At 34.0% G+C, this 138,890-nt stretch overlaps 4 protein-coding genes across 5 annotated transcripts; 2 read left to right on the top strand and 2 right to left on the bottom strand.

Annotated features, from left to right (window-relative positions):
* Nucleotides 1–6,446: 6,446 nt before the first annotated feature.
* LOC142553682 (carotenoid 9,10(9',10')-cleavage dioxygenase 1-like) lies at nucleotides 6,447–21,789 on the bottom strand. The gene is made up of 14 exons (XM_075664121.1): nucleotides 21,441–21,789; nucleotides 18,308–18,378; nucleotides 18,029–18,043; nucleotides 16,724–16,835; nucleotides 15,930–16,029; nucleotides 15,353–15,415; nucleotides 10,692–10,802; nucleotides 9,803–9,987; nucleotides 9,162–9,300; nucleotides 7,910–8,027; nucleotides 7,726–7,827; nucleotides 6,949–7,200; nucleotides 6,738–6,849; nucleotides 6,447–6,627 (listed from the first exon to the last, which is right to left on the bottom strand). The coding sequence occupies exons 1-14, from the start codon at nucleotides 21,660–21,662 to the stop codon at nucleotides 6,598–6,600; spliced, it is 1,632 nt and encodes a 543-aa protein (XP_075520236.1). The 5' UTR covers nucleotides 21,663–21,789; the 3' UTR covers nucleotides 6,447–6,597.
* Nucleotides 21,790–33,660: 11,871 nt separating this feature from the next.
* LOC142553681 (carotenoid 9,10(9',10')-cleavage dioxygenase 1-like) lies at nucleotides 33,661–45,882 on the top strand. Its single transcript, XM_075664120.1, has 14 exons — nucleotides 33,661–34,015; nucleotides 37,124–37,194; nucleotides 37,467–37,481; nucleotides 38,605–38,716; nucleotides 39,422–39,521; nucleotides 40,032–40,094; nucleotides 40,328–40,438; nucleotides 41,140–41,324; nucleotides 41,828–41,966; nucleotides 43,462–43,579; nucleotides 43,662–43,763; nucleotides 45,137–45,388; nucleotides 45,492–45,603; nucleotides 45,715–45,882. Exons 1-14 carry the CDS (start codon nucleotides 33,794–33,796, stop codon nucleotides 45,742–45,744), a joined length of 1,632 nt encoding a protein of 543 aa, XP_075520235.1. The 5' UTR covers nucleotides 33,661–33,793; the 3' UTR covers nucleotides 45,745–45,882.
* Nucleotides 45,883–81,478: 35,596 nt separating this feature from the next.
* LOC142553680 (sialyltransferase-like protein 1) lies at nucleotides 81,479–91,609 on the bottom strand. 2 transcript variants are annotated; one of them, XM_075664118.1, is made up of 12 exons: nucleotides 91,252–91,609; nucleotides 90,549–90,693; nucleotides 90,385–90,455; nucleotides 89,704–89,790; nucleotides 89,533–89,610; nucleotides 89,359–89,450; nucleotides 89,048–89,249; nucleotides 88,548–88,638; nucleotides 87,808–87,866; nucleotides 82,497–82,645; nucleotides 82,128–82,209; nucleotides 81,479–82,041 (listed from the first exon to the last, which is right to left on the bottom strand). In XM_075664118.1, the coding sequence occupies exons 2-12, from the start codon at nucleotides 90,673–90,675 to the stop codon at nucleotides 81,652–81,654; spliced, it is 1,428 nt and encodes a 475-aa protein (XP_075520233.1). In that variant the 5' UTR covers nucleotides 90,676–90,693; nucleotides 91,252–91,609; the 3' UTR covers nucleotides 81,479–81,651. The 2 variants fall into 2 exon arrangements, with proteins under 2 accessions (XP_075520233.1, XP_075520234.1); XM_075664119.1 differs by having other exon boundaries at nucleotides 91,257–91,609.
* Nucleotides 91,610–106,713: 15,104 nt separating this feature from the next.
* LOC142553679 (nuclear pore complex protein NUP107) lies at nucleotides 106,714–138,281 on the top strand. Its single transcript, XM_075664117.1, is given in 26 exon segments — nucleotides 106,714–106,788; nucleotides 106,828–106,907; nucleotides 107,893–108,218; nucleotides 109,165–109,234; nucleotides 112,320–112,435; nucleotides 113,194–113,225; nucleotides 113,399–113,524; nucleotides 125,528–125,686; nucleotides 126,487–126,579; nucleotides 126,685–126,852; nucleotides 127,193–127,291; nucleotides 128,732–128,964; nucleotides 129,039–129,096; nucleotides 130,174–130,262; nucleotides 130,485–130,616; nucleotides 132,703–132,781; nucleotides 132,783–132,826; nucleotides 133,184–133,282; nucleotides 133,379–133,567; nucleotides 133,784–133,958; nucleotides 134,042–134,198; nucleotides 134,397–134,599; nucleotides 136,294–136,435; nucleotides 136,857–137,017; nucleotides 137,170–137,286; nucleotides 137,793–138,281. Coding segments are annotated over 25 exon segments (3,216 nt in total). The 5' UTR covers nucleotides 106,714–106,788; the 3' UTR covers nucleotides 137,862–138,281.
* The last annotated feature ends 609 nt before the right edge of the window (nucleotides 138,282–138,890 follow it).

The raw sequence follows: 138,890 nt of genomic DNA, 5'->3' as shown, positions 1-138,890 counted from the left end.
ATACAGGAGCTGACATATGTTATAAAACAATTTTATTCAAATGTTTAAATCCTATATACAAGAAAATTAGACTAGACGATTAATGTTCACAACACAGTGTGATAACAAAGTCATAGTCCAAAGACTAAGAAATGCATTTTACAGAAAAATATCAATTCATTTTTGCAGGAAGCATGCTGATGAAGGAAAACTTCTACACCCAAAAATAAATGATTTTAGACGATTTGGAGAAACAATGCTCCAATTAAGAGTATGACTAAACCTCTAAGCAGAATAAATAGGATTCCCTAAAATAGCTTTACACCAAAAGGATGTAGAGCTTGAATAAAAAGTATCCCTAGAAGATGTCAAGGGAATGATCAAAGAAAACTACAATGAAGATCCATAAGTATGGTGGGAAATGAACCAACTCCAACTCAGGCTTAAAATTAAGGAATGTAAGGAGTATGATTCATCATATGAAAGCCTATCTCTATTAACATAATTGATCAGAAAGATATGCATATTATTATCAAAGAACATTTGAACATTGGTTTAATCAAATAAAGAATATCATCAGACAACCGTCCAGGTTTTCTGGTAAGAAATCATGGTGAAATCAAAGCAAAAACTCTAATTAATAATTAATTATCAAGAAATTAATAAAATTCTGGAGTTTGACAGGTATTGTATACATGGTAGAGATCATTTAATAAGTTGTATACGCAATGCTAAAATGTCTTCTAAATTCGATTGTAAGTCCGGATTTTATCAGATTCGAATGAAAATAAAGCAAGAAATTTACAGCTTTCTCCACACCACAAGGTCGTTATGTTTGAGAAATATTATCAATGAGATTAGCTAATGCAACCTAAATATTTGAAAGAAATATGGATAATCTATTTAAAGATTATTTTAATTTATGTTTGCTTATGTTGATGATGTTTTAATAGCATATAAAAATATAAATGAAAATATTAAACATTTAGAGCATTTCTCCAAAGTATGTAAAAAATGGAACTACAAAAGGAAATTTGAATTCCTATAAAACGATGAGTCATAAATAACTTCTGTAAGAACACGTTGTGTAAAAGTTGTAGAATTCTCCATATAAACTCAAAGACAATAAACAATACAAATTTTTTAGAAGTTGTTAACTTTGCTGGAATGTTCATCAAGAATCTAGCAAAACATATAATAACTTTTAATCCATTATTGAATAAAGATGCAAGATTCATATTGATGGAAGAACACATTAAGGGACTTGGCCAACTAAAGATGATTTAAAAATATATTCTAAAAATGCGTATTTCTCAAGATAAATATGATCTAGTATTATACACAGATGTCAGTAATCTCATTTGTGGGCAGTGATTGAGCTATAATTGCACTGTAAATCTCCAAATAAAATTTTAATTTTTTATGCTCTAATAAATTTGCAACACAAAAGTTAAGTTATAATATAGTGTATAAAGTGCCAATATAATCCCATAGAGACTGTATACGAAATTTGAATGTTGAGTTATCCAATAAATTCAAGGCAAAATGTATTGCAAGGAATAAGTAAAGATAAACAATTTCTAATGAAGTTTTAAAAATCAATTAGATGCAAATTTGTTGGGAATCTCGGTTCACGTACTCCTTACTAATTTATATAATCGATTTCGACTTTTGTTCCGATTTTTGACACGATCCCCTAAATTATTAGCATTCTCTCTCATCATATGTTAAACTAACTCAACACAATGAAATAATTAAATGTCTTTAACTATTTATCAAATGTGAATTACATACATGATTCATGGAATCCCGCAGCTTTCGACCAATTGGATTATAACTATCAACATGTATTCAATTTTATATGTTTATGAAAATTGTAAATCCACAGATTGTGTTTCTCGTTTCTATTGCAAACTATTTTGTCGACTTCATTCTAAATATAAATATTATCAAAGTTGGCTAGGTTTTAATAATCGAGTGAAAAACAATAACACAATCAAGTATACACAAAAGTTGAATGTCAAATTATATAGAACAAAGTTTCGAGGTATGATCCCTTTAAATACGAACAAATTAAAGATTTAGCTATTAAACATCATAATAAAATATTCAAACAATAATTAAATAAATTTTTTAAATTAAAAATACTAGAGTAGATGAAGAACAGAGACATGTTGCGCAAAAATTTTGAATTCTTCAAGTTTCCTTGAGACTTGTACTTCTCCTTCTGTGCGGCGGCTCTCTCTAGCTGATAAAAAATCCCAAGATATCAAAAAAAAACCTTTTAAAATCGTGTACTAGGGCTTTCCAAGTAGGTGGCAATCAAAAACGTTGGAAAGAAATCAATGAATATTTTTTTCCTTCCTGATCGTGCTTGGGCAGCTAGAACTGACCGCCCTAGTGCAACCTCTACGCATGTTTAATTTTTTATTTTTATCACGAGCACTAAGGCGGTCGAAATCTTCTGCCCCAGCGCGCCTGGCTCATAGATTTACTATGTTTTCCTTTTTGTAGGCGCTGGGGAGGACAATTTCACCCGTCCTAGCGCACCTTCCTCGGCTTTGGCTTCTGAAATCCACATTTCTTGATCACATTTCCTACACTTAAATCCAACACATGAAAAACAAATAGCATGCATAACATATAATAAAAGCAACTAAATATAAATGCAACCTAAACGAAATATGTATGAATGCGACTCAACATGACATGATAACGTACGTAAACACGACACAGATCAGGCAAAAGTTCTTATAAAGCTCACACCAGGAGAACTGTCATGTAGATGTTGCATTAGATTATTCTTAGATGCATAAGTCATAAGATTCACATCAATGAAAAGTAATTCTAAGCACTAAAAAGAGTTTTTGTTAAATGGACTCTATTTTTATTTGATAAAAAATTTACATTGAAAATTGATAATGCACGAATAAAAGCTTTCATGAAAAATAGAATTGAATCTAAACCCGATAAAACAAAATTATTAAGATGGCAAGATTTATGTAAAAATTACTTTTTCATATTGTTATTATTAAAACTCGTGAAAATATTCTTGCAGATTTCCTAACAATATATGAACAATGTTGATGTCTATGTCATCATGAAAATATAGAGACATTTGAGGGAAAATTTGAAATGGTTCAAAACGAGTTCAACAAGTTTTTCTTATATGCAGAAGTTGAGGGTAGCGTACAACAAGTTGATAATAACACTATCTATGATCGAATTACTCGTTTACAGGCTTATACTCAGTTATGTTCCGTATTGCAAAAGCCTATTTTCCAAGCTATTAAGAAACCACTAGCTTTTAAAAATGAGAGTTTTCGAATGTATTGCTATATATCTAGAGCAAGGGATTCTAGTAACTTTAACACAAACTAAGTCGAGATAATCCTTAGATGAGTCGACCCAAGAGAAAGTTGAAGTTTCGGATCCTTATCTCGAGCCTTCAGATCAACCCCTTATCTCGGGAGTTAAAGAGGGAGAGAACAACATTATACCTCAAATAGACAATGAAAAATCTAAGGTTGAAGTGTTTGTAATTTCTCCATTTCAGGTATATCAGTAGAACAGTGAGAAATTAGAAACCAAAATATGAATTAACCCAGCTACAACTCAGGTTGACATGGCAGGAAAGTTTCCAAGGATATAGATAAACCTAATGTCTATCTTAAGGAAGTCAAGACATGGTACAAGTTTTGAGCTCTGGTCTCAGTCTATACCACAACACCCAGTTTTCCATAAATATTCGCACTAACAAAATGGATTCAAGAAGTTTTTCATGAAATATGGGCAAATAATGACTATTTGTCTAGATGAGACATTCTGAAACTATACTTCTTCAGTGCAGCACCGGAACCGACTGAGAAAAAGCTCTAACGAGGCTTTCTATTTCATCAAGCTTAGGAAACAACATACGAATATTCAAAAATTCATCAAGGATCCTCCGGTAAATGAGACATCTTTTGTTGTTTCACTTAGTGAAAATGACATCTCTACAAGAAGAACGTGTGTGATGAGGGTGTTTCACATAGATGGACAAAATCAAATTTCTATTTAAGTTCTATCAAAATTCAATTAACAGATCTTTCATGTTAAATATAATAACATGAAAAACTAAAGGATTTGGAGAAGAAAAATTTGAAGTAAAGAAATCTTTTGTGGAATAACAAACTGTCGAAAGTAAAAAAACAAAAAACTCGCCGGAAATTCTGCAATATAGCTCACATTGGAAGATATCAGAAAAAATCTGTCCAGAATTCTCAAATCAGAAAGAGCCAGAATTTGGGGAGAATTTCGGCCAAGATCTGATCGAAAGCATAATGCAGAGACAAGTTTAAGTGGTGAATGACCACACAAGTCATCTTTTCATTGGGGCCCGTAAAAAATAAAATATTCCCCGACAAATTTAAAGAAGACATGTGACGGACCACCACAAAAAGACATGTCCACTAATTAATGAAATAATGGATCATTAGCTAGTCGAAAATTGGACCACCCAACCAACCACTACAAGACGATGTCGATATCAACTAACATGCAATAAATTAAAAGGTTGTCTACAAGTCTCAAGTCCAAATATGAAATTTGAGAAGGACTTCTACAAATAAGAAGGTAGAAGAAAGTTGGGGATAGCGATCATCCTCCCAATTTTCTTTCAGATAATTCATTGTAATTTTTTTAGTTTGTGTATTATCTTTCCAACTACCATAATTAGTTAAACAAGTTATCTCATCATTTACAAAAAGTTACTATATAATAATATTTAGTATGTCGGAATAAAATTTATAAATTTTTTCATGTCTCATTTATTAAATTCTAAATCAATTCATTACTATATGCATTGAGGTAGGAAACGAAAAAAATTGTGTTATGTGTTGCTGAAGAAATATGCATCAGAAACATTTGTGACTGCGTGGTTGGCTATGAAGAGCAGTCTATAAAACCTGGTGGACATAACCCAGTTGCACTTTGGTAAAAAAAAAAGGTATAAAATTTATTTTATTTATGAAAGCAGGATATGTCATTAAAGTAGATTTATAATATATAGGCTGAAAACATTGCGTAACCTTAAGTCTAGGCAATATGCCTCTAGGGAGGTTCGATAGATGTAACAACGCCACGTACTTAGGTCTATAAAAAAATTATTAAAAAAAGTAAATAAAAATATACATGAGTAAAATTGAAATTACGACATAATTGAGTCAAAATAGAAAACATGACGAATATAATTGGTATGCTGAAAACTGGAAGAACAAAAATAGGAATAGATGAAAACAATAAGGAAATAAAGAATTATCTCATATAATTATAATAGTCATAAAATATCTAAAATTAGTTGTCGAAGAGATGATGTAAAATTAGTGAACAATTAATTTTATGCTCGGCACGATATGAAATAATGAATAGTTTGAATAGATTTTTTCATATCCACGGTCTACTTTAAAAACAGTTTAACTCATCGGATCGAATCAAATGGACAGTCGAAATGAAAAATGTTATATCATACAAAATTATAATATAATATAAAATATATTATATTTTAAAGATCTTTAATACTTTTATAAATAATAACAAAATATATATTTATCAAAAATTTAAAATGTAAACAACATACACATAATAAATATATATATATATATATATATATATATGTCAAAAAATTAAATCAACATAAACCTTATATTATTAAAATGATATTTTTAACAAAATTCAAAATCCAAATAAAATTTAAAATGCAAGAAATAATTTTTTAAAGATTATAAAAAAATAATCAAATTGAAAAAAAAATAAAAATTGAACCAATCAGATTGATTTTTAATTGATTCATTGTTTCACGACCGACCCAACCGTAAAAATTATTAGTAGACTTGGCCTGGGACAGACCAATTATCCGTTCTTAGTCGAGCCGGTCAATCTGATCAAATCCAATTTTAAAAACATTGGTTTAAAAGAGAAAATAATTTGTTTTTCGGTGAAAAGGCATTGAAACTCTTCATTATTAGCTGATCCAAATAAAACTATTACAATTATTATCGTCAAATGAATTTTATCACATAATCATCTACAACACTTACTACTTCAAAATGTTCTATGTTTTACCGTCTGTACGAATTATTAAAAATTTAATGCACCCAAAATTATTTATAAACAAAATATAATAAATCACACACAAAACATTCGATCAACGCTTTTTTTAGTTCTATAACCACTATCATAATTCTCATAAGTACTATGAATAATCAACCCAATACAATCCATTTTCATGGTCGGTAAATAGATAAAATGTTCATAAAATTATTAGACTCTCAAGCTTTGTATTTATTATTATTTAAATTTTCTTGAACTTTTTGTCAGATATTTATATTACTTTAACGTGTCTTATTTTTCGTGCCTCGTTGAGTTTTTTTTACCATATCAGTGGGCTCACGTGCCTCGTACCAGTTTCCTAAAGGGAAACAAAAAAATTGGGATAATTTTGACAATAGAAAGATATGTGTGCATTTGTGTTCCATATATCATACTATAAAACCTGCAGTATTTCATATTTGCAACTTCTCAAGTATGTAACAAAGCGGTACTTTCCAAATAAAGGTCAACTATGACATCACTATAAATTCACAGCTTTCCCTGTTCTCGAAGTTGTTCCTGTTTAAGTAGCACCAAAAAGATTAAGAGAGGAAAGAAGCATAAATCATAACAAGGTACGGTTAAGATGCTAAAGAATTATAGTCGTGGCTGTTTCTGAATGTACTGACCTCAGACACAAAGAAGGCATGGAAACCATATGGAACTCTCGCAGGTAGTTCAACTATGGCAACAGGATCTGGTGACATCGTCTTCGCATCAATTACATTCACTTGTGACTTTCTGTACCCATATCCAAGTCATATATTTGGTTGAAAAGATTCACAAAGGCCAACAACAGATTGGAAATACAAATATGATTAATCTGAGTCAAAAAAGTACCCGGTGTTCTCATCATGTACGAAGAAAATCAAGTAGCCATCGTCTTCTTCAGAGGTCGTGCCAGGCTTCTGGGGAACAAAGATGGCCTCCGATCCAAATCTTCCAGATCCAAGATCAAAGATACCTTTAACATTTCCTCCAACTTCGAGCTGCGACTTTCCAGTCTCTGGCTCCGCGTGTAAATCAAATTTAATAATACCAGTCACCTTAGCTATACTATCCAGTATCGTCCCATATACATAGCGTTGTTTCCTGAATACACAAGATTTCAATGGTCCCGATGATTGAAAAACAATTTGAGGAACCAAGTGCTTGTTGTTCTACCGAAAATTATACTTGATAATAATTGAGCATTTATATTTTTAAAATTGTATAACAGTCCAAGCATTACGTTTTAATTACTATGCCAATAGCAGCCACACAAGATATAATAGTTGTTGCGATTATAAGAATCAAATGTGAACCTCTCAGCAGGTAATTTTTTGTCATCGTTATTGAAAGCTTATAAGGTGTGCACCTAACCTTAAGTCTCATCAACCTTGGTTATGTTAACAACCGCAAAATTGGAAAATTAGATCAATCCAAATTACCAACACGATTAATCATTCAAACATTTTTAAAATGTAAAAAATCATATATAGATACACAGCGCTATGAATAATTATTTTTTCAGTACTGAGTACTTAAATGCTGAACATTAATAATTTTTATCGAACCACACTTTTTTAGTGTGCTAATCGTTCGAGCCATATCATTAGATAATTGATAAAATGTTACCTTCCGGTGTAGCTTTCATTTATCCGGGGAAAATCTACAGCGGAAACAGACAACCTTTTCTGTGAAGCTGAACAATTTTTCAGGCTGAACCTCATCTCATACCTGAACAGACAACACCAATTCAGAGTCATTTAAGAAGGGGTAGATAAAGAAAGAAATCTTTTCAGAACTGCAAGGCTCTTACAGTTCATTTGTGAAATTCTCCAGCTTTTGCTTTACAGTGCCATTAACCATGTCAAGATCAGGATTCTGAAGCCGACAAGTGATCAGGACAACCTCATCTCCATCCTCCCAAGCGTTTGCTGACAAACAATTGAATCTCATGATTTGTCAGGAGTCAGGACCGAAAATGCCAAAGCAGAAAACAACCCTAAAGGTCACACAGTTATACTATGATATACAATATGACCTTGAACTGGTTTTGATTTGTTTTGATGGGGAAGTACCATGAGTTTGCGACGCATTGACCATGCGGATGCCAAGCAGAAGGGACATGCCCTCCTCTCTGGCCAATTAGTGTGACGCATTAGCAAATAGTTGTGGCTAGTTACAAAGGCATACACAATTTTCCAGTAAATATAAAAAGGACCCCTTGTTCTCTATTTAATTCAATCATATAATTTTCTCTCTATATCCCTTTATATAATTCTAGTATTCAATTTCTAAAAAGCAGTTATTAGATTCAAACTTTAAAGGCATAAATCTTAAATTCAGATTTTAAGTAAACGACGCTTACATCCAAGAATAGAATAAAATTCAAGAGTTTATAAACACTTAAAAATATTGAGAATTTATAAACCTTTTCGTGGTTTCTTATGTTTTGAAGTTTGATTTGTTACCTCTTCGATTTTGTAGTCATTATATCTTGAGAAACAATTTCTATTGTCCGTAAGCAAAAATAGGGGACAATATTTTTGCCTGTACACCAGCCATATCTTTTTTCCCAAAAAAAAGATCTCTCATATATTCCAAGCTTAATCGACCAAATTCAACAAGTGAATAAAATTATGTTCCTTAGAACTTCATTTTTGTTTTTTGTTTTTTATCCCATGCCAAACATTTACATGTGCTTCTGATTCCTATTACCAAAAGCAAGATGCCAAAATCTAAACAATATCATTCCTATTTATAGTGAAGTTGAAAGATCTAAACAATATCATTCCTATTTATGGTGAAGTTGAAAGATCTAAACAATATCAATCCTATTTAGAGTGAAGTTGAACTGACAATGTATATCCTAAGCTCTGTTTGGAATTTATGTTGAGCCATCCATTAGAAATTCAAATCCATAACCTAATCAAAGAAGCTTTGTAAATAGCTGAAATCTGGGATGATGTTAAATCAACATGCATAAACATATATGGATCCACAAAGTCTGTCCGGTCCTCCATCAGACAAGCAATCATACTTATGACACATTCAAGCTAAATGCTCACCATTATGGAAAATGAAGCAGTTTGGAAGCTCGAACCACTTGATTAAGAGTTCATTCTTCGCATACCGAGGAAGGATACCAAACCGGGCTTTCTTAGTAGGATCAAAACTGAAAATAAATTTTTTCTCTTTCACCATTTCCTGAAAATATAATACTTCCGAATGAGTTGAATACGAAAGACTAAATATTAAAATAATAAGATATATAAGTAGTTTACAAGTGCCTAAACCGGTATGTGCTAGAAGTTGGTCACATAGATAAAGTATTACCCATAAATATATGCTAGTGAAAGAAAAGCTTGAATGAGTTCATGCAGCCAATGATACAACATGGGAACTGATGCTAACTAATTATTGATGTCATCAAGTGCCTAAAAGCAGTATGTCCTAGAAGCTGGTCATAGATAAAGTATTACCCATAAATTTTCAAGTAAGGATGCTTATATCGTATCATTAGAATCTAGATGATCATTCAACATATACATGGGATTTTTTTATTTTTTTTTTTAGAAAAAAGAGACAGCAAAAGGACAAGGGGTCAGATGATCTCGGTGTGCCTCTTTTAAAGTTGAAAGGCACATATATTTATAATCATAACAAATTTTAACGTCAAAGAAGAATAATGTTTAAATAGTCTCCACACCTTTGGCCTGAAGTACAATGGTAGATCCATAAAAATAGCATAATTTTCAGTAATGGCAAAATCATGCATCATGATTGGTTCTGACACAGTAATAGGCACTGGATCATGCATTACACCATCATTTGATATGACTCTGTATGTGATATATGGTGGAGTATGAGCATAACCAAAGGTAAACATTTCACCTGCATGACAAGTTCAGATAAGCAAGCCACATTGCTAGTAAAGTATGAAAAATAATCATCTCAAATTCATTATTTAAGATGCCATTGTTAAAACTTAACATCACATATAATTTCACACATCGTATGCATTTCGCAAGCTTGTCTGTGACTACAATCAATTGTTTCGATTAAGATTGTCATTGATTTTTATCAATTAAGCACCCAAAGATCACAAACTAGGTGATAGATTCTGTAGTCAAATGACCAACTCATTGCCCACCAATTGTCATCCAAGTCAGTGTCGCATCTCAATGTGTTTCACATCATGCGACATTCCTACAGCATCAAGTAAAATTAACACTAACCGAGAACCCTCTTTAATATCACATACTCTACTTGTCAGCAAGCATTCCATATATTCTGCCTCAACACTGGTAGCATGACAGACCACACATGACCAGCAAATCCAAAAATAATTTACACGAATCTTCAAACTACCGGAAGTAGGAAAACATGATGGCAGCAGAATTCTTTTTACTATTATATCTAAGTTGTTATTTAGGCGTCATTCGATCTTTTAGTGTACTTTAGGTAACAGCAGAAAAGGAGATAAAAATAACTTCAATATTTCAAACTCAGAAAATAATTTAGCATCTGTCGAATTTTAACTCAATGACTAAAAAAAATTACTTTTACTGTTGAATTTAAATGGACATGTCCATTACCAGTAATCGGGTCAACTTTTGGATGAGCAGTAAAAGAATGTGACAGTCTTTTGTCATAATCCAGCATGCCAATTGTTTGCAAATCCCCATCTTCCAAAACTTTAATGACATCTGTGCAATAGATTGAAAACAGTACAGCAATAAACAAACATATCACGTAAGTTTTGACAATTATTTGTAGACATTACGTCCATGTGCAAAACTAACTTAGCGATTAACTTGGAAAAAAGTGTTATGTTGGGATTAAATTATTCAGAAGTGGAGGTCAAAGGTTTGGCTACAACAATTGGGTGCAAAAAAGAGAAGTAGCTAGTTAAGTATCTCGGGGCACCGTTGGGTGGCAATACTAAGAATGTTGATTTTTGCGATCCCGTGGTTTCCAAAATGTCTAAGAAACTAGCAAGCTGGAAAAAGACGTTTTTTCCAAGGGGGGATCGCCTAACATTGATAAAGTCGGTGTTAAGTGCGATGCCAACGTATTTCATGTCTCTCTTTAAAGTGCCAATTCGGGTTGCAAAAAGGATAGATAAATTAATGAGAGACTTTCTGTGGGACGGTGCCGATGGGGAGGTGCATGGTCATTTAGTTGCATGGGATCAAGTTTCTAAACCTAAAGATGGGGAGGTGCATGGTCATTTAGTTGCATGGGATCAAGTTTCTGAACCTAAAGATAGGGGGGGTCTGGGCTGGGGAATATTTGCTTGAGGAATAAGTCACTTTTAGGGAAATAGTTGTGGAGATGTTCAGTGGAAAAGAATTCCTTGTGGAAAAAAGTTATCAAGAGCATTTATGGTCAATGTAGTGGACTTCCCGGTTAACTCCAACTCTGATTGGGATATGCATTTCAGAAGAGATTTAAATGAAGTCGAAATTGTTGAGTTCAGCACTTTAGGGTCTTACATATAGTTAATCTGGAGCTGGGCGCCGAGGATTTTAGGGTTTGGTTGGGGGATTCTTTAGGACCTTTTTCTGTTAGTTCTTTCTACGACTCTTTTTTTCTGATCAGCAACTTTTTTTTTCCTCGTATTACAATAATGTCTGGAAAGTACCTATCTCACATAAGGTTCAAGTTTTCTCGTGGATTGTGGCTTTGGGAAAATTGCCGACTTGCGATTCGTTGCCACAAAAATGACCTATTTGTGTTTTACGCCCGCAATGGTGTAACCTATGCCGGAACAAAGAGGAGGATCAAAACCATCTACTTTTGCATTGTTCGTTTACTAGCGGAATTTGGATAAAAGTATTGCATGAATTGGGTTTCGAATGGACCTTCCCAAGAAAGACGCAGGACATGTTTCTTTTGGAGCCAGGTTTACTTACCAGGAGGAGAACTAGGAGTTTTTGCATTGCCTATTTTGGTCAATTTGGTTGGAGCGGAACAAAAGAATTTACACAGACATAGCCAAGTCTACAGATGAGGTGTGGGAGAAGATTAAATCTTGCCAAAGTATAACCACCTTTGTATCTCAAACACAATGAGGGATTGGAAATTTCTATGCTATTGATGATAGTGTAATATGTTTCTTTCTTTGTGATTTGTTTGTGGATGTGTTATCTTATTCTAATAAAATTTTCGTTAACAATCACAAAAAAAAACTGAGGAAAACTGATGAGTGATTTAAACCACACAAAATAATTGGTATGAATCAAATTTTGTCCTATGACAGAGGGCATTAATTAAACATACTATGAGAAAAAGGAGAATAAGAAAAGAAAACAAGTAGAAGGTAAGGTCCAAAATTAAAACGACGTAATCCAACTGCATGCAAATCTAGGAATTATGAAAATGAGTAATTAAATTATCTTAATTGCTTAATTAATTATGTGTCATGCATGATTTTATGTTAGTAATGATTTAATTGGCATATTGCATAAAATTGTATTTTTAAGGAATATTCAAGTGACGATCGAAGAACGGGGACCGAGGGCTGAAAAACGTAAAATGTTTTTATTAAATAATTATTTTTAATTATTTAAACTATGGTTGATGGTTTTCTTATTTTTGAAAAAAATAAGGGGTTTTGAGGTGATTTTATACGCCGGGACGTAAATTTTATCGGTGTTGGTTTTTCAACTAAAATACGAGCTTTTTGGCAACCCGGCTAATAAATTCACAAATTTATTTAAACAAAAACCTTGTTGAAATTTTATTAAATTCCTAATTAGACTAATGGGCTTAATAGGCCTAAGGCCTAGTTAGTAAATTAATTAGTATATTTTACGTATATAATATGTTAAAAACCCTACACTTTACACCACAAACAATCGCCCACCCTCTTTAAAAATCTGAAAACTCTTCCCACCCCTCTCATACACACACACGGCACATATACATATCTTCCAAGGATTTTCGAAGGGCTCAAGTGGAAACAAGCCAAGGTTCTTTCCCGTTCTTCGTCGTCAAAGTATATTCGTGCGTTTAAAACGCAAAGGCACGCCATACATCTCCTTTTCTCATCCATCATATCATAATATTGTTTAAATATTGTATGCATAAAGAACATGATTTATTTTTCTGTATTTTCGGGATATGACATGCACAGGGAGGAAAACTTAAGATTTTTTATGCAAACTCATGTTTTTATCATGTAAAGGGGCTGCCATGGTCTTAGGTATGAACTAGTAGTGTTTATGCATGATTTAAGGTCCTAAAACACTCACTAGACTCTCGGCAATCACCAAAGAAACAAGAACAAAAGCAAATTTCTGTCAAGGGGTTTGGGGTGATTGGGTTCCTTGTTCAAGGGGGAGGCTTGGCCTTGGCTTGGGCCAGGGCTCGGCCAGGGGCTGTCATGGGTCAGGGTGAGAGTCTAGGACTCGAGTTAGGGGTTGGGGAAGAGTCCTAGCCATGCTAGGACTCTACCCGAGAAGCTACCCCAAAGTTGCGCAGGGTTCGCGTGGCTTCCAGGAGCTTGGGGCTCGGTCTGTGGTTCAAGGGCCGGGCTAAGGGGATGCACTAGAGTCCTAGGAGGGTTCAAGGGTGGTTGGTTCAAGGGCTGGGCTCGTTGGTAAGGGTTGGGATGCAAATTATAGAGTCCTATTGCCATAAGGGTTCTTGGCCAGCTTAGGGGGTTAGTGGGGGCTCACGTTTTTGGGGTTGGCGTGGGTTTCTTGGTGAACTTAGGGTCCAGTAGGGTACTTTAGGATGTTGGGCAAGTTTTGGATCAACATGGTTCGGGGGTAACTCGTGAAAATCGAAAATTGGCTCGGGGTCGAAGTTTAGGCGTCAACTTAGTTTTTTTAACTAATTAAAATTGAAAAACGGCTCACGGGGGTCGAGTCGTGGTTCATAAGGGCTAAAATAATATAAAAAGACTAAATTATGAATTTAGGAATTTTATATTAAAGTTTGGGATTTTTCGGGATTAAAACACCGTCAAAACAATTAATTAAAGACAAATGAAAAAGTCTAATATTTAAGCTAAATAAAATTATGGAAAAATTCATGTAAGCTTAAATAATTATTTGGGACATGTTATAGTCAAGAAATCAAGAAAAAAGTCCAAAACATAAAATGTCGAGTCCAGGGGTAAAACGGTATTTTTACACCTAAAAATTTGTAAAGGTCATGGCAGTGCCCTAAATGTTGTTTTTATGATATTATGATTATTTTTAAATGTTTATGAAATGTTCATGGTTAAATTATGATTTTTAAATGTCTAAGGAATTTTTATGATTTAAGGAAGACATTTAAAAGACATGTTGCATGCTTGGTTTCAAAAACGAAAATGTTATGTTATGCATGATTTTATAAAGTGATGAGAATGTTAAAGTTGAAGGAAGTGAAGTAATTGTGACTAATTCGTTAATGTTGGAGATATCGTGAGGGTGACGATCCCAGTGGGAGCCCGACGATCGTGTTTCCATCATTACGAATATGTGGTAACGGTTATGTGGTAACGGTAAGAATGGGAATATCGTGAGGGAAAAAGGCTCCATGTTTTATGTCATGTCATGTTGAGGAAAAATGAAAAGGTTAAGATTTATATTATGCAAGTCATGAAAATGTTTATACTTAAAGTTAATGCATCATTATGAAAATGTTTCTATTTAAAGTTTATGCATCATGAAAATATTTATGAAAATGGTCATGTTTGAAGTTTATGCATCTTCATGAAAACGATATTTTAAGTACAATTATTTTTCACTGTTATATGTTGACTGTATTACGTATTATTTGTTATAAAGATTATGGTGTGTTGAGTCTTTAGACTCACTAGGTGTGATGGATGCAGGTGAGGTTGAAGGAGGTATTGACGGATGATTTGACTGGACTGATGGCGCACACAACCCGAGGACCAGCGCTTCTACTTTTTCCGCATAATGATTTATGACTCATGATTTATGTTAAAAATTTTAAGACTATTTATTTATGCTTTTGAGAGACTTTTTTGAGAGGTTTAGTATGAGCTATACTTTTCAAATTTATTGCTTTTTAGGTTTGGTAAAATATGCGACGATTTCATTTTATAACTATTGCACTTGATTTTTAAAATGCTAGTTGGATGATGTTTTATTTTAAAGGGTAAAATATTTTATAAGAATATTTTCATGAGGTTTATGTGTATGGCTGAAAATTAAGTGTTTATGAAAGAAAAAAAAAATTTATAGTACTTTTAAAGAAATAAAAAGGGCAGACGTTTCATAGAATGCAAGCTCACATGGTTTATCTGCTTCACTGAGTGCCAATAGCTTTCCATGGTGATATATAAGAGCTGTATTAGCTGAAAAAAATATGAACTGTTAGAGACCCAATTACTATTGGGCCCAGATATTTAAACAAGCAAAGAGTCAAGGACCAAGTAAGAGAAGCCCATGGTTAATTATAGATCATGTGGAAAAGGAGAAATGAGAGAACAAAAATATGAGCAGAGGAAAGTGGTAGGTATTCAGTTATATTCAATTTCTGAGTTTGTGGGTACTAGCAGCAGCTAGGGAAAAGAGAGTGTCTCTTTGTACAGAGGCTAACCTCTGGGAATAGAAATTTTCATTTATACATTTCAGTTTTTTTTTTCCATCATCTGTCACATCTGTTGATATCTTGAAAAGAATTTGTGGTTGCAATAGGAACACTCTTCATCTTAGAAATCAGCAACCAAATATATAAATCTTACTATAATTTCTGATAATTACCAAAACTGTAACTCATTAATTTAAGCAGGGAGGGTGTGTGTGTGTGTGGGGAGGGGGCGGGGTTAGACCACCGTTTACACGTGACAAACAATCATGATTTATTACCTGTACCATGACCATAGGAAACATCCAGTACTTTAAGCTTTGTTCTAAGCATTTGCATGTTGACCATGAGAAGTCCAAACATTCCTTTCAGGTCACCAATCTGCAAACCATAGGGACAATATTTAGCACCTACAAAACAAATGTGATAAACACCCTATATTTGAAGAACACACACACACACACACACATATCTTATATATAAAGAGAGATTAAACCATGGCATGTATTATTGTGTACGAAAGCCTTTCCGGCAATTAGACGAACAGCATGTATGTTAATCATGGATCTTAGGATATCGTCTTATTTTCTTTATTTATCATTTTTTTATTTTCCTATTCCACTACTCCCGGTTGATTTTACATGGAACAAGACGAGAAAATAGCTCCTCACGACCCTCTAGATTATTTTTTTGACCGATCAAGTTTTCCAACATGGTAGATGCCATTAGCCATCAAGGCCCAACGATATTAACAACACATCATTATTTTCAACATTGTAATCCTGGAATATACTCCTCATAGGATAGGTAAGTCCAGCCATTGCATTCACCCAAGTGAAAAGGTTCTCTCTCCGTTTCATCAATGACACCCAAACACAATTTAGATACATTGTAGATGAACGAATAGGGAATGCTGATATTAAAGGTTCAGTAATTAGAAAAAGAGAGAGGGTTTAAAGAAATTCTTATTTACCATTGGATAGTGTTCATGGTAAAAAACGAAAGAGAAATGAGTTCAAGATAATGAAAGATGTTCCCTCTAGAATTTACACTAATTCATAATCCCCATGCAAACCTTCATGAACTTAGCTCCCGCATAAAACTCTTCTTGTTTAAGGCGTGATGTCTTCACAAAGCGAGAGACATATGTAGCCTTTCCATCTTTAATATGCATTCCATGAATCATTCTGTAAAATAGAGCACCATAAAAGGCACGTTGTTGGATTAATAATCAGTCTGTTGAGAAGTTTAAAGTGTGTCTGCTACTACTGAAGTAAAAAATTCCAAAAATGAACGACTTAGAATAACCGAGTAGGTATTTAAACGTGGGAAAAGTTTAGAAAACAATGAACATGAAGATTTCTTAATCAAGGGAAGGCAACAAAACAAATAGACAAAGAAGATTCCATACAGTAAGATTTGGGGAAAAACATTAGACAGATTTCATAAATTTTCTTAGACTTGCGGACATTTGTTATAGGAAAAACTTAATAGTTCTACTTACCTAAAGCAGTTTGATAATTTAAAAGGCATAATGACAGCAAAGCGAGATATCAAAGCTATACTATCAGTGAACAATTAAAGAATGCTAAAAGCAGTTTTGAAAATAAATCCTAACATTTAACCAAGAAATCAAGTTATCAACAATCAACATTAGACTGGAAATTATAATTGATCATAGTTGATGTACAGGACAACCTGGTACAGCAAAATCCAAATCTTCTAGTCTGCTTCAAAGATTTGCTTAAAATTATCCCACCAACACCATCCGATTGTTTTGATGAACATATTTCTTTGCGTTGATGTATGACTCCCACAACAATAAGGTTATGGATACCGATATGAGACAACATGGTTTAATTTTGAAAAAAAACTGATCAAGGCCTACAAATCAGCTCTATCTATCGCACTCAGTGTTCTGTAATTTAGAAGTTCTATCAAAGGAGAAGTTTGATACATATCAGGACAAGGCAAATCTACAAAGGTAGTACAATCCATAAGAGTGATATATAAATATTTTCTACGAGGGCTTATTGATTGCCATCAATCATAATCAGTGATCTCGTCATACTTGTAGAATCAGAAAACAAATCAAGTTTATTAGTAAAAGATTTTCACTGCTGTAAAAATATATGATTTTTGTTGTTGTTGATGTGTCATACTAGCCAAGAAATAATTAATGTTGAGAATGTAAAATCGCTGAAAAAGTGGCTTCTTTCATTTTGAAAGTTGTGAACTTCAATACCTGCAATTTCAAGTTTCAGCAGAATAATGGATAATTAAATAATTTGACGGGATGAGAAAGGATGAGGAGACATCCCATCCTGGTTAAAATTAGCTACAAAAACTAAGAGATAAATGAGGAATTTATAACACTCACCCATCTCCATCAAACCTGCATAGAGAATAAACAAGGTCAGGTAAAGAAATCATTGGATAAAATCAGATCAGCAGATATATTCCACTACAACTCACAAAAAAAGTTGCAGTTACCTACACAAACAAGGAAATAATGTGCTGAGGTGAAAATATTTTTCATCAATTAAGCAGAGAGAGCCAAGTGAGCAGCTGGAGTTTTGGTGTTTCGTTGTTCATTTCACAAATACAACATAAGATCATGTGAGGGTCACAATAAATAATTGATCAAAGAGGGGATTACCAATGATATCCAGCAACGGGAGAAAACTTCGGGTTAGGTCCAACCCTCACAAACTCACCATTCAGGCATTCCTGAAGCAAAATAACATATTTATCATCATATTAAAACTTGTACTTAACTTGAATTATAAATTGGTAGGAATATAGTAAAGACCGAATGTGTTACAACACAGGATTTACGTGGTTCTGTCATAAAGATATACATTAATGGCTCAATGACTTGAGCACTAAAACTTCTAATTCTCTCTTAACTTACACACAATCACTATCTCTTTATACAAGTAATTTTAAAACGTTTTTTCTAAAGTTTAATCATAATTAATCCTATCATCTCAATAATATGATATCTAATTCCAAAATATATTTTTGATTACTTACGAAATTTATTGTTCTCTAAAACCAACCAAACCAAGCCTAGCTCATAAAAATGGTTGAACACAAGTTAGGTTAGAATAAGCATGGAACCCTACTAAATTTCATGATACATGGTCTTAGCTTAACGCTTGGGGCTACACCAAGCCGAGGTTCCAGAAAAGCTCGAACGAACTCAAGCATTGAGAAAAAAATCCAGTACAAATTCAAGGTTAGGCAGCAACAATCATCCTTAGCTACTTATTTCACCACAACGATTGAAAACTGGTACTTGGACTGCTGTACAACTTAACTAATTTAATCTATACAAATGCCATCAGCTAGAACTTTTGATAGAGTGCGAAGTACTTGGTTTATAAACCCAAGAACATGTGTTCAACTTCTATGGGCTGCAAATTGATGTAATAGTTGAAAAGAGGCTTATCGGATAGTACAATCCTGTGGAATTCCTATTGTGGACAATGATCTCAACATGGTATATGGTATACTAAACGGTTTAGAAATTCCGAGTCGCAACATTATTATCATTTATAGCTTTCGGTACATTTATAGCTTTTGGTACAATGACAAGTGCATGTTCCTACATTCAGCAAGCTTGAGCTTGAGTTGTGCTAAACCGCTGTATTTTTTAATTGACAATGCAGTCTAAAGTAGGGTGAACATTATTAATCGGGTATTGGGTACTCAACCCCACGCGATCGGATCGGTTAATTTTTAAAAAATTTGGGTTCGGTTAACTTGGGTTAGTGTTCAGGTATTTTACTTATCAATTCGAGTCCCGCACGTATTAAACCCTAACATTATATTTCTTGTTCCCACCTTTACTTCATTCAATTTCATTCGTCGCCTTCATTTACCCTCTCTGCTTGTGGTTATAGCCTGTGGATCAAGTGACAGTGCTACCTCTACCCTAGTCTCTCCAACATAAAAACACGTTATAATTGAAGAGGATATTGATCTGTAGTGCATCTGAAGTTCTGAACCGGCTTTCATATCTGTTTTCATCTATGTTTGCACCTAATTATTTAAATTCTCTGTTGGCCTACCATATCTTGAATTTCACTCATGGAAAATGGAATAATTGGGCACTATGATGTCTTATGTTGGCTGTAATCTAGGAAATCTATAAACATTAACAGCACCAAACAAGCTATTTGATAATGGGTTGCATTGCTGGTGTATTTATTTTCTGTATATTGGTGCTATGTTGTGTATTTCTGGCAGGGTTTTTTATTGTCTCTCCTTGGCTCCTCGCCCATGCTATACCACTATACCAGCAACTACGTGTTTTCTTTGCACACCAAGTGTTTTATGTTTGTCTGTGTTGATTCTATGAGCTGCCCAGATCCTTTTTTCTATTGATGTCTCCTTGCGTCAAAATCAAAGAAATATAAATTTCGGGTATGAGAAGATCGAGAAGCCAAAATATTATATTTCAGGATTGCGTAGTACAATATACTACAAGACATGTCGGGTACCCGACCCGGTGCTCACACCTAGTTCTAGAGATATAAATCATGCTAGAAAAGTCTTTAAGCCCGGAAAAATGCAAATTGTGTTTCTTGTCTATGGATCCTCTCTCACTTAAACTATCAAATTGAACCAAGGTTTACAAGAGTAAAACTACTGTAAATAGAACTTCCTTTTTTAAAAAAATTGAGGTAGAAGGTGCATGTCTCCTACTTTAAGAAACATTTTTATTAAATTAATTAGAGTGTGACTAACAGTAACTAAAGCGCAAATTGCATTGGCATAATAATTTATAATGTTTATCGTTCGTAGATGACATCATCCTATTCGACAAGATAAGGGAACTGTCCAACAAAAAGTCATAATTATGGAGATAACTCATGTAGGAGGGAGAGTTGTACGCCAACTAAGACTTAAGACGTTGATGGGGAAAGTGATTATGGAGTTGCACACAAGATCAAGTTCCGCAAAGTAAGCTACTTGATTATCTCTTTGGTGAGAGGATGAAATATTGGAGACGTTATTGCACATGTGACCAAAAACTATTTTTAAGAAGAAGTAACTGAAACATAAACAAGACCTTCTCCAGTTCAGTTCAATCACAGCAAAACCTTAGCACCAGAGCCATTCCTACCATGGACAGAGATGCTTTGACTGGGAACAAATGGGCTGCATAAAAGCTCAAAGGATTTTCTAAATTTGGCAACGGAGGAGGTCACGAAAGCCGTCTTAGATGAAGACTGGGGTTACGTGGATGGTATCCGATCACCGATGCTTAAAAATGAGGTCTGAGCATAGAAGTTTGTTGAAGAGAGGAAAACAAAAACATTGATGAAGAGTGCAGGAAAATGTTTGGTGGAAGTAGATGAAAGTTTAGGTAAATTAAAGATAAGAATGTCTATTACGGTAATAAGCGAGGATAGGTTACGTATAAAAAAAAAACGGTGGCCAATATAGGCTAATTGTCTAAATTTCACCTCAAACTTGAATATGCCAGCAAGTCATCCTGCAAATGAGTGTTCAAAAGCACAATATTGAAGGAAAATTGGGTGGCAGCATTACAATGAAGATTAGACTTCAAGATGATTTGGCCAAGCCCAAAGTAAAAATCACTCCAGAAAACCATAGAAAATCAAAACAAACAAGCTGAACTAGCATCACTAACAATCTAATCCATATTTGACCACAAGGTACATACTTTTTAAATGCACAACCAAAAACAGACACAAAACTCAAACAAAAACAAAGCACACGTTTTTTCATCAGTTAAAGGCAAAATCAAAATATCTCACTGGGAGGGTTCCTCTGACAGGAAGGTCAGTGAAAGGAGGGGTCTCATCAACTGGTGCAAAGTTACCCGAAAGATAATGAAGAGGCTGTTTTGGGTCATACATGAGCTTCACAAAAGCCCATTCCAACCAGTCGATCGCCGTCGATGTAAACCCCTTTTTAGGCACTGGTTTCACCACCACCAAACCGCCCTCATCCCTCTCCACCTCCTCCTCCTGACCCATGATTCCTCCCTCTCAAATGGCGGATTTTTCTCGGCGTTGGTGGAATATAAGTAGGTGAATTTGGTGGGTTCTTTTGTGTGGACAAGGAAGAGTGATAATCGAGAGTGGTTGTGGATTTTAAAGTTTGACGTGTGGCTGGCGGTGAATTTCATGTGGCATTTTGTCTTGAAGAACACGTGCCGCTCTTCCAACAATGGCGTCTGGAAATACCTCTACTGTAAGACAGTGTTTGGTTGTCTTATTAGTTGAGTTTATTTTTTTTAACCCACCTAATAATTTGTTTGTTACGTTTTTTATTTAATCAAGTCAATCTCTCTTATAAATGATTAGGTTATATTAAGTAGATTAAAATAATACCTCCTCACCCCCTAGAATTATTTATCACACTCTTAATCCATCCTATTTTTCTAATTTTATCCTTCTCCTAAATCCAAACTCACCATCACTTCCTTCCACCGACCGCCCACCGCCAACCCCTGCCGCCGACAACCGTCGCTGGCCACCACCGGCCTATCGCCGCCTCTTCCGGCCGACCGCCGCCGCCGCTTCCGGCCTACCACCCCCACCGCTTCAGACCGACCGGCCGACCACCGCCGTCGCCGACACACAAATGGAAGGGCAATTTTGTCAATTCATCAAAAAATTATTAATTATTACATTCTTATCCATCATACCAAACATAATATTATTTTATTATTATATATTATATTTCTACTTCAATCATTCTTTTTGTCATTTTTCTCTTAATCATTTTATTATTTTATCCTCCAAACCAAACACAGCTTAAATGGAAAAGAGTCTCTTTCATTGCCGTGTTGAGTACATGTTTTCTCAGTAGCAATTGGTTCGCTAGCCTCATTAGTTGTCTAGTTTAAAATTTTATGGTCCACTCGAATTTAAAAAATGGATCCTTCGAGAAGATGTTGAGTCTTCTGTACAAGATACAGTAGATGAATAAATCATTAATCAAAACAATATTGTTCATAAAAGTATCTTTCAAAAAGTTAGAGAAACTGATACAGTTTCAGAAATGAATTTTAGTATTTAATGGATAGTAAACCCAAAATTGATTTTACTAAATGATCTTTTGTTAGAGCAAAGATCAATTCAGAATTTTATTTACCCAAATGGGAATCTTTCAGAAATTGGTACTTTAAAAATTTTTTCTGAAGATGAGTTTGATTATATTGTGGCGGAATTTTATAAATATTGCGAAAACCAGAATAAATTGATTCATTTTGTTCTTTGGTTTTTTAAAACATTTATTATAGATTATATTTCTATTCTTGAAAGAAATTATAAACTTTCTTATGGACAGATTCAAAAATCTGTTTATCCTTCTCAACAATCTTTTATTATAAAAAAAATAATAAAATTTTAAATTTTACTGCTTTTTCCAAATTATTTGAGAATGATATGTTGCAAATAACTGTTAAACATATTAATCAGATAATTGAAAAACAGAATTATACAAATTTATATCTTACGATAATAGGAGAAGAAATAGTTTCTCTTAAAGATCGTATTGATAAAATAATTTTAACTATTAATCAAATTAAACCAGATGTTCATATTCAGTCTAAAGAAGAAACTAATATTGTGTCTATTGCTACTTCTTCTATTCAATGCCCTCCAGATATAAAAGATTTTAAATTTAAATCTTCTGTTTCTGATATAGAAAAATTATTAGAAGAAAAATTTAAAAATCTGAATTTAAATACTCTTAATGAAGAGTTTGATAATTATGAGAATCATTCTGATGAAAAATTAATAAAATTAAATGGGCAGATAGACCTACCCAGAATAAATATTATTATAATAGACCTACTCCCGTGGATGTTCTTATTGAAGAACAAGAATATATTTTTGCTAATAGTTATAATGGGAAAAGTATTTATGAATTGAATATTGATGGTTTTAGTGATAAGCAAATTTATAATACTGCTCACATAATGCTTATGTATAGTACTGTGTGTAAAACTTCAGGCAATAATGATAAGAATATTGCTAAAATGATTATATCAGGATTTACTGGCCAACTTAAAGATTGGTGGGATAATTATTTAAATCAATCCCAAAAAGAAGATATTATAAATTCAATAAAAATTGAGAATAATATTCAATTAGAAAATGTAGTATATTCATTAATAATGACAATGATTGAACATTTTACTGGTAAATTTACTGATGATAGTGAAAAGATTCGTACTTTATTAAGTAATCTAAAATGTAAAACACTTACTGATTTTAGATGGTGTAAAGATACCTTTCTATCTCGAATTTATGAGATATCAGATTGTAATAATAATTTCTGGAAAGCCAAATTTATAGATGGTTTACATTTTCTATTTGCTGAAAGAGTTAGAAAAATATTAAGAAAAGATGAGATTAATATTCCATATGAATATTAGACTTATGGACAACTAATTAATACTTGTATTAAAGAGGGTTTAGCTCTCTGTAATGAATTAAAATTAAATAATCAAATTAAAAGACAGAATTTACTTGAGAAAAAACAATTAGGTAAATTTTATGATCAATTTGGTATGGACTTACCTAATAAAGGTAAGAAGAAAATTAAAGAAAAAGATGAAAAAATCTATAGAAAGAAAAGACATTTGTCTGATAGGCAAAGAGATAAAAAGAAGAAAAGAAAATAAAGCCGTAATTCACGGAAAGAAGAAAAATACAAAAACAAATTAATAATTTGTAGCAAATGTAAAAAGCCTGGACATTATGCTAATCAATGTTGGGCTAAAAACAAAATTAATAATTTAGATATTGATGAAAATCTAAAAGAAACATTATTTAAAATAATAATGGATTCAAATAATAATTCTGACAGTGAAACTGAGAATTCTTCAAAATCTTATATTTCAGAAGAAATACTAGATAGTGGATCAGAAATTTCTGATGATTTAGAAGAATGTAATAACTGTATACAAGGAAAATCTTGTATAAATCATTTAGAAGACAATAAAGATAAAAATGATGATTTTTATAAACTTTTGTCTCAATTTCAGGATTTAAATATTAATGTATTAACTAATAATAATATTCTTGAATTCCTTAAAATGATTAAGAATCCAGTATTAAAATCCACAATTATTGATCAAATGAAAAATACTGCTTCAACTAGCAGTAATAATAATAACATTCTTGTTAAATAAGAACAAGCTTATTCCATGAAAGAAGTAAAAAATCTTTTACAACAAAAATATAGTAAACAAAATCCAGTTACTATACATGATTTAGTCAAAGAAATAGATAATCTTAAAGAACAAGTAAAAATTTGACAACATAATAATAATAGTTTAAATTATCGTATTTCAATTATTGAAATTAATAATAACAATTCAGTTAATAATTCTGAAAGTTTTGATAATTTTCAGGATATTTCTTTTCCTGATCTAAATCAAAAACATTTATCTGTTTTAAGTATGATAATATCTCAAAAATGGTACACCAATATTACTTTATTAATTGAAAATTCTTATAAGAAGAATTTTATTGCTATGATTGATAGTGGTGCAGATTTAAATGTTATACAGGAAGGATTAATTCCTACTAAGTATTTTCATAAAACTACTCATTCTCTCTCTCATGCAGGAGGAGAACCATTAGAGATAAATTATAAATTACCAAAAGTGTATATTTGCAAAGATAAAAACTGTATTCAAACCAGTTTTTTATTAGCAAAAGATATTTCTAACCAACTTATACTTGGTCTTCCTTTTATTTATCAAATATATCATTTAACTTATGTTGATGAAACAGGTATTATAGAAACTTTTCAGGGTAATCCTATTTCCTTTAAGTTTATAACTAAACATGTTCATAGAATTCTTAATGAATTACAAGAAAAGATTGATAGGAAAACTTTTCAGATAAATTCTTTAAAAGAAGAAGTTAATATTTTAACTATAGATGATAAATTACAAAATCCTAAATTACAGGAAAAAATTAAACTTATTTATAATAAGTTCTCATTAGAAATATGCAATGATCTTCCAAATGCTTTTTGGAATAGAAAGAAACATATTATCTCTCTTCCATATGAAGAGAATTTTGATGAAAAGAATATTACAACCAAGGCTCGTCCTTGTCAAATGAATTCTGAATATTTAGAATTATGCAAGAATGAAATTCATTCTTTATTAGAAAAAGGTTTAATCAAACCTTCTCAATCTCCTTGGTCATGTACTGCTTTTTATGTTAATAAACATTCTGAACAGGAAAGAGGAGTTCCTAGATTAGTCATAAACCCCTTAATAAGGTTTTAAAATGGATTAGGCATCCTATTCCTAATAAAAAAGATTTATTAGATAGTGGTCTGATAAACATACTAATGCTGTTAAAAATATTAAGGAAAAGGTTAAAAACCTTCCTTGTCTTATACTTGCTAATCCCCATTGAGATAAAATTGTTGAAACTGATGCCTCAGATATAGGTTTTGGAGGAATTTTAAAACAAAAAGATCATCAAACAAAACAAGAATTTCTTATTAGATTTTATTCTGGCAAATGGAATAATGCCCAGAAAAATTATTCAACAGTAGCAAAAGAAATTTTAGCTATTGTCAGATGTATTTTAAAATTTCAAGATGATATAATCAAAAGTTTATTATAAAAACTGACTGCAAATCTGCAAATTTTATGTTTAATAAAGATTTTAAGCATGATGTGTCTAAGCAAATGTTTGCAAGATGGCAGGCTCATTTAGCTCCTTTTGATTTTGAAATCATTTATAAAAAAGGTGAAGATAATCACTTGCAAGATTTCTTAACTCGAGAATATTTATCTTAATGTCTTTATCCACAGATATGAATTCTCGAGGTAGAGGAGAGTCCTCTTATAGAGGGCGAGGAAGTAGGGGAAAACCCCCTAATATCATTGCACAACATGGTAAACAGAGGCTAATAGCCCAGAACTTATCTAGTTCATCAGCCAGTAATACTGAGCAAAATAATGAGTTATACGATGAGTTTCAAGAATTTTTGAAACAAAAGCAGATAAGTAATACAGATTCTCAATCTTCAGCATCATATGCTAATATCATCAAAGAAGATGATAATGATTCGGCTTTATATACAGAGACAAAACATCGTGAATTGATTCTTCTTATAGAAAAAAAAGATATCCAATGGGAAAAAACTCCATGGACTATCATGGAAAGATATTTAACCAATACATCATATATATATGGTTCTTACAAGCCGAGATGATTTTATGAAAATCTTCTGTTATCTACAAAAAGTGTTGATATAACTCACTTTTTCAGTAATACTCAGCAAAAAGGAAGTTATAACTTCTCAAAGTTCATTATCAAGAAGAAAATATCTATTGAAGAATGGGGTATATCTCCATTGGTTGAAAAAAATTTTATTCTGAAAGTCATAAAATGAGTTTTAAATTCAATTTTTGGGATTATATTGAAAGTTTTAATAAAATTTTGTTTTATGAAAATGAAAAGAGGAAACATACATGGTTTCTAAAGATTTGTGAAAATGTTTTTTATCATCCAGTTCCAAATTGGTTTCTAATCTGGTGGAAGATATTTGGTCCATCTGCAAAGATTTTGCCAGAGGTTTTTACAAAACCCATGAATACTTGGTTAAATGTTTCTCCAAGTATTAAAAAATCATTCTCTGAACATTGGATTGATGGAAAAACTTTATGCCTATTCTTCATAAAATTTGGAATTCCTTGGATCTGGAAATGGCAACCAGAATTTGGATACACTGATGAAGGAATCCCTTGCATATGGCGAGTTAGTTCCACTAAATTTTGGGACAAATTATTACGTGATGATCTAGAAACTGGAAAGCCTTATGGCTATGAAACTCTTCATCAAATGGAGGAAAAAATTTCATTATATCAGAAAGAATTTCATAATCAACAAGAAAAGGAAAAAGCCTCTATGAGTCCATTCAAGATTCTCACTCAGAAATATTCTGAGATTTATTCAAAAGAAAAAATGATTGAAGTCTATATTGAAGAAATGAAGAAGAATCTTTTTCAGAATATTGGATGTTCTGATTCAAAGTCAGATAAATCTATGGCGTCTGAATCTAGCGAAAATCAATTCATACATCTAATGCAGATGCAGGATGCACAGGATCCAGAGGATGATACTCCTCAATTATCTCAAATAGATGACATCTTTGAAAATCTGAAGAAATCTCTAAATGATAATATCAAAGATGATTAAAATCGTTGAAAGTGGAATCTCACTATTCAAGAGTTGACACATCATGAAAAAATGGTATACAACACACCCCCCAATATCGTCGATATTGGGGGGTGTGTTGTTTGACAAAAAGTGGGTGGCATATCACTATTTACTTTTTGAATTTATAACCATGTTACTTTTTGCTTTAATAAAGTATGTTACTATTTATATTTTAAGATGGAATCCGGTGTTTGATGCCCGGCTCTTCTATCTATATATAGGATACTTATGTGTTCTTAGGAGGACACAGTTGAGTTTGCTCCCCCTCTATTCTCTCTTGTAAACAACCCTTCTGAAGTATATCAATAAAAGCTTGAAGTTCTGATAACAACTTTGTAAGTTCTTACTGTTTTTTATTTTTTGTTTTTATTTACTGTTTTAAATTTTTATTTTTCATAAGATTAGCCTGAATGACAGGCTAAAGTATTCGTGCTAAATTATTACCTTACTATGACATGATCTATATTTATTTGTAACTTGGGATCAGATTGAGATAATAAAAGATTTATTTAAATTTTTGGAATTTAATGTAATATAAGAGTCTTTGGTTAGAACATAAGGTAAAAAGATGAACCAGAAAATGGTAAACACAAGGTTCGAGTTTAACCAGGAAAAATAAATTCATGTTGTAGCCCTTCAGCCTGCTTAGCCGAGAAATGGCGTTTAAGGCATTTATGGGTGATTTTTATGAATTTATGATTCTATGGGATCTCAGTAAAATCCTCTGTTGTTTAATTTCTTTGGTATATCTTTTATAAATCCTTTTATGTTTTGTAAAAGTTCCAAATAAGAATCTTATATTATTATTATTCTGGAATTTAAATTCTTCCTTTTCTTAGCTCAGTATGAGTTGAAGATGGTATATAGGCTGGAAACCAATAATCTCCATGTGTGCGAAAGTCACTAAGGAAAATTTTGGTAAAACAACGCCACGTATCAGATTCACTTTGATTCCAAGCCTCAGATGATATCTTATATTCATTATTATTCTGGAATTTAAATTCTTCATTTTCTTAGCTCAATATGAGTTGAATATGATATATAGGCTGGAAACCAATAATCTTCATGTGTGCGAAAGTCACTAAGGAAAATTTTGGTAAAACAACGCCACGTATCAGATTCACTTTGATTCCAAGCCTCAGATGGTATCAGAGCCATGTAAATAGTCTGGATAATAATTTAGCACTTTTTATTCAAATGAATATTTTCAGTATGAAAGAAACTGTTCAAAACAGTTTGAATGAAGAATATGATTTACCTGAAAATTTAGATTTATTGAATAAATGGACTATTCCTAAGATAGAATCTAAAATGATCTATAAGTTAGGAACCTTTGCAAGAATTGGTTTTAAACAAGTAGTTAAAACTACAGAATCTTCAGTACCTCTTCATAATAATGAAATGGTTATTAGATTGTTAAACAATAAAGACATATTGCCTTATATGAAAAATTACAGATTCATTCATATAGGTTTAATTCAAATTGCTTTTAGACCTTTAACATTAGAAGGACTACCAGAAAGCTTCATAGCAGCTTTAAGAGATGGTAGAAATTTGAATTAGAAACAATCCCTTATGGGAATAATTCAACCTAGTCTGGCTCATGGTCCAGTATATTTTGATGTTTATCATAATTTATCTTTATCTTTATCTGATATTAATATATTAGATTCTTTAACATTAAATGTTAAAACTCATGGTTATAATTATACTCCTGGTACAGAAGTAATATGTATCTGTTATCGTATTTATTACAAACCATTATTTACACTGAATCCTATGGGAAAAAATTGAATTTCCAGAAAACTGGATAATTCAACAAGCTGTTCCTAGAAATCCTATTATAAATAGAGATTTACGACAAGTTATACAGAATAATGAAGGATCTGTTCAAATACAGTTCAATAATGAACAAAGAAGATTATTGTCATCTTCTATCTATGCTAGATCAAGATCTAGTCATTCTTATATTTCACCCTTAGATTATATGGTGGTTATTCCTCAAACTTCTAGAGCTTCCACTTCTCAGATAAGAGAAGATGTTGAGTCTTCTGTACAAGATACAGTAGATGAATTAATCATTAATCAAAATAATATTGTTCATAAAAGTAACTTTCAAAAAGTTAGAGAAACTGATACAGTTTCAGAAATGAATTTTAGTATTTAATGGATAGTAACTTTCAAAAAGTTAGATAAATTGGTACATATTGGTACACCAATATTTCCATTATGATTTTTATAAATTTTTGTCTCAATTTCAGGATTTAAATATTAATGTGTTAACTAATAATAATATTTTAAAATTCCTTAAAATGATTAAGGATCCAGTATTAAAATCCACAATTATTGATCAAATGGAAAATACTGCTTCAACTAGCAGTAATAATAATAACATTCTTGTTAAACAAGAACAAGCTTATTCCATGAAAGAAGTAAAAAATATTTTACAACAATAATATAGTAAACAAAATCCAGTTACTATACATGATTTAGTCAAAGAAATAGATAATCTTAAAGAACAAGTAAAAAGTTTACAACATAATAATAATAGTTTAAATTATCGTATTTCAATTATTGAAACTAATAATAACAATTCAGTTAATAATTCTGAAAGTTTTGATAATTTTCAAGATATTTCTTTTTCTGATCCAAATCAAAAACATTTATCTGTTTTAAGTATGATAATATCTCAAAAATGGTACACCAATATTACTTTATTAATTGGTGTACCATTTTTTAGATATTGGTGTACCAATAAGTATGATAAATTGGGTAAATAAAATTCTGAATTGATCTTTGCTCTAGCAAGAGATCCTTTAGTAAAATCAATTTTGGGTTTACTATCCATTAAATACTAAAATTCGTTTCTGAAACTGTATCAGTTTCTCTAACTTTTTGAAAGTTACTTTTATGAACAATATTGTTTTGATTAATGATTAATTCATCTACTGTATCTTGTACAGAAGACTCAACATCTTCTCTTATCTGAGAAGTAGAAGCTCTAGAAGTTTGAGGAATATCCACCATATAATCTAAGGGTGAAATATAATAATGACTAGATCTTGATCTAGCATAGATAGAAGATGACAATAATCTTTTTTGTTCATTATTGAACTGTATTTGAACAGATCATTCATTATTCTGTATAACTTGTTGTAAATCTCTATTTATAATAGGATTTCTAGGATTGTTCAATTATCCAGTTTTCTGGAAATTCAATTTCTTCCCATTTTATAGATCTACGAGTTGTAATATTAGATATATTAAAATTAGTTTCTATGAGATAATAAAATAATACTAAAAATTATTGGAGAAATTTCAAATAAATTCACAAACCTCTCATTTAGATTTTATTCTTTTGTGTATCAAAAGCTAATTTAAACTCCCTGCTTTATTTAAATTTTTTTGAAATCATCATTGAGCCTCTTTTTCAGTACATGACGTTGTTATCGAGCATGCCCAAAGACACGAAGCTTTGAAAATTTTACAGTCTATATACTATGAATATGAGGATTTTTTTTATAGCACATCATACATCCGTATAATAAATTAAACATTTAACAATTTGATTAGAATGTCGTCGGCTTGTATCCACCGGGTTTTACATATTGTTCATCATAAACTAACCACGCAGTCGCATGATATATAGTAAAAAAGTTTAATTTTGAAAATAATACATGAAAGAGGCAATAAGTCTTGGTTCTTTTATTTACAAACAACATATTATTAAATAATAACCTTCTGTAGAGGATGATAAATTTGTTTAGCTACTAAGTAGCTGGAATTACAACATATATATATTGTAAATATTAGAAATTTATTTTGAAAGAAAAGTAAAGAGATTGAATGATACATTCATCTTCCTTCTATCCTGATAGATATTGAGGTCTTGGTAGATTTGAAACTGGACTTTAAACTTGTGATTTGATTTGTCAGCTGTGGCCGACAACATCTTTTATTTGGTGTACCACTAGTTATTGATCTGTTATATTGTGGTGGTTGAGTGGTTCATCCTCCACTGTTGAGTTGTTAGATCACATGTCTTCTTTATTTTTGTTGAGAAATCTTTTGCTTTTGTATGGTCCGAAGAAAATGTGACTTGTGTTGACTTTTACCACTTGGATTTATCTTTGCATTATGTTTTCGGTCGGATATAGACCGAAAACCTTTTCCGAATCCTGAATCTCTTGGTTTGGGCATTCTGGACAGATTTCTTCTGATCATCTTCTCACATGAGCCATATTGCAGAATTTTCGACGAGTTTCTTTACTCCTCGGTATACTGTTCCACAAAAGATTATTTTATTTTCAGATATTTTTTCTGCAAAGCTTGTAGATTTTTCTGTCATAATATTTAACAGAAAAGATTCATTTACAAAATTTTGATAAAACTTAAATGAAGACTTGACTTTGTTCATCTTTGTGAGGCAAACTCGTAATCTTCATGCTCGTCAAGTGGAGATGTCGTCTTTAGTGAGTGATGAAACAAGATATGTTTCATTATCCGGGGGATCTTTGATGAACTTTTGAATGTTTATGTATGGTCTTCTCAACTTGATGAAGTAAAAAAACTTCATATGTGTCTTTACTGGCTGGTTCTGGTGATGTACTGAAAAAGTAAAGCTCCATAATATATTCTCTCTACAAATAATTATTATTTGCACATGTTTCATGAACAACTTCCTGAATCCATTTAGATAATGCTGATATTTTTGGGACGATGGGTGAAGTACTATAAACTAAGGTAAATGCCCCAAATTCATATCATGTCTTTACCTCATCGTGATAATAGTTTGGTTTCATCCATATCATAAAAGACTTTCCTGTTATATCAACTTGAATTCTGGCTAGATTGATATATATTCTTATTCTCAATTTATCTCATTTATGTTGATATACATGAACTAGATAAACTATAAGCTCGTTGATAACAACTTCAGATTTTCCCTTATCAGTTTGATGTCTGAGGTTGATCTCTCCATCTTCAATCCTCGTGTTGAAAGGTTGACTTGAAGGCTCTAAATAATATCCGGAGCTTAAAATTTTTCTTTGACTGACTTATTTAAAGATGATCCCGATTTAGCACTTATGTTAGAGTGTTTGAATTCCGTGCTTCATGTATATAGCTTTGTACTAAAAAAAACTCTCCATCCGGGAAACAGTGGCTTCTCAATAGAATGAATAATCAAATTTTGCAATACTGACCGTAAATGAGTATAAGCACGTAAACAACTTGTTATACAATCATATACAATGTTCTTATCAATTTTGTTGTAGCCTACCCACTACTTCTGCGTTTAGGGCAAACTTATTGAATCCGATTTGAAGTATTTCAAGGTGTTCCATCAAATGGCTCTGTATTTTCATAATTTTACATGGACTCTGATATCATTTATGACTCAATATAAAATCAAAGTATTTTTTATTATTTTGTCAAAATCAAGAGTTTGAATCATTTCAAGACGTTCCTTCAAATGCCTTTATATCTTTATAATTTTGCTCGTATCTAATATTATTTTTGATTCAATTATAAAATCAAAAATATTTTTCATTACTTTGTCAAAATTATTGATTACTATCTTTAATTGATAGTAGTAATTACTATTAAAACGGTATATAACGAGGTAGAGACTGACAAAGGAACCAATTTTCTACCGAGAAAACGTGCATCAACAAGACAATGAAAGAGACTCATTTCAAGACGCCATTGTTGGAAGAGCGGCACGTGTTCTTCAAGACAAAATGCCACATGAAATTCACCGCCAGCCACACGTCAAACTTTAAAATCCACAACCACTCTCGATTATCACTCTTCCTTGTCCACACAAAAGAACCCACCAAATTCACCTACTTATATTCCACCAACGCCGAGAAAAATCCGCCATTTGAGAGGGAGGAATCATGGGTCAGGAGGAGGAGGTGGAGAGGGATGAGGGCGGTTTGGTGGTGGTGAAACCAGTGCCTAAAAAGGGGTTTACATCGACGGCGATCGACTGGTTGGAATGGGCTTTTGTGAAGCTCATGTATGACCCAAAACAGCCTCTTCATTATCTTTCGGGTAACTTTGCACCAGTTGATGAGACCCCTCCTTTCACTGACCTTCCTGTCAGAGGAACCCTCCCAGTGAGATATTTTGATTTTGCCTTTAACTGATGAAAAAACGTGTGCTTTGTTTTTGTTTGAGTTTTGTGTCTGTTTTTGGTTGTGCATTTAAAAAGTATGTACCTTGTGGTCAAATATGGATTAGATTGTTAGTGATGCTAGTTCAGCTTGTTTGTTTTGATTTTCTATGGTTTTCTGGAGTGATTTTTACTTTGGGCTTGGCCAAATCATCTTGAAGTCTAATCTTCATTGTAATGCTGCCACCCAATTTTCCTTCAATATTGTGCTTTTGAACACTCATTTGCAGGATGACTTGCTGGCATATTCAAGTTTGAGGTGAAATTTAGACAATTAGCCTATATTGGCCACCGTTTTTTTTTATACGTAACCTATCCTCGCTTATTACCGTAATAGACATTCTTATCTTTAATTTACCTAAACTTTCATCTACTTCCACCAAACATTTTCCTGCACTCTTCATCAATGTTTTTGTTTTCCTCTCTTCAACAAACTTCTATGCTCAGACCTCATTTTTAACCATCGGTGATCGGATACCATCCACGTAACCCCAGTCTTCATCTAAGACGGCTTTCGTGACCTCCTCCGTTGCCAAATTTAGAAAATCCTTTGAGCTTTTATGCAGCCCATTTGTTCCCAGTCAAAGCATCTCTGTCCATGGTAGGAATGGCTCTGGTGCTAAGGTTTTGCTGTGATTGAACTGAACTGGAGAAGGTCTTGTTTATGTTTCAGTTACTTCTTCTGAAAAGCTCATCCTAGGGTAGTTTGTGGTCATGTGTGCAATATCGTCTCCAATATTTGAGAAATAGATAATCTAGTAGCTTACTTTGTGGAAGTTGATCCTGTGTGCCAACTCCATAATCACTTCCCCCGTCAACGTGTTAAGTCTTAGACTCTTAGTTGGCTCACAACTCTCCCTCCTACGTGAGTTATCCCCCTAATTATGACTTTTTGTTGGTTAGCTTCTTTATCTTGTCTAATAGGATGATGTCATCTACGAACAATAAACATTATATGCCAATGCAATTTGCTCTTTAATTTCTATTAGTCACGCTCTAATTAATTTAATAAAAGTATTTCTTAAAGTAGGAGACATGTGCACCTTCTACCTCAAAATTTTTTTTAAAAAGGGAAGTACTATTTACATTAGTTTTACTCTTGTAAACCTTGGTTCAACGTGTAGTTAAGTGAGAGAGGATCCATTGACAAGAAACACAATTTGCATTTTTTGGGCTTAAAGACTTCTCTAGCGTGATTTATATCTCTAGAACTATGTGTGAGCATATGTTCAGGTACCCGACACGTCTTGTAGTAAATTGTACTCCCCGAACCCAAAATATAATATGTTGGCTACTGGATCTTCTGGTACCAGAAATTTTGTCAGTCAGGTACCTGATATTTATATTTCTTTGATTTTGACGCAAGGACATAACAATAGGAGAAAAGGATCTGGGCAGCTCATAGAATCAACACAGACAAACATCAACCACTTGGTGTGCAAAGAAAACAAGTAGTTGTTGATATAGCATGGGCAAGGAGTCAAGGAGAGCCAATCAAAAACCCTGCCAGCAATACACAACATAGCACCAATATACTGAAAATAGATACACCAGCAATGCAACCCAATTATCAAATTAGCTTGCTTGGTGCTGCTAGTGTTGAGAAATTTCCTAGATTACATCCAACATAAGACATCATAGTGCCCAATTATTCAATTTTCCATGAGTGAAATTCAAATATGGTACGCTAATAGGGAATTGAAATAATTAGGTGCATACGTAGATGAAAACAGATATGAAAGTCGGTTCAGAACTTCAAATACACTACAGATAAATATCCCCTTCAAGTATAACGTGTTTTTGTGTTGGAGAGATTGGGGTAGAGGTAGCAGTGTCGCTTGATCCACAGCTCCAACCTTAGGCTATAACCACAAGCAGATAAGGTAAATGAAGGTGACTAATGAAAATGAATGCAGTAAAGGTGGGAACAAGAAATATAAGGTTAGGGTTTAATACGCGCGGGTACCCGAATTGGTAGTTAAAATACCCGAACACCAACCCAAGTTCCCTGAACCCGAATTTTTAAAAATTTAACCAATCCGATCGCGTTGGGTTGGGTACCCAATTCCATATTAATAATATTCACCCTACTCTAGACCGCATTCTCGATTGGAAAATACAGTGGTTTAGCACAACTCAAGCTCAATCTTGCTGAATGTAGGACCATGCACTTGTCATTTTACCAAAAGCTATAAATGATAATAACGTCGTGACTCGGAATTTCTAAACCGTTTAGTATGCCATATAACATGTTGGGATCAATGTCCACAATAGGAACTCCACAGGATGGTAGGAATAATTGTACTATCCGATAAGCCTCTTTTCAACGATTGCATCAATCTGCAGCCCATAGAAGTTGAACACACGATCTAGGGTTTTATAGACCAAGTAATTCACTTTCTATCAAAAGTTCTAGCTGATGACATTTGTGTAGATTAAATTAGTTAAGTTGTATAGCAGTCCAAGTACTAGCTTTCAATCGTCTTGCTGAAATAAGTAGCTAAGGATGATTGTTGCTGCCTTACCTTGAATTTGTACAGGATTTTTTCTCAATGCTTGAGTTCATTCGAGCTTTTCTGGAACCTCGGCTTGGTGTAGCCCCAAGCGTGAAGCTAAGACCATGTATCGTGAAATTTAGTAGAGTTCCATACTTATTCTAACCTGTCTTATGTTCAACCATTGTTATGAGCTAGGCTTGGTTTGGTTGGTTTAGAGAACATTAAATTTTGTAAGTAACAATATATTTTGGAATTAGATATCATATTGTTGAGATGATAGCAAAAAGGTTTTCTAATATATTTATCCCAATGGATTCTCACTTGTATAAAGAGACGTATAAAGTGATAGTGATTGTAATCTAAGTTAAGAGAGAATTAAAAGTTTTATTTCTCAGGTCATTGAGCCATTAATGTATATCTTTATGACAGAACCAAGTAAATCCTGTATTGTAACACATTCGGTCTTCACTATATAACTACCACTTTAAAAGTCAACCAGTTTCCTTGTCAAGTACAAATTTTAATATGATGATAAATATGTTATTTTGCTTCAGGAATGCCTGAATGGTGAGTTTGTGAGGGTTGGACCTAACCCAAAGTTTTCTCCCATTGCTGGATATCATTGGTAATCCCCTCTTTAATCAATTATTTATGGAGACCCTGACCCTCACATGGTCTTAAGTTGTGTTTGTGAAATGAACATTGAAACACCAAAACTCCAGTAGCTCACTTGGCTCTCTCTGCTTAATTGATGAAAAAATATTTTCACCCTCAGCACATTATTTTCTTGTTTGTGTTTATAACTGTAACTTTAGTTGTGAGTTGTAGTGGAATATATCTGCTGATCTGATTTTATCCAACGATTTCTTGACATGTCCTTGTTTGTTCTCTTTGCAGGTTTGATGGAGATGGGTGAGTATTATAAATTCCTCATTTATCTCTTAGTTTGTGTAACTAATTTTAACCAGGATGGGATGTCCCCTCCTCCTTTCTCATCCCGCCAAATTAATTATTTATCTATTATTCTGCTGAAAATTGAAATTGCAGGTATCAAAGTTCACAACTTTCAAAATAAAAGAAGCCACTTTTTCAATGAAAATCTTTTACAGCAGTGACAATCTTTTACTAATAAACTTGATCTGTTTTTTATTCAACGAGTACGACAAGATCACTGATTATGATTGGTGGCAAATAATAAGCCTTCCTAGAAAATATTTATATAGCACTCTTATGGATTGTCTTACCTTTTTAGATTTGCCTTGTCCTGATATGTATCAAACTTCTCCTTTGGTAGAACTTCTAAATTACAGAACATTGAGTGCGATAGATAGAGCTGATTTGTAGGCCTGATCAGTTTTTTTTTTTAAAATTAAACCATGTTGTCTCATATCGGTATGCACAACCTTATTGTTGTGGGAGTCATATATCAATGCAAAAGAAATATGTTCATCAAAACAATCGGATGGTGGGATAATTTTAAGCAAATCTTTGAAGGAGACTAAAAGATTTGGATTTTGCTGTACCAGGTTCTGTACATCAACTATGATCAATTATGATTTCCAGTCTAATGTTGATTGTTGATAACTTGATTTCTTGGTTAAATGTTAGGATTTATTTTCAAGACTGCTTTTAGCATTCTTTAATTGTTCACTGATAGTATAGCTTTGACATCTCGCTTTAGTGTCATTATGCCTTTTAAATTATCAAACTGCTTTAGGTAAGTAGAACTATTAAGTTTTTCCAATAACAAATGTCCGCAGAAGTCAAAGAAAATTTATGAAATCTGTCTAATGTTTTTCCCCCAATCTTACCGTATGGAATCTTCTTTGGCTATTTGTTTTGTTGCCTTCCCTTGATTAAAAATCTTCATGTTCATTGTTTTTTAAACTTTTCCCACATTTAAATACCTACTCGGTTATTCTAAGTTGTTCATTTTTTGAATTTTTTACTTCAGTAGTAGCAGACATACTTTGAACTTCTCAACAGACTGATTATTATGCCAACAACGTGCCTTTTATGGTGCTCTATTTTACAGAATGATTCATGGAATGCATATTAAAGATGGAAAGGCTACATATGTCTCTCGCTTTGTGAAGACATCACGCCTTAAACAAGAAGAATTTTATGCGGGAGCTAAGTTCATGAAGGTTTGCATGGGGATTTTGTATTAGTGTAAATTATAAAGGGAACATCTTTCATTATCTTGAACTCATTTCTCTCTTTCGTTTTTTTTACCATGAACACTATCCAATGGTAAATAAGAATTTCTTTAAATTCTTGCCAGTTCTTTTTTTTTTAATATAATTACTGAACCTTTACTATCAGCATTCCCTATTCATTCATCTACGATGTATCTAAGTCGTGTTTGGATATCTTTGATGAATGGAGAGAGAACCTTTTCACTTGGGCGAATGCAAATGACTGAAGTTACCTATCCTTGAGGAGTATATTCCAGGATTACAATGCTGAAAATAATGATGTGCTGTTAATATCATTGTGCCTTGATGGCTAATGGCATCTACCATGTTGGAAACCTTGATCGGTTAAAAAAATAATCTAGAGGGTCGTGAGGAGCTATTTTCTCGTCTTGTTCCATGTAAAATCAACCGGGAGTAGTGGAATAGGAAAATAAAAACACGATAAATAAAGAAAAGAAGACGATATCCTAAGATACATGATTAACATACAGGCTGTTCATCTAATTCCCAGAAAGGCTTTCGTACACAATAATACATGCCATGGTTTAATCTCTCCTTATATATAGTATATATGTGTGTGTGTGTGTTCTTCAAATATAGGGTGTTTATCACATTTGTTTTGTAGGTGCTAAATATTGTCCCTATGGTTTGCAGATTGGTGACCTGAAAGGAATGTTTGGACTTCTCATGGTCAACATGCAAATGCTTAGAACAAAGCTTAAAGTACTGGATGTTTCCTATGGTCATGGTACAGGTAATAAATCATGATTGTTTGTCACGTGTAAACGGTGGTCTAACGCCGCCCCCTCCCCACACACACACCCTCCCTGCTTAAATTAATGAGTTACAGTTTTGGTAATTATCATAAATTATAGTAAGATTTATATATTTGGTTGCTGATTTCTAAGATGAAGAGTGTTCCTATTGCAACCACAAATTCTTTTCAAGATATCAACAGATGTGACAGAAGATGGAAAAAAATAACTGAAATGTATAAATGAAAATTTCTATTCCCAGTGGTTAGACTCTGTACAAAGAGACACTCTGTTTTCCCTAGCTGCTGCTAGTACCCACAAACTCAGAAAATGAATATAACTGAATGCCTACCACTTTCCTCTGCTTATATTTTATTCTCTCATTTCCTCCCCTTCCACATGATCTATAATTAACCATGGGCTTCTCTTACTTGGTCCTTGACTCTTTGCTTGTTTAAATATCTGGGCCCAATAGTAATTGGGTCTCTAACAGTTCCAATCTTTTTCAGCTAATACAGCTCTTATATATCACCATGGAAAGCTACTGGCACTCAGTGAAGCAGATAAACCATGTAAGCTTGCATTCTTCTTGTTTTCTTTTCTTTTTCTCCTTTTGCTCGTTGTATGTTTAATTAATGCCCTGTCATAGGACAAAATTTGATTGATACCAATAATTTTGTGTGGTTTAAATCACTCATCTGTTTTCCTCCTTAGTTTGGCACATGGACGTAATGTCTACAAATCATTGTCAAAACTTATGTGATATGCTTGTTTATTGCTGTATTGTTTTCAATCTATTGCACAGATGTCATTAAAGTTTTGGAAGATGGGGATTTGCAAACAATTGGCATGCTGGATTATGACAAAAGACTGTCGCATTCTTTTACTGCTCATCCAAAAGTTGACCCGATTACTGGTAACGGACATGTCCATTTAAATTCAACAGTAAAAGTAAATTTTTTTAATCATCGAGTTAACAATTCGACATATGCTAACTTATTTTCCGAGTTCGACATATTGAAGAAGTTATTTTTATCTCCTTTTCTGCTGTTACCTACAGTACACTAAAAGATCGAATGACGCCTAAAGAACAGCTTAGATATAATAGTAAAAAGAATTCTGCTGCCATCATGTTTTCCTACTTCCAGTAGTTTGAAGATTTGTGTAAATTATTTTTGGAGTTGCTGGTCATGTGTTGTCCGTCATGCCACCAGTGTTGAGGCAGAACATATGGAATGCTTGATGACAAGTAGAGTATGTGGTATTAAAGAGGGTTCTCGGTTAGTGTTAATTTTACTTGATGCTGTAGGAATGACGCATGATGTGAGACAGATTGAGATGCGACACTGACTTGGATGACAATAGCTGGGCAATGGATTGGTCATTTGACTACAGAACCTAGTTTGTAATCTTTGAGTGCTTAATTGATAAAAATCAGTGAGAATCTTAATCAAAACAATTGGTTGTAATCACGGACAAGCTTGCGAAATGCATACGATGTGTGAAATTATATGTGATGTTAAGTTTTAACAATGGTATCTTAAATAATGAATTTGAGATGTTTATTTTTCATACTTTACTAGCAATATGGCTTGCTTATCTGAACTTGTCATGCAGGTGAAATGTTTACCTTTGGTTATGCTCAAACTCCACCATATATCACATACAGAGTCATATCAAACGATGGCGTAATGCATGATCCAGTGCCTATTACTGTGTCAGAACCAATCATGATGCATGATTTTGCCATTACTGAAAATTATGCTATTTTTATGGATCTACCATTGTACTTCAGGCCAAAGGTGTGGAGATTATTTAAACATTATTCTCCTTTGACTTTAAATTTGTTATGATTATAAATATATGTGCTTTTTAACTTTAAAAGAGGCATACCGAGATCATCTGACCCCTTATTCTTTTTTTACTTTTTTCTAAAAAAAATAAAAAAATCCCACCTGTATGTTGAATGATCCTCTAGATACTATGATATGAATCATATGATATAAGCATCCTTACTTGAAAATTTATGGGTAATACTTTATCTATGACCAGCTTCTAGTACATACCGCTTTTAGGCACTTGATGACATCAATAATTAGTTAGCATCAGTTCCCATGTTGTGTCATTGGCTGCATGAACTCATTCGAGCTTTTCTTTCACTTGCATATATTTATGGGTAATACTTTATGTATGTGACCAACTTCTAGCACATTCCGGTTTTAGGCACTTGTAAACTACTTATGTATCTTATTATTTTAATATTTAGTCTTTCATTTTCACTCAATCGGAAGTATTATATTTTCAGGAAATGGTGAAAGAGAAAAAATTTATATTCAATTTTGATCCTACTAAGAAAGCCCGGTTTGGTATCCTTCCACGGTATGTGAAGAATGAACTCTTAATCAAGTGGTTCGAGCTTCCAAACTGCTTCATTTTCCATAATGGTGAGCAATCTAGTTTGAATGTGTTATAAGAATGATTACTTGTCTGATGGAGGACCAAACAAACTTTGTGGATCCCTATATGTTTATGCATGTTGATTTAAAGTCATCCCTAATTTCAGCTATTTAGAAAAGCTGCTTTGATTAGGTTGTTATGGATTTGAATTTCTAATGGATGGCTCAACATAAATTCCAAACAGAGCTTAGGATATACATTGGCTCAACATAAATTCCAAACAGAGCTTAGGATATACATTGTCACTTCAACTTCACTATAAATAGGATTGATATTGTTTAGATCTTTCAGCTTCACCATAAATAGGAATGATTTTGTTTAGATCTTTCAAATTCACTATGAATAGGAATGTTATTGTTTAGATTTTACATTTTGCTTTTGGTAATAGGAATCAGAAGTACGTGTAAACGCTTAGCATGGGATAAAAAAAGGACAAAAATGAAGCTCTAAGGAACATAATTTTATTCACTAGTTGAATGTGGTCGATTAAGCTTGGAATATATGCGAGTGATGTTTTAGGGAAAAAAGATATGGCTGGTGTATAGGCAAAAATATTGTCCCCTATCGATGCTTACAGACAATAGAATTTTTTTTCTCAAGATATAATGACTACAAAATCGAAGAAGTAACAATACAAACTTCAAAACATAAGAAACCACCCAAAGGTTTATAAATTCTCGATAATTTTAAGTGTTTATAAACTCTTGAATTTTATTCTATTCTTGGATTTAAGAGTCATTTACTTAAAATCTGAATTTAAGATTTATGCCTTTAAAGTTTGAATCTAATAGCTGTTTTTTAAGTAATTGAATACTAGAATTATATAAAGGGATATAGAAAATTGCCACAACTATTTGCTGATGGGTCACACTAATTGGCCAGAGAAGAGGGCATGTCCGTTCTGCTTGGCATCTGCGTGGTTGATGTGTAGCGGATTCTTGGTACCTGCATGAACAATGTTTGGAACTCACATTGCACCCATGCGGAGCCCATGTGGCCTACCTGCACAGACTATTTGTCGAGCCTGCATCCCAGCTGCATGGCTGATTCATGGAGCCCGTGTTGCGCCCTCTTGGCGGACACTTACAAAATTAATTTAGGGGTCCTAATCTTAGGCCCATGTGGCTCAAGTCTTATGCCAAAAAATGGCTGAAAGCTCTACCAAACAAGCCTAAGTTCAAAACTTAAGCCAAACTAAACTAAGGTTCAATGCTCAGGCCAAACGATGGGCACAAGTATGTCAATGATTATGCCAACCGAAGCCTCTATTTATGATGTAAGGTGCCAAGTTCTCTCACTTTGGTCATCGAGCCAACCAACAGCTCAAATTCGAAACTTCCCCATCAAATCAAATAAAATCAAAACCAGTTCAAGGTCATATTGTTTATCATAGTATAACTGTGTGACCTTTAGGGTTGTTTTTTTGCTTTGGCATTTTCGGTCCTGACTCCTGACAAATCATGAGATTCAATTGTTTGTCAGCAAATGCTTGGGAGGATGGAGATGAGGTTGTCCTGATCACTTGTCGGCTGCAGAATCCTGATCTTGACATGGTTAATGGCACTGTAAAGCAAAAGCTGGAGAATTTCACAAATGAACTGTAAGAGCCTTGCAGTTCTGAAAAGATTTCTTTCTTTATCTACCCCTTCTTAAATGACTCTGAATTGGTGTTGTCTGTTAAGGTATGAGATGAGGTTCAACCTGAAAAATTGTTCAGCTTCACAGAAAAGGTTGTCTGTTTCCGCTGTTGATTTTCCCCGGATAAATGAAAGCTACACCGGAAGGTAACATTTTATCAATTATTTAATGATATGGCTCGAACTTTTAGCACACTAAAAAAAAATCATTAATGTTGAGCATTTAAGTACTCAGTACTGAAAAAATAATTATTCATAGCGCTGTGTATCTATATATGATTTTTTACATTTTAAAAATGTTTGAAAAATTAATTGTGTTGGTATTAACAAATTGCTCCTACTCGAATGTGTAGCTAGCTAGTAGCCATGCGGTAAAAAACTTGAACAAATGACATTTGGATTGATATATTTTTTTAAAGTTTTTTTGAGGTACATTATTACAATCAACTATATTGCTAGACATAATCGTAAGCTCTCACTTTTGCGGTTGTTTACATAACCAAGGTTGATGAGACTAAAGATTACGTGCACACCTTATAAGCTTTCAATAAAGATGGTGAAAATTACCTGCTGAGAGGTTCACATTTGATTCTTATAATTGCAAGTTAGAGCAACTCTTCTGTCCTGTGTGGCTGCTATTGGCATAGTAAATAAAACGTGATGCTTGGACTGTTAATACGGTTTTAAAAATATGAATTGTTCTATTATCATCAAATATAATTTTTGGTAGAAGTCATAGTTGTCAGGCGCGCCTCAGGCGCTAGGCGGAGCTTCAGCGCCTTAGTTGCAACCAGGCGACGTGCATGGCTGGGCGAGCGCCTTTAGCGCCTTGAAACCGCCTTTCTCCAGGCGATGGGCGTTCCAGGCGAATCGCCTCTTTGCAGCAGCCTGTGCGCATCGCATAAGCAGGCTTCTCCTTTATTTTTTAATGACCCAAAGCCCAACTAAATAAGCCCATAACTAATTTCAGCCCATAAGTAATTTATTTTAAAAAAATAGCCTAGTTTTGCATGTCGATACGTATTCTATTATCAACCCCTGCCGATTGAAGCTTCTGCGCACCATGCTCTGTCTGTCGATTGAAGATTTCCTGGACCTGTTATTCTCTGCCGATTGAAGGCTCCTGGACCAGTTATTCTCTGCGCAGGCTTCTGTTTCAAGTAACTTGGAGTTCTTGTCTGCAGCAGATATCTAATTATGGCTTCTCATCCTCAATCAGAAAACACACAACCAGATGGGGATAATAAGAGAGACCCCGGTTGGAAGCATTGTTATTTGAAATATAGTTCATTATTATTAATAGTTGATTTTTAGTAGAACATAAATATATAATACATTCTCTCTATATTATCGCCTCGTGGCTAGGCGATCGCCTTTTGTCGCCTAGGCGTTCGGGCGCTAGGCAGTGGCTCGTCGCCTTGAACGGCGCCTAGCGCCTTGACAACTATGGTAGAAGTACAAGTACTTGGTCCTCAGATTGTTTTTCAATCATCGGGATTATTGAACTCTTGTGTATTCAGGAAACAACGCTATGTATATGGGACGATACTGGATAGTATAGCTAAGGTGACTGGTATTATTAAATTTGATTTACACGCGGAGCCAGAGACTGGAAAGTCGCAGCTCGAAGTTGGAGGAAATGTTAAAGGTATCTTTGATCTTGGACCTGGAAGATTTGGATCGGAGGCCGTCTTTGTTCCCCAGAAGCCTGGCACGACCTCTGAAGAAGACGATGGCTACTTGATTTTCTTCGTACATGATGAGAACACCGGGTACTTTTTTTTTGTCTCAGATTAATCATATTTGTAGTTCTAGTCTGTTTTTGGCATTTCTGAATCTTTTCAACCAAATATATGGCTTGGATATGATGTACAGAAAGTCACAAGTGAATGTAATTGATGCGAAGACGATGTCACCAGATCCTGTTGGCATAGTTGAACTACCTACGAGAGTTCCATATGGTTTCCATGCCTTCTTTGTGTCTGAGGTCAGTACGTTCAGAAACAGCCACGAATATAATTCTTTAGCATCTTAACCATACCTTGTTATGATTTATGCTTCCTTTCCTCTCTTTATCTTTTTGGTGCTACATAAACAGGAACAACTTCGAGAACAGGGAAAGCTGTGATTTTATGGTGATCTCATAGTTGACCTTTATTGGGAAAGTACCGCTTTGTTACATACTTAAGAAGTTGCAGATATGAAATACTGCAGTTTTATAGTATGATATATGGAACACAAATGCACACATATATCTTTCTATTGTAAGATTATTGCACGTCATTTTCTTTATTCCAATCGAGCGTTATTTTGACGTTACGTAGCGTTAAAACATTTTTTATTTATTTTTTATACTTTTAAATTAGAATTTTTTTGTTTGTAATGGGTAATTGTAATGTGTGTTGAATTTGAGTTTCAATAATCTGGTAAGATTATTTCAATAAACTTGTAATTTTTTTTTAAAATTATATAAACTTGTTGGATCATGGGTAAATTAGAAAAAAATATCCAATTCAACTTTCACTTTAATATTTATTCTCTAAGAAATAGAATTTTAGTGTGAACTCAATTTTGACAAAATGATTAAAAATATCCTCGATTTTAGTCTAGTCAAAATTATTTCAAACATTTAATGTTGTTATTAACATGTAATTAAATGTTTGAGGGAGATATTTTCCTTAAAAATTATGGATCCGAATAAATATTAGAAATTAAATATTTACGTGACTTACTCCAATATTTTAAAATATTTAAAACACGAGCTAATCATGATTAGACACTAGGATCAAAGATGAACGTATCAGAATCTTAAGGTATACTTATGGTTCAAAGTAATAGGTTCTTTGAAATAGTTTTGAATTCATCTAAACTCTCAGGAGATCTTCGAGAGATATAAAAGATAGTACATAATTATGACAATCAGATATGCTTTGTACCATATAAAAATAAGGGAATAATTGAAAAACAAGAAGAAATTCTTGGAATGTTAAAGATGTTCAAACAAGAATTAAATTTTAGAACAACAACCAAGTTTCAGTAAAAGGATTTCTGATGGAAAGTTAACACCATCCTTTGATATTGAACCCTTATTACACCAAATAGGGAAGACCAATGTAATGCAAAACCTTTAACCGACGAAAAAAAAGTATCAACATGATTAAAACTGTCTCAAAAAAAGAAATTAAGTTGACAACTCTAGAAAAGATTGATCTAGAAGATTTTCAAGACCTTGCAGAGTCTTTTGTAAATATTAAAATCGTAGATCTAAAGATGAATACAACAGGGGGTGGACCTCTATTAATAACTTGATCATATTCCCATGAACCACCAAGGAAAAGTGGGATATCATAATAAAAATATGAGAGGACCCCAATAGATTTCCAAGTAGATGGAGAAGCACACCTAGCGGGAACAAGATCAAGGAAAAATCATATTTTCTTGCACCAAACACCCTATGAGAAGTCTGTTTAGAACCACTACATTCTTATGGGGTTATGTTATTACACTTAAACTTGATATACTGTATTTCAACAACAGAGAAGATCTCATAAATGACTGGACGTCGGCTATGAAATTCGCAGCATGAATACTTCATCTCAACAAAGAAAGATTCATTAAACTTTTAGAAATGAGTCTGATGAGATCAGTTAAAATTGTCCTGGACATGACTTCAGCAGAAACCAAAGAGCCACTCACGGCCGGAGAATCTCTTAGTGAGATAGATGAGAGAATAACTACCATATTTAAATCACAATTTATACGGTTAGGCTATTTTAACAGTCAAAGACACAGAGAAGAAAAAAATATACTCAAGCTCTGTATAGTCTTAAATTACATGACATATGTTTAGTGAATGCATATATTATGTTATTAACTAAATATAGATGAAAGTCGGGGGTCGAAAAAAATAGATCAATGCAACTTTTCTTCGCCAAAATTTTAAGTCCCTAGAGAGAAATGATATATAAAGAATCTGTCCCTGGCAATCCATAAACATTGACGAAGCCCTCTTTTCTCAAATTAAAATTCGCATAATGATGTCATTGGCGGCATTAAAAAGAATTACAAACGATTAAAGGGTATTAATAAATATACTCTTTTATGTTGTAAAGAAAATGTGGAGCCCTTAGCTCCTAATCGTTATTACAACGCACTTTGATTAGGGTTAACTAATTACAGCGAAAAACGAGTTTAAAATTTCTTTACAATGAGCCCAAAATATTTCTTCTATAATTTAAATACTAAAAATAGTATTTAATCTCACATCATAAACAACATATACATATATACTGGGAACAAAATATAAACCTCAACTCAAACTATGACTCTCTCCAAAAGTACCCTCTCCGGTCTCCTGATATCCTGGAGTACCTGCCATTGTCCACACACAAAGACAACAACAGCCCCCCTTGGGGGTGAGCAAAGCTCCGTATGGAACAACCATCATATATACCACAAGTATCTAAATAATGATATATGGTATGTAATGCATGTATGTCGTGGAGGTATCAGGTCAAATGCCCATCCACTGAGCACATGTCAGAATCAAACGAATCGCTATCAAATCAATGCTCGAGCTGGCACACAGGCCTCAATAAGGGATACTCGTATGATAGCGTCGACGAAGCGCCATCAAATCTCAAATCTCATATCAATCGTCGGGGCCACAAATGTCTATGCTTTAAGGGTCATATAATACCAAACATAGCATTGTGTTCACAAACCCCAGAATCCAATCAAATCATATCAAGGTATCCAAGGATCAGAGCTCAACGTGCATGTTATGTATCGATGTATGCATTAAACGATGTGTGTTAACAAAATATTTATTTTATACATCGATATTCCAATCACAATGTCATGTATGCCACAAAAACTCAACAAATAAGGCATATAGACATGTATTCTCATTCCAATCCATCAAACCAATCCAACATATATCATATAATACAGATACCTGTCGTATGTTACCCGGTCGCAACATACCTCAATTCTTCGTTTCCAGTTGATGTAGCCTGAAGATATCAGTATAATACTTTATCTACATCAATAACATACTCATTCCAATCAATAACATAATCCAAAATCATTAATTTGAGTTTCAAATATCAGTTGAAACTTCAAAAAATCATTCAAATCATAATCATATCATAATTCAATTCCGACTTCGAATACGAGTTTTTTGTCGGTTATTCTACCACATATAGGAATTTCAACTTCAAATACATGCTATTCCAGCACTTTGATATTTAGAGCTGCTGGAACCAGAAGAAATTTACCTCAGTCAGAAGCCCTCGATGCGAAGATCCTAAATATATAATTTGTTTCGCGTTTAGACAGCGTTTCAAAGTCGATTCGAATAAAAAAAATCACTTTCTCTCGTATTCTCTCGAAGTTGCTAAATAGGAAATGAAGAAAACGAACAAAAGAACTTATTCTTATCCTCCACCGCTTCGGCGCTCGGGCGGTAGAATTCTCGCGCCCGAGCGCGAGACATTCTGTCCCCGAGTTTCAAATGCACCGTGCTCGGGCGGTCAAAAACTATCGCTCGGGCGCGGCATGTTCTCTCCGAGTACTCTCATATGCTATACTAGCGCTCGGGTGGTAATCTTCTACCGCTCGGGCGACACATGTTCTGTCCAATTTCCCCACTTTTGGTACACTGGCGCTCGGGCGGTCATTTTCTACCGCTCGGGCGCCAGATGTTCTGTACAAAATATTGATTTTGTACTATATTGGCGTCTGGCTTCTCCACTCGAGCTCTTACAAAGTCAATTCATATTTAATATTCATTTTCCCAATTCCATTGTCATGATATACATCAAATACATAATAACATGACAATTTCATAAATTATCGATAATCACACAGGATTTACGATAATACGATACACGGTCCTTACATTTCTCCCCCTCTTAAAAGATTTAGTCCTCGAAATCTCCAACACCTCTATATACATAACATTGGCAAACATATATATGTCACCAGTTATAGTACATATCAAAACTAAAATCAGTAAATGGATCAGTATACATCGAATACAATGGAACAGATGGAAGATAATCAAACAAATGCGGATATGAATCGCACATCTTGCTCTCCAATTCCCACGTCGACTCTTCTACACCATGCCGTGTCCATTGCACTCGAACTAGCGGAATCGATTTATTTCGCAATATCTTTTCCTTTCGATCCATAATGCGAACATGTTGTTCAACATAAGAAAGAGAAGGATCAAGTTCAACCTCATCAGGTGCAAGTACATGTGATGGATCTGGTTCATATTTCCTCAGCATAGAAACATGAAATACATCGTGAATGGCAGATAGAGCTGGTGGCAATGCCAATCGATAAGCAAGATTACCAACTCGATCAAGGATCTCATATGGACCAACATATCGAGGAGATAATTTCCCTCGCATGCCGAATCGAACAATGTCTCTAAAGGGAGATATTTTCAAAAACACTCTGTCACATTTCTGGAATTCCAAGGGTCGTCTTCGTTTGTTCGCATAACTCGTTTGACGATCCTGAGCAGCTTTCATCCGCTGCCGAATCAACTGAACCTTATCGTTCATTTCCTGTATCATTTCAGGTCCAGTCAATTGTCTTTCACCAATCTCATCCCAGAATAACGGTGATCTACATCGTCTCCCTTATAGAGCTTCAAACGGTGCCATACCAATACTCGTTTGAAAACTATTATTATAAGAAAATTCAACCAATGATAAGGCATCTTGCCATCCCATTCAGAAGTCCATCACAATCGCACGTAACATATCTTCCAACGTTTGAATCGTACGCTCAGTCTGGCCATCAGTTTGAGGATGATAAGCAATACTCATAGCCAAACGCGTACACATTGCTTCCTGAAAACTACCCCAGAATTTAGAAGCAAACCTGGGATCACGATCTGATACAATTGAGACTGGCGCACCGTGCAGTCTCACAATATTCTCGATGTATAAACGGGCCATTCTTTTATAAGGATAAGTCCGCTCATACGGAATGAAATGTGCAGATTTCGAAAGCCAATCAATAATAACCCAAATAGCATCACAGCCCTTGGGTGAACGAGGTAAATGAGTCACGAAATCCATAGCAATATGTTCCCAATTCCATTTTGGGATTTCAAGACTATGGAGTAATCCTCCAGGATTCATTCTCTCGGCTTTCACTTGCTGGCAGACAAGACATTTAGAAATAAACTCAGCAATGTCCTTCTTCATACACTTCCACTAGAGTTGAGGTCTTAATGTCAAATACATCTTTTGGCCTCCAGGGTGAATACTATATTTGCTACAATGTGCTTCTCGAAGAAGGGCAGATTTCAAATCAGAATCATCAGGAACTACCAGCCGACCATTAAGTCGTAAAGAACCATCAGAAAAAATTTGAAATCCAGACTGATGTCCAGTAGATACAAGTTCTTTCGACTTTTGGATCTGAGCATCGCTTCGTTGGGCCTTTCGTATTTTCGATATCAAGTTCGGCTCAATTTGCAATGCTGAGACAGTGACAGAATTCCAATTCGAGTGAAAAGTCCAGCCAGAAGTACATATATCCTCATGTACCTTGGCGACACAAACAGAAGCTAGAACAGAATCATAAACTTTCCGACTAAGGGCATCCGCAGTAACATTCACCGATCCAGGGTGATATTGAATCTCACAATCAAAATCCTTTAGGAGATCCATCCACCTGTGTTGCCTCATATTCAAATCGGATTGAGAAAAAAGATATTTCAGACTCTTATGGTCCGAATAAATAACAAACTTTTCTCCGTACAAATAATGGCGCCAAATCTTCAAAGCAAACACAATGACAGCCAATTCAAGATCATGAACAGGATAACGAGTTTCATGAGATTTCAATTGACGAGACGCATAAGCAACCACTTTGCCATGTTGCATCAGAACACAGCCCAAACCTTTACCAGACGCATCTGTACACACCACAAATCCTCCGGTACCTGAGGGAATAGTAAGCACAGGTGCTGTGGTCAATCTCGTCTTCAATTCAAGAAAACTAGCTTCATATTCATCTGACCAAATGAATCGCTGATTCTTCTGTGTCAGTTGAGTAATAGGTTTAGCTATCTTCGAAAATCCTTCAATAAAACGACGATAATATCCAGCTAAACCCATGAAGCTACGGATCTCAGGAACATTCGTACGTCTTGGCCAATTCAATACAGCTTCGACCTTCGCAGGATCAACAGATATGCCATGTCTCGAAATGACGTGGCCTAAAAATATCACTTTGTCCATCGAGAATTCGCATTTGGACAATTTAGCATATAAATGACTAGTACGAAGAGTTTGAAGTACCAGTGTAATGTCCAAGAATTAATCACTATTAATTAACGATTATCGAGTTATAATTCAAGGTGATTATAAAAAGATTAATCGGGACACGATTTGAGTCGGCATGAAATGAATCATGTGCGAGGACAATACCTCTCGCGCACATGCGCGACATGAGATGCGCACATGCGCGAAGTGGGCAGAGAGTCTCGCGCATATGCGCGGTGGGTGTGCGCGTATATGCGCGAGCGGTGCAAGTCATGTCCAGAGGGCCTCGCGCATATGCGCGACGTGTATCCGCGCATATGCGCGAGATAACCCGAGAGTTGGCATTTTTGAACATTGGTCTCGCGCATATGCGCCGAGTAAGGGCATTTTTGAACATTGGTCTCGCGCATATGCGCGAGATGCCGTGTAGACACGCGCCAGGGCTTATCGCCTCGCGCATATGCGCGGAGGAGGGTCGCGCATATGCGCGAGACGTGTTGCATGTAGGATGAGCCATTTGCTTTACATGCATGAATGTATATATATATATATATATATATATACAAAACGTATGAAAATCCTTCAGAATCAGAAAAGAATCGAGAAAAGTCTCTGTGAAGTTATAGAAAATCCTTACGCCTTTTGTGAGAAATTCGTCCGTCCGATTTTGAATCCGACTTCGATACTGTGTTCCTATCGACGCAGGCTAAAGTGGACGTAAGTTTTACTACGTTTTGATATGTTTCGAAATTATGCTATTGTCAGAATTGAATGGAATTCATATATGATATTCTTGACATGTTAGATATCATAGAATCGAAGTCAGATTAAGAAACGGACTGATTATGGAATTGTTATGATTTTCTGATTATATTGATCTGAAATCGGACAGATTTGGATTATGGATGGATTACAAATCGTATCGAATATGAGTTATGATTTGTAATTGATGTCTGTTGATATGGTATTGACGGGGATACTGAGATTGTGCCGTTATGCTGTGATTTGAATTAAATCCGGATTAATCAGATTCAGTGTTGAATTGAGAATGGAATATTGATATTATGATTCTCAATATGTCGTTTCAGATTTACAGAGACAATCTTGAGTTCAGAACTGATATTGCTGCAGACCGAGACTACAAACGAAAGGTATAAGTCAATGTGGTATTGGGAGATCGACTTGAGTCGGTTTAGACTTGAGTTTCCCTAAATCACATACTTTACTTTATTGCATTGATATTTGCATTGATTTGATTGATGTACTTGTTCTCTTGAATTATAGATAGCAGGTATTAGACGAGTAATCTTGTGACAGAAGTGCCTGATAGTGGCGGGATCGCCACGGGCACATTGCACGATGTCACAAGATAGTATAGAAATCTTGGGACAGATGTGCCTGATAGTGGCGGGATCGCCACGGGCACATTGCACGATGTCACAAGATAGGATATTGGCGATAGGGCCACAGTCCATGACGGTTAGGTCAGGACACTGGATGTTTGGTTATATCGACGTGGATAGAACTGGAGTCTTTTCTATTATTGTTGGTCGATATAGGAATACCCACATCTGGAAACCGGGATCCCTAGACTAGGATTGAGTCTAGTCTGAGTCTTGGAGTCACGAGAATTGTCGACAGTTTGATATTGATTATGTTTCAGCTTTTGATATATATTGCTGTTATCTATCAATGCTTTTATGTTTATTATATGATTGCATGTTTCGTTGATTTATACTGGGATTATATTCTCACCGGAATTATCCGGCTGTTGTCTTGTTTGTATCTGTACATGACAACAGTTGGGACAGGATCAGGGTCCAGGAGATGAGGAGAGATCGTGATAGAGTGGAGACTTCGGACTTTGATGTATATAAGGTTTTGGCACTTGATAATTAGATGTTGAACCTTAGTCTTTACTGATTTGTAGACGGTACAGGACTTGTACTTTATTTTATATTGAGTTGTATATTAGTTTGATCTCACTACTTTCCGCATTAAAAAGAAAAAAAATTTTTATGACCCTAATTACTTGATTAGTAAATTGATCCTGATGACGATTAAGAATTGATTCGCGTCCGGGTCCCCACAACCAGTCTCAAATGTTCAGCATGCTCTTTTTTCGATTTCGAATATACAAGAATATCATCAATAAATACAATAACGAATCGATCAAGATAATCTCGAAAGACACGATTCATTAGATCCATAAAGACAGCATGAGCATTCGTGAGACCAAAAGGCATAACCAAGAACTCATAGTGGCCATACCTGGTACGAAAAGCAGTTTTAGGCACATCTTCGTCTCGAACTCGTACTTGATGATAACCAGATCGAAGATCAATCTTAGAGTAAATAGAAGTACCTTGAAGCTGATCAAATAAGTCATCAATACGAGGAAGTGGGTACTTGTTTTTCACAGTAGCCCGATTCAATTGCCTATAATCGATACACATTCGCATCGTACCATCTTTCTTTCGAACAAATAAAACTGGAGCTCCCCAAGGTGATACACTCGGTCGAATATATCCCTTATCGAGAAGATCTTGTAATTGTTCTTTCAATTCTTTCAATTCCAATGGTGCCATGCGATATGGAGCTTTAGATATGGGAGCAGTCCCCGGCACAAGATCAATACTAAACTCAACTTCTCGATGAGGAGGAAAATCAGTAATCTCATCGGGAAATACATCCGGGAATTCTTTCGCAACAAGAATCTCAGATAAGGAAGGCTCATTCTTAGAGATATCAATAGCGTAGATAAGATAACCATCATCTCCGCTAGGCAAAAATCGAGACATTTCCAAGGAAGATACCAATGGAATTTTGGCTTGGGAACCCTTGCCATAAAAATTCCATTTGGGTCCATCAATCGGTCGAAATCGAACCACTCCATGACAACAATCAACAGTAGCTCGATTTGTCATCAAGATATCCATGCCAACAATACAATCAAAGTCGTGCATCGGGTGGACAATCAAATTCAGAAATACCACATTATCCTCATATATCAATACACAATTATGCACAACTTTCTCAGACAAAATAATCTTCCCTGCTGGCGTGGCTATCGACAAAGTATCATACAACGGGGTACACTCAATATCGTGAGATGCAACAAATGCATGAGATATGAATGAATGAGATGCTCCTGTATCAAATAAAACACGTGCAGGATAATCGCAAAGCGTGCAAATACCTTCAATCACGCCACCAGGAGCTTCTCTCGCCTGATCCTCGGTCATGGCGTACACTCTCACTTGAGGAGGAACTTGGGCACTCTGACCACCCGGTCCTCGATATCGTGGGACACTTGACTGCTGAAAGGATGGAACATGAACAGCAGGTCTCATCATACTGGGGCCACCTCTAAGTCCTGGCTGGGATTGGGAAAAAGTCGTACCCCTGTTCGGACATACTCGAGAGAAATGGCCTTCCTCCCACACTGATAAAAAGTACCAAACATACCTCGACACTGCTCGATAGTATGTTTACCCCCACAATGGCTACAGTAAGGAGCAATCACAGGACTCCCTCTCTGGGATCCACTAGAACTCAAAGAAGACGAAGAAGCAGAACCAGTCTTCTTGAACTTCTTACCTCTCGGCCGCAAAGTAGGCTGCTGAGTTGACACTGGAGGTGGAGGAGTATACTGTGGACCTCCTCGCCTAAGTCCAGCCTCGGCTGCCTTGGCTCGTTCAACTGCCTCTGCGTAGCTGGTAGGCAATCCAGAAACAACATAAGTATATATAGCAGGATGCAATCCATTCACAAACCTGTTATATTTTGCCTTCGCATTCCCAGCTACGTGAGGTGCATACTTCAACAGAATAGAAAATTTCGAAGCATATTCTGCAACAGTCATTGTTCCCTGCTGCAAATTATTAAATTCATTCTCCTGAGCAGTATAATAGGATGGAGGGGAATACTACTCCAAAAACTGGGCCTTGAAGACATCCCATGTGACTTCAATCTCGGCCTCTTTCAATCCAATCTCAGCGGCTTCCCACCAAGATTTAGCTCGGTCTTTCAACTGATAAAGAGCAAGTTTCAGTCTCCGAGCCTTGGAATATTCAACAATATTAAACAAATGCTCAATATCCTTCAACCAGGCCTCTGCTCTTTCAGCACTCTCAGTGCCAAAGAACCTCGGTGGTTTCAAATCCTGGAATCGAGCCATAACTACATCCATGGACAATACTTCAAATTGTCCAACTATCCTCTCAGTACTGCTACTCGCAGTTTCATTTGTAGGATCCATCTACAATCAAAGGATGAATATCACAAATCAATATCAATTTCACATCATCATCATTTCATATCATCAATCTCATCAGATACTTACTCGAATCAAATCATGTAAGAGCAAGTAATACAAATAGATCAAACACAAGCGCACAATTCATTTGTTACTATTCAAGTGTACACAAGACTCAATCGAGCATTCCCAGCTATGCTCTGATACCACTCTGTGTGGGGCCCTTAGCTCCTAATCGTTATTACAATGCACTTTGATTAGGGTTAACTAATTACAGCGAAAAACGAGTTTAAAATTTCTTTACAATGAGCCCAAAATATTTCTTCTATAATTTAAATACTAAAAATAGTATTTAATCTCACATCATAAATATTCCCACACGTAATCAAAACCAATCATATACAAACAACTCATATCCTCGGGACATGCCCCGGTATATAAATACATATACATATATACTGGGAACAAAATATAAACCTCAACTCAAACTATGACTCCCTCCAGAAGTACCCTCTCCGGTCTCCTAATATCCTGAAGTACCTGCCATTGTCCACACACAAAGACAACAACAGCCCCCCTTGGGGGTGAGCAAAGCTCCGTATGGAACAACCATCATATATACCACAAGTATCTAAACAATGATATATGGTATGCAATGCATGTATGTCGTGGAGGTATCAGGTCAAATGCCCATCCACTGAGCACATGTCAGAATCAAACGAATCGCTATCAAATCAATGCTCGAGCTGGCACACAGGCCTCAATAAGGGATACTCGTATGATAGCGTCGACGAGTGCCATCAAATCCCAAATCTCATATCAATCGTCAGGGTTACAAATGTCTATGCTTTAAGGGTCATATAATACCAAACATAGCATTGTGTTCACAAACCCCAGAATCCAATCAAATCATATCAGGGTATCCAAGGATCATAGCTCAACGTGCATATTATGTATCGATGTATGCATTAAACGATGTATGTTAACAAAATATTTATTTTATACATCGATATTCCAATCACAATGTCATGTATGCCACATAAACTCAACAAATAAGGCATATAGACATGTATTCTCATTCCAATCCATCAAACCAATCCAACATATATCATATAATACAGATACATGTCGTATGTTACTCAGTCGCAACATACCTCAATTCTTCGTTTCCAGTTGATGTAGCCTGAAGATATCGGTATAATACTTTATCTACATCAATAACATACTCATTCCAATCAATAACATAATCCAAAATCATTAATATGAGCTTCAAATATCAGTTGAAACTTCAAAAATTCATATCAAATCATAATTCAATTCCGACTTCGAATACGAGTTTTTTGTCGGTTATTCTACCACATATAGGAATTTCAACTTCAAATACATGCTATTCCAGCACTTTGATATTTAGAGCTGCTGGAACCAGAAGAAATTTACCTCAGTCAGAAGCCCTCGACGCGAATATCCCAAATATATAATTTGTTTCGCGTTTAGACAGCGTTTCGAAGTCGATTCGAATAAAAGAAATCACTTTCTCTCGTATTCTCTCGAAGTTGCTAAATAGGAAATGAAGAAAATGAACAAAAAACTTATTCTTATCCTCCACCGCTTCGGCGCTCGGGCGGTAGAATTCTCGCGCCCGAGCGCGAGACATTCTGTCCCCGAGTTTCAAATGCACCGCGCTTGGGCGGTCAAAAACTATCGCTCGGGCGCGGCATGTTCTGTCCGAGTACTCTCATATGCTATACTGGCGCTCGGGCGGTAATCTTCTACCGCTCGGGCGCCACATGTTCTGTCCAATTTCCCCACTTTTGGTACACTGGCGCTCGGGCGATCATTTTCCACCGCTCGGGCGCCAGGTGTTCTGTACAAAATATTGGTCTTGTACTATATTGGCGTCCGGCTTCTCCACTCGAGCTCTTACAAAGTCAATTCATATTTAATATTTATTTTCCCAATTCCATTGTCATGATATACATCAAATACATAATCACATGACAATTTCATAAATTATCGATAATCACACAGGATTTACGATAATACGATACACGGTCCTTACAGAAAATGACTCCCAACAATCATTGGAAGTAAGCCACAAAGGCAGAAAAGGAAGAATTTTAGATCTCGTCCTTATTCTAGAAGTGAAAATAGTTCTTGAAAACCAAGAATAATATGGTTTGAAAAAGTGCCAGATCTTACAAATTTTTGCAAAGAAGTGGACCATCAAGAAATAAGACGTCATCCCAAGCATCGAAATCATCTCGAAGTACGGCAAGTGCACCAACAAAGAAAACTTTCAGAAAAACTCAAACCCGAGCTAGTGAAAGTTTTAAAGATTGTAATTGTTGCATATGTGGAGCAAAATATCATATTTCGACCAACTGTCCTGAAATGAACAGAAAGGGAATAAAATGCTTCAAACCAACTTTGAATATTGAAGAAGCGGGTTATTTCCAAGTTTTAGTTCAAGTATAAAGTTTGGAAATATTCCTTCAGACGAGAATATATACGAAGAAGAAGAAATATTGAGTTAGGAAGAATCTGATGGAACAAAATCAGAATATGACTAAAGACGATGTATTTTGACACGAAATGTACGAAGAATTATCTAGTTTCTTTATCCAGAAAATAATATCTCATAACATACTACAAAAGATCATGAGGAAAAATCCTAGCCTATAGATATATCAACGATTCTCTGCAGGACATGTAAAAAAGTTTTTAGGAAATCTTGGCCAAAGAAACGGAAAACATAATCTAATTTATAAAGTTTTCAGAAGAGAAATGACAATCACAATTGAACTTACGAGAAACCAGATGAAGATGCAATTAATTAATTATGAAGAAATTAAGGAGGAATTGCAAAAATTCAAGATAAAAGTAGCATGAACCATGTCCTGGATTCAAATTAGAGCAATCTATATTTTGATAAAAGATACTTTTAAAGAAGGAATATATTCACCTATTGATATAGTAATTTTTAAGATTTAATACTGAACAATCTTAAGAAAAATATGTGCAGGAAAAATAGTATGAGTAATTTATCCAAGAATTACCTACATTTTGAATATCGAGATTTTAATTGACCATTAACATTACATAAAAATTTTCAACAAAAAAGAGGCTGATTAAAGAAGATAATAAATCATATTCTATTATATATCAAATTTCATATTTTCTATCTAATACATTTTACTCAAAATTGTTTATTAGAAATGAGTTTATTGACATATCAGAAATTTTTGGAAAAGTTCTCAGACAATTTATCCAGAAAGAATCGAGTTTCTTTTAATACATGAAAAAGGTATCCAGATCCAAAACAAATCGATTCTACAAAGGAATCAAAGTGTTAGACTAAAATTAAGAAGACTATCTTTTTAAGAAGAGACAAAATAATAAGTCACATGTAGGGAAAACACATGTCCAAGAAGCCCAACATATAATAATTTTTTTCCGACAATAGAAAAGCTTAGATGTCCAGAAGAGTAGAGAGAAGTCAAAATTTATTTGATAATACAAGACAAAGAAATCAATTTACTTGTAATACTATATATTATTTGGAACAACTTATGATAGGAACTTACTAAGGAATGATCAATATTGGTAAATTGAAAATCATATCAAAGGAATCCTAAGAAAAAAACAGATCAATTGGTTCTTGGGCTATGTTTTTTCGAGGGACACAAGCCTTAGAAACGTCTAGAGAATGGTATGGAATTCATGACAGATGATAGAATGTGAAAAATTCAATTACCATGAGCTCATTCTCGATATACATCTTAGTAGAGATGTTACATGAACAATATAAGACATAATATTTTGATGCTTATAGTGATTATGGAGCTGAAATCTGTACATAAAAGATGAGTTTTTCCAAAAGAATTGGAACGAGAATTACCTCAGATTGTGGGACGATATTTCTCTAAGCAAATCTTAATCTTACGCAAAGGGATTAAGATGACAAAAATATTAATCGGAGGAGCTGGACAAGCTTCTTGGTATAAGGTGAAAACACAAACAATTATTTTCATGATACATGAGCATATATTCTGCTACGAAATAATTTATTGCAAATGTTTAATTCATATACACATAAGACTAGAAGATTAGTATTCACAACATCATGTGATCACATAGTCTAAAGACTAAGAGAAGCGTTTAACAGAAAATTGTCAATCCAGTTTCGCAGCAAGCATGAGGACGAAGGAAAACTTCTAAATCCAAAAATGAATAATTCTAGACAGTTTGAAAAAACAATACTTCAATTAAGAGCATATCTAAACTTCCAACCAGAAGAAATAAAATTCCACAAAATAGCTTACACCAGAAAGATGTATAATTCGAAGCAAAAAAATTCCTAAAAGATGTCGAGAAAATAATCAAAGAAAACTACAATGGAGATTCCTTGGCATGGTGGAACAAAAACCAGCTTCCAGTCGTCCATAAAATTAAGGAAGACAAGGAATATGAGTTCGTCCGATGTAAGCCTATCATAATGAACATAGAAGATCAAAAGGATATGCATATTATTATCAAGGAACATTTAAAACTTGGTTTAATTAAATCAGGAATATCAATATATAGCAGTCCATGTTTTATGGTAAGAAATCATGGTAAAACAAAAATTAAAATACCCAGATTAGTAAATAATTATCAAGAAATTTTTGGAGTTTGATGGGTATTTTATGTCCAGTAGAGACATTTAATCAGTTGTATACGCAAAACCAAAATATTATCTAAATTCGATTGTAAGTTTGGATTCTATCAAATTTGGATTAAAGAAGAAAACAAAAAATTCATAGCTTTCTTCATATCACAATATCACTATATTTTGGAAGTATTATCAATGAGATTCGTTAATTCACCCGAGATATTTTAAAGAAAGATGGATAATCTATTTAAACATTATTTTAAATTTATGTTTGTTTATATTGATGATGTTTTTATAACATCAAAAAATAGGGATGAACATATTAAACATTTAGAGATTTTGTTTAAGATGTGTAAAACAATGTACTAGTCTTATCGGAAAAGAAGGTCATTGCAACAAGGAAAATTGAATTTCTTGGAATAAAAATCGATGGGTCGGGAATAATTCAGCAATAACATATTGTAGAAAATGTGCAAAATTTTTCAGAAAAATTCAAAGACAAGAAACGACTTCAAAGGTTTTTAGGAGTGGTTAACTTTACTGGAATGTTCATAAAAATCTGGCAAAACAAAGAAAAGTGTTCATTTCATTACTAAATAATAATGCTAGATTCCTATGGACAGAACAAAAATGATTAAGACAATTAAAAGATATTTGCAAAAATTTCCAGAAAATGATTATTCCTCAAGATGAAGATGATGTAGTATTATAAACAGATGCTGGTGATTATTGGTGGACAACGATTTTTACAAAGCTCGCACCAAAAGGAGAACAACCATGCAAGTATTGCAATGGTCTATTCTTAGATGCATAAATCGTAAGATGACATAACAACGAAAAAGATTTTATTCTGTAAAAAAGAATTTTGAAAAATGGTCATTATTTTTACTTGTAAAGAAATTTACCTTAAAGATTTATAATACACATATAAAAGGTTTCTTGAAAAATAGATATGAATCTAAGCCGGAGACGACTAGATTATCTATAATAGACTTTGTATCAAAATTATATTTTTGATATTTTTATTATAAAATCTCATTAAAATATTCTTGCAGATTCTTAAAAAGAGATGAACAAAACTAATGTCGATGTCATCATGAAATGCAGATGCATTTGAGCAAATCCCTTAAAATATTTCAAATCTAGTTCAATAAACTTGCCCTAAATGCAGAAGTTGCTGGTAGGCTACAACAAATTGATAAGATCACTGTCACTAATCGAATAATAGGTTGTTTACAAGCATATACTCATCTATGATCTGTCTTGAAAAAGACGATCCTGCAGGCTATTGACAAGCCACTGGTTTCCCAAATGGAGAGTTTTCAAGTACGTGGCTCTATACTTGGAGCAGGGGATTCAAGTACCCCTAACACAAGTGGTAAGTCGGGATCATCTTTAGATGAGTCTGACAAAGAAAAATTGAAGCACTAGATCCTTATCTCGATCTTTCAAGTCAACCATTTATCTCGGAGATTGAATAGAGAGAAATCAACTTTATACCTCAAACTGACAAGGGAAAATCTAAAGTTGGTACTAACGAGCTTATAGTTTCTCCATTTCAAGTATATCAATAGAACTGAGAGAAATTTAAAACAAGAATATGTATCTACCTAGCCATAATCTGAGTTGATATAACAGAAAAGTGTCGTAGGATATGAATGAAACTAAATTCATATCCCAATGAGGTAAAAGCATGTAATGAATTTGGGGCCCTTACCTCAGTTTATACTACATAACCCAACTTCCCACAAATCTTAGCACTACTAAAATGGATCTAGGAATCTATTTATGAAACATGAGTAAATAATGATTATTTGTCAAGATGAAATATTCTAGAGCTTTGCTTTTTAGTGTAGCACCAGAACCAACCGACAAAAACTCGCATGAAGTCTTTCACTTCATCAAATTAAGAAGACCAAACATGAACATTCAAAAGTTCATTAAGGATCATATGGAGAATGAAACACATCTTGTTTCATCACTCACTGAAAATTATATATCTCCTCTATGTGAACATGAAGATTATGTGTCTGTCTCAGAGAGATAGACAAAGTCAAGTTTTTATTTAAGTTTTATCAAAATTCTGTAAATGGATATTTTCTATTAAATACCATGACTGAAAAACTATAAGCTTTGCAGAAGAAATATTTGAAAAGAAAAGAAGTCTTTTGTGAAACATCAATATGCCGGGAAGTAAAGAAACTCGTCGGAAATTCTGCAATATGACTCATTTGGGAAGATGCTAAATAGGAATCTTCCCAGAATGCCCAAAACTGAAAGAACCAGAATTCGGGAAAGGTTTTCGGCAGACATTTGACCGAAAAAATAAAGCGGACACAAGTCCAAGTGGTGAAAGATCACACAAGTCAAGTTTTCCCCGGGGCCCATGCAAAACAAATGATTCCTCGACAAAAGTAAAGAAGACATGTGATCCAACCAATTCATTAATGGAAGATGAACCACTCAACCACCATAATATGATAGACTACTAACTAGTGATACACCAACTAAAAGATGTTGTTGGCCGCAACTTACAAAGCAGTTCACAAGTTTGAAGTCAGGATTTCAAATCTATCAAGACTTCTATATATATCAGGACAGAAGGGTGATGAAGACATCATTCAACATCTTCATTTTTCTTTTAAAATAAAATTTGTAATATTCTCAATTTATGTGTGTTGTAATTCCAGCCATGATAAGTAGCTAAAGTTTGTACTCCTCCACATGAGGTTTCAATGTAATAATATGTTGTATGTTTGAGTAAAAGAATTAAGGGTTATGCCTCTCTCATGTTTTATTTTCAAAATTAAACTTATTCACTATATTGCCCGAGGTAGGAAACGATACATGATCGTGCTAACTGCTGTTAAAGAGATCTACGTCAGAAATCATTTGTTGCGACTGTGTGATTAGGCTGTGAGGAGCAGTCTGTAAATCGGTGGATACAATCCGATGACATTCCAGTCAAAGAGGTAAAATATTTAATTTATTATATGAAAGCATGATGATTATAAATATAAAAAACCTTCATATTAATGTTATATAGGCCAGAAACCTTGTGTAGTCCTATGCTTTTGGGCAGACTCGATAGGTCTAACGTCACGTACCAAAAAAAAGGCTTAAGGATGTTTTTGAAAAATTTTAACTAAAATATGGAGCTTAAACTAACTTTTGATGGGTAAGAGAGTAAAGTCTAAATGAAAATAGGGTTTGAGAATTTATTTGAAATTTGTTCTTTGATTATCTATTTAAAATAATAAAATTGAATATTTAAAATATTTAAAGTGTTTTTTAATGTATTTAATTAGTTATTTAAATTAATTATTATTTTTAATCAAATTTAATATAGGAATTACTTAAGATATTAATTAATGTATTGAGGTAATAAATATTTTGTGGAATAAATTAGTTATAAATAAAATAATAGGGAATATTGTGAGAATATTCTTTTTAGCGTGGAGTTTAGAGTTGATAGATGGTAGATGAATTTTATATTTGATGTAGAAATTACAGTATCTTGAAGTTAATATTGCATCAAGATACCATAATGGGTGGGAATGACTTTAGGAAACTGATACGAGGCACGCGAACCCACTGATGTGGTAAAAACTCAACAAGCCACGAAAAATAATACAGTTTAAAGTAATATCAAGGGTTCATTGAAATTCAGTCTCTGTCCAAACACAAATTATTGGATCAACGAATAACGAAGATGTTCAATGCTATTTTACTTTTCAAAACAAAAGAAAACACAAATTATTTTCTTCTTCAAACAAATATTTTTAAAATTGGATCGATGTGGTCTAGATCAAGTTTAATAACCATTTTACGGTCAAATTAGTCGTGAACGGATTTTTTAAATTTTTCTTTTTATTAATTTGACTATTTTCTTATATTATTTCACAAAAATTTATTTCTTATGTTTTAAATTTTATTTTTAGTTATATATATGATTTTTGGATTTTTAAACTTTGCTAAGATATTATTTTAGTAGTATTAAAACTTATTTTGATTTGATTTTGGTCTAAAAAAATAGATATAATTATATTTGGTTATATATATATATATATATATTTAAATGGTTCATGAGTATTATGTTTGTATATGAAATATATTATTATAAAATTTAAAATTGTAATAATAAATATATATTAATAAATTTTTATATATGAATCATCCACATCAGTTTACTACTTTACTACAACCGTTGTACAATGAAAATTAAATTTGTTCAACATTTTTTCCAACATAATATATTGATATTAAACCTAAACATCTAACTCTTCTAGTTCATCTCCATATTTTTCCAATACTTCTTCTGTATCGGATTCAAACTCAAAATCCATGGCTTCTTTTTTTTTAAAAGTAGAAATCCGGCTAGGCGGTGATATGCATATATACTATAATTAGGAATATCATAATTTTTTTTTTAAAGTGTAAACCGCCTAGGCGGATTTTTAATTGTAAAATCGCCTAGGCGGCTTTCGCGCCAGGCGGACAATTAATATGGTGGCGCCTAGAAGTTTCGACTAGCCTAAAATCGGGGCGGTTTTGGACCGCCCAGCGCCTAGGCGGTCCTAGGCGGGGATTTTTAGAACACTTGTATATAATACAAAGCCCACCTAGAAATTAAGCAACAAAATGCCGTTATTTGAAATTCTTGCACAATGAACAATTAGAAACAACAAATTAATATTTGAAAGATTACTGTTCGGATAAACAAATTAAATTAAGTGATTTCGAAAAAACCTTTATACTAAAAGTTAATACTTCACATAGTGATCAAACTTCGGCATCACTCCAATATATTGTTAGGACCAACGAAAAGATTTGCCCTTGTTTTGGCATGCTCACATTTCTTGGCTTAGAGTTACACCATATGGACCGATAATCATCCTTCCGAAACGAGGCGTTTCGTATCCGTTCCCCCAGCCTTACAAAGAAGGCCCGATAATCTTCGGTAAAAGGGTTTGATATTTGAAATAGAAAGTGCGTATTTATATCATCAATCAAAATGTTTAAAATTGACAATCAAAGATTGGGAAACTAAAATTAAGCAGCTTTCTTCACCTCAACAGATTCGATGTCGATGAAATCCGGCCCTGCCTCTTCTGATTAACAACAGCTCTTTGAAAATCTTTCACTTGAAGCCACTTCCCGATAGAAGAAAAGAACGCTCACGATGATTGAGAATTCTATGAGGCGGGAGAGATTTGGGGATTCTATAAGGCGGGGAAAAATTGAGGGAGAATAGTGAGAGAATGAAAATACTTATAATAAATAATATAAACATAATAAAAATTATACTTTTGTATATAACTATATATATATAATACATATAAAAAAATTAAGTTATAAAATAATAAATTTTACCAAACAAAAACTGAATATGAGACAAAATAATAATGAAATAAAAGTTTTTATCATACGTGGAAAACGTTTCATTATAAATGTAACAAGTTTAAATTTTTAAAAATAATTGGCTCACAAATCTTAGAGTAGGTATTTTGTGAGACGGTCTCACGAATATTTATCTGTGAGATGAGTCAACCCTTCTGATATTCACAATAAAAAATAATACTCTTAGCATAAAAAGTAATATTTTTTCATGGATGACCCAAATAAGAGATCCGTCTCACAAAATACGACCCGTGATACCGTCTCACAAAAGTTTTTGTCAAAATGTTAATGTAAAAACTCTAATTACACTGTCCAACAAGTCAATTTTGTGAGATAAACATCTTTTTCATCCGACACATGAAATTTTTTTTATATCAAACGTATTATTTTTGATTGTAGACATGAGTCGGGTTGACCTACTTCACGTATATAATATCTGAGATATGTTAATCGGTTGGTTCGGTTCTGTTCAATTTGACACAATGTGATTTCAGTTTTTCGGTTTTCGATTTTAGAAACTGAAAACTTCGATTCGATTTGTTTTATACAAAAATGGTTCGATTATTTCGATGACAATTATTTAAATTAGTAATTAAATAATAATATAAAATTTTAGATATTATTTTTTCAGTTAATTTTTTATAAAACATTTAAATCAAAGATCGAAATGAATTAACTAAATATTAATCAATTAAAAATTAACAAACTTATACTTAAGTCACTAAAAATTATTTTATAATATATATGATCTATATAAAAATAAAAAAATATTAACTTAATTAAATTTTATTTTTGTCTGTTCTTTTTGACACATAATTTGAAATCTAATAATATAAATTTCATTTTAGCATTTGTATCCAAAATAAAAAAAAACTCGGTTGTCGGTTCGATTTAGTTCGGTTACTTATTTTTTCGATTTGAATTTATGATTTCCGATACGTTTGAACACCCCTATTATCTTACACACTCAAAACTTAATGGAAGAAGGGAAAATATATTAAGTTTAGATGTTAATATGAGATGTGTAAATGAACTGAATCGAGCTGAATACAATGAAAAATTAATGGCTCGAATACGGATTGAAATACATATAATCAGGCTCGAGCTCGATTCAAAGTTCAAAAAATTTAAAATGTTTTGCTCTCGAGCTATACGAATCATTAAATGCTTGAAGTTTATTTATTTAATATATATTAATATTATATTAATCAGATATCAAAGCTCGCGATCGGCTCGCGAACTATATATAGACCAAAATAATTTGAGCTTGAGTTAAGTTAAATTCGAATTAAATATTTTCCGAGTTGGTTCAAAAAGCTTGTGAATAGGATAAGCTCTTTTACATTCCTTGACATTGGTTGAAAAATAAAAGCTATTCACCGACGCACAAAAGCCAATGAGTCGCGTAGCGAAAGGACACTCCACGCTTTAGCGGCGTTGAGTGTACGATGCGTCGCAAAATGTACCAATGAAATAACTTTTCCATAAAAAAAAATCGGCAACGCTTGCTACGCGTCGTGAAATTATTTACCAATTTTGCGACGCTCTAAGATTATCTTTCTGCGACGCTTTAACTGAGTCATGTTGCCAAAAGACCCAGGACGTTGGTGGGAAATTTCCTGCTACATATCAGCAACGTTGAGTGTGCTCTATGTCGTCAAATGCTTACATTTCGCGACGCGTGAGGTTTGTCTAGTCACCAAATAACCCAAAATAAAGGTGGGAAAATGAACGCACATGATTCATTATTTGAGCGACGCTAAGCACATTATGCGTCGCCAAATGGTACCATAAGACGACGTTCAACATGTTTGTGCGTCGCGATAGATCATATTTCTTGTAGTACCATTTATAAAAACATCGCTTCAAACTATTCATTTTTTCATAATCGCGCCGAGGAGAAAATTAATTGTCCAATTATTTTATTACATAATCTTCTTCGTCAACTATTTTCAAAATTTTTATGGCTATGATAATTATATTAATATTCAAAATGTTTTAATTTATTAACTCTCGTAACTATATATGTCTCAGTTTGGAGAGTGAAAGATCCACGTATTCGTCTCTTTGCTGGCTCAAAACAATCGTTCAAATTTATTTATATTTGTTAAAATAAAATAAAATAAATAAAATTTCATCCTTTAAATTTTATGTTTGTTTCTCCATTATCAATGCAACCCAGTGATTCATAAACAAACTCAGTCATTCATAAATAAAATAAATAAATGTATCTATTACTGCTGTTACAGCTCAAGGCCTTAGACCCACCAAAATAATAGGATTAGTGAAGAAAGAAAATTAAGCTACTCGTGAGCGGTTCGTGAGAAGTTTGAACAAAACTTGACTCGATCTTGATTTGATCGAGCTCGAGTCGACTTCAAGTAACTCGACTTTTAACACAAGTTGAATTCAAGTTTTTTTAATTGTTTATGCTCGAGTAATTATAATTGTTTCTGCTCGAGTAATGGCCTCTCACCAAATTTATGGATCATCATCAATTTTTACAATTATAATATTACTCACATTTTAACATAAATCAAATTAATTATAAAAATTTGATTTAAATCCAAAAAAGTACAAAATATAAGATTGTACAAACATGCAACATGTGCGTCGAAACAATTCAGTTTTCTTTCCTCTTGACAATACGGAAATACTTGTCAAAGTTGTAGACGAGGCAGTGCCATAAGGGCGCCAAAGATTAGGAGTAGCAGCAATAGTAACCAGGAAGGGAAGGACCGTTGCCTGTGGTTGGGGCTATTTAACTTTTGCGGAGATTTTACATCACTGGGCTCTTCCTTAGCTCCACATTTCTTCAATGAGGGTCCAGAATTTTCTCCTTCAGTCAGTGCAGGTGATGTCTGTAAGATTTTACAAAATCTTAATATATATATATTACAAAAGAACGTTGTTGAAATTTGAACGAGAATGATTTGAGCTACTGAAATTTGGAATGAAAAACATGAAAACTGCTTGAACTACGACTAAGATTTCTGCGGGGCCAACGAGGCCAAATCCCCGCTCGATAAAACCTATCTTCTTTTTTTTACTCACTTTCTCGTTCATTTTCTTCCTTCGCACTTGGAAAGTATGAATTCAAATATTTGTCATTTATGCATCTTTTATGTAGTTGGTCATCCGGACTTTACAGTCAATATGCATTCTCTTCCAACACTTTATGCGCTTTGAACGACTTTTCCCAGTTAGGAGATCATTTACCAACTACATGTACTTTGTTCCCAAAGGTAGTATAACTTTCCACACAATTTATCCTTCGTGAAAACTCTCTTGTTGTAGCCGTCACCACTTTCTGCTTTTGCAACAGTAAGACATTGTATGTTCGGATTCTCAACTCATCCACTTTTTTAACTACATGATCATCGCCTCATTGTAATATTCAGGGAAAATTTCGTTTCGTCTTGCCACTCGCATTAATGACACCATAATATCTAATGGTAGCACTGGATCATGGCCAAAGGTAAGAGCAAATAAACTTACCCTAATGACAGTCCTTTTAGATGTTCTATGTGAAGAAAACACAAGACAAAATGCAGTGAACACAAAATAGCAACGATCACACTTTGATCAACAAATTACAATCCGTAATTTTGTTTTCAATTTGGAGGGTTATTTTCATAAATACATGTAAACCGGCTTGGCTCGGATCATAAATCTGTACCAAAGTAAGATATTACAAAATCAAACACAAAATTATATGAAAGTGTAAAAGACGTTAACTTTCCTATATAGAAATATCTACCCCACATCATATGTCAAAGAAAAATAGTATACAAACTTAAGTCATGAGCTTAGTTTAATGTTATAAATTAGGCATAACCTCAAAATTTCAAAATTTGTATATAAAAAAGGATATCCCAAATAGGCAATGATACTACTCGAATTTCAAAAAAATAAGTATGACTTACTCGCATCACATGTATATATTACTATATATAGAATGATAGAATTTACTTGAGCTTTGATGCAACTTTTAATTAACTAATAGATATCATAGAACTGTTGGATCTCGGTTTTCTCATGCCCAAATGCAGCAGAAGTTTTAAAATTTTTATTAGATCTTGATATTCAAGATGTATTTGGACACTCGTATGATTTTACGATCAAAACATTCATAGGGTGTCAGAATTATACCTTTGGTGAATTAATTCATTTGACTCCACCTAATCCGGTATATACGGATATAGCTCATGATGAATTCCCTACGAACTTTCTTCAAGAACTCCTTTCTTTATTCTTCGAATCAGGTCCACGACTAGAAGATTTATTCATCTTCTAAATTGCACTAAAAATTTAGAAGATGCATGTTTTTCGTTGGAGATCAAAAATCGAGAGACGGTTCAACTCTTGAATTGCTTCAAGGTAGCCGAAAATATTTAGAGGAGAGAAGAAGAGCTTTTTCGAAATTTGGATAATGTGGTGGCTACGATTTTGGCCTCTCAACTCTCTTTTATAATTAAGCCATGACCTAGTTAACATAATTAACATTAATGAGCTTGATTAATTAATTTAGCTAGTCCAACTAGTTTAATTAATTAATCAAAGTCCATTAAGAACTTTAATTATTTAGTATGTTGGATTGTACTCCTACAAGCCTATTAAACACAATTCCCACTATATTTAATTCAATATTTAATAAACTCAACTTTTGAGTTTAAAAAATTAAATCCATTATAAAATCAACATTTGAATTTAATATTTAAATTATAAATTCAACTCCTTGATTTTATCACCTCCAAAAATTTAATATTTAATAAACTCAAATTTTGAGTTTAATAAATTAAATTCTCAAATTTTATAAATTCAACTCCTTGAATTCATTATCTCCATATTTCATAAATTCAACTTCTTGAATTTACTGTCTCATAAATTCAACTCCTTGAATTTGTTTTCTCAAAATTTAATTATCATAAATTCAACTCATTGAATTTATTATATCATAATATAAATTCAACTCCTTGAATTTATTCTCTCAACGGGAACAAATAATTCAGTGCTTGTGTGACCTTCAATGGTTCAGGACACAGCTAGCTGTGGGTTCACAACTCCTTGTGATTCAGGACATAATTCTTTATTCGGGCTTACCCTAATTTGTCTCATTCTATGTTTCAACAATTGATAATGAGAATGTCAGAAATCATATTTCTGATTAGACCCATCGAATCATGGTAAGAGCGTCTAGTAGCATCGCCCCATGATTCCCTAGGTATCACTGATAGTGCCTGCAAGAACCAGTCGATTATGATTAACGTACAGCACGGTCCCTTCATCTCATATATCCCAATCGAATCTGCAACCATTGATTCATCGAGGGTTGCATAATAATTCGATAACTATGTGACACATATAAATAGTGGCATCGCATGTACCATTGGAGAACTCCTTCTCCAACGTACGTCTCATACTCTGACCAGAGATTCCATGCACTATTATTTCATCAGATCACATAGGATATCCACATCCGTAGGTGAGCGGTGAATTCCCGACTACAATGCACTGGCTCCTATATATGTCACAACTATACCCAATCTCGCCACCTTGATAACTCTCATGGAGCCGGTAAACGAGTCAAAGCACAGCTCTATCATATAGAGCATCAGTGTTGTCCCGGATCGTAAGGACTAATGATGTACAATCATAACCACGGACTTATCTTCTCGATGAATGATAACCACTTAGAAAGTCCGAGGGAGGGTTGTTCAATATAATCATCATATGACTACCCATCTGCATGTTTGGACATCTCTATGCCCTTACCAAGAAATGCGGTACAGAACATCACAGATGCTAATCTCGAGCTCAAGCGATCTTTATCCATGTTTTATGCGGCTGAATCGATTAGGAACGAATTTAGATTATACAGTATGTACAAATGAGTTTCAACATCGAATTACGATCATTTGTATTAAAGTATAATCAAGGACTTTATCTATGATGATTGCATGTGTATATAGATAAAGTAAAACAAGATCATAAAAAGTTAAATTATATTAAAATAAAGATTGTTTATTATACTTGAGTCAATAAATTCTCTAGCCAACCGTTGGCTTGCAGGGTATCTACTCTAACAAGAACATCACCTAAATTCTGTTAGTATTAAAAAATGGTTCAAGAATTCAAAACTAAAAAAAAAAAACCTAATCGACACAAGGAACGTAAGTGCGTAAAATTATAACATTTAGCTCTATCTAAATGAATTCAAAAAATGTAATTGTTTATTAAAATTTTAATCGACAATAGATCAAACTAGATACTTAAAATAATTAAATGAATCCTATTTAAAAAGGGTTTTTAAATCTGTGTAAATTTATTGATTTTCAAGGCTTGTAAAACAAATAAAATTCTAAACTTGGAGTGAATTGACATAACTGAAGTTAGAAACCATGAAATTAACATGTTTTTCCGAAACATAGAATTGCAACCGAGATTTATAGCTTGATAAAAAAACTAATTTAAAATCCATAATTTTGATCCAAAGCATGACTAAGAAACTTCACTTAAATCTAATAAAAGCTCTAAAATCCACCTTTTCAACAACCCATTGATTTATCTTTTCTACGATAATAACATCTTACATCTCAAACAAAGATAAAATTAGGGGTTCTTGATTTTTACCTCAAGGTATGAAACATGAATGAATCAATTGATCCAAGATCAGTTATTCGATTTCCTAAGTTGTTTAGCTACTTATCATAGTAAGAATTACAATACATATAAAATGAAAATATTACACATTTTATTTTGAAAGAAAAATGAAAAGATTGAATAATGTCTTGATCTTGCTTCTATCCTGATATATATAGAAATCTTAGTGGATTTGAAATGCGGACTTCAAACTTGTAAATTGCATTGCCAGTTGTGGACGACATCTTTTAGTTGGTGCATCACTAGTAAGTGGTCTGTCATATTGTGGTGGTTGAGTCGTTCATCCTTCACTAATGGAGTGACTAGATCATATGTCTTTTTTACCTTTGTTGTGGAATATTTTGCTTTTTATGTTCCTCAGGGACTTGTCTCCACATTATGTTTTCTGTCAGATCTAGATCGAAAACCTTTCTCGAAATTTTGGCTCTTTCTAATTTGGGAATTTTAGGGAGAGTCATTCTGACCATCTTCCCACATACGTCATATTGCAGAATTTCTCACGAGTTTCTTTACTCTCCGTCAGCTTGATGTTTCGCAAAAGATTGATTTTCTTTTCAAATATATATTTCTTCTGTAAAGTTTGTAATTTTTTCCAGTCATAGTATTTAACAAAAACGATTCATTTACAGAATTTTGATAAATTTAAATGAAAATTTGACTTTGTGCATCGCTGTGAGACAAATCCATAATCTCATGTTCGTCTAGTGGAGATGTCGTCTTCAGCTAGTGATGAAACAAGAGGTGTTTCATTCTCCGGAGTATACATGATAAACTTCTGAATGTTCATGTCTGGTCTTCTCAACTTGATGAAGTGAAAGGCTTCATGTGAGCCTTTCTCAGCTGGCTCTAGTGCTACACTAAAAGAATGAAGCTCTAGAATATCTCATCTTGACAGATAATTATTATTTGCCCATGTTTCGTGAACAGTTACCTGGATCCATTTTGGTAGTGCTGAGATTTATGGGAAACTAGGTGATATAGTATAAACTGAGACAAGAACCTCAAATTCATATCATGTTTTTACCTCATTGGGATAGGAATTTGATTTCATCCTTCTAGGATACTTTCATGTTATATCAACTCATATAGTGGTTGTGTTGATAAATATTCTTGTTTTTAATTTCTCCTAGTTCTTTCGATATACATGAAATGGAGAAACTATAATCTTATTAGTACCAACATTAGATTTTTCCTTTTCAATTTGAGGTCTAAAATTGATCTAACTCTCTTCAATTCCCAAGTTGAAGGGTTGACTTGAATGCTCAAGATAAAGATCCGAAGCTTCAATTTTTTCTTTGTCCGACTCATCTAAAGATGATCCTGACTTAGCACTTATACTAGGGGTACTTGAATACCCTACTCCGGGTATAAAGCCATGTACTCGAAAACTCTCCATCTCATAAACAATGGCTTCTCAATAGCCTGGAGGATTGGCTTTTGCAATACAGAACATAGCTGAGTGTAAGCCTGCAAACAACATGTTATTCAATCAGAGACAGTGCTCTTATCAACTTGTTGTAACCTATCCGCAACTACTGCATTTATGACAAGCTTATTGAACTCGATTTGAAGCATTTAAAGGTGTTCCCTCAAATGCCTCAGCATTTTCATGATGAAATTGATATTAGCATTGTCCATCTCTTGTTAAGAAATTTGCAAGAATATTTTCATGAGATTTAATAACAACGATATCAAAAATATAATTTTGACACAAATACTGTCATCTCAATAATCTTGCCTTCTCGGGTTTAGATCAATTCTATTTTAAAAAAATCTTTTACATGTGCATAATTATCAACCTTTAAAGTAAATTCTTTGCAAGTAAAAATAATGATCATTTTCAAAAGATTTTTTAACTAGATAAATTTTTTTTTGTTGATATGTCATCTTGTGACTTCTGTATCTTAGAATAGCCCGCTGCAATACTTATATGATTGTTCTTTTTCACCTTCGTGATATGAGTAGTACCAATCAAATCTTTTAAGCCCTCTTCAACTGTACAGTCCATTACATTGAACAGTCTCGGAATCCCTCTCATTCCCGTGTGGGATCGGTTCATTCATGTTCCCTCCACCTAGAAGCCTGCCAGGAGCCGCTCATTGTCCGTGCAACCTCATGGCACCGGCGATCACCCCCCGCCCTCTTCGGCCCCGGGCCTCACATGCCCACCAGCTTCCGCTTGGTTCGTCCCCGAACCACACCGTACTAAGAGAGGTCGGCTCTGATACCAACTGTAACGCCCCAGATTTGACGACTGTCCTCACTGTACCAAGACGAGTCTTTCCAGCGTGCTTATGTCCTCACTCACACGCACCCTGGGAAACTTCCCAGGAGGTCACTCATCCCAAAATTGCCCTAAGTCAAGCACGCTTAACTTTGGAGTTCTTATGTGATGAGCTACCGAAAAGAAGATGCACCTTCGTGATATGAGTAAGTACCAATCAAATCTTTTAAGCGCTTTTTAAGAAACGTTGTGCATCAATGATCATTGACATCTGTAGATAATATCAGATCATCTTCGTTTTGAGAAATAACCATTTTCATGAGATATTTGCAAATATCTTTTAATTGGCTTAATCTTTTTGAGTGTTCTTATGTCCATAGGAATCTTACATCCTACTAGTGTAAAGTTATTTTAAGGAAATATATTTCTTCTAGTTGGAGGTTTTGATCTATTTTTAATTGAAATATTATTTCTTCAAATCGTCTAGAATTTTTCATTTTTGGGTTCAGAAGTTTTCTTTTATCATCACGCTTTCTGCGAAAATGGATTGACAATTTTATATAAAATGTCTCTCTTAGTCTCTGGACTATGACATTGTGACCATATTGTGTTGTGAATACTAATCTTTTAGTCTCATTTTCTTGTGTATAGGATTTAAACATTTGCAAAAAATTATTTCCAGACAAAATGTTTGTTCATGTATCATAAAAATAAATCAGTGGTGCTTTCACCTTGTACCAAGGAGTTTGTCCAACACCTACAATTTTTCCCGCATAGATTCTTTGAGATTGTTCCCAGCAGTGAATCTTGAAGATTACATTCATTTCTTGCATATAGCAATGTCAATAGGTGAATCTATTCCTTATGTAAAAGTAGATTTTATCATAATTTAGATTACTCTGATATGAATCCAAGACATGATTTGTGCTACTTCTTTCTCGAATTTCACAATTCCTCTTTAATTTCGTCAAAAAGAATTAATTGCATCTCTATCCGGTTTCCTGTAAGTTCCATTATGATTGTCATTTCCCCTCTGGAAACTTTATATATTATATGATACTTTTTGTTTCTTACACCAATATTTTCTAAGAACTTTTCTACATGTCATGTAGGGAATCTTTGATATCTCTGTAGCATAAGATTTTCTCTCATGATATTTTGGACCATGTTAAGAAATATTGTCGTCTAGCTAAAGAAACCAGACAAATCTTCATGTGTTTCGTGTCGAAACACATCGTCTTCAATTAGATTCTGATTCTGTTCCATCAAATTCTGACTGACTCAAGATTTCTTCTTCTTCATATATACTCTCGTCTGAATGAATGTTTTCAAACAGATATACTTGAACTAGATCATGGTAATAAACTCCTTCTTCGATATCCGGGTTGGTTCGAAGCTTTTTATCCTCTTTCTATCATTTTCTGGACAGTTGGTTGAAATATGACATCTTGCTCCACATGTCCAGGAATTACAATTTTTAAAAATTTCACTAGCTCAGGTTTGAGCTCTTCTGAATCTTTTATTTGTTGTTGTATGCCCCATGCTTTGAGATGATTCGATGTTTGGGATGACATCCTACTTCTTGATAGTCTACTTCTTTGCTCATATTTGTAAGATTTGACTTTTTGTCTAGGCCATAATGTTCTTGGTATCCAAGAACTTCTTCCACTTTTGACATAAAGATGAGATCTAAAGCTCTTCATTTTCTATCTTTGTAGCTTACTTCCAATTATTGTTATAAGATCATTTCTTTACAATATAAATGAGTACATTTATTAATACTCTTAATCGTTTATAATATTTTTTCAATATTGTCATATGACATCATTCTGCCAGTTTTATTTGAGAAAAGAGGCTCTTCGTGCCAAAGTATATGAATTGCCAGACACGTATTCCCTCATTACCTCATTAGCATTTCTATCTAGGAATTTGGCATTTTTACAAAGAAAAGTTGCATTGTTATGATTTCTTCGACCCGTGAATTTCATCTATATTCAGTGAATGATATAATATATCCATCCACTAAACATATGTCATGTAATTAAAGACTATAAAGAGTTTGAGTATATTTTTTTTCTTGTTTTTGTCTTGACTGTTAAAATAGTCTACCTCTATAATTGTGCTTTAAATAAGGTAGTCATTCTCTCAGCTATCTTGCTAAGAGATTCTTTGACTAGGACGGACTTTTTGGTTTCTGCCGAAATCATGTCCAGGACGATTTTACTTATCTCATCACACTCATTTCCTAATACCATTGCAATAGTCAGATTTTTGTGACAAACATGGTTTCATGAATTTTGATGATATTGTGAGGGTGAGAATGTTGAAAACGCTGAAGGCGAGAATGTTGAAAATGACCAAGGCTGAAGCGTGGTCTCAATCCTTGAAGCGTAAGTTCATCCCTGTTTTTCTACAATTGTTTACTTTGAAAGGGGGGAAAAAGGAATCTAATAACTGAATATGTTTTTTTAACATTTGGGTTGAAATTAAAATGTGGGTTTTAAGTGTCGATGGGGCTTATGAATTTTTGGATTCAGACCAACATGATGAAGCAGTTATTCACTTCAATCAGACGACTACACCAAATTTGGTGCAACACTCGAGCAAATTTTTTTTAAAAAAATCTTTTTTTTAAATTAAAGTTTATTGATAATAATTTATTACTTCATGAAGAAACATAAAATTTAATAACGTATTTGTTTTAAAAATAAACATAATTAAACTTTTTATTCTTTAATAAACTAAATATATATTATTATTATTATATGTAAAAATTACAATATAAAAAATTATATTAAAAATGTTTTTTAAATGAATTATTTAAAAATATTATATATTTAGTTTATATAATTTATTTAAATTAATTTACTTGATTATTTAAATTACTTACAGGTAAAATTTATATATGGATTTGTTTTATGTTTTGTGGAATAAAATATTTGTGGTTAATAAAAAGTAGAGAATATTGTGGAAATAATCTTTTAGACAAAAATTTGAAATAGATATGTTGGAGATTGATTTTGTGTTTGGTGCATAAATTGTACTGTTTCGATGCAAAACCTACATTAAAATAATGACCTAAGCATGTTTAATATGGTCAAGTATAGATTTGCACGTCTTTCATGTAATTGGATAAATTGTTGCATTTTATCTATTATTTACACTTAATATCTCTTAGTCATCGCTTTATAAAACACAATAAATTTAATTTATACAATATTTTTTATAGGGACAAAAGTTTTGTTAATATTTGGAGAGAGAGTGTTGTATCCTACGGTTATAAAACAAAAACATCTCGAATAGCTGTAATAATCGAAATTTATCTTAATAAGTTAGAACTGAAATATATTTTCATACGGGACTTTTAGAAATCCATTTTCGAGATAAAATTTTTTGTCTTAAATTTCTTCAAAATATAAAAATATGATATTGGATAACATATATTTTTGTTTCTAAAACTCCAGGTGTCGTGAATATCATTAATATTAGTGTCTTTTGACACATGATGCTTGCATAAATATTAAAAAAATTTGTGTTAAATAAATTGTGTGTAAAATATCTAGATATAATAGTAATCTATTATTTTTAAAAAAATCATTTTATAATAATTAGAGTTATCAAAATGGTTAGCACGCCAACTTGGCGGGTTGAGAAAACTCAATCCAACCCAAACCACCACTCATTGCGGGTTAGGCTGGCTAAATGGCCAAAAAAAGTTTTAAAAAATCTTGAATAAACCATTATAAATAATATATATATTTCAAAACTATTAATCATACATAAACCATTTCAAATTTCAAATGATATAAAATTTTCAAAACTCATTAACGTACATAATTCATTAGAAACAATATTATAATTTTTTTTAAAAAAATGACGGGTCACCCTGTCTTGACCCACAACCCAAACGTGGTGCTAAAGTCGTACCACACACCGCTTTTTTTTGTGACATATTAGATTATGCCAAACCAAATTGAAACACTTTAATAATAATTTTAATATCCTCGGTAATATGATCATTTAAAAATTCAAAAGTATAGATAAAGATAAAAAAATTGATACGCTAGTTATAGATTAGATATAAATTTAGTAAAATAGATTTATATGATATTTTATTAAATATAAAGATTGTTTTCATAATTTGAGAAAATATTTTTTATTTATCAAAAACTTATCATGACGACATTGTTAGTTACTCTAAGTTTCACGGTCTTAATAGCATATATATACTACTTTTCACGGACTTGGTCCTTCCAAGTACACATGCAGCCTTTGCCCCTAGTCTCCGTATTTGCCAGTACTAGCAAATCAGGCTTAAGAGTGATCTTGAGTGGTTAACTATATAATAAACACAAGTTGGAGAATTGGTAGAGAGAGATAGGATGCACATGGTTGAGTGAAGGAATGAATTATTGAGTTCTTGCTTCTTGCTTCCTTACAAATGAACTCCTATTTCAATATATATAAGTTATTCTAGCTTTCTCTACATTTACGATCTGTAATACACAATAGCGTTTTATAAGTATAAATCTTTCTATAAGTCTCTACATCTTTATATATTGTCTCATAAGCTTTGGACCCAACATTTTCCAAAATAGTTTAGATCCTTCTACATAAACCTAGAATGTTCAAGTATTGTCCACAATGTTCTAGGCCCTTCAGCATAAACCTAGAACATTCATGTCTGATCCACAATGTTCTAGATCCTTCCACACAAACCTAGAACATCCATGACTTGTCTATAATGTTCTAGGTCCTTCCGCACAAACCTGGAAAAACCTAGAACCTTCAAGTCATTCCTCATTCTCAACTTCTCTATGACATTCATTAGCCTTTATGGAAATGTTAGTGTTCAAGAAGATTTTGGATGCTACCAAGCCTCTGTGGCTTCCTTTGCCGAAATCCTTCCGTCATGCGTGTAGTTTTTTCTTCTAATTTGTTTTTGTTTCATCAATTTTTGTAATTAGATTGTAGGATAAAAATAATTTTGCAATTTAAATAAAAATAGAGGTAATATAGTAGTTATAAAAATTGCTAAGGATAATATGAGAAAGTTATACTGCGGATCAATCGATGTCTCTACTTTAATATGTATATATATTATATTTGCTAAAACTAAAAACTTGTCATTACATCATCACAAGTCACAACACAACTACAAGAGAAAAAGGAATAAGCAATAATATGAATATCTAATCTTTGTGGTTGCATTTGGATGAGAAGATTTGATGATAAAAGATTTGAAATGGCTTCGTTTCGAGATGAATTTGATATACACTACAATGATTTAAAAAAATAACTAGTTGATGTTTTAAATGCATTGTTAAATTGACTTACTCAAACAAACAAATAGATTTGTTATTATGAATTTGAAATCATTAACTTTATATTCATCCTTCCAAACACAACTTAAATAAAACTGAACTGAAACCCAAATTTAACACCTTGTAATAAAAAAGTAGAAATTATCAAAGAGGCACCACACACAATCACAAGCATAGAGAAATTAGAAACGAAGAAGAATTAATAACTGGGGATTCGATATAAAATCAAATGTGAGGTTATAAAGTCCCGAACAGTTTTATTAATAGTTTTCACCTAATTAGAATATTTTATTAAATCATTGGAGCCATTAAATTTAGATGTTGGAAACAAGTAAAATAGTGTTAATTGGACCAAAATATAATGTTTTAGAGATATTGCCGAGGCATGATGTTGGGGTGAAGTGGGTGCTTCTTTAGTAGATTTTGGCCTAGTGTGGCGCACGGTTCAACGCACAATCCCATACAAAGTGCACAAAGAATGCACGACGCTGCACCATGCCGAATTTGTACACTGAGCAAGGCCCTTGAAAGACTAAGGGTATGGCAAGCACAGTTTAAACTTCTGGGCTCCAGTGTGTGATCAGTTGAACAAAGCAAAAAACAGCTATGGTTTCCATGGTAAGTCGTATGTCGTGCAGAGTCGAAAATCATATTTTCGAGGTTTCCTATAAACAGACATGGGAGATAGCAATATAGAATTTTTGGGTCCTTAAGCAGTCGTTGAGGTAGTAGGATTGGAGGTCTTCATCTCATTCTTCCCTTCCTCTGATCTCACTAGTGTTTCTAACGTATAAATATAGTTTCTGTTATCAAGCAAATCAAGGGAGTGTATTCTTTACCTGCGCTTCCAAGTCTTTGAAGTAAATTTTTTTAAAAAAACCTTTAAACTCAGTTGTAGTATTCATGTACGACTAGTTCAAAATACCCCTCAAGACCTATAGGAGTTCAAATTCCAAAAATTAATCAAGTGAAAAACCAAAAAAAAAAAAAACATTCGAAACTCATAAATGACCGATTATTTGTCGGCTAGAAGTAAAAAAGATACTCATTGAATTAATGTGTTGCATTTTGCAAAATCAACCTTAATGTCAACCAATTTTAAATGCATTTAAAAATCATGAACTAGAAAAAAGGAAGATGGATCTTTTACAAATGTGTGTGCCAACAGCAAAGCCATGGTTTTTTCATCTGAATAAATGGGATGCTGAAATAGTCAAGATTTCACCTTTGGGAATGCCTAACACAAACTAGATCATCCAATTTGTTGCCATCCATTTTATACAGAGACACATTTCCCATCTGAATCAACTGATCCTGGGCTGCGTTTCTTAAATCTGTGAATTGCATCGTCTCCCACTTGCTGTAGTTTGAATTCCTCCTAGTATCACTCATGTCTGCTGATCCAGACGCAGGCCCACGCCCATAAGCAACTGCATCTCCCCACACTTCGCAGTTACGAAATTGCCCCATCGAACCACCATCTTGGCAGTCTTGATTCTTCTTCTTCAAGCATACTGCAGCAGAGTGAGCTCTCCTTATTGTTTCCCGACTCGGTATATCTGACCAGTCCATTTTTCTTTCAGCTCTCATAGGAGAATGGATCCTAATAATCTGGAAGGTACATTTTTCTTCATTAAGCAAGAAGAGATTTGACAATCATAAAATTAACATTAGATGATAATTTCAATTCTACTGACACCAAGGCATTCCAAAAGCTGGTAGTATGCTCTCCCTTGAAGAGGATTATGTCCTTTCCTTGGGGTTGAGAAGTATCGCGTCCTGACCCAATCACCAAAAAGTCAAAACTTCAAAGGAAAAAACTAGGATCAAGAATATAGGCTTTTGTTTGGTTAACATTTACATGAATTTTTCTGTTCAAGACTTCTATCTTCCAGAAAGCTGAGAACCAAGGCACACATTTTCAGGAAATTTTTCGACTCTATAAAATGATATTGGAACACTATCTGAAAATTTTCAAAATAAACCTCTCAAAAAATTCTCAAAAATCTTAAGATGAACAAGTGAAAAGAAAACCAAACCCAGACAAACCAAACAACTGAACTCACCACTCAGTATATCCAGGATCAACTGTAAAACCATATATGTCTACAATGTCACACATGGAAAGTGCCAGTTCTATTGATTTCATTCCAGTCCCTTTGGCACCTCTGCGAAGTACAATACCTTGGAAGAGATAAACTGGATTTGGGAGCGTCTGCGTAATTTGTATGGGGAATGTATAAGAATTTCCATTCAAGAGAAAATAAAAAAAAGGCATGTTTACTAAAACTACAAAATACTAGTAAATAGTAATTAATATCAATGGGACGTGACCATAAAATTCCCACCCACTTTCATGCACTTCAAAACATGCACAAGCCGAATGACTTCAATTTTGTCACGTCATCATATTCGTGAAAATGTGATGGTGGAAACTAATTCTTAGATCACCATCAGCATTTATGCCAAACAGATTACCTTAGATCACCACAGCAATGTTCGTTGTTTGTTGTGTTGTCCAGAAGCTAACATTGGAAATGGTGAATTTATTTCAGTCAAAGGGAAAGGAACTGTGGCTACAGAAAGTCTAAGAGGTTTGAAATACATTACCGATGTTCTATATGTGTCTAATATTGATCAAAATTTGCTTAGTGTTGGCCAGTTAATAGAGAAAGGCTTCAAAGTTATATTTGAAGACAAATGGTGTATGATCAAAGATGCAAAGCGTGGAGATGTGATCAAGGTAAAAATGAAAGCAAAAAGCTTTGCTTTAAAGCGGTTGGAGGAGGAGCAAATAGCATTTTCAAGAAGCAATGCAGAATTATGGCACACTTGGGCATTTCCACCGCGATGGACTTCTATTATTTAGAAACATAACTTGGTGAAATGTGTTCTTTGTTGGAAGACAAACTATCTGATTGTGTCTGGTCAATATGGCAAGCAAGCCAAAAAACTATTAACTCAAACAACTCGGAAATCAACACACAAGCTGCAACATGTACACACATGTAATGACTTGAATTCTTATTTGAATTAAGTAGTAATTAAGACATGATTAAATAGTTGTTAATTAAGCATTATTAAAGAATTAATTAATTGAGGATTAACATGTTGGGATCCATCGAATTTAAAATGGACCAATCAATTTACTTCAGATTACATTATCTCAAGAAATTCAACTTGATGAATGATATTATGACACGAGGCAGATAAGATTGAGTTTGGATCTTCTAAACTAGTCGGATGCAACCTATAAATAGAAGTTGATTTTTTCCTAAATCGCTTTCCCTCGTCATTTCTATCGAGAGTTTTATCCATATACCTTAGGTTTTCTAGCCAGTTTCTAGGACAGTTTAGTGTCGGGAAGCTTCGGAGCCCACTCAAGAAGGGGTTGGCGACCTGGGACACGCAGATCGAGACATCATCAACGGGTTGACGACGGATGCAGGTGATAATCATAAACTCTTAAATAGTGATTTGAACATCACTAGGAAGAACTTTGAAGCATGTTTAGTAATTCTGAATCTGCAAGATAGTGATTTCAGTATGTTAGTATTGTTTAGTTTAGACAAGTAGACTTTCTGTCAGATTGCTTTAGTGAGGTACGTAATGTACTGACTAATATTCCAAGTGTAGTAAACATATTTATCTGTTGCATGATTTTTGTTTTCCTGCTTTGACATATTATGCATGACATATCACGTTGGGCCTGATATAGCTTCGGAGCCCACTCAAGAAGAGGTTGGTGACCTGAGACACACAGATCGAGACGTCATCAACGGGCTGATGACGGATGCAGGTATAATCATAAACTCTTAAATACTGATTTAAGAATCATTAGGAATAACTTTGAAAGATGTTTAGTAATTCTGAATCTGCCAAGATAATGATTTCAGTATGTTGGTATTGTTTCGTTCATACGAGTAGACTTTCTGTCATATTAGTGAGGTACGTGATGTACTGACTAATATTCCAAGTGTAGTAAACACATTTATATGCTGCATATTTATCTGTTGCATGATTCTTGTTTTCCTGATTTGACATATATGCATGACATATCACGTTGGACCTGATAACTTTTAAAATATACCTTGTTTATTTGGGTCTCTCAACCCTATTCTATATTGTAGACGGTTCGGTATCGAGAGCTATAGTGTCCAACGGGACCCACGGGCTCTGATGACACTGGACATTGTAGGTCACGTCTTGATGATGGATGTGAGAGCCAAAACATGCATATGGCATATCAAAGACCACACACTCAGGCGCCTCTAGACTAAGCATGAGATTCTTGACTTGATCCTTGATATTTGAGCATATTGCATTTTACATGCATCATATCGATTTGTATATAGTCGTACATTCTCATATTGGACGATTGTCATTCATGTCTTTGTTTTCATCTTAGACATCCAATTCCATGGGGCACGTCTTAAGTTGGACGGTTCGGACGGCTAGGGCAGTGGCTAGAGCAGTTGGGTTTCCAGTGAAGGTTTTAATCTCGTATTTCTCGTGCAAGATTATGATTTCGATATGGTTGTATTAATGTTTAACACTGAGATTATTTTTCTGTTTTCTTTTGGATTGTAAGATGATTAAGTTATTTGGTTTATGTTGTTTAATTGTTCTTATTAAATTTATTTAAGAATGCCCATTAATCTGTTTAGTAGTAGCTCAGGTAAAAAGAGCTACAATACAGATGTTGAAAGACCTCGTAAAATGCCATCTTTAAATGTTGGAGGACCTCATAAAACACCAACTTTAAATGGTAGTAAGTACTACATTATATTTATTGATGATTATACCTGATTTTGCTGGATTTACTTCCTCATTCAAATCCGAAGTTGCTAGTATATTTTGGAAATATAAAACATCGGGGGAATCAAAGTGGTTGCAGGATACAGAAAATAAGGTCCGATAATGGGAACGAATATACAAATGACATATTTGAAAAGTTCTGCGAAGACGATGGCATTAAGCACTAATTCACAGATCCTTACACCCCACAATAGAATGGTGCAAGTGGGAGAAAATCGGAGTAAAAGGGAAATACCAAGGTGTATGCTACACGAGAAGGAGTTGTCAAAAAGGTTTTAGGCAGAGGCTGCAAACACTGCTGTTTTTCTACTGAATAGGCTGCCTACAAGAGTTTTGCAAGAAAAAACTCCATTTGAAGTTTGGTTTGGTTATAAGCCAAAGTTAAAAAATCTAAAGATTTTTGGTAGTCTTTGTTTTTCTTATGTGCCACAGGTAAAAAGAGACAAACTTGATAAGAAGGCTAAATCAGGAGTTTTTATTGGATACAGTGATTCTTCAAAAGCATATAAAATTTTCCAACCACGTGATGGAAAAATTCTTGTGAGCAAAGATGTCAAATTTATGGAGGATAAACAATGGAATTGGGAGGAGTCTATGAAGAAGCCATTGGAAGAACCATCCATATTTTGATGATGACATTGATGATGATCCAGTTCGAGGTACAAGATCCTTATCCGATATTTATGAAAGAAGTAACATTGCTATTTTTGAGCCTGTAGGATATAAAGAAGCAGAGAAGGATAAAAAGTGGATTGAAGCAATGAAAGAGGAGCTCAAAATGATTGAAAAAAAATGAAATGTGGGAGTTGGTGGATAAGCCTCGACACAAAAAGATCATTGGAGTCAAATGGGACTACATGACCAAACTTAATCAGATGGTTCTGTGAATGAATACAAAGCCATACTAGTGGTTAAGGGGTATAGTCAAGTATTTGGAGTAGATTTCTCGGAAACTTTCAGTGGAATGCCTTGGATACAATCAGAATGTTGCTTACTTTGGCAGCGCAAATAGGATGGAAGCTTTATCGGTTGGATGTAAAATCTGCATTCTTAAATGGTTATCTTCAAGAGGAGATTTATGTAGAGAAGCCTGAAGGATTCCAAGTCAAGGGACAGGAGGAGAAGGTCTATTTATTGAGAAAGGCCTTATATGGTCTTAAGCAGGCCCTGGTACAACAAGATTGATGAACACCTTCGAAGTCTTGGATTTGTTAAAAGTCCAAGTGAAGCTACATTATATGTAAAAGGAACAAATGATGAATTAATAATAGTTTATGTTTATATTGATGATCTTCTTGTTACAGGAACAAACTGAGGAAGTAGTAAAAGAATTTAAGGTTGAAATGCTCAAAGTATTAGAAATGACAGACCTTGGTCTAATGTCCTGTTTTTTGGGTGTGGAGGTGTAGCAAGTTCATGACGGAATCTTCATGAATCAAAATAAGCATGCAAGGGAAATACTCAAAAAATTTCACAGAGAAGATTGCAAAAGCACAAGCACACCAATGAATGAGAAGAAAAAGTTTAACAAAGTTGATGGAGCAGAAAGAGTTTATGACAGCAAATATAGAAGCTTGATTGGTTGCTTGATGTATCTTATAGCCACTAGATCAGACATACTGTTTGCTGTAAGCTTACTTTGGAGATTCATGAAATGTGTTAGCAAAGTGCATTTTCAAGCTGCCGAAAGGATTGCAAGATATATCCAGGGCACGACAAATTATGGCATTAAATATTCTTAAGCTTCATGGTTTTTCTGATAGTGATTGGGCAGGCTCTATTGATGATATGAGAAATACAACATGTTTTTGTTTCAGCTTTGGATCAGGTTTTTTCTCATGGTGTTCAAGGAGTCAAGATGTGATAGCTCAAATTACAGCATTGGCAGAAAATGTAGAAGCCAATGCTAGAGTAAATCGCGGAATTTGGATCAGAAAAATGCTTGCAGACTTACATATGAAGCAAAATGAAGTAACACAGATTCATGTGGATAACCAAGCTGCAATTGCAATTTCAAAAGATCCTGTTTTTCAAGGCAAAACTAAGCACTTTAAGATCAAGTTGTTTCATTTAAGAGAAAGTACAAAAGGATGGTGAAATCAAGTTGTGTTATTGCAAGAATGAAGATCAAGTAGTAGGTATCTCTACCAAAGCTCTACCAAAGCTAGATTTGAAATGTTAAGAAACAAATTAGGTCTTTGCAGCTACTAAGGCAAGGAGGAGTGTTGGAATCGTACCTTAGTCACTTTTGGTTAAAGATTTGCTAAATAATTGGTCAATTGACCAAGACTTTAGGAAATAGTGTTTGAATTATTTTGAATTGATATAAGGAAGATATTTTGGTTTTTTGTTACGTTTTTTCCAGCTCTATATAAAGAGTATTGCAATGAATAATAAAATTAAGCATTCCAAATGCATTCCCTCGTTGCTTTTTTCTATTGCCATAAACTTTTATGTTCTGGTTTTTGTTGCTATAAACCAACATTCACAAATAAGAAAATGAAACCAAATCACCCCATAGCGAAAGGTCCATCGGGGAAATATTCAGCATGCTATTACCTTTATCATTGTGTTGAAATCTCTATGAGTGAGGCTTTTAATGATAAGCACTTCATCATCTGCAAAAAACACAGCCATTAATAAGCCCATGATTCGTTGCTACTTTTTGTGATGCTGATTAAACTACATTGCTTCCCCTTTTAGCTCTTGTAATGATTGACCCTAAGATGAATTTTGTTCTCTTCTTCATGAAAGAGATAACCGATACCCACAACATACTCAAAAATTTTCTTCAGAAAACTGAGAACCAAAGCACACATTTTCAGGAAATTTTTCAACTCTACAATATTGGAACACTATCTGAAAATTTTCAACACAAAACTCACTAAGGAATGTAATAATATCAGCTCAGAAAATGGTATGCGAGGGCTCATGCTCAGTCCACAGGGTGTGTACAGCCACTCATATATCTTTCAACCTGGTTTTTATTTTGTATTTATTTATTGAACTTAACAAAGACGAACAAGGTAGAGAGAAGAATAAGGAAGAAAAATAACGTAAATATTCACAATGGAAAATATTTAGCAGTTGCAACAAGCTATAATACTCCATCTTCCTATTTTGAATAATCCATTTCGAATGGAAATGGAGTTTGAGATGAAAGTTGAAAGATAAAAATTGAATATGTTCACCTTTTTGCTGGTTGTCAGGTAGTGTGTCACAACTTCAAATAAGAAGTCTATCTATAAAAGTTGATTTGAATTATTAAGGGGCATTCAATTAGGACAAAAGTAGATTACCTGATCCCTTGAGAATGGGTATCATGTTACGTGCAGCACCCCTAACCACAAGACGAAAATCTCTTTTCAGACCCACAAACTTGGCATATTTCTGTAGAAGATAAAGAAAGATAAAACAAAACATAATTCCAATAAAGGGAAAAATTCACATCCTATGAATCACTAAAAGTCACATTCCAATTTTTCAAAAACATAGCAAAGCATATAAAAAATGACAAGGCAGATGATTGGATCCTTGATGCTCAAAATATCATCAAGTCGGCCCCAAGTTCTTTTCCAAAAAATAACTTCCAGAATGGAACTACATTCAAATTGTCTTCCATTCAAACATGTTGATTCCATTGAGATTGACAAAAAATTAGATAATGAACATATCTTCTCACACCCTGTCACATTCATATGGATCAGGGGAAATGCATGCACAATAGAAACCAATCTGAAAAAAGGACATATATCAAGACAAACTCGATGACAGAAACCGGTGTAGTAGTCTTACTTACCTCATTAACAGGGGCTTCATTGTCTCTTATAACAGCATCATGGCTATCAATTTCTTGGCCAAACTCTGTCTTTAAGAGATCACCTGAATTTCCTACAACAGCACAAGTTTCAAACTGGCGAGGATGGAAGGGTGGCGTTGCTGGTAAAAGCACATTCAGATGTTCCTCGCAGAGAGTCCTATTGTAGCACTTGTCTGCTCCTCTATGATCATCAGAACAAGAGAAGTAGAATTTTCAGAAAAGGAAAGCAAATGGTTAGAACTCAACAGGATTGGAAAGTAACCAAACAACGATGGAATCTGCCAACGTACAGTTGTGCTATCCTTTTTGGAGCATAGTCTAGCCATCCATCAGGTCGTGCATCTAAGTACTCTCTTGTCAACACTGTAGTCATATTGCGATACTGCATTTTAGACGATATCTGCCTGCTTAATGTGCAAGAAGGTAAACTACTGCAAACAATAATGTAAAAAACAATGGAAAACCTGTTCCCACAATAGTATCGCTTCGCAGACGTCATATTTATACTCCAATGGCTCAAAGATCTTAAATTGCTCATTGTACTGCAAATAGATGAAGAATGCAGAAAGTTACATGGGGTCTACAGAAACTTGAAAATGTAACTTAGCATTTAAGTGACTGTGTCAGAGACAAACCCAGGTACTATTAGTTCCTTCAGGAAACTTGAGAATCAAATTACAATGATCGATTATGTGGGCAGTGAGTCCAAGCCCTCTACTTGCCTACAAAAAAAATGACAAGGCTAATGACGAATGAAATCTCCAAATTGACTTTAGACCTCAATAAATAGAAGGAAAAAGTAAGAAAGTAGCTTTCACAAACTTAATGAAATTCTTTTGAGAAAAACTTATTGAAATTAAAATTGGATGTCCTCCTCGTTAAAAAGCATTTTATTAGCACATTTTTAAAAATTAAAAATAAAAAGCAAACACAGTTTTTAGTTGGATATCATAATTTTTTTAATTATTCTTGAAAGATGAGCTGAAACTGAAATAATAAAAGGTACTTTTACTGTAAGACTTACAAATTTAAAAGTGTGTTTTTTAACTTCTTTTCAATTTGGCTTCTTCATCCAAGCACATTCTAAGCAAGCAGAATTTTTGCAAACACATTGAATCATACTTTACTCAAAATCAAGAAAAATCTATCAATATCTTCCCAGAGATATAAATACAATAAGTACACATCACTCCGAAAATATAATCAAGATAAAGCTTGGATCTGATTGTACAAGAAAATTCAATCATTAGACTTCAGATCTAAGATTAAACAACATACAATCGGTCGTTGAGATGGACGAGAAGAAGGTAACTAACCACGCACTGTTGAACGGTGGATTGGAAATCAGATAAAGACTTAATAGCCACTGAGTTAAGCTGGTGGTTGCCTGGAAAAATTGAGAGTTGTTTTGTCCGTGAACAAAAGTTAGTGCGTAAATGAAATTAATCGTATAGATTGGATTTACTGAATAAGGGGGTACCAGCAGAGAAAAAGGAAGAGTAAGTGGCAAAAGCCAGGAGAGAAAAAAGGGCAGCGGAGGCGCAAAATAGATGCAAAACAGGTGGTCTCCTGCTGGACGTCTTTCTGAGAGCCTTCATCATTCTCATTAGTATATGCCCGGATGTCTGCACGCATGTTTGATATATTTTCTCATAGAAAATCGAATTAAATACTTAATGTGTCAGTATATTTCCAAAGAAAATTTGAGGCCCAGAATAATAAAATTCACGAATTTAGATGCAAATGAAATTTCAAAATCCAAAATTAAGAGTTCAAACTCTCAAATATCAACTTATATGCAAAAATCCTAATAGAAAGAAAATTAAAGAAAACAATATTTTATAAATGACACGCAAACCAGACTCTTTAGCAGCAAAGGACGCAAATCTACCCACATTGTACTACGATATTGGCGTTCAGTTAGATCTTTCAAGGTATTAAGAAAATCTATATGTTAAAATCAAATCCATAACTGTGTAACAACAAACACAAATAAGATTCAGAGCTTTTATATTATATGCTTTCAGACTTTTGACACATTCGTCTCACTTTTTCACAGCCTCCATTAATCTTCCGGCCCACTGTTTTCATTACATTACAGAATCCAAATCCACCGTGTGATTACTCATCTGAACATGTACATTAGAATTAAATGACAAAAATAAACCCTTGGAACACTTCACCTTACATTTCTGTAAAGGTGGCCATGGAATTTGCTAGCTCAATGGAATGAGATAGAGAACCCGTAGAGAATATTACAGCAAAGGGAAAACGATGGAGATTTGAAAATGGGAATTTCTTGTTATTGAAGAAAATAAAATTGTTTCCAGGAATCAACAAGAAGGAATAGTAGCATCTCTCTCACTTCTCCGTAAGAAGAAAACGCTTCTGCTACAGCCGCCGTGTGAGATGCCGTCTGCCGCCATCTTCATTTCTTTTACAAGATATTAAGAGGGATAAATTGAGAAAAGAAGAAGATTGAGGAGGAAATTTGGTGGATCTACGCAAAGGAAGAAGAAGGCACTGGAGATGTATGATGTGGCAAGATTTGGTCGAATGAATACACCTGCCTTGAATTTTAAACTGGTTTTATATATTATTTTTTATAATTTAAAAAAATTGAACCGATATTTAGAAAACAAAGATAATATGTTCTTAACATTTTATTAAAATATATAATTATTAAAATAGATAATGACATCGAAAATTAGTTATTTTTTATGTCTCAAATTTAATAATATTGTTATAAGATTTAAAATTTTGTTTTTATTTAAAAAAAATTAAACTATGTTAAAATAAGTTATTTAACAACTTAAATTTTTTTAAATAATTAGATTCTCTCATATTATTTTTTAAAATATTATTTAAATATTTGTTAAGGATCAAATTATCCTCGTATATATATTTATATTTTTAGTTTAAATAAAATAAATAAATGACCTCCCCATAATTATGATTGGGAAATTTTTTTTATTGTAAAAATTTGTATGAGACAGTCTCACGGGTCGTATTTTGTGATACGGATCTTTTATTTGGGTCATTTATGAAAAGTATTATTTTTTATGTCAAAAGTATTACTTTTTATTGTGAATATCGGGAGGGTTGAGTCGTCTCACAGATAAAGATTCGTGAGACAAAAGACTTACTCTTTGTGATAAATTGAGTCAATTTATCAAATTAGTATTTTAATTATGTTAAAGTACAAATTTATCCTTTAAACCAACAATACATTTCTCCTTCTCGGAATTTATTCTTCCAAATTCATTTGTTTTTTTCTCCCATATTATATTTATCGATAAAAGGTCCAATCGACATTCACCAAACATGTGTGGACTTTCACTTTTTTGGCTTTATCTTATACTCTCCTTTATTTATATTTATACTAGAGCATTTTATTTCCAATTGAAAGAGGGACTTGACCTTCACATCAAGAAATCACATATTTCATAGTTGTGAAGGGTAACTGGAAAGGAGATAAAAACCAAATTTTAGGATTTTTTTTTAAAAAAAATAAGCATAGAAGTAATAAAGACCAAGATCTTGAACATGAGAACAGATACCATATTTGCAGTTTTATTGTCAGAATCAATGAAAAATATGAAGAAATGACAGTTTTTCATATGATATTAGCTCCAATCAAGATTTGAAATTTATTAGGAAGTTATGGACTTGATCGTAATGGATTAAAATGAAGGAAATGGTTTAAAAGAGAGAGCATTTTAGTATTTTTTTAAATTAAGAAAGACTATATACTTTAATGAGAAATGGAAATCAAGTTAAATAAATATTAAAATCAAGTGAAAATTAATTTTTTTTGAATTTCAGTTCACATACCTATATTTTATTTCAAATAATTAATCACGACAATTACTAATGTTTTTGACAAGATTCTTTAACTCTTTAACACACTATCTCAAACTATGTTAAAACAATTCAAGACAATCAAATAATTAAATATTTCATAAAGGTGATTGCAAGCACGATCTATGCAGTCTCTTAGATTTCAACTTATTAGATTATAACTATTATCGTGTATTTAATTTCATGTGTCTATGCAAATTGTAAATCCACGGACTATATTACTCGTTTCTATTGCAAATTGTTATTTCAAACTCACTTGTAATATCAAATATCATAAAAATTGGCTACATCTTAATGATTTAAATAAAAACAAGTTATAATCAAAGATGAAGCAAAATTTGATAATAAAATTGAATAAAACAATGTCTCGAGGTTGGATCCCCTTGAACCCAACAAATATATATAAAAAATTATCTAACAAACATCATAATATATATTATTTTATTTTTTAAACATTGGAAAATATATAGTTTTCATTATTTATATAAATTTAAGATGTTTAGAATTTAAAATATTATTTATTATATTATTATTTTATAAGATATAACAGTATTTCGGTCTGACTATTCGGTTGAATCAATCCGACCAGTCGAACCTATATTAAGAACATCGCCTTTTGATTCTTATCGGGAAAGTTGTCGAAGAGAATTTTACGCTGCTTGAATGGCACAACCACTTTGATGCGTATCTTATTGCTAGCTCCTCGGCTCAGTCTCACTGGATTTTGTGATGTTGACTGGGGTAATGACCCAGACGATCGACAGTCCACTTCGGGGTTTTGCTAGTTCCTAGGTGGCTCTCCTATTTCTTGGAGTTCCAAACAGCAACCCTTAATTTCTGTCACTGCTGCATCTCCAACTCTCTTTTGTGACCATCTCAGCACGATTATTCCCCTCGGTGAGAACCCAACCCCGTCTTACATTTCCTCCGTTGATCAGGTTGTGGACATCTTTCTGAAGACTCATTCTACGGCTTCATTTCCTTGTCAGCATTTACATGCTTAGGCCTCTCACATGCTTGCTCGAGGAATGCATGCGTTGGCTCATGGAAGCTTGTAGATTTTCATTTAGTTGTGATAATATAACAAGATTAGATTCTTTCCGTTATCCTTTCTTTTTTTATGTATCGAGTGTTTGTATCCTAAACGGGGCAACTTTAATTACATTGAATACATATAAAGTTAATCCAAATACTTGATTTCTTCGTATCTCTAACTTGAACATTGGACCGAATCAGAGTTATAGTGGCTTGTTTCGATGGTGACGAGAACTTAGGGCTTTTTAACCAAATTTTATAATAGTTTAGTAAAATAAAGTAATAAAAAATGAGTTTGTCAAAATAATGTGTCACGACTCTTGAATTTTTTTTTAAATGCAAGTAAATCAAGTCACGCCATCTCATATGGCGTGACTTGCTTAATATTTTTTTTTTTTTAAGTAAGGCACGCCAATTGAATAGGCGTGACTTGCATTTACCTTTTTTAAAAAAAATAATAATAATACAAGTGACTTGCTTTAATTATTTCAAAGCAACAACATAGCTTTAATAATTTCGAATTCATTATAATATCATATAATCTCTGTAAATTGAATACTTCATTGTTTCACTTCATTCATCCATTTCTTATTTTTCATTGGTAAGTTCTCGTAAATGTTTGAATTTATTTTTTCACTTCCTGCAAATTTTTATTAATTTGATTTTTATTTTTTTTCGTAGGTACATTTTTGTTCCAACTTATATTAAGGCATGAATAATAACATAAATTATTTATGTTCAATATTAAATTTATAAATGAAATTATTATATATGTTAAACTAATTTTTTCGTGTTATTTATTTTTTTTTACAATTTTAATTATTACGTGATTTTTTAGTTATTACTAATTTTTGTAAAGAAATTTCGAAATCATTTATTATGATAAATTTTCATTATCATTATTTTTTAAAAAAATGTTAAAAAATTTATGTTATATGCTATTTTTTCAGTTGCTATTATTGTTTTATTATTTTATGATAATTATATAATCGTATAGTACGATAATAATAATTTTAATTTTATTTGTTTGTGTATATATTTGTTTCACATTTAATATAAAAATTTATTTTTAAAATAAAAATCATGTATTTTTTTGTTTAAAAATAAAATATCACTTTTTATAATTTATTTGAAAAAATACACTATCCCATATAATTATGAGATACAATAAAATGTGGAATATCATAAAATAATATACTATAAAATTAATTTAAATATGTTTTCATTTTTGTTAGGATTAATTATAATAATAATGATGATAATGCTAATTTTTTTTACTATACTACTACTCAATAATAATAAAAATAATAATAATATTTTTTATTTAATAAGTTAATAATAATAAAAATAATTATGATAAATCAGTTTCATACTAAATAGGCAAAAAAATAATAGTAAAATCATTTAAATTTATAATTTTTTAATAAATTTTTTTATAATAATAAATTTTATATTAGTTCTGTAAAATAAATAAACGGTCATACTAAATACGAATAAATTTAATAATAAAATCATACTACTTATTTTTATTTAATAAATTAAGAACAAAAAAAATATTTATAATAATAGATTTTATATTATTTGTGTAAAATCAATCAACTGTAATACTTGTTTTTTTTATAACATACCTAAATAAAACAACAACAATAATAATTGCAATTATAAGTATTATTGTTATTCTAAAATAAAAATCGTATTCTTATTTGTATCTTACAAGCTAATGATAATAAAATAATATGTTTATAATAATAAGTTTTCACAATGAGCATGTGAAATAAAATAATAATAAAATAAATTAATTGTACAACCCGATTTTGTATTTAATATGTTAAGAACAAAAATACAATATTTATAATAATAAATTTTATATTACTTGTGTAAAATAAAATAACTGTAATACTTAATTTTTTATATGTTATCTATATAAAACAACAACATCAATAATAATTATAGATATAAGTATTATTATTATTTTCTAAAAAAAAGTTGATTATTATTTAAAAATACAAAAATGGTATTTCTTAGTTGTATCTTTTAAGTCGATAATATTACAGATAATAATTTTTATAATAATAAGTTTTGATACTACGCATGTCAAATAAAATAATAAGAAATGAAATTAATTGTAATATTTATTTGTATTTAAGTACTTAAAAACAAAATTAACAATATTTATAATAAGAACATTTTATTATTTGGGTAAAATAAATTAATTGTTATACTAATTTTTTTTATATACTACCTATATAAAACAACAACTATACTAATTATTATAATTTTAATTATTGTTATTTATCATTTGCATAATATAAAATAATAAGAATAACTAATAATACATAGAAACATAATTGAGCATTTTAATCATAAACTCGAAACGTAAGATTATGATAAATTCATAATTTATATTCGAATACTCAAGTAAATTAATTTATATCAACGCTTACCTCAAATAGAAATTTAAAATCAAAATTTTATCTGTAAATATATAATCACAAATAAATAAATTAACATTTTTAATCAAACAGTTGAAGGACAAACTTAATTTGAAGCATATAAACATCATGTGCTGAAGTGCAATTACTTGATCAAACATCGAATGAAAATCCACATGAATGAACACTAACGATACATTTAAATTCAGAGAATGAAGAATGATAAAAGTACAAGAATAATACATTTGAAACGAAGGCAAATGATATATAAGCAAATTTTCATATCAAAAACACGCCATGTTAGTAATGATCTGTGATACATCACATCACTTTAACACGCGAATTTTAATTAAATTTTTTTTAATGTTTTCTTTGTAAAAGAAAAGAAAGATGCATGCATTATTGACTGTAATGGGTCGTCAGCCTTTCACATGACATAGTTCCTCCACCACGAGCGTCTAGCAATTAATTTTAAAAAATATTAAGCAAGTCACACATATTCAATTGGCGTGACTTACTCTTAAAAAAAACTTTCTTAAGCAAGTCACGCCATACGAGATGGTTTCGAAGCAAGTCACGTCATATGAAATAGCCTAACTTGCATTTTAAAAAAAAATTGTCAGTCACGCTTCTTCACATTACTTTCACAAACCTATTTTTTCTTACTTTATTCTATTAAACTATTATAAAATTTGTTATTTGTCAAAAGGCCCCTAGGGACTTACTGGATGGGGGAAAATTAAGAGAATATCTACTTTTTGTGAAAAAATTACATATAATGGTTCATATGATTTTTAAAGGAGTATGTTACTGTTAGATGCAGATAAATAAGAGTAGGTTTTTTGTGAGATAATTTCACGGATTTTTATTCGTAAGATAGTTTGACTCGATCTATAATTATTATAAAAAAAAAATGATATTCTTTCATGAACTGGGTCGGTATGGAAATGCATCTCACAAAGTTGACTCATGAGACGCTGTTTTGGGGACGAAGAAATTCATTGTAGAAGTCAAGAAAATATGAGTATCACTTGAGAACCACGTGATTAGAATCACTGTACTTTTACTTAATACGTAATATAAATTATTTTTATAAACAATCACTTGAGAACCACGTGATTGGAATCCACTATTTCCATTGTTCTTTCTTTCTTTCTTTTTTTTTTTTAATCAAAAAAAAGGCCACGCAGAACATACATTACAACAAAAAGAAAATCATGTTTTTGGATATTAGAAAATCAACACCTGGAGCCACAACATAATTATAATCAATATCATGTGCCAAGTAACGTGATCACACACACTGAAACTGTAACAACCAATCTGGAAGTCAAGAGTTGCAATATAATATTACAGTCAAACAAGGAATCACATGATGCCACTTGCTCCGGGTTGATTGCAAGGAAAGGATAAACAAGAATCAAAGATCAAAGATTATATAAATCTCATTACTACACCTTAATCACATTCAAATCTAATAAGGAAAAGTCTAAAGTTCAGCTCTTTATACCAAATTATGAAGCCTTGCCAAAGGATGTTGGTGATTTGGGCTCTGGCATTGGTGCTGGTTCTGCAATGCTGCGAACACCAGGCACAAGCAACTAGGTTCCTCTTGGCAAAATCACAAATACCCTCTTCGGAAAGTGCGGATCGATCTTCACAGGATCTTGAAGATTTGCATGTGAACGAAAAGAATCCATATAAGGTGCTAAATACAAGCTACCGAATCATACCTCCAAGCGGATCGAATCCAACACAGAACAAGTAATTTTGAATTCCCAAAAGTTTCAGACATTTTTCCTACTAAGAAGTTTTGGTCAATATCACGGTTTCTTGTGCCAGGTGCAATCCTCCATGAAATTACTGAAGGAAACATCAAGTAGCAATGGAGACTACCCGCTGGACTAGTCTTTCATGCAATACTGATACAGTGTTCGCCACTTCATCCTTTTGGATCATAGTTTACACCTTTTGGTAGGATAGGATCACTTTGTGCAACTTATGATGTATCCAATTTTGCTGTGATCACATTTGTAGTTCCTAGCTTAGCCACGTGAATACAACAGATTTGATCATATCCGAAAACTGTGTCACCTCTCTGATTCTTGTTGGCCCAGTTAATAGTTAAAGAATTGCAAAAATAACAGCAGACAAAGGGGAAATGAACAAAAAAGCTTATTGCCCAACAATTTCAAAATCCATCCCATGAGTGATTTCTTCTCCTTCTTACCAGTAGATGATTTCTCCGCGCCAAGAAATTCTTCAACACTGCATTTTCAATAAAGCTACTAACGTTTCTACTTTTAATCTTTTTGGATTTTCTTCTGAAAGAATCATCATCGATGCCGTCTTTGGGAAACCCATTGCTTTCTGCCACCCGCTTGTTGAATGACCGACCTTTTATGTTTAGTGGAACCCTGGTGAGCCAAAAATGGGGAACCTGAAGAGAAAAAACTATCGATCATCGTTTCTCATGCCCTTTAATGTTTCGGGTTGTGACTTGTGACTTGTATCAGCCAGAAAATCAGAGCTTCGGGATGACTGTCTCCCCTTTGGTCCAAATGCTGCCTGGAAATCCTTGTAAATGGATACTTTAGAAGCTTGACTCGATCTCCATTGTTCTGGGCGCCTCGCGAATCTAATAGTGAGCAATAAAGGGTACTAGGTATAATATTTTTTATAATTCATTTGATTTATATTTAAATGATGATCAAAATATAATTATAAGAAATAGTGAAGGACTACACTGTAATTTTGATATATAAATTAAAAAATAAGTTGAAAAATAAAAGAATAAAAAAATGACATCGATAAAAATTGAACCTTTAACCTTAAACCCCAGAAAACACTGACTCTATCCGCTGAACTACATATACCTTACATTAAAATTTTAACATTTTATTAATATATATAATTATCAAAACAAACCATGACACCAAAGTTAGTTACTCTAAGTGTCTCAAACTTAGTAAAATAGTATAAATTATATATCAGTTAACAAATTAAAGTAGAGATACAAAACTCGTTATGGAATTCCTTTGGAAAACGAGAAAAATTCCAGGAGTGCAAATTCATCAATTACCAAAAACACCTTGCCAAGGAATTTAGATTGATATATGAAAAAAATAGTATAATCGGTAAGTTATGATATTACTTGGGACAATTCAAAAAAAGAAATAAAATTATTCATTACAGTATAGAAACCTATGATCATCGCACACAATTTCTCCCCTTGTTGGCAACTTGAAATCACTTCCCACCATCTCAGCCACCTTACCCACACAAAATCTACTAAATATCCGAAAATTAAATTAAAAACAGAAATCTGATGCACAACGTGAAAATGAACAAAAAGGTTAAAAAAAACTATTCAGATTATGGAAAATGCGAACATACAATTAAAGACATTTTATTCTGAAAGTGGTGACAGTGGATCTTATAATGAATTTTATATGACAAAATTCATTCAGACCATACTCCCTTAGTTGAGGCCTCATGAAGTTTTTCGACTCTGATTAAATAAGCAAGTTTTATGCCTCACACAATCTCATTCAAGGGATGAAAAACAAAAAGTCTATTTTTAATCATTTTTCTTGCACCACCTAATGTTAATATACATTTACGTTGGTAAGACACGTTAAAAAAACTTGGAGAATATTCAAGTTGAGCAAAGCAACAATTCCAATGAGAAATGGAAAGTATACTTACCTCTCAACATCAAGTTTCTTCAAGAGGTAAGGGCCCTGTCTAGTCTTGGATAGCTCTGTTTGGACCAGTAGAAGTTCTAATACAATTGTTTCTCTCAGAATGATATTTTGCTTGATTGACCCAAGTCTTGATTGTTCGACCAAGTCTTGATTGGTTGACTCAAAAGTTGTGATTCATATGGCAAAAATTGGGTCGACCAATCAAGACTTTGGTCGAGTTGGTAGACCCAAAAGACCAACAAGTTGGGTCTACCAACCAAGACTTGGGTCGACCCAATGATTTTTTTTGGGTCGACCATGGTGGTTTCTGGGTCGATCATGTTGTTTTTGGGTCGACCCTGTTGATATATGTCTGGGTCGACCCATGTTGATTTTGGATCTACCAAGGTTGTTTTTTGGTTCGACCCTTTTTCTAACACATGAATCCATGGATTTCACAAAATATGACCGATAATTACTTAATTTTGACGGATAATTACACAATTTTGACCAATTGCATGTTTTTAACATATGAATCACATAATTTCACAAGTATGTTCTACAATATTACATGATTATGTTATATGTTATGACATATGAGTCACAATTTCACCTATGTTACATGTATTTTGACATATGAGCCACAATTTCATTTTAACATATGAATCACAATTTCACAATTATGTTACATGTTTTAACATATGAATCACAATTTTACAAATATGTTACATGTTTTGTTAACATGTGAATCACAATTTCACAACCAACTATTTTACATGTTGTTTTAACATATGAATCACAATTTCACAAATATGTTACATGTTTTGTTAACATGTGAATCACAATTTCACAACCAACTATTTTACATGTTGTTTTAACATATGAATCACAATTTCACAATTATGTTACATGTTTTGTTAACATATGAATCACAATTTCACAACCAACTATTTTACATGTTGTTTTAACATATGAATCACAATTTCACAATTATGTTACATGTTTTTAACATATGAATCACAATTTCACAAGTATGTTATATAATATTACATGTTTTAACATATGAATCACATATTTAACGTATGAGAACATAAAATGCAGTTTACAACACACATGTGGAGAGGACAATTTACGTGGTAGGGGACATCCAAGAGCTGATTCAGCTTGGGTTGCAAATTTGATAAAAGACAGATTAAGGGGAGAGTCATTTGATCTTCCATGTTAGATGATGAAAGATATATATAGAGATTATGGAGTAGATTTAAAGTATCACAAGGTTTGGAAGGGCAAGGGATTAGCATGACATTATATTTCATGGCACATAAAAGGGGTGTTGTGTTAGATTGATATGGTATTGTCGTGTTGTTCGAGAAAAAATCATGACAATACGGCGGAATGTGAGATTGATGCATTAAATAATAAATTTAAATTATTGTTCATTTGTTTCAATGTATGTGCAGTTGGTTCTGCTACTGGTTGTAAACCGATGATTTTTCTGGATGGCATTCACATAAAAAAAATAAGTACAAATGTAATATCATACTTGTGGGAAACAATGTCGATGATTTGTTTCAATGTATGTGCAGCTTGTTTTGCTACTGGTTGTAGACCGATGATTTTTCTGGATGGCATTCACATAAAAAATAAGTACAAAGGTAATATCATATTTGTTGTGGGAAACAATGTCGATGATGATCTTTTTACATTTCATATTTTGTAGTGAATGCTGAGAATGGTTGTAACTGAGATTACTTATGTTTAGGTGTCCTACTTTCACATCATATCATGGGGTTAAAAAATTTCATGTTTTTCTCTAATAGACATTGGTATTATCAAGGTTGTTAAACTATTATTTTCAGGTAGCCACCGTGGCTTATTGTTTGAGGCACTTGGTGCATAATTTTGTGAAGTAGGTTAGTAACTGATTAATTTTAATTGAAATTTATAATAGTATTATTCCTTTATTTTTATATAAACCAATGTTTTTAATTTGAAATGTGTTAATTTTGTTGTCATTAAAGGTGATGTGAAGTTATCGGTTACACAACAAAAACATCGGTCTTTTGTGTTTAAAAATATTTTACGATTTTATTAAATTGGGTCATTTACTTTATCTGTATACTCATTCAAGATGTATAGATAAAACCCTTGAATATATTTTAAGTACCATGAAATCCAAAAATCATGTGAATCATGAAATTCGTTAAGAAGTGTACTGTATATTCTAAATTCTTTCATAGTCAATTCAGTCGCCAAAAAGAAAGATAAAGATTGCTCGAACTCGAGACCGGTATATGTGATGTTAACGCCACGCTTCATTAGTATGGGAATAGAGATGTCCGATCATACCGATGAGTGATTATAAAATAATTGCACTCAACAACCCTCTTTTAGACTTTTCAAGTGGTTATCACTTATTAAGTATATTAGTCCGCGGTTATGGTTGTAAATCATTAGTCTTTAAACTCGAGACAACATAAGGCTCTACATATTAGCACCATACTTTGACTTGTTTACCGAATCCAAGAGGGTCATTCGGTGAAGAGATTAAGAGTATTCCTGACATATGTAAGATCTGATGTATTGTAGTTGGGAATTCAACGCTTAACTACGGGTGTGTATATCATATTGATATAATGAGTTAATAGTATAAGAAATCTCTAACCAGAGTAAGACACGTACATTATGAAAAAGTGTTTCTTTATTTGCACATACTATGCCACTATGATTACTCAAAGATCCATCACATAGTTGTCGAATTCATTTGGAACTCTCGATATACCAATGGTTGCATATTCGATCATGATATATGTGTTGAAGGAACCATAATGCACGCTAATCATAATTTACCGTTTCTTGCAGACACTATTATTGATGCTTAGGGGATCATAAGACGATGCTATTAGGCGCTTTTACCATGATCCAATGGATGCAATAAGACTTGAATTCCGATGTTCTTGATCAAGAGGTTAATGAAAATAATATCACTAATCAAGGTAACCCCAAATAAGCATAAATAATGTCTTGAATCACATTGAAGTTGTGAACTCATATTTGTTGTATCACTGTACCATTGAGGGTCATACAAGTATTGAACTTTATGTTCCCACTGAGATAGTTAAATTCAATGAGTTGAATTTGACGAACATACGTTTGATAGAAATCAAATATATAGCTTTTAAAAGAGTATGAATGTATTCCATGTTTGAAAATTTTATGGAAGCTAGTTTGACTGTTAAATTTGTGAGAAGATTGCAACTGCCTCATTTAATAAAGAAGTTTTAAAATAGGCAACTGCCTTATGAAAGAATTTTGATCTTCAAAATTTTTATTATAATAATGAGATTTGTACTCTCGTTACATCGAAGCTATCTGATCGTCAATTGATATTATAATAAAATCACAATATTCAATTAGTAATTTAGAATATGTCAATTAAATATTAATTAGTAGTTTTTACTACTATATTAAAATTTTCATGGAATACTATAGAAGGACCTATAATTAATTAATTAAATAATAGTTCTTTATTTATTTTTATATATTGTCAAAAGTTGAAAAAAATATTAAATGAGATCAAGACTCATTGGATTATTTGATAAGATTGGAGAATTCTAATACAAATCTAACTAGTAGAAGTCGTAGTTAGATAAAGAAACGCAATGGAGATTTTTGACAAGGTGAAAACTCTAAGTAAGAATCCAATTAAGATTCAAACTTAAGAGTCCATTAAGATTCTAATTTAAAGCCATAATAAGATTCTAACTTCGTTCAGATGAATTATAAATATGACAATACGTGTCATGTTAAGATGCTAGACTTTTTCACTCTTCCTCACAACTCAAAAAGTCGTATGTGTGTTAATCGAGAATTAACGAGCAAGTCTTTGAAGATTTTGGTAGGGTAATCAAAATTAACTCACGACCATTCTTCTTGATTTTGGAACCAAAATTTGTCTTGGTCAATTATCACATGTCTCGGCCATTCTTGACTAAGAATCAAAGATGACTCGACCAATTTCGATTGGGAATTAGAAACAAGACTCGGTCTCGGCGTCGCCAATCTCAACACAAATCTTGAAGAAGGCAATTGATTTCGCAAAGACTTATAAAAACTATCTCCACTTGAAATCCAGTTTGAAATATAAGGAAGCGTGCGGTTCCAAACTTGATTAATCGGGCGATGGTCAATTTATCTAGTCGAAGAGTTTTTGTGGGTGTGTTCGACAATGATGTTTAGTAACTTTCAATGACTTTTTAAAATGATAGATTTATGTAGATTTGGTAGATTTTTTTTATTGACTTTTATAGAATATCACAAATTTGTAAACATAATTTCATGGACTTTTGTATATATTTGCAAATTTTTTGATTGATGGTACAAATTTTGTACTTTTATAAATAAATATTTTTTTAAATTTCTTTGAACTAGTAATTATTTGACATAAATAACATATTCACTTTGAAATAAATTTTATAATGCAAAAAAATTTAATTATTTAAAAATTTAATATGTTTAATATATGAAAAAAAACACAATTCAATTTAACAAAATCAAAATTTCAATCATCTGTCTAGTCAATATGCATAAATAATTAATCAATAAAATTTTAATTTATAAGCATATATAAAAATTTAAAAATATTTATATTTATATATATACACATATAACAAATTTTTATATAATATAGGTAAATAAGCAAATCAAACACCTTGTATCGAGTAAGGTTATCCAAATTTGGGACTTCCTTGATAGCATTCCAACACGCGTCACCTGCATTCCCTATTGATTATATTTTAGAAACTATCTTATCAAGAGTGTGAGATACTTCACGCATATCATTTGGGTTTGTATTCTTGAATGTGTTTGATTTTGCTTCAAACTTGGCCCTATCTCGTTTTCTAATTGTTAGTGGAACGTTTGAATTTCTGGGAAAATGGAGGCTTGTTTGAAGATTCTTGTTTCACTTTGCACGAATTCACCACTATTATAATCAAAGATATAATAATCTAATAAATTTGTTTCCCTATTTTCTTCTATATCAAATGTTCTTGAATCAGTGTCATCTCCTAGTCCAATTGAGTATTTTCCAGTAGTAGTTCCTGTCTCAACTGCAATTATCAAATCTTCATAATCCTCAAAAGTGTTTGTCCGATAGTGTTCATGTGTTGGGATGAGACTAGTAGAGAATAAAAAAATCAGGTCTTAAAACTAGTTATAATTATAAATATAAATATTAATTTTATTATTTTAACTCAAAGACTCTTACCTTAAAATAATCCTCCCATTCTTCGTCTTTGGCGGTGAATTTCTTTGTCACAGATTCTCATCCAAAACCAGAGTTATGACGTATAAGCTTACAATAATTGTTGTATCGTTGTTTGAACCACTTTAAACGAGTTTGATATTGTATAATAATCTTTTCACATCCAAGTTTTTCATTTAGAGCAGGAAGTATTTTTTTGACTATGGTTTTTTTGTTAGATACTCCATTCTTATCACACAATCCTTGCATTGTAGCATCAACCATGAGTTTTAACAATTCATTACTCTCTTCAGTCGTCTACATATTATATTTTGCTTGTGAATCTGCCATAGATAGTATTACTTGCATAAGATAGAAAATATTCAATGATAAGAAGCTAACAAGCATATGTATTTTACTATGTATTGACCAAAAAAAGCAAATAAAAATAATCTCCGACATAAAATAAAATCAATAAATAGTGATATGGGGAAGCCTGTTTTTATTTGTATAAAACTAGCAAATAATTTATTGGTCTATGATTTTAATTGTTCACTGTTACAGTCAAGTAAAAATTATTATCCAAATTTATGTAATCGATTTTTTAATTGTTGAATCATTGGATTGAGAAAATACATAAATCGAAACAGATTATTTTTTTAAGAAGCCGAAAGTCAGATGTACAGACTTCCCATATCACATTATATGTAAAAATTTGAAGCACACACATAAACAGACAGAAACAAACAACGAACGGAACACATAAAGAGATACATAGAAATCATAATATGTTTTTGTAATCAAGTTAATAACGATTCAAAAAAGAATCATACCTCTGAAATTCGAGGAACCCTCGACTTGTCTTTAAAGAGGAGAAAAGTGCCGTCTTTGAATGATAAAGAGATATATATGAGTGAGAATGATATTTTGTTTGATTGAAAGTCTACCAAAGTCTCTAGGGTGAGTAGAAGACAATTTTTGAGTTTCTAAAGTTGTACCTAGATTTTAAAGGTTTGTACGTAAAGAATTATACTATAATCATTATAAATCTATAGAAATATTGTATACCTATAGATTTTTATAGATTTTTAAAAGTTAAGTTTGAATACCTCTATATTTTTTAAGATTTTAGAAAAATCTAATTTGAATACCACTAAACTTTTATATAGTTTATAAAAATCGATGTTCAATACATCTAGACTTTTAAACTCTACTCCAATCAAGATATCATGGAGGAAGGTAAGGACCAATCCTAGACTCAAAGAAGTCTAGGTTGATTCCTAACTTTATATACCCATTTTCGTTTTTTTTTTTAAAATTTTAATTATTTTTATCCATCGCACGGAAACATGGTCTTTTAAATATTTTGAAATACCACAGCGTGAGGTGCTTGGTGTCTCAATTTCCCTCTTAAAACCCTAGGGTTTATAACGACAGATTCTATTTTATAATACTCAACGATTCTCCCCAGTTTCACAAATCCCAGGTATCTTCTTAGTTATGGAAGTTGATATGGAGACTTCTCCCAGCTATTTTGATCCTGAAGATTTCAGCAGCAGAGAACGGTTTCGTCGATACGGGTAATTTATTTGGTTATGCTTTTTGTTCTTTTAATTCAATTATGTTTCAGATGTCAGAAAGCTCAAATTTTTAATTTTTGGGTCTCTAATTGTTCTCATTTTTCACAAACATTCTACAAAATTTGATCTCCCCGCGTCTTAGATTTTTTATGCGCTGGAAAACTCAAAAGTCTTGTCCATGACGTTATATTTTGTTATTTTACACAATTTAATTCAAGTGAAAAGAAAAATGCTGTTCCTCGTATGCATGGATTCCAATATATGGACTAGCCGAGTAGGAGTGCAAACGAGTCAACCTAAGAGTAGTTCACGAGCGGCTTGTTCAAAACTCGAGTTCGAATAGCTTGAATCTTTAATCGATTCGAGCTCGATTTTTACATGTGACACACACACACACATGCACACATATATTCTCGGGTCTATATATATATATATATATATATATATATATATATATATATTCTCGGGTCGAGCTCGAGCTTGAAAATTAGTACTTGATCTAGTCGAGCTCAAATTCAAGTATACTAAATTTTTTTCGAGTCGAGCTCGAGCTTGATTGCACTCTTAATATGGACTGTATTGTGATTTGCTGAAATTGCACGCATTCATTTCCTTGTTCTCTCGAGCCCCCTGCCCTTTTTCTTTGTCAAATTGTTCTTTTTAATAAGGCCCCCCATCATGAGGTACTCAGTCGGAGAAAATGCGTGCATATGAGAGTTCTGGAGTTCCATACTGATGTGTAGCTTTTTATATTTCTATTCGTTTGAAAAGATTTCTGATTATAAATGTTGAAGTCTTACTCTGCAGTCTGCACCATTAAATACATTTTATTTTGGTGAGCGGTGCAGGTTTAGTCTATGCCTGGATTTAAAATATGCTCTCTATCTTGAGTAAATATTACAGAAACATCATTTGGTTTTCATTTTACGTTAGCCAGACTTTTAATTCTCCTGATTTGATATGAAAGCAAAGTCAATATGTGCAGGAAAAGACATCCAGGTTCAAGCCTGTCATCACACTATGATAATTCAGCTTCAAGTTTTCGTAATGCTGCACTTTTTCTTGAAGACATAAAACATGAGGTTGAGAGCCTTGACACAGATAATGATGGAGTGCCTTTTGAATCTGCTTCTAAGAGAAGATCATCTGTTGAGAGGCAGGAATCATCCAGGGTGGATGTGAGTGGTGATGCAACACGCCGACGGGAAAGTGAATCCCTGAAGATTTGCAAACAGGAAGTTGATGTGGGAATTGAAAGTGGTGACACTATGATCCAATTGTTTGCTTCGCTTTTGGATAGTGCCCATCAAGGTGCGTGTGCAAAAATGTTGCTTCATATAATGTCATTTAAAAGTCTGATGATTGGACTAAAGTTTGAACCATGTGGGTGAAATTATTTTTCTGACCTTGCTAATAAATATTGCTCCAGACCTGAGCTATGGCATTTTGCTAATTGGACTAATGTGGAAATGATGTAGATGAAATTTTTTTTAAGACCTTTTTACTCATGGGTTTCTTAACTTGAGATTCAGGTCTAACAGAATTACTAGTCACTATTTTCTTTCTTTCTTTTTCGATGAGAAACAATCTACTTATTTTTATCTATTCATATAATCTCGAAGACTTACGATGTCCTCTTTGTTATCAAGGTGTTTTCCTCAATAAATTTTGTTAATACATCGGTTGGTGCCTTCAAATCTCCACCTTTATTTTTTAAAAAATTATTGATTCCTAATTTTCAATGTTCTCCCACAAATATGACTCAATTAAAAAACCTCATTATGTACCAGGGCTTGCAATGTTATTGTTCCGTATTATCTCATCCATAATTTTGTTGAAGATGAATCAAAGATCTCAAAATCTAGAAATTAAAACTGCTGTTGATAGACAATGATTATATGTTGCTAGAATTAGTATTAAGCTGGGCTCTTGGATATGCCAAATAACGATAAAGAAAAAAAAGTTTATTTCTCTTCTTCATTGTAAATGAGTTTGAACCGTATCTGTTTTTTGTAAGTGCCACTATTTTTCGGCCTTCTTGCTGAATAATTCACTATTTCCTCAATTTCTGCATCGGGAATAGCCAATTTAGTTTACAGGATGAAGGGGAGTGATTATGCCTGTTTCATGATCATTTTTACTGTGAAGTTAACTTGGAGGATTTATTTATTTAATTTTTCCAGATTTTGGCACTCTTTCAGTTGATAACAATGTAAATTTAGCAATTTGATTTGCTGGTTATCTGTTATATTTGCAGGGTTGATGCCTATTTCTAAGCTGATTTTGCAATTTGAGAGTTCTTGCCGCGATGTTTCTGAGACGATTAGGTATTGACTCAATCATTGTTATCTTTCATTTCGCTTTTTCGGGATTCGGGATAACGTTGCTGTTGGAAGTACTGGCATAGCACTATATGTTGCACTATATGTTGAAATATGTAACTAGAATAGATTAAATTAAACCTTGTTTAATTATAGTTGATAAGATATCTTATCTTCGGTAGAATTGTAAATTGTTTAGATTGATGGTTTTACCCAAAGTCTTGGAATTATGATTTGTAATCTGCGCACTATTTAAAAGGGTGTACCCTATGAGTGAAATATACGAGAAATCAAACTAATTGATCTCTTTTTCCATTGTATCATGAGCCGAAGGATTTCTTAGTTAAAATTGGCCAAAACTGACTCTAGTTCCTCTTCCACAACACCTCTGACAAATCCAAAGGCCGCACATAACTCAGGTTGCAATTCCGATTGTGTTTCTTCGTGATGCTGATTCTTCTTCTCTGTCGATAACAAGCCTTCATTTAATTGGCAAGAATTATCTACACTGGGCACAATCGGTTAAAATTGTAACTTGTGCCTGAGGAAAGCTGGTCAATGTCACTAGCAAATTGTGCGCTCTAGAATCCATAGACCCTTTACGTAAAACATGGGTTGTGGAAAATTCAATGCATGACTTATCAACTCAATGGAACCTCAGATAAGTCATCATTATCTTTGGTTTATGACAACTAAAGATGTACGTATTCGGATCTTGGCAAGGCTTCCCCAGATTTTTAAAATTCGAGCGAAGCTCTAAGAGATAAAGCATAGATTGAAAAGTGTGACCCAATATTTTTCGGATCTTCAAGAGATGTGCAAGAACTCGATTTATTCTTTGATGAAGAAATGACTTGCACAAATGCAATGTCAAACAACGAACAACTCTTGAGAAGGAAATAGTTTTTGATTTTTTAGCGTGCCACAATCATGACCTGGATGATGTGCGAGGAAGAGTTGTGGGTCTCCTTTGACGAAGTATGCTTTTGCAGAAGTTTGGCGGGAAGTTCATAGGAAAGTGATCTTGCTTGATGACGCTCCGACCTTTCCAACTTCCCCTGAAGGTTCTGCTGTAATCTCACATAAATTCTTACCTTCCAAGAGGTATAATCGTGATCAAAAGTCGACCACAAGACCTGTCTGTGAATACAGCCATTACCATGGTCATACAAAGGACAAATGTTGGGAACTCAGCGGCAAACCTCCCAACTGGCAAGCCAAAGAAGAAAAGGAATGGCAAGGCTTATCACACCCAGTCTGCAACAGACAATTTTGGACCAGCTTCTATGCCATTGACAAACGAGCAGATCGAAGAAATCTGCAAATTTCTGAACCAATCTTCGGTCTATGCAGATCCCAACCATAGTCCAGCCTTCCTGTCAGATCGTGCCCGATAACACAATCTGGAAAAAAATTTTCAGTACAAAAATCTTCCTAGATGAACCCTTGGATCATCGATTCAAGGGCATCTAAGCAAATGATAGGTCGTTTCAGTGATTTTTGTACCTATGTTCTGTGTGCTATCTCATCAATGTTATTCTTGCTAATGGTTCTTTGAGACAAGTTGCCGGAATTGGTAACATAAGATTATCCCCATCTCTTGTCCTTATAGCCGCATTTCATGTTCCTCTAATGGTTCTTTGAGACAAGTTGCCGGAATTGGTAACATAAGATTATCCCCATCTATTGTCCTTATAGCCGCATTTCATGTTCCTGCCTTGAAATGCAATTTGATATCAGTTACGAAATTTACCCAAGATACTAATTGTGTTGCTAAATTTATGTCTTCTTCGTGTCAATTTTAGGATCTATTGTCGGGGAGGACGATTGGCAAGGCTAAGATTCATGATGGACTTTACTATTTTGAGGCTAATCCTAGAGAGAGTAGACTTCTATTTAGGTCTAGTAATGTGTCTTTGTGTGTCGTAGTCAAGACATAATGTTATGACGTCGTTCGCTTGGCCAACCTATTTATTTTATTTTAAGAAATTGTTTCCATCGTTTATGGCAATAAATAATTTACTTATCTCAATTGTGAAATGTGTCGACTTGCTAAACATACTCGCACATCACTCTATCCAAAATCATGTAAACCATTCACACCTTTTTCTTTAATCCAATGTGACATAAAGGGCCCTTAAAAAATTATCACCTCAAATGGTAAAAGATGGCTTATTACGTGTATTAATGATTACACGCGAGTCATTTGGGTTTATCTACTTCGTGATAAATACGAAACTAACCTCGTCTTCAAGAACTTTCATATAGTGGTGCAAACCCAATTTCAGACCCAAATTCGAATGTTGCATATGGATAATGGAGAGAATGTTTCAATTCCGTTCTTGGGGAATACTTATCCGAGCATGGTAGTATTCATCAAAGCTCTTGTGTCTAAACTCCGCAACAAAATGTAATGTCGGAAGGAAAGAATACGCACGTGTTAGAGGTTTCTCAGGCTCTTTTGTTGACGATGAATATTCCAAAATACCTATGGGGAGATGCACTTTTTACCTCTACATATCTTATCAATGGCCTGCCCAGTCACCCAATCAGAAGCCTCAACGAGACGTTTGCTCCTGTTGCCCAACTAAACATGGTTCGGATTTTCCTCTCATTGGCAGTCAATCTTGATTGGCCTCTACTTCAATTTGATATAAAAAATGCCTTTCTAAATGGGGAGTTGGAAGAAGTCTGCATGTGTCAACGTCATGGTTTTGAATTAGAATGTGAAGTTTGTTTGTAAACTTAACGAGTCTCTTTACGGCCTAAAACAATATCCATGAGCTTGGTTTGACAGGTTTTCGAAGGCTATAAAGTGGTTTGGCTTGAAAAGTCCACTGTTTTGAAATGGTGGTTTCTATTATCACCTATACCTTGGATGCATAGTTGATCACGTATATCTGTTTAATGTGAATTTTGATCCACTCCGGTCACTTGTTTCTGAAACTTCATGCATTTTAGTGTACGCTTGTTCCCTTCATTTGCTGCTTGGAAACATCAAGTGTCACTTTTTAGAACTTTCAGATAAACACATTGGTTTATGGTTTTTCTATCTGATGATCTGACTACTTTTTTGTTGTTTTCCTTGTAGATATGGTTCCAATGAGAGGTATAGAATTATTGAGGATAAACTGATGAGACAGAGGGCTCGACTTTTGCTTGATGAAGGCGCTACCTGGTCTCTTCTGTGGTACCTGTATGGGAAAGGTAGTTATAGCATTTTCTACCCCAATAAGGTTGATTTAGTCTTGTAATTATTGCGTCTTTAATCTTTTTTTAATACCAGAGTCCTTAAAAGAATAATGCCTTGCGAACATCAAGTTGTTGCCTAGGAACCTAACTTTTTTTAAAAAATTAATAAGCCAATTGCTCAAATTGACCAGAGCATCAACTGTTCATTTTATATTTTTCTTTTGCTGAGTAGACGAGTAATTTGTGGATGATTTCATCTTATTCAGATTTGCGTCTTTAATCTTTTTTTAATACCAGAGTCCTTAAAAGAATAATGCCTTGCGAACATCAAGTTGTTGCCTAGGAACCTAACTTTTTTAAAAAAATTAATAAGCCAATTGCTCAAATAGACCAGAGCATCAACTGTTCATTTTATATTTTTCTTTTGCTGAGTAGACGAGTAATTTGTGGATGATTTCATCTTATTCAGATGCTACCAACCACACCCATTGATTTGAGCTGTTTGAGTTTTATGTAATGCATCACTTGTTTTTCAAGCCCTTGTCATGCCAGTTGGTAAACACACCAATTTTTTTAGATTAATCTACCTGAATCCAGATCTTGCATAACCAGTTGGATTTTCTGCTGTAATGATTCCACTGGCAATAACTTTCTGTTCCTTTGGCAGTTCTTTTAATCATGTCAATTCTCTGTTTTTAGGCTTCAAGTTCTTTATCTGTTTTAACTTGGAACCTAATCCGCGAGGCTAATGTATTTTGTTATTTTTAACACAGGCAATGAGGAACTTCCTGAAGATTTAATCATGGTGATGTATTGTCCATGGCCGTATTTCTCCTTTAATGTGTATCCGTATCATATACAGCAAATTGAAGTGCTCTTTATCATGAATTGCTGTTGAGGCATACTATATAGAGTCACCCATTCTTTGTTGTCGACTTTACTGATACAATGCTGAGTTAATATAATGCTTTCCAACAGTTCCCTACAACTTCACATTTGGAGGCATGCCAATTTGTTGCAACTGATCATACAACGCAGTTATGTCTTAGGATTGTTCAATGGCTTGAGGGATTGGCATCCAAAGCTCTTGATTCGGAAAATAAGGTATACTCATGTCAACATTTATCTGGATACACTTGAAATGGTCTTCTTTTGTAGTTTGTACATGTTATAGATTGTATATAGAAATAAGAAATATGTAGACATGATTTACTTTGATTGTAAGGATTTTATTAGTGATTTACCTTGATTGCATGGATTGATTGTAGGGATTTGATTAGTTTACTTTCCTCACATAGGACTAAAAGTTTGTATACATATCTGATCAAAACTATGTCTCGGGGTTACAGAGAGAATTTTTTTGAAAATGCTCTCTCCCTCTCTTTTCCTTCGTTCTATCGGACCCTTGCACTGCTCAAACAAAACCTTCAATCCCTGACTTCAGTCCGTCGTAACCTTCCTTCGTCACCGGCGCCGGCCGCCGGCTGTCGGCCGTTGGCGGATCCTTCTTCATCATTTAAAAATTTCTAAATTTCTAAAGTTCAAAATTTCTAGATTTAAAAATCTCGTGTCATCATAAATCTGGTTCTTCGGAAGTCTGCTGGCTAGTCGCGAAGATGGCTACATTCAACGGGAATCGCATTAATCATAGGCATGCACCAGTGGGTATTAGGACAGGTTCGAGAGATGAAGTTATTAAGGTTGAACATAAGGTTTTCACGTTGAGAATGGGTAATGGAGGCAGGTCTATTTGGTGGGCTGAAAAAACTAGGAACTCTTGCTATATGATGGACTTTGAGCGTGAGGAAGCACGTTGGATAAGCTAAGATTCAAAGATACTACCATTGTACCAATGTCGGGCACAGATTTCTACAGGTTCCGAGGAAGGAATGCTGTTTTCACGATACAGCATTTTAGCAACAAGCGCGGAAGATTTTTGGAGTTATCAAAATTTACACGACACGGAAGGAGATTAACCACCATTGTGCCAAATGGATACAATTCAGCTGGATGGAGAAATATATCAAATGCATTGGGAAAGTTGCTTTCTGGGCAGTATCAGATGGATATAAATCAAGCAAATATAGGCTCGAATCATAGGAAGGCTAAGAGCTGCAAGCAGGATGATCGGGTGTTACTGAGGAACCAAAGCTTAGGCACCGGGGTAAGTTTGGAAGGAAGTGGAAGACATTTTCCTAGAAAGAAATGGGATGAAGCACTGATTGTCACAAAAGGAAGGGTTAATATCTCTTGGGAAAAAATTCAAGTTGCACTCGGAGAAGCTACGAAGATGAAGGTAGAACTTTATCCGTTCCAAGCGAACAAAGCGGTGTGGTGGCCTAGCAATGCTGAAGAATTTTCGTCTTATTTACAATTGAAGAGAGGATTCTTTAACTATGGGATTTCTTTGGATTTTGAGGCATGGAGAGATGATATTAACTCGGCGGATATTATAGAAAAATGCTGTAATAGTTGGATTAGTATATATGGGTTATCTTGGAAATTATGGACACCGGCTAATTTCAAAATCATTGTTGACATTTGTGGGGGATTGCTGGAAATTAATGCTGATACCTTACTATATAGAGATCTTGGAGCTGGGAAAATTAAGGTCAAAGGAATTGAAGGAGGATTCATTCATACTAGACTGAAAATACCAATGGAAGGAGGGGTTAGAGAGATAACTATCCGAGTTGAAAACTTTGATGCGTTGGCTTATGAAAACTATGAAAAACAAACTTATGCGCAAGTGGTGGTGAATGGCAAGAAGACTTTGGCGGGATGGGGCAACACGAATATTCTCAGAAGACCGCAGCAAAACGAGATTCAGCATTGCGGGAACAGTAAAGGGGATCTCAATAGAGAAGATACATCAGACCATGTAATCAACAAGGAAGATGTGGGGGTAGGAATTGAAGCGGAAATCAGCAAAGGAAAAAGGATTGAAGTGCAGGGATCGAGGAACATCGGGGAGGAAAAACAGAGCTCGTCAAGTGGGAGCGGAAATTATAAAAATAATGGGGGAAAGGTGACCAAGATCCTGGCGAGAATCGTTCCTAAAGATATTTCTACATTCGGCAACTGTTCAATCAATTCTATGGAAGACAAAAAGCTTGCGGATCAGGACAACAGGATGGAAGTTCTTAGCAATAAGAATCTATTGCCTATGTTCGGAAATACCTATCAGAGATGAAAAAAGAAAGGAAATGTGGAAATTGGGGATTCAGTACAATCTACAGCGTCCGTCGCAGTTGAGGAAACTGTCGAATAACTGGCGGAGTTCTTCTCTATCTCCACAAGGATCAAGCACTTCGACCAAGCCACCAAAAACGGTAAACATGAATGCTAAGGGACAGGTACTCTCAGGTATAAAATCTTCACTTTTAAATCATTCTTTCAACCTTCATTGCCTTCTACCAGCTTCTTTTTCATCTATGGGCTTGTCTAGTGGGTTGCTAGGAGGGGGGATGGTGAGGGCAGATGAAAAGTCGGGAATCGAGACAACAATTTTCGAAAGGACTGCCACGGTAAACACAATTTGTGAGGAAGGTAAAAGGGGAGAAGATATTATAGTTGGAAGAAGTGGGCAAGGAGTTAAGAAGCCAAATCACATGCTAAGCAGAGAACTATCGAGACTTAAGTGTGGGATTAGTTATGAGAGAGGCTCAACGTCGAAGGGAGCAAATGTGTCATCATGAAAATATTTTTTTGGAATATTAGAGGAGGAGGGACTGCTAGAAGGAGACAAATTGTTCGAAAAGTCATTCGTCATGAAAATCCTGATATTGTGGTGCTACTGGAAACAAAAAAAGAGAGGGTGGATAGAGGTTTTATTGCAAGTGTGTGGAAGCATAGATTTGTGGACTGGGTGTGGTTACCATTGGTGGGAAGTGCGAGGGGTATGGTGATAATGTGGGATCCCAGAGTTGTGGAAGTTAAGAATAACTTAATAGGAGAGTACTCAGTGTCAATTGAGATACATTCGCATGAAGAAGTTAGCTGGTGGTTCTCAGCCATTTATGGACTGGTCAAGCCGAGATATCGGGAAAATTTTTGGGATGAATTAGCTGGATTGCACTCAATATGCGGTGATAGGTGGTGTTTGGGAGGGGACTTTAATGTGGTCAGGAACACGAGGGAAAAGATGAATAGCCGATCTAATACCACGAGTATGACATGCTTCGACAGTTTGATTGACGAGCTACATCTTATTGATCCACCACTCCTAAATGCAAAATATACTTGGTCTAATCTTAGGGTAGTACCAATTTGTTGTCGGTTAGACAGATTCTTTATCACGAGAGGTTGGAAGGACTTGTTCCCAACATTTAGACAATCAGTTCTACCCAAGATTACTTCGGATCACTGCCCGGTTATATTTGATACGGCTAAAGAGAGATGGGGGCCGACTCCTTTTAGATTCGAAAATGTATGGCTTTCTCATCACAAATTTAAGGACTTGGTTCGGCAGTGGTGGAATAACACAGTTACTCGTGGTTGGGAAGGTTACAAATTTATGACAAAACTTTAAATGATCAAAGCCGAGGTAAAAAATTGGAACAGTGTCGAATGGGGAGATGTGGGCATTAGATTTAAGGAGTTGAGCTTCGGGATTAAGCAGTTGGATGTGTTAGAAGGTCATTGGATCGTGGTCTGCAACTTTAAATGATGAAAGGAAGGAGTTAAAATATGAATTGGAAAAATTGATAATCCGAAGAGCTCAAATGGATAGTCAACGAGCAAAAATTAAATGGATGAAGAAAGGGGATCATAACTCAAAATTTTTCCACTCATTATTGAGCAACAGAAGGAGTAAAGCGATGATAGAAAAGGTGGAATTGGAGGATGGGTCGGTAGTCACGGAAGACACACAAGTCGAAGAGGAAATATTAAAATTCTACAGGAATCTTTATAGGAAGTCGGACGGGGTGGAGAGGGACTTTGACGGGCTGGAGGGAGTTTTCCATGGTTTGGATTGGAGCGAGATAGAGGTAACTCAAGCAGAGGGGTTGGAGGTGCCATTTGGGGAGGCAGAGGTTAAAAAAGCAGTTTTTGAAAGTGATGGATGCAAAGCACCGGGACCGGACGGGTTTACGATGGCCTTCTTTCAACATAATTGGGAAACAGTGAAAGAGGACGTAATGAAAGTGTTCACTGAATTCTTTGAAAATGGCATTGTCAACGGCATTACTAGCGAAACTTACATTTGCCTCATCCCGAAGAAACAAGATGTGATCAGGATCAAAGATTTTAGACCAATTAGTTTGATTACAAGCTTGTACAAAATTTTGGCAAAGGTGTTGGCTAATAGATTGAAGAAGGTCCTGAGTTTTACCATTGCCGAGAACCAAAGTGCGTTTATGAAGGGAAGACAGATTCTGGATTGTTGTCTAATTGCGAATGAGGTTGTCGAGGTTTATAGGAAAAATAAAAAAAATGGTTGGGTGTTTAAAGTTGATTTGGAGAAGGCTTATGATAATGTTGATTGAAATTTCTGGATTTTGTTTTACGGAAAAAAGGATTCGGGGAAAGATGAAGGAGGTGGATTATGGGGTGCGTTTCAAATGTTTCTTTATCGATATTCATTAATGGAAGACCACGTGGAAAAATCAAAGGGGAACGAGGACTTAGACAGGAAGATCCATTATCTCCTTTTCTTTTTAATCTGGTTGTTGATGGGCTAGGAAGGATGGTTGATAAGGCCAAGGAAGATGAGTCAGTAATAGGACTTGAGGTCGGCAGACAAAAAATACAAATTTCTCATATTCAATTTGCGGACGACACACTATTTTTTGCAAAGTCGAAGGATCATTTGTTGGTAATTGTGGATAATCTCAATAGCTTTGGACGTCACTCTGGATTAAGAATAAATTGGGAAAAAAGTGAATTGATGGGAGTTAACAGATCGGAAGATGAAGTTGAGGAATTAGCAGCTGCAATTGGATGTAAAAAAGGAAGATGGCCGATTAGATATTTGGGGATTCCGTTGGGAGGTAACCCGAGGGCAATGGAATTTTGGGAACCGGTACTTTCCAAGATGACAGAGAAATTGGCAAGTTGGAAAAAGTCTTTTTTATCAAGAGGAGGACGGCTAACTTTGATCAAGGCAGATTTGTGTGCCATGCCATCGTATTACATGTCGTTATTCACGGTACCAAATCAAGTGGCACTCAAGATGGAAAAAATAACGAGGAATTTCCTTTGGGATGGAGCCGATCGGGATAAGCATTGCCATGTAGTGGGATGGGAGCAAGTGTGCAAACCAAAGGATAGGGGAGGACTGGGATTGGGAAATATTTGTCTGCGTAACAGAGCATTACTTGGAAAATGGTGGTGGAGAGGGTCGGTGGAAAGAGAGACCTTATGGAAAAAAGTTATTAATAGTCTACATGGTTTTCAAGATAATGGATGGGATTTGGGGTTGGGGGAGAGATCGACGTTCAGAAGTCCTTGGAAATGCATTTCTCGATCATTCCCGGCTTTTCATCTGTTGGTTAGGGGGGTCTTTAGAGAGGGCAACATCATTCGTTTTTGGGAGGATGAGTGGGTGGGGGAAGTCTCGTTCAAAGAGCGTTTTGCTTCATTGTTCAGTATTTCTGCTGTCATTAATAAACCAATCAATTCTTTTGTTTCTTTTGTTAGTACAAACGACACCTCCGCTATTAGTTGGGATTTGAGTTTTAGAAGGAATTTCAATGAGACAGAGGAACGTGAGTTTGAAGCTTTGCTAGGGGTCTTAAACACAGTGAGGGTACGGGTGGGGGGGGTGGGGGACTTCAGAATATGGTTGGGGGATTCCTCGGGTTTGTTTTCTGTTAGGTCTTTCTATAATTCTTTTTTCACAACTTCAAATTCAGTCTTTTCCATTCCTTCGCAATATTTGGGATGTACCTGTTCCTACAAAGATTCAAGTTTTCTCGTGGTTAGTGGCATTGGGAAAATTACAGACTTGCGACTTCATGCAAATAAGGCAGCCGGCCATTGCTTTAAGCCCGAATTGGTGTTGTCTGTGCCGAAGGAAAGAGGAAACTCAAGATCATTCGTTCCTACATTGCTCATTCTCATATAGCATTTGGGTAAAGGTGTTACAAGAAATCGGATGTCTGTGGATATTCCCGAAGAAGGCACAAGATATGCTCGTATTAGAACCAAGCTGGCAAGCAGGGAGAAGACACTCGAGATTTTGGTCTATGATTGTTCAGTGCACGTTTTGGTCGCTATGGATGGAAAGAAACACAAGAATCTTTGAAGATAAGCCCGAATCTCTCGAAGAAGTTTGGGAAAAAATAAAATTCAGGGTTGCAAGTTGGTAGATTGTTTTGCCAGAATACAAACACCTTAGTATCTCGGATTTGATTAGGGACTGGAAATATGTTTGGTCGTAGCAAAAGAGCTGTAATCTTTTAAACTTACTTTAATTCACGGATTGCTTATCCGCTATTGTAATCCTTAATATTTATTTAATAAATTTTTGTTTCCATTAAAAAAAAAAAGTTTGTATACATATGTGTATGTGACTAAGGAATAAGCTGAAATGTATTATTCTTTCAAATTTGCGTTCATATTTTGTTACTTAGTATCAGAGAGTACAAACAAATAGTGGGAGGGGTAAGAAAATTTGGGTCACATGTTTTAGTGACAATTTGTTCTCACCACCGGCATAAGAAGAAGCGCCGCTCGTCGATCTGGATCTTTAATCGTCCAGATTCTGGTCTAGTGGTGCGTTGCCGGCACGTCAAGGTGTGTTTGTCGCCCTATCTTCGGCTTTCACTATTCCGCTCGCGCTGCTCGATATACCACTTCTGTTAACTGGTTGAGTCGGTATCTGTTCAGATATGGGACTTTTTGTGCAACAGGTTCAAAGTTTATTTTGGATTTAGCTCTCTGTTTCCTTTGTTCTTACTGCCCTTTGGTGATATGGCTGAGAAGAATTCTATAATGGTGTCCGTCGTCGTTCTCGTGTTCTAAAAAATAACGGAATATAAAATAAATGGCTCTAATTATCTTGATTGAAGTTAGACAGTTCATCTTTATCTGCGGAGCATTGATTTGGATAACCATATGACTAATAACCCACCTGCAGATGAGTCAAAGCAGACGTGGTTGAAAGATGATGCTCGGTTATTTTACAAATACGAATTTCCATTGACAGTGAGGTAACTGGTCTGATTAATAACTGTGAATTTGTTAAAGAGCTGATGGAATAGCTAGATTTCTTGTATTCTGGAAAGGGGAATATTCCCGCAGTTATGAGGTGTGCAAAGCCTTTTATTGTGTAGAAAAAACAAATAGATCTGCAATCTTTTTTAATGTTGTTTAAAGGACTTATGAAGAACTTAACATGTTATTACCATTCAGCCCTGATGTGAAAGTACAACAAGCTCAATGGGCGAAAATGGATGTAATGAGTTTTTTAGCCGGGCTTCCTCATGATTTTGAAACTACTAAATCTTAGATTCTCTCTAGTTCTGAGATTTCATCTCTGCAAGAAACATTAAGTAGGGTGTTGCTTATAGAGAATTCTCCACCAGTTGGATTTAACAGTGTTTTTGTTGGTCGAAATAACATATCTGAATCTGGAAGACAACACCACAAAAAATGGTGGTAAAGCAGTGGGGACAAGAAACTACGACGAAAAATCTCGACACTCGAGGATAGGGATTCAGAGTATTGTTTGACAATATTTTCACAAGCCGGGTCATATGAAACGTGGTTGCAAGAAATTGCAGAATGAGAAAACATAGTCAGTATACATCGCATCTACCAAAGACACTTCAGAGCAGTCTGTCACGATTTCGCTAATTAATATATCAAATTCTTTCAATACCAAGAATGATTAAAATCTCCACCAGGTACTGTGATCATCGAGTCATGTAAACCAAATACATCTCTTGTTTCCTCATCCACCAAGTGGGTCATTGATTCTGGTGCACATATCATATGACATGTAATTCTAATTTGTTCTTTGCATTTCAGTCACATACCTGTACTTCTACAATTACTTTAGCAGATGTGTCAACCTTAGATGTTCTATGGTTTGGCACAATTACTCCCACTCCTTCAATTCCTTTATATTCTGTCTTAAGCTTACGTCAATTGTCGGTAAGCAAACTCACTCGTATTCTTAACTGTTGTGTCTCATTCTTTCCAAACTACTGTTTATTTCAAGATCTTTTGACGAAGAAGATTATTGGTAAATGACATGAGTCTGGGGGCCTATACATTCTTGATCCACAAGTACCAAAGTCCATCGCCTTGTCTAGAATAACAACCCCATTCGAAGCTCATTGTAAGTTGGGTCATCTTTTTCGCCAAGCGATGAAACTTTGTCCACAATTTTACAGACTATTCTCATTAGATTGTGATTCTTGTCAGTTTGCTAAACACCATCGTCTTAGTTCCAGCCCAAGAGTCAATAAACGAGCCAATACTCATTTTGAGTTAGTTCATTCAGGTGTTTGGGGACCTTGTCCTTTTATGTCTCAAAGCGGGTTTAAATATTTTGTTACTTTTGTTGTCCATTATTCACGTATGACATGGTTATATTAAATGAAGAGTCGTTCTGAGTTATTTTTTCATTTCTCCGCTCTTTATGCTGATATTCAAACTCAATTTAATGTTCCTATACAAATACTGCGAAGTGATAATGATAAGGAATTCTTATCAGAATCTTTCCAAACTTTAATGACTCAACACATGACATTCTTCATCAAACCTCTTGTGTAGACACCTCATCTCAAAATGGGGTTGCAGAGAGAGTACTGCAAGAGATTTATTATTCCAAATGCACGTTCTAAACGGTTTTGGGCTGATGCAGTTTCCGCAACTTGCTTTCTAATTAATCGTATACCATCGTCTGTTCTTCATGGTGAGTCTCCTTACCATGAATCTCGTTGCCATGTTCCCTTTCCAAATAAGTCATTGTTTTTTGTTGAACATAGAACATTTGGTTGTACTTGCTTTGTTCGGGATATTCGTTCTCATGTCACAAAACTTGATCCCAAATCTTTGAAGTGTGTTTTTCCTGGGGATTCTTGGGTTCAAAAATGATATAGATGTTACTGTCCTAATCGTAGCAAATATTTGGTGTCCGCTGATGTTACTTTTCTTGAAACCTCTCCTTTATTTCCATTTATAGATCGTCTTAGTCAAGTGGAGGATGATGATTTGTTAATCTATACTGGCACATCCTCTATTTCTGATTTTACTGAATCTGTTACCCTTATGTCTCCCATACAACATGTTTATTCCCGGCGACGTCTTCCTCCTAACCCATGTCCGGCACCAGCTTCATCGCCGGCAGATCAAGTTTCAAGTGATGATCTACCAATTGCTCTTCGCGAAGGCACACGTCAATGCACTATCCACTGTCATCTTTTGTCTCTTATAATCACTTGTCATCATCTTCATGCTCCTTTATTGCATCTCTTGTTTCTATATCTCTTCCTAAGGCCGTTAATGAAGCTCTATCTCATCCTGGATGGCGTGATGCTATGATTGAAGATATGGATGCTTTGGGTGACAATGGTACTTGGACTATGGTCAAATTACTTGCAGGAAAGAAGACAATTAGATGCAAATGGGTGTTTACAATTAAGGTCAATCCCGATGGATCTATCGCTCATGTCGCTAAACTTACTTCAGTCATGTTATTTAATTCCATGGCAGCCACTCCCTTACATCAGTTAAACATCAAAAATACTTTTCTTCATGGTGACCTTAAGGAGGAAGTCTATATGGAGCAACCACACGGCTTTGTTGCTCAAAGGGAGTATGGGAAAGTGTGTCACATTTGAAATCTTTATATGGCTTGAAACAAAGCCATAGACCTGGTTTGGCAAATTTAGTGAGGCAATTGAGTAGTTTGGAATGAAGGAAATTAAGTCCGATAATTCTGTGTTCTACAAACAATTTGCGGTGGTCTTAATTTTGTTGATTATATATGTGGGCGATATTGTCATTACTGTAAATGATATTGTAGGTATTTCATCTATCTCAAATCCTTTCTTCACAATCAGTTTCATACGAAGGATTTAGGGATTTTTAAATACTTCTTGGGTGTTGAGGTAATGAGAGCTAAGAAATGAGTCTTCTTATTTCAAAGGAAACATGTACTTGACTTATCGTCTGAAACAGGAAAGTTGGAGGCTAAATCATGTGGTACTCCAATCATTCCAATTTGTAGCTCACAAAAGATGGTGAATTATTTGATAATCCTGAGAGGTATAAATGATTGGTTGGAAATTTAAATTATCTTATTATGACTTGTCCAGATATCGCATATTCAGTTGGAATTGTGAGTCAGTATATGACTTTCCCAATAGTTAATCATTGGGCAGCTGTTGAAATTTTGTGCTATTTGAAACGAGCACCTGGACGAGGTATCTTGTATATCAATCATTGTCATACTAAGGTTGAGTGTTTTTAGATTCTGACTGGGCAGAATCCAAGGATGATCTAATATCTATATCTGGTTATTGTGTCTTTGTGGAGGGAAATCTAGTTTCATGGAAAAGTAAGAAGCAAAATGTGGTCTCCCGATCTTGTGTAGAATAAGAATATAGAGCTATGACAAAAGCTGCATGTGAGATAATTTGGATATATCAGCTTCTGACTGAAGTAGGTCTTAAAACCTTAATACCAGCCAAATTGTGATGTGATGACCAAGCAGCTCTACATATCGCTTCCCATCCCGTCTTTCATGAGCGAACGAAGCATATTAAAATCGATTGTCATTTCGTCCGTGAAAAGATTCATCTAGGTTTGATCATTACAGGATATGTGAAGACATGAGAATAGTTGGAAGATATTTTCGCAAAAGCTTTAAATGGAGTTCGGGTCGAGTATCTTTGTAACAAGCTGAGCATGATCAATATCTATGCTCCAGCTTGAGGGGAGTGTTATAGATCCTATATAGAAATTGGAAATATGTAGATATGATTTACCTTGATTTTAGGGATTTGATTAGTGATTTACCTTGATTGTAGGGCTGATTGTAGGGAGTTGATTAGTAATTTACCTTGATTTTAGGCATTGATTATAGTGATTTGATTGGTTTACTTTCCTAACATAGGACTAAAAGTCTATTTATATGTGTATATGACTAATGAATAAGATACACTAAAATGTATTCTTTCTTCATGTTTGCCTTCATATTTTGTTACAGTACGTACGTCGAATCTAACCACAAATCCAAACCCCCAATCTAGCATTTCAGGATTACTTTCTACTACAATAATATCAACCTTCTTCATATCTCCATCTTGGCTTTGGGGAGAACTGATGAAAAAGCTACGCAAAAGAGATGCGATTAAGCTTCACATTGTAAAGAATGGGCTTGCAATTCAAGTTTAAGAATAAGAGATGAAGTGGAGTGAATCTGTTGTAAATAGATATGTTAGATCCCCAAATTATGCTGTGGAAAGAATCATGGAAACAAACGTCACGGGAGATGATTTGGAATTTGGATGCAAAAATCATGGAGTAGTGTATTTGAGAATGATTTCAGGAAACATATTGCTTGATAATAAGAGTCATAATATCTAGGTGAGGTCATAAATAAAGCAAAGCGCATAGAAGGAAAGGAGTAAATAATGTGAGCAGAAATTTTTTGGTGGTAACTCCTCAGATACTGCTGTTTATCTTTTAGTTCCCATTTCCCAAGTTGTTACGTTTTTTTATTGTAGCTTTCCAGGTATAGCTTTTTTCTCCCTTTTTGCAGCTCCTATAGCTCGAACGAAGTTACTTTGCATTGTAGTTTCCTATTTGTAATTCTTTTGGATTTTAGTTATCTTGTTATATATAGGGGTGGAACCTATCAAGATAGTAATGACGGAGGAGATAACCTACGAATAAAGGTAAATTTTTGTGTGGTGAAGAGGAAAGGTGACGGGAAAGAGTGGTGAGGTGTATTTGGAAAAATAGAATAACATGTTATTTTATATGCATGAAATAGTCAAATTGCATAAAAGTATAAATTTTATTTTTTTCTATCAAGTCAGCCTTGCTTTTCTGTAGTTATGTCATACTATTCCCATCAGCCAACCAAATGCACCCTTTATGCTTCAGAATACTTGTGCCGAGTTGATGTAAAATTTTATTCTGCAGGTTCGAGGATCTCATGTGGGCACTTATCTCCCTAGCTCAGGTGTGTGGCATCATACTCAATGGCATCTAAAACAAGGTGCCTTCAATCCAAAAATTGTTCACCACTTGGATTTTGATGCTCCAACCCGCGAACAAGCTCATCTGCTGCCTGATGACAAGGTAATCCTTCCAAAAAGTCTACACGTGAAATTTAAATTATCAGTTCGTCATCACCTTAAGTTTTCTGCCTTTATAGTTGTTTAAATTTTAGAATATATGTTACTCATTGTGTTATAAGTTTATATTTCAGTAAGTTCTCTGGGGTTTTTTCTTCTTGAAACATGGTTTTGCTGAAGGAAATGAGTTCGGTCTAGTGAGGCTCTCACTGGCTTCAGAGTTATTTAATCTAGAACAAGCATTATTAAGAAGGGTAATGCAACTGTATAAGGCCTCTAAAATTTTCTTTACTTAAATTTAGTAAAATATTCTTTATCAAGTTTAATTTTAAATTAAACTCGTTAGAATTGTTTCTGTCAAATTTGAATTTCAATCCACAAGAAACACTGGTCCGTGCAAAAACCATAAAATGGTGTTGAGATGGTTTGCAATATACCATGCATAGTTAGCAGAACTCCGTTCTGATTATGATCTTGGTGCAACTGGGGATGCAAGGATGGCTAACTAGATGTTTGAGGGGATATTAAACCAAGTCTAGAAAGGTGAAAAGTTATGACCCTTTAGGGCCATAATATATTTCTAACCCTGCGTCTTGTCTGTTTTCTACTCTGCTGATGGCTGGATAGTTCTTTTCTTAGCTTTCAAATTGCAACTCCTCCGTTTAAGCTCAACAGCTCATTTCATGTTCTGATACAGTAAAATTCATCCTGGTTCCGTATTGTTTATGCTATAGTATGTATTCTTAAAAGACTTTTTCCATGTTAATATTCGATACTATTAAAGCCATATCGTTTCTAATGCAGAAGCAAGATGAATCTCTCTTGGAAGATGTCTGGGCTTTGCTGAGAGCTGGAAGACTAGAAGAGGCTTGTAATCTTTGCCGATCTGCTGGACAGGTACAAGGTTTAGTTAAATATTTGGTTGTGTTTATCGATTTTTCCTGGATATACTGTAAGACAGAATCTGATGTCATTACCTGGTGACGAAACTCCTTTTGGCAGCCATGGAGGGCTGCAACTCTGTGCCCCTTTGGAGATTTCGGTTTATTTCCATCTCCTGAAGCCCTAAAGAAAAATGGCAAGGACAGGATGCTACAGGCCATAGAATTGGATAGTGGAATTGGTCACCAATGGCATCTTTGGAAGTGGGCCTCTTATTGTGCATCCGAAGTAAGTGATGAAAAAGCTACTCAAGAGTGATTGCATATGCTTTTAAGCTTGTATATGCTTCTGTTATTCTTTCTATATATATACTTCTATCGAGTTTTCCAGGACTATACATGTCTACCGTTTGATTTTGGTTGTTATTTAGAATCTTCCGTTCATTCGTTCAAATTTTTATTCATATACTTTCTCTGTACATTTGTTAATGTTCTGAGTTCTGACTAGGATTTGGTACATGTTTTGAGTCTCATGGTTGCGATTTCGCAATGAATGCATGGTCAACATTTATGGTTTATGTTGTCCCTGTAGAATGGACGCCTTCTGATGGTTTATCTTTATATGGTAGAAAATTGCTGAACAAGATGGTGGCAAATATGAAAGAGCAGTGTATGCAGTCCAATGCAGCAATTTGAAGCGCATTCTTCCGGTCTGTACAGATTGGGAGGTATGTTATCTAGTCATTCAGCTCTTGATTGCAATTTGTCTTTTCTTAATACTCTTTGAATGAAGTTACTTCACATTAACTAACCTATGGAATAATTGCACTGAACAGTTTCTAAGACTTTTATTGTTTTCTAAACTCGTTTTCAACTCTCTGTTGAATAGAGATTGATATCTCTGACAAAAATCCAACATCTCCTTCCAAAACTTGTTAGTGACCTTTAAATTTGTTCGCAAGTTTAAGACTTACTAGGTCTGATTGCTTTGGGGGGAAGATGGAAGTTTTACTTGATGCTCAAATTTTACTAAGTTGCCTTGTAAACGTTTGTCAGTGCTCAGTGGGTAATCCAAGTTTGAAGTGAAAGAATTCAATGGTATACTGCTTCGTCATGTTGCTTACCAATGAGAAATAGGTGATTGAGTACATCTTAAGAACAAAATAGCTAACTTTTTCTTACTCGTGATAATTTTTTTAACTAAATTACGCGGCCAACCTTTGTGGTTTTTCATATCAGTTAAAGTGATGAAAAATTATTTAGTTTATAGTGCTCATTTTGCAGTATAATATAAATAACGACAGGTCTAGTACAACATGGAGAAACATACATCATCACATATCTATGGAAAAAGTACGACAAAATAACAAAATATAAACTTGACATAAATGATATATTTCACAATCAAGTATTCTCAGAATCTCCAACAGTAAGCTTCCTTTAGCAGGTTTATTCAAACTTACAATGGCACTTCCCAAGGTTTCGTGAATGTTGCCTGTACACCTTGCTGTAAGTGTGTAACTTGTAAGGCTGAGCAAACCTCGAGGAGTGTCCTTTCGGTTAGTCAAAGTTAAGAAGGGTGGATCTGTAGTTAGGCCAAACCTCCGGGGGTTTCAATGTTATCTACGCTATGTTTAATAGGAAAATGTCATTGTTGGGTTTTATTTTTGGGTACTTTTGATAATAACTCATATCTAGTTGTGAAATGAGAGCAAAATCTTGATTGTATTATTTCACCAGACTAATTCATATTATGTAGATTATAAGTAATTTAATTACCTCCAAAAAATCAGAAAAGAATATTATCCTATCTAATTTACAAGATTTAAACACACCACATATTATCCTATATTTAGCCACACTAGCACTTTCCATGTTCATTCTGATCTGATGTTGTAGTGGCAGATATCAACTACCATGCATGCTGAGGGGAATATCTGCACACTTCAAACACATCTTATAAAAAATCAACATCAAAAGTTGATGTTTTCTCTTGCCCCTTCCTCTCTGACCATGTCGAATAGGTGTTTCTATTATGAGTTAAGCATGATAACTATGAGTTCTTTGCCTTCGCTTTCTGACATCGGTTGTGTATTATGGATCACTTTCATGTACTCAAGCTTGCGTTGTATTAATTATCAAGATCTGAAGCTACTTTTGTTTTTCAGTCTGCTTGCTGGGCAATGGCCAAATCATGGCTTGATGTCCAGGTTGATATCGAAATAGCTCGTCTGCGACCAGGTGGAATTGACCAGTCTAAGAGTTTTGGTGATGCGATGGAGAGGAGTCCTGTGCAAGGAGATGTCTCTCATACAATTGGTGGGCCCGATAGTTGGCCTCATCAAATCCTGAATCAACAGCCCAGGAACCTTTCGTCTCTCCTCCAGAAACTTCATTCAAGGTAAACTTGTTATGCTGATGAAATTAGTTTCTTTTTTCTGTCTCATGACTGATTGATGTAAATTGAAAATATAGTGACACTGTGCACGAGGTGGTTGCTCAGGCATGCAAGGAGCACCAGAGGCAAATTGAGGTAACTGTCTTTGACAGAAAGCTTTCATTTGACTTATATTATATGCATGACAGTCTCGGAGTCATAGTGTCAGTTTACTTTGCATCATAAACTCTTAATTGATACAAGGCTTTGCCTTTAAATAGTTTCCTCATGTTTTTATTTTTACACCTTGTATAGTAACTATCAATTGAGAAATGTTTTGTTACCATTCTGGCATAAAAGATTCTTTTTAGAACATATCAGTTACTTCTAGACATTGCTTTTTCTTTCTTCTTTCGTTGCTCTGGAAATTCATTCGTTACAGGTGAAAGATCCACATCTGCACATACAACTTTTGCCTCATTTAATTCATCTTTTGCGATTTGTTGTATCCTTAATGTTAATCCTGAAATCTGTATGCTGCCTGCCATCTTAAGCCCAAATTGAACGACTACTTTCCAATCTTTAATCAAATGATTTGTGTTGGTTGATTAAGAAGCTAGCTTTACGGGATGGGATATTCTGTATTATCCCCATAGCCTTGTGATTGTTCTTGTCTAAGACTCGAAATGCACTCTTATTGCCCCGGAGCTTGCTTTTTAAGTGACAAACTGTACTAGAATTGTTAGAAATGAGTTCTAAAAGTGAGAAAATACCTCCGAAAGGTGCTAGATGTTGGAAGTAAGAACTTATAATTTAGTGTGAGATCTCGAATTCCTGTGGTACTATGCCTCTGCTGAAGTCTGATACAAATGTTTCATCCTGTGTGAGCTTGTCTCGTCACGTTCACCGTCATCTCTCTCTCTATCTCTATCTCATAATACGCCTATGGATGGGATTTTGTTTTGTCCCAAAGATATGATGATAGAAACATATTATGCTATTGCAAAGGCATACATGTTTTCATATATGTGTTCTTTTGATTTTTGTTCGTCTTTTTTGGTTACTTTGTATGCCTTTCTGTGTATTGTCAGAAAATTTGATGTGGTATATTCTTTTGAAATTATCTTCTATCTTACTAACTATGCGTCACAGCGAAAATCACAAGTTTTAGTGAATTGCAAAATATGATTTGAATTTATTGGTCTTACTTCATTGACAAAAATATGTATTCAGATGAATCTTATGCTAGGAGACATCCCTCATTTGCTGGACCTCATATGGTCTTGGATATCACCTTCCGAAGATGATCGAAATATTTTCAGGTACCTGATACGTTGTTGGTTTTTGAGATTATATACCATTTAGAAGTAAATAAGCTTTCCTTTTTCATATTTGTTATTTACTCCAGCAATTTGATGATGTTTTCATTACTTGGATTTTACTTTCTATGAGGAGGTTGAACAAAGCGCATGATGAAATAATGTGGTAGTTGTTGGACGATGTCGATTTCCATACCTTTTTTCTGAAAATTATGCTTTATTCAGGCCTCACGGAGACCCACAAATGATGCGTTTTGGTGCTCATTTAGTGCTGGTGCTTAGATACTTACTAGCAGATCAAATGAATGATGCTTTCAGAGAGAAGATGATGACATTTGGAGACTTCATTATACACATGTAAGTGGTTTTTTCTTTAGCTAGAGTCATCCGAGTTTAGGATTTTTTTAATCCCTATAATCTAGAAAACACTAATAAAAAAAGGTACCTCTCCTATGTCTTGTCATTTCATTTTTGGTGAAATTTATTTTGAAGTGTACTGTTGAAGCCTGATGGTTTGTATTTGCATAAGTAACCATGTTCTAGTGCTCCTAAAAATTATTTCTTCCCTCTGCCACTTCATCTATTCCTCGTCTATTTCTCTCCATGTATTGTATACCATTTTTCGAGATATTGATGATCGTATTTTATAAAAGCCTTGCTGTCCAAAGCAATGATTTATTTTAATCTTTTTTTTTTGGATAGGAAACTAAATTTATTATGATAATATAATGTTACACCATTTGCGCGGATAAGTAATCCGCAACCACATTACAAGAAGTCTACTTTAACCCAACACTATGTGACCTCGTCACTTTAACCTCATTAAGCCCAAACTCTATGACATCAAAGTTTAAATATCACAAGCAAACAAATTTTCAGTCCCTAACTATCTCCGAGATCCCTAAATGACTATACTCTTTCAAATTTGTTGTCCAAGCTGCAATTCGGAATTTCATTTTGTCCCATACTTGATCGACGGAGTCCGCAACATCCTCAAATATTCTTCTGTTCCTTTCCAACCATAGGGACCAAAATATGTAATGAATTCTAAAATACCAGAAGTTGCCGAGCTTTTTGTTTATGTGACACTCGAAGTCCGAACAGAATAGATCTCTTGCTTGTCTCGGAGCGACCCATTGAAAGCCCAGCTCTTGTAAAACTCTGAACCAAATACCCGTAGAAAATGAGCAATGCAAAAGCAAATGATCCTGATTCTCCTCATTATTTCGGCATAAGCAACGCCACTGCGGGCTCAGAAGACAATTCTTCCACCTTTTTTGCACTGAATCGCACGTTGGAAGCTTCCTCAAGGCCACGATCCACGAGAAAATCTTAATCTTTTGTGGGACTTGTATTTTCCAGATATTATTAAGACAACCGATTGAGTGGAAATCGAAAAGAGGGAAGAAAGATTTATAAAAGAAACTAACAGAAAACAACCCTGAAGGATCTCCCACCCAGACTCTATAATCCTCAATTTCCATCTGCAATCTGACACTGTGTAATACCCCCAACAAATTGGTGAAATCCCCTAACTCACCCTCATTAAGATCTCTTCTAAACCTCACATCCCAAATGATAGAAGAACTACCTCCACTATGGACAACTTCTATGAAATGACTGATAGGTTTATTGACAGAAACTGAAATACGAAACAATGAAGGAAATCTAATTTTAAACGAGATATCTCCCTCCCAAATATCCTCCCAAAAACGAACGAGATTACCCTGCTTAGGCACTACCCTAATAAGTTGATGGAAAGCCTGGTAAGACCGAGAAATGAACTTCCAAGGGCTTCTGAATGTCACTTTCTCGGCCAACCCCAAATCCCATCCATTTTCCTGTATCCCATAGATGCTCTTGATAATTTTCTTCCACATCGACCCCCTCCACCGACCCTCTCCACCACCATTTTCCAAGTAGAGCCTTATTTCTGAGACATATATCCCCCAATCCTAAACCGCCTTTATCCTTTGGTTTACACACTTGCTTCCATCCGACCACATGGCAATATTTTTCCCCGTCATCACCATCCCACAAGAAGTCCCTCATCATTTTCTCCATCATTGCAGCCACCTTAATTGGAACCTTGAAAAGTGACATGAAGTAAGATGGCATTGCACAAAGCACTGCTTTAATCAGAATCAGTCGGCCGCCCCTCGATAAGAAAGATTTTTTCCAACTTGCTAATTTCTTTGACATTTTGGAGAGAACAGGTTCCCAGAATTCCAAATTTAATATATGGTTCTCATTATTGAGAAATGAACACGAGGCAATTATATAATGCTTATAATTTTTACGAAATACCTTCATGTTCGGCATACCCCTACATTTTAGTGCAGTTTTGGATTCAGCATGCTCTTTTACTTCTTTTGGTATTCATTATTTTTTAACTAAAGTAATGCCTGCTTTTTTATGTTTTTCTTTGGTGATGCTATTTCAGCTATGCCATGTTCCTGTTCACTACGCAGCATGAAGAGCTGGTAGGGATCTATGCTTCTCAGCTTGCTCAGCATCGTTGCAGTTGATCTCTTTGTCCATATGATGGAATTGAGGCTGAATAGCAGGTCTATTTCCAGATGTGCTTTTCCACATACCCACCTTACGATATTCCTGCAACATCGACAATTTCCATAAGCTTAATGAATTTTTAAGCGAAGCTTTTCAATGATTGTTGACATTAATTTATTTTGCTAATATGTTATTTCCTTATTTAATCATCTGATGCATATTCTCTTATTTCTTTTTTGGGTGGGGTTGTATGTGATCTGTTCCGACATTGTGTGGAATACAGCTTTTACATACCACTTACAAGTGTATACAAAGGAAATTTAAGATCAAAAACCATTTCCTGTTCCACATTTTTGCCTATTGACTGCCAGATTATTTGATTGCATTTTACCTTGAGCTTTCTTTTTCTACAGTGTTCATGTCAGATACAAGATCTTTATATCTGCTATCGAGTACTTACCGTTTTCTTCTGAAGATGATTCAAGAGGAAATTTTAAACAAATACTTGACCGGTATTGCTTTTATTCTTGAGCTTTTCTCCCTCGCTAAGTTATGAAGAATGCTGTATAAAAGCGGCTTTTGTGTATTCTGATTTCTCTCATGAACAGAGTTCTTTCGAGATCTCGAGAAAGCAGTATTGGAAAATATTCCAAGTCATCAGATGTTGCAGAGCAGCATCGGTTGCAGAGTCAACAAAAAGCTATGGTTATTCAATGGCTGTGCTTTACGCCTCCCTCAACGATTAATGATGCCAAGTTTGTTGCTGAAAGGCTTGTTCTCCTTGCACTGATGCACAGGTAATTGTTTTTTTCACTTCTGATGATGATACGTCATTATAGCTTTTAATCTAACTAGTCCATGTTTGGATGATTCGTCATTATAGCTTTTAATCTAATTAGTCCATGTTTTGTACATCCTTTTTCTTCCATTCCATTTAGAGAAGCTGATGAGATGAATGTGTTTTCTGCGTTTTGCTTGCATGTAGCTGATTGATAGACCTCCTATTGTTGTAGCAATTTATTGTTGAGGGAGTTTGCTCTTATGTCAATGTGGAGAGTGCCAGCACCACCGGTTGGGGCTCACACAGTGCTTAGTCTACTTGCTGAGCCTTTGAAACAACAAACAGAGATCCTTCTTTCCGCTGAGGATCTTGATGTTTCCGAGAATCTGAGAGAGTTCCAGGACTGGGTATGCCATTGTTGATTTTGCATTCTTTAAATTACCTTGGCATCAATTTCTGATTCCGTTTGCAATTTCTTGCAATTGATCAGAGTGAGTACTATTCTTGCGATGCAAAATATCGCAGTTGGCTTAAGATTGAACTGGCAAATGAGGAGGTTTTGCCTAGTGAACTCTCAAATGAAGAAAAGCAGAGGACCATGGCAGTGGCCAGAGAAACTCTTATATCATCATTGAAGTTGCTAAGTAGTAAGTCATATTATTTTCATTGATGTGTTGTGAAGGAAGGATTTGTGTGAGTATTCTGATACGTTCATTTGTTCTCTTAATGGGGATTATCTATGTGGTCTTTTACTGGCATTCTGTTATCTCTTAATGGGAATTATCTATGTGGTCTTTTACTGGCATTCTGTTATTGATCAATTTATTTTCATGCCCATATCATAGGAATAGATAATCCTTGGCTGGTTTCAACACGAGGTCATTTGCTTGAATCTATGGAACCGGTATTTCTTGAATTGCATGCTACGGCAGTTTTATGTTTACCCTCTGGTGAGTGCATACTCCCTGATGCTACCTTGTGCGCGACATTAACAAGTGATTTCTACTCATCCATTAGCGAGGAAGACATTCTGCATCGAGAATTAATGGTAAACCTTGTATCCTTTTATCAGAGCCATATGCTTATTAATTCACCCATTCTGTATAGCAAATAAATACGATCTGATTTACATATTATTGAACTGGACAATTTGGTAATGACATACTTCTCTTTTTAATGGGAATATGGAAGTTGGTTTCCCTTTTCAGCCAGCAAGCTATCATATGGCTGCTTATTTACCATGAATCAAATTGAGCATGTTTGCTTGCTGATTCTGGAAAGATCTAAGTTTCCAACTGTAAAGAAAAATCTCTATTTTTATGAGTTGTCGGTTGTCACCTTTAGATATTTCTTTCTTCTACTTTCGTGAGTAACCTAGAAAATCACCATCACAAGTCTTGTTCAAATAGAAATGTTTTCCCCCAGCTCAGCCAACAAAAAAAATCCTTGGCTCTTTAGTTTGGAGATATCTGTTTCTAATCCTCTGATTTGCCGCTGACAATATACTTTAAAGTTTTCTGTATCTTATTTCCTTGTGAATACCCGGTCTTAGTGCGTCCATTTGTTTGGCATATATTCGTATGAGGAACAAGCAATATATTTTTTTCTCTAGTGATATGGACATTGTGGCTAATGGATTATGACATGTGTTTGATATTATTTTTTAATTAGGTTTTGTGGCTTTTGTAATTTTTAAGTTAAGATGATTTAGGATTTTGTATTTACACATAGTAATCAAAAGCGCAAGGCGAATAAAGTGCTCAGGTGTCCTCAGGCTTAAAGCGCAAAGCCAAGCGCATTCTTTATGGAAATAAAACACACTGAATAAAATATTCTAATTCTAAAAAAAATAAAATCAATTTATTTATAAAAATATGAAACATGAAATATCAAATATATTACCATCATAATTTTCATGTTCCAGGAATCAAATATTAAAATGTGAGGGCAAAGAGCCGAGGTTGTGGGGCAGAGGAAACACGGTATTAGGGTTTCCTCTTCTATATTTTTAATAAATAGAATAAAAACCGCATTTTTAACGAGCGATTTCTCCTCTGTCAGATTTTTTTAACAAAAAAACTGTTTTTTCTATGAAGCGCGCTTAAAGCGCAAAGCACACAAAAGCGCGAGCTTCATGAAAACTGTGAACTTTCAAGTGCACTGAAGCGCAGGCTGTGCGCGGCTTTGACAGTTGTGTATTTACCTCTATGATTATTTTACTATTATTATTTTTACTTAATTAAATGAGGTGGCCTCTTGCGTAGTTCAGTTTTTTGTTTAGATTCATGCATGCCCTCTTAGATCATATTTTCATTTATTAGTTGGACTGTGGTTCATTGGTTAATCTATTAAATTCTTCAGGTTTCAATGAGTTCTTAGTCAATAAATCAGAATCACTCGTGGGATCTATGTTGTTATGTTAGGAAATTCATTAATAAAATAACTGTAACTACTCTGTTTCATTGTAAGAGATTGGTCGATGAAAGATGTTTACAATTTGTTTGGCTTACTGTATTTTGCATCATGCTTTTTTTTTGGTGGGGCAGTTCGGCAATTGGTGGCTATTTAGTGCAAGTTATGAATTTGGAACATTCTGTATGTGTCAATCCAGCTTGATTGTGGTACAAGTTATGAATTAGGAACTCCGTGTATGTGTCAATCCAGCTTGATTGAGTTTTTCCCTTTGCCCTTGCAAGTCGCTCATGTGTCTATTTTGTGGTCAAATCTTATCTCAATATGCAGGTGAATGTTTCCATCTCAACCAGCGATAATTATTTCATCAAAGTGGTCCTTCGCTGCTTGGCAGTGGAGGGTGATGGGCTTGGACCTCATGATCTCAATGATGGCGGAATTCTGGCAGCTGTCTTGGCAGCTGGATTCAAAGGTAATAGCCTGCCAGTGTGTACAATTATTATGGTATCTCTGTGCCATTAGCCTTTCACTTTAATTAATTTCTTACTACTGCATAAAAGAACTGGTATTGGTAGAGATGGCATCCTTGTGTCTTTTTTTTTTATTTCCTCTTTTATTGGTGGATTCTTGGACATTATCTACTTTTTTCATTTTTGAATTTTCATTTGTTGTGTAGGGGAGGATGGGAATTTTGTGCTAGGGTTTGTGTCTAAGATCCCGACTTAGTGTTTTTTAAATTTCACCGTCTTCCACATTATCTTCTGTTCACAATTTTGGGATTAAAATACCTGCATATGTTTTTAGATCAGTGTGGGCCATATATGAGAACTATATCTATATTTGTGATATCTGCGCCGTACCTTACACACCATAAAGTAAATCTTATGTCTCAGGAGAGCTTTCTCGATTTCAAGCTGGAGTTACAATGGATATCTCCCGATTGGATGCGTGGTACTCGAACAATGATGGTTCTTTGGATGGGCCAGCGACTTACATAGTTCACGGTCTTTGTCGCAAGTGTTGTATCCCTGAAATTTTTCTTCGGTGCATGCAGGTACCGATAGTGTTGATGTTAAATAACAATCATCCATGTATTACATTGTAGATATGCTTTAGTTCCTCATATCTTTAAGCGACAATACAAACTTTCACAGAATAAGTGAAATGTATTTTGTTGTCTCATATGTGTACTTGGCTCATCTTTAGGTCTCAGTTTCACTGATTAAGTCAGGCTATCCACCCGAAGGGCATCGTGAGTTAATCGAGCTTGTCGCATCTCCAAAAACTGATTTTCTTCATCTGTTCAGCCAGCATCAATTGCAGGTAAGCTTGATTTTTCCCCTCATTTTTCTCCGTTGCAGTTCCCTGTTTCGCTCACCTCCTCTGGAATCAACTCTTCTGGTTTGAAATCTGACTCATCAGATGATTTTACTGAATATGCTAGATTTGTATCAGCAGTTATGAAAAGTTATTTATTCCTTATTTTTATCTCAGCTGGTTCTTCTCCATTTTTACATGCTCATAATTTCAAACTTCTCGTTCATTTATTTCAACTTGGTTGTTAACTCAGACCATCTAAACAGAGAGAAAAATATTCTGATGCCTTAAGAGTTGACCGACTGTACAATGAGGAATAAGGGGTTTCCGTGTTTCATGAACTTTCAGCATGTCCAGCTCCAAGCTTTAATTTACCATCTTAATCTTTTTCATCTGTGCTGGCGTGTCATAGCATTTTCACAAATAGAGCGTTCCAGTTAGATCTTTAGAGCTACCATTTGTTGTTTCCTATTGATATGCTTAGTAATATTGAAATGTTTGTTTCAATCCAGGAACTCTTACTATTCGAGAGAGAGTACACCATATATGAGATGGATCTCGAGGAGGAATCAGATTCTTGACTGGCATAATGTGAAATTCCGGGTCACATGAATTGAGCATCGATGCACTAATTTATACAGAGCCATTTTTCTCTTCATGGGGAAGCTAAAAAGACAGTAACCAAGCCCCTTCCGAAGCGCACGCCATCCTCCAAAATCATCAAAGGATGTTGAATATGACTGCTGCCATGTGCTGGAGGAATTGGGTTGATTATGTGTGCTTTAATTTAGTTATGTTCTGTAGTTTCTCAAATTCATCTGTATGTCACAGCCAGAACTCTTCTAAAATGTTTCCTTTTTTTGAAGGACTGAAAAGGTTAGTTCGATAGTAATTATTTTTTGAGAGTATTATCTATGTGTTGGGATAAATTATGATAAGAGTCCGTTTATTTGGATGGATGAGATTTGATATGTTAAAAAATTATGTGATTATTAAAATGATTTTGGATGTGAATTGTGGAATAATAATTGATAAATAATAATATATTTAGATTGATGGATTACATTTAGTAAATTTAAAATTTATCGTTTTTAATAATTAATTAATAAATATACATAAAAAGATAGAAAATATAGACAAAAAATTGTGTGAGACGATCTCACATGTAATATTTTGTGACATGGATCTTTTATTTGGGTTATTAATGAAAAAGTATTATATTTTATGCTAAGAGTACTATTTTTTATTGTGAATATTGGTAGGGTTGATATGTCTCACAGATAAAGATTCGTGATATCGTTTCGTCTCAAAAGCGACCTGTTCTAAAATATAATATCATAATTGTATGTTCAATGATCTGAATGATATGAGAAAAAATTAAATTTAATTGATTTAAGATAAATAATCTTGATATAATTTCAACCAGATGTTTGATGATCCAATTATACGAATCAGACTAACATAACCTATCAAGGACAAGATTGATTCAGTGAGGAATTTATTGAGAATATTCTAGAAAATAATTTTATAATTTTGAGAGGTATCGACATTATAAATTGGAGTAAAAAGACCACAAAAAACTTTGCATAATAGGTGTAATTGCCACTATT

This window comes from Primulina tabacum, chromosome 8 (assembly GCF_025594145.1).
Source record: "Primulina tabacum isolate GXHZ01 chromosome 8, ASM2559414v2, whole genome shotgun sequence".
Taxonomy (NCBI): domain Eukaryota; kingdom Viridiplantae; phylum Streptophyta; class Magnoliopsida; order Lamiales; family Gesneriaceae; genus Primulina; species Primulina tabacum.
This window is presented reverse-complemented; position numbering and strand designations above follow the sequence as displayed.

Excerpts from the sequence above, each read along its gene's own strand:
- LOC142553682 (XM_075664121.1), bottom strand. The coding sequence starts at position 21,662 with ATGGGTCAGGAGGAGGAGGTGGAGAGGGATGAGGGCGGTTTGGTGGTG. Across the intron at positions 15,416-15,929 it reads TTCCTATGGTCATGGTACAG|CTAATACAGCTCTTATATAT; the intron begins GTAATAAATCAT and ends TATTTTTTTCAG. Across the intron at positions 6,850-6,948 it reads GTACATGATGAGAACACCGG|AAAGTCACAAGTGAATGTAA; the intron begins GTACTTTTTTGA and ends ATATGGGTACAG.
- LOC142553681 (XM_075664120.1), top strand. The coding sequence starts at position 33,794 with ATGGGTCAGGAGGAGGAGGTGGAGAGGGATGAGGGCGGTTTGGTGGTG. Across the intron at positions 41,325-41,827 it reads CATTGTACTTCAGGCCAAAG|GAAATGGTGAAAGAGAAAAA; the intron begins GTGTGGAGATTA and ends TTATATTTTCAG. Across the intron at positions 43,764-45,136 it reads AATGAAAGCTACACCGGAAG|GAAACAACGCTATGTATATG; the intron begins GTAACATTTTAT and ends TTGTGTATTCAG.
- LOC142553680 (XM_075664118.1), bottom strand. The coding sequence starts at position 90,675 with ATGAGAATGATGAAGGCTCTCAGAAAGACGTCCAGCAGGAGACCACCT. Across the intron at positions 82,646-87,807 it reads ATTTCAACACAATGATAAAG|ACGCTCCCAAATCCAGTTTA; the intron begins GTAATAGCATGC and ends CAAATTACGCAG. Across the intron at positions 82,210-82,496 it reads GATCCTGGATATACTGAGTG|GACGCGATACTTCTCAACCC; the intron begins GTGAGTTCAGTT and ends TGATTGGGTCAG.